Genomic DNA, 102,805 nt, shown 5'->3' on the forward strand with positions numbered 1-102,805 from the left:
ATTCAAAATAGTTTATCCCTACTAGAGCTGTTGTGAAGATTAAACAAGGTAATACTGGAAAGTGGCTACTAAGTCCAGAATAAATGCTCAATAAATGTTTTTTTATTGCACTTGTCTTCTCACCACCTCTTTGATGACTCCTGGGCAGTGAGGGACAGGATTGCCCACTGAATGACCCTGGAGGTTCCATCTGGGTTGTCAGGCAACAACCATCTGGGACCAGTGGCTCCCTCTCCTTGAGCAGGAGGAGCTGTACAGGATTGCAGCCTCTCTAAGGACACTGGGTGCTAGTAGCTGACATTCCAAGAGAGCTCTCCTGAACAGCTGGCTCCTGAGTCTGGATTATTTATGAGGCAAGCTCTCACGCTTGCTCCATGAAAGGGTAGGGATCCCTTCCTGGAACACCACCACGCTGTGCCCTGGCTTCTTGAATGCTTCTTGGTGGAAGGGATGAAAAGGTGGGATCATGTATCTCATCTTGTTGGCTATGACTTTCTTGTGAAGGCTGCTCTGTGCCCACGATGTGTGTCGTGGTGTTACCTTCACCTACCTCCCCACACCCTTCTCTGAACCGTCTCCTCACCTTTATTGTCTGAGAGCATGGCCCCCAGGGTGAGTCCTCTGGTATGCTCACCCCTCCACGATTTAGTCTGCTCCCGGGGTTTCAAATGTCACCCTTGTGCTGAGGACTCTTGTCCAGGCCATGTCCTCAAGTTCCAGGCCTGGCTGAACATTGTCACTTGGACCTGGCATCTTAAACCTTCAAAATGTTCAAAACCGAGTTGATTTTTAGATTTTCTTCTTCCTTCATGAAAACAAAAATAAATGAAAAAAACCTTATCCCTCCTAGGCTCATTAATTTGGTAACTTGTGCTGCCATTTATATTGTCACCCTGGCCCAAAATCTTAAGGTTCCTCCCTAGACACCTCCCCCATGGACAGGCATTTGGCACAGGTATCTGAGTCACACCGCATTGCCCCCTGCCTTCGTCCTCACTCAGTGCCTCTTCCGCACCAGGATCCGCATTCTGATCTCTTTCTCCTCCATTCCACCTGAATACTCTGTCCAGTTAATTTCCTCCCCTGCTCAAACACTGTCAATGCCTCCTTATTACCTAAATATGTTAGCACCCTTCGCTCTGGCATTCGAGGCTCTCCACAAAACTGTCCATTTCTAGATTCAGCTGCTGCTGCTCCACTGTCTATACTCTGAGCCCAGTCAATTGAGGAGCTCGTGCTTCCTTCCACTGTTTACACTCCTTACACTCCAGGGTGCTGCCTATACTGTCTCCTCCCCTTCAAACACCCTCCCGAACCACCTCCATCCGTCACAATCCCACACATTACCCAGCTCATCTCAGATGCCCCCCTCTCTCTTGTGAAGCCTTCCTGTGAGCCTGTCTCCACTCACACTTTGAGAGCAGAGCTGTGTCCTGGTTCATGCACTTGTTATTTTGCATTGTATTGTCATCACACAAACACCTGTCTAATTCTCCTCCCAATTAGCATATATACTCTTGAGGTCAAGAGCCATTGGTTAGAAGCAGTTTGCACAAGGTGGTATTGCATTGGCCCTCCGGAACTTGTCTATTGACTGAATTGAGCAGGGGCTGATTTGCCTGGAGAAAAGAAGGCTCAGAAGACAGGGGACTGGCTTCATGTGCCTGTAGGGCTGTCTACGGTTGACATTCAGCACGGCCCCAGGAGGACAGAGCTCAGACCAACATCTCTGCCTCTCGGGAGTATCCTGGCTCCTTGCACAGTGAGAGCTGTCTCTGGGGAGTGTGAGTTCTCTAGCACCCATCCAAGGTAATTAAACACTTCCTTGCCTTGGCTCTCTTCTCCACCTTTAGCCCTCTGGCTCTTTGAGCTCTAGGCTCATACAGAGAGATGCTGTGCAGCGTTCAGAAAAGAACATGTTGGGCATTTGCTGCCATCTAGTGAAGGAAGCATGGCTCAGCCTCTTGCAGAAGCCAGAGGGAGGGATCCTGTGCTCTCCCCAGAAGCTGGCTCCAGGAATCCAGCACTGGCGAAAGGGGACCATGTGGGGGTGGACAGGTGTGTGTGAGAAGGGCAGAAGCTATTGCACAGAACAGATTATATTCAAGCCCCTAAATTGTAATCTGGAATAGACAAGACCATGTCCTTCCAGACCCTCCCTTACCTTCAGCCAGGGGATATCCCTAGTAGAATCAGGGCCAGCCATCTTTTCCAGAAGACTTGGTAGGGATCCATAAAACACCCAGAGTTCATAATCGGAGGCATCTTTTAGGGAAGACACAGGTAATCCCCAGGGCCTCAAGCAGAACTGGCCATGACTTTAGAACTGGTGATTTCCACAAGGCTCTTGCAGCCCTATATGGGAGCCCTGTGGCCCTGTCTCAAAAGTGCCCTTGTTCTGGCCATTCCCCTGCCTCAGCATGGCACAGAGGCTCAGGCTCCACCTGCTGAGTGACAGCACACTCACCGGGCTATTGTGAGGTACAGATGAGATTATGCGTGGCAAACACTTAGCCAGTGCCTGACACATAGCAAATGCTAAGTAAAAATTAGATATTGATAATAATTAGATAATGATATTACTACTTTTTGCCAACGCTCCAGAGCACAAGGCTGCCTACAAAACTCAGGCCCTGGACACGAATACATTGAGTCACGGTTAGATCTTGTGCACATTGTAAATAAGCACCCCCTCCGTGCACCACAGTATCTGGCATTGGCCTTACCTCCACTGGACAGTGAAGGGCAGGGCAGAGGCTCAGGCCTCAGACTCCAGGCTGCTTACAGACACATCAACTCCTCCAGTCTGTCTGAGATACAGGATTCCAGGACTATTTCTGCAGGGTTCTCCTCCAAGCCTAGATTATCACAGTGTAGTTCTTTGTCCCCAGTCCAGCTAATGTCTTGTTTGGCCTCTGGGCATCTCCAGTTTTTAGGGAGGTCCTGGGCTACTCCTGGGGCCAGGCCCTTCTGATCGACCTGGTTGTTCTCTGGGCTGTGTTTGATGCAGACATTCAGCCAGAACTGAATGTAGGGCTCATCAAATGACTGAGGTCACCGGCTAACCAGTATGTCTTATGGCTCCCCTGCCCTGGGGTCCAGGTGTTGTTAAGGGGTTGCTCTCTCCATCCACGTTGCGCATTGCAGATATTTTAACCAGAGGTAAGTGAGACTGTCTTACTGGTTCCAGCCAGTGGTGTGCTGAGCCAGCTCCGGGCAGCTCGCGAGAACTGATTGTGGACGTCTCTTCCCAACTCTACGTTCAGAAACATGTTGGTAGCTTGAAATCAGTCATGATGGGAGTATTCACCACAGAAATCAGTAAATGCTACAAATCATGGCTTTTTTTTCCTGAAGAGCAATTGTTATACACTTATCAGCACACCACTGGCTCCCGCCTTTAATTCCAAGCAAAGTACCACATTTAAACCACTACTCACACAGCCACCAAACAAGAGGATTTTTAGTGTAGTGTCTGAATGAAATGCAAACTGAAAGTCTCATTTATTTATTTTTTCCCTGGAAATATATAACAGAGATTGCAGCTGGTGAAAGATACGGTGGTAACTGACAAGTCATGACCATGCTTTTAGGTTTGAAATAAACCCCAAAAGTTTAATGCTGGTTAAAAAAAAATCTGCAATAAGTATTTATTGGCAGGTTTTGAATTTTCACTTAGCATGCAGAAGAGTTATGTGTGATAAGCCATATATTTTATTGGGGAAAACATCAAACAAAGGTGTTGGATACTGTACTTAAGAACATTTGGAAAAACACAATTTAAAATGTTAATGTTTTCTGTTTCTTATTAGTTTCTTTTGATATAATTTGAACTGTGCTTCAATCCTCACATTAGTGTCCCCTACAGCAGCGGTCCCCAACCTTTCTGGCACCAGGGACCAATTTTGCAGAAGACAGTATTTCCACAGACTGGGTTGCGGAGGGGTGGTTCGGGTGGAACGCGAGTGATGTGGAGCGGCAGATGAAATCTTGCTGGCTCACCCTCTGCTCACCTCTTGCTGTGCGGCCCAGTTTCTGACAGGCCACGGACCGGTAGTGTGGTCTGCAGCCCAGGGGTTGGAGACCCCTGCTCTACAGCCCATTCTAGTGTCTTTTTCCTGGTTAAAACAGTACCGGTGGTTATAGTCGGGCAGCCTTATCTTATATCTCTATAAGAACCATTTGAAGTGAACTCAGAAACACCATTTCTTTTAGCCAGAAAAAGAAAAATGGAATGGCTAGTTCAGTGAGTCCACTGCTTGTTCGCACACTGAGCTGTGGACCCCTTGGAGCTCAGAGGCTGGAGGCAAGGCTCTGAGGCTGTGAGGTAGGGGTGGAGGTGAGGGGCTCAGTCGTAGTGGACCTTGCCCTCGGCCACCCCAGAGCTGGACAAGTCTCCATTGCAGAGTGTCTGGAGGGGTGAATGAGGCCTGTCTTCCAAGGTACACTTGGTCTTCATCATGTACTTTCGAAAGGCCTTTTGAATTACAGCAGCACATCTTTCCTCTTCCTTCCTCTTGGTGGTGGTGACTATGGGTTCATATAACTTCTTGAAAGGGTTGGCTTCCATGAACTTCTCCTCCATCACTGCTTTCATGCTATCCAGGCCACTGGACTCACCAAGTACCCTAGCAGTGAAAGCGAACAGGATATCCAGACAATGAAGGCGATCTCCGCTCACCATGGGCAAGTCCATGACTAAAAATTGGTATTTATTTGGCTTTGCCACACGGAGAGGCTCAGGAAGGGCATCAGCAAAGTCAGAAAGAGCAGAATATTTGATAAATTGTGTTGCTTCCGGGTCAAACTTTTCCCAGACTTCGTAGAATATTTCAAAGTCGTCTTCACCCAAAGGGTCCTCACTTTCTTCAGTGGCTATATTGAAGTTTTCTAAAATCACAGCAATATACATGTTGACCACGATGAGAAAGGAGATGATGATATAACTGACGAAGTAGGTTATGGCTATGGCAGAGAGGTGACAGTTCTCTGACTTGGGGTTACATGAGTCTTTTGATTGCAACATGGGGCTGAGGAGGGCATCCCAGCCTGCTGATGTGGTTATCTGGAAGAGGCAGAGCATGCTGCCTTTGAAAGTTTTGAAGTTGAATATGTCATCAATTCCAGACTCTTCCTTCACTTTGCAAAAACAGTTCATACCAAAAATGGCATAAATAAACATAACCAGAAAGAGTAGAAGACCAATATTGAATAGAGAGGGAAGAGACATCATTAGCGCGAAAAGGAGAGTTCTGATTCCTCGTGCTGCCTGAACAAGTCTCAGGATTCGGCCAATCCGAGCCAAGCGGACAATTCTGAAGAATGTTGGAGGGAAAGGAATGTGTGCCTGGGTTTTCAAGGCAGAAACAATTGTACCTTAAGAGAAGGAGAAGGGTCAATCAATTTCCAGCAGGCAGACTGACTGACATAGCTTCTCTCTGCTGCCTTGAATCTGAGTGGAAGCAACTTTCTATCATTACTTCTTAATTTATGTACAAAATTAAGATTTTTTTACCTATATCAGGGAAAATATATATCTGTGCCTTAAGTTGGAGAATAATTTCCAAGGTTCGTACAGTTTTAGATGGGACTTTAGATGGGATAGGACATCTAAAATACTGAAGACCCCCAAGGAAAAGAAATAAAATGCTGTTTATGACAGGTTATTTTATTAGTTATCGTATGCACTTGAAGTGCATTATCCATGTTGGGCATTTAAAGTTATTCATGGGGTAACAAATATAAGTTTTCCATATTTATTGTATATATAGAATGGAAAACTACGGATGGAGTTATTTAGATTAGAATGCAAGGAGAAATTTCTGCTACTGAAGGTCAGCTTGAGCCTAAGTTAACAGTGGAAGTTGTATGATCCCAGCCCAAAACTTCTTAAACAAACAGGTTCTTATCATAGAGGAATTTGAACACAGCCTGCTACAGGCGAGGACAGGGCTGGAGAAAGAGGGTGGTGTTGGGATGTTCATTTTGGGGCTAAAGCTGCCATGGATCTTTCATCTCTGTCAGTATGCTCATTCCAAGTTCTTCTGGAAGACCTAATTCAAAAAGCTTAAGGGACTAAATTGGAGACAGTTTCTCTGATGTTGTAGATACACCAGAAATAGCATCTCAAGCAAAGGTTTCTGCAGACTGCTAAATATTTGGCCTAAAATGTCACCCTGTTTTCTCATTGCCTGCTCTGCAATCAAGTGATACAAGAATTTAAAACAACTCACATTTTGGCCCAAATATTATAGAATGGCTGGAACATGCTTGCCTTGTATAAGACATGGCCTGGTTCTTGCTCTGGGGATCCTCTAAGGTCATTAGGGGTGATGGGTGGCCAACACTACCTGCCATCACCTAATGACTAAAGAGAACTAGTTGGTGATATACTTCACTGACTGCCTGATTGTATCAAGGAAGTTTAATTCATATGCTAATTGGGCAGGCAACTCCGGTGAGATGTGGAATTGACTACAAACCAATTTAGCAGCAACTGGAGGAGGTCCCTCCTTTAAGGCCCACCTCCTCCATGAATATTTCTTTGAGTAATCAAGCCCAGAGTAATCTGTCTTTCCTCTGAGCTCAGTTCTTTTGTGTACCATGTGATTTGGGGTTCGATCAATTTCTCTTTTTCTGATCCCTTAAGGTGGTAGGTCTTAATACCTCAATTGGATTGTAAACCCCATAGAGAGAATAACTTTGACTCACACTCATTTTGTATTTCTCTAAAAGCTCAGGGGAGAGCGTGAGAAAATGTAGAGGCTAAGGATTGGATGGCAGATCAACTGGCAAAAACATAGAAAATACTGCCCACATTGGTGAGTAGGACTTGGCTCAATGTGTGGACCTTCTCATCCATTGGAACAAGATGCTATACAGTGCTATGCAGTGTAGCTGCAATCGCTTAGCAGTTGTTCATAGGACAGAAGTCAGAGATATTTCCATGAACTCTACAGTGCCTGGCACTGCCTGCAAGAAGGTCAGTAAAGAGTGAAATGAATGAGCTGCTCTCTGCATATTGGAGGAAGAGCCCTTTAAGTGCTCACAGGGCTGCCCCAGACTCACCCTGTCATCATTTTCTAACTTTACTGCTGCTGTCGATTTCACCAGGAAATGACTAATAATGCTTGGAATTGACTAATAATGATTAACAGTCTATGTAACCGTAACCATGTGGAAAGATCTATTACTAAACCTTATCTACATAAACTTTATGGCTTAGAAACCAGAACAGACTATGAACTGTACCATTCATTTTCTTGGTCTCTGAAACATCTGCATTGCTGCTGTGGTGATAGGAACCAAAATATTTTGATCCAGCATATCTGTTTAATGCATCCTTTCTGAGATAGCACAAAAACTTCCACTTGTGAAATCACTTTTCATTGTCTTCATTGCTCTTTGAACTATGAGAAGAGCCCCTGGGCAGTTTTACACAATTATAAAAAGTCAAATTATCAGTTTAGTTAAAAGCAGACTTCAAAAACCCAGAGTGAAATCTTATAGCTTAGTCATGAAGAATTTAATTTCAAAGTTGATGTGTGTGTGTGTGTATGTTTTATAAAAAGGTATATGACAATAACCCTCTTTTTTTCCCTATTCTTCTTCCATAAATCTTATAGTTAATTTCTGCCTGTGGTTAAGAAAAATATGCTGATTATAGAGTGAGACTGGTTGGTGAATGGGATCCGAGCAGTTGAGACAAGTGTAGTTCCCACTGTGGTTTAAGTTAACATGAGATACAGAATAAAGATAAAGCATTACTTGTCCTTATGACACACTCTTGCAAGCCCCATCTAGGCTGGGCCATGGAGGCCCTGTATAAGGAGGAGGTACGGGAAGGCCTGGCAATGTCACGGGTGCACAGTAATTGTGATCTGACATCAACATGGATTGTGAACTAGGGAAAAACATGGAAACTAAATGCCAAATCCTTAAAACAAGAAATGCTCTTTAGTTGCACAAGAAAGGTAGAACTTTGACTCAACTCCCTGGATAAAGCAGGTAGCCCCACAAAAACTTTTAAGTCATCTTAATTTTGTCTACCTCCGTTGAATAAATTATCCACATAATTATTTAACTCTATTTCAATTGTGTAGATAGTGAAGGGAATGGAAATTACTCTGTGTCTCCTAGCAACTCCCCAAAGAGAATGGCATCAGTTCATCTGTCTATTTTTTCAGAAATCACATTAAGCTTAATTTTCTGCTTTGTGGATGCTCTGGACATAATTCCAAATGATAAGATTTATAAGTTTACTTCTGGCTCTTAGATTAAAGCCCCTCTGGCTGCCAATTTTACTTACTAACAATAGAAATGACCACGATCACACAATCAAATAAATTCCAGCCACTGGTGAAGTAGTATTGCCTCAAAGCAAAGATTTTGATGAGACACTCAGTTGTAAAGATGGCCACAAAGGCCAGGTTGAGACGCTCAAGGAAGAGTTCCATGGCTCTGGACTGGCCATATGATTCAGCCATCATGCTAACCATGTTGAGGAAAATGAGGATGATGATGATGATGTCAAAGACCTGGTGTGTAACTAGGTCAAAAACAAGACCCTGGCATTTGTTCTGAGGAAAAAAAAAAAAAAAAAGGAATCATAGATCATTTTGAGTTGTAGGAATGAAATCATATACATTAAAAGGCACATACAGCAGCATTTGTCCTCTCTTACAATTAAAGCAGTTTCTTGGAAAATGCACAGACCTTTTTTAAAGGGCAAGAAATTCTTCTATAGATATTTTTTCATTTAATTTCATTAAATTTAATTAGATAACTGATTTTAAGTTGTAGGCTTATAGCTTTAATTCCATTTTGAAGCCAAATAAGTAAATTAATTAAATTTTTAGTAACAACATAACTTTGATGTGGTGGATGATTTGTTTTTGCTGAAATAAAATAGCTCATGTTGGATTTAATCATAAAAAATGAAGTTCGGTCTCTGTATTTCACCTGCTTCTGTATTTTGACTTCAATAATTCTAATGCAGAGAATACTTGCTCACATAATTATGTTGGACAAAAGAGAATTAACATCTCCAAGCCTCCATTTGTCAGTTCAGAATAATCAGACCTTATACTTAACCAAAACTCTGTATTCAAGCAATTCTTGAATGCCAATTTTCTAATTCTTGTTCACTTAAAGATAAGGCTAGATAAATGGGATTCTGATCCAACGATTACTAAAAATGGAAACAGAAAAACTGATTATTTCACGTTATTACTGATGGTAAACTTGCATATTGGTTTGTACATGGATGGCCTGCTCCAAAGTAAAAATGTGCTGATTGCTCTGGTACAGGTTCTAACTCAAGTTTGCATGTCTAATCTACCATGTGCAGTGAAATGACTCAATTATTCCACTATTTTCTTTAATTTAACATCTATAACGCACCACTTTGTTCCTTACTTAAGTGGAAACTTTTCTTAAACACAAACTCAGACACTGATATTGTATGGCATACTTGGCTATACACTAGTTGTTTTACATTATATGTATATATTAGATTATTTCATATTACATATCATCTAATCAAAGTATACATATAGTATTCTATTTAGAAACCTCATAGACCCCCTAAGAATTCATCTTTATAACCCCTGGCATCTGTTAAGGTAATCCAGGCAAGAGATGATGTTGGTCTGTGGTGGTAACAGTGGAGAAAGACATGAGCATTTAGGTTTAAGAACTAATATGGAAGTAGAAGCAGCAGGAGTCAGAGAATGTTTGAATGGAGTAGGTTATGGGAAAGTTAAGGCTGAGGCTATAATTTCTGCTTGGTGGAGCATTCAAACAACCAGAGAACAGGGGATGAGGAGTTCTGGGGGAAGATGATGAATGTGTCCTGAGCACATGGAGTTTGAGGTGCCAGTGGGGCATCCAAGGGACATGGGCAGGTAGAGGTATTGGTCTGGAGCTCAGGCAGAGAGCTGGAATGCAGATGTGGAGTACAACAGCACCAGTACTGATATGAACTAAAACCAAGAGAATGAATGATATCACTCAGGGAGAGCAAGGGCAATGAGAAGAAAGAGGGTCGGGACGGCAGTGGTAAGATACTACCTGTAAGTTTGTGTCTTTCAAACTTTGCTCCAGGAGCCCTAAAGCTTTTATCAAGGAGTCTGGAGAAGAAACTTGAATGTCAAATGCATTTCCTATGTGAGAATGCATCCGGGAAGTCAGAAAGGACCTGGAGAAAAGATACTTTTAAGGGTGCTCTCCAGGGAAGCAGAACGAAGGCTGAGAATAAATGTAAGGAACGGTAAGCATTGGCCTTACAGTTCAACCCTAATATTTAGAAAATGGAGATTAAAAGTATAAGCTACCAAACGTGGTAGATGATCAAAACACATTCTATGTAATTTTAAGATGTACAGGGACTCCTATACCTCAGGATAATTTTTAACCCCAGTAATGAAGCTACCTTGTGGCGGTACCTCAGGTAGAATCAGAAATGATTCCAGATTTCTTGCTCTTACTGCTAGAAAGAATATCCATCACTCCTCAGGTTAAAACAGCTGTATTTTCCCCTCTATGCAATTGCTATTCCTTTGTTCCAAAGGCCAAAAGATAATATGTAGACTTTAGAGATTAAAAAAAAATCTGTGGGGAGGTAAAGTTGTGAGTTAAGGGCTAACAGCTGATTTGAAGTCTTAGCTCAAACTCAGGGACACCAGGGGATATGCTTTTGGGTTTATCTCATGCAGAACTGCTCTCTGGAATACAGAGGTTAAGATAAATGTTCGGCATTAACTGGTGAGTTGTACGTGGCTGTCGGAATCACTCATTGTGAAATCTCGATTGGTGAGCCATGCAGGAAGGGCTTTGGGATAGCACCTACTCCCCGGTAAGCCATGTAACAAACAAGTTATAAAAGATGGTTAAGGAATGGAGGTGGCAGCTTCCCTTCGTTAAAGCCGTCCATGCCCACTTCAAGCTCATCTCTCGCATCCTAGCATGTCCAGTGCAGTGGAGAGGCCTAGAAGCTGCATCCATGCCACCGCAACTTCTGTTCGGCTGTGTGCTGCACTGCTGGCTTCATATCCTTCATGAAGTAAACTGGTAAATATGTGTCTCAAGAGTCTTTAAAAGTTAATTCCAAATCTGGGACCAACTGGTACTGAGTCGGTTGTTGCATAGCATGCACATATAAATAAAAATTGTCTGTCTTTTTTGTTGGCTCAAGTTCAAATAAGAACTTCAAAGTGAAATTAGTACTAGAAAGTGAGTTTGGTACTTAAAAGCTAGATCTGACTTAGGTAAAATGAAGTTCCACATACTGTCATCAGATGAAAATTTCCCAAATATATTGATAATTTTATCATTAACCCTTTTGTAAAAATTCTTCATTGTATAAATTCTAAACACTTGGCCCTGACATTTGTAGACATTTTTAGTGCAACACAAATGTTTAATTCTAGTGGGATGGATTTTGTGTATGCCCGAAAACATGCTCTTTTATTCAACAAATAACTACTGAGAACACACTTTACTCTGTTCTGATTGCTGGGAATAGCAGGAAATTAAACATACCTTTGATAATTTGTGGTCTCATGTTTGAATGAAAATCTCCAAATCCTCTACATGTATCAGATATCAAGCCCCTCTTCCATACTGCTTTCCCAGACTTTTCGGCCCCACGGAGCCTCCCTGTCTTGAAAGCCTTCAAACTCACTTGTCAGAGCTACCAACTGTGCCTGTTGTATTACTTTATAATCTAATGCTCTCAAATTCCAGCTCCTCAATTAGACTGTAAGCACAGAGCAGTCCTGTTAGTATCTTGTAAGGCAGGATTCAGCAAAATATGGCCCACAGGCCAAATATGGCCCATCACTTGTTTTAGTGTAGCCCGTGAGCTCAGAATGGGTTTTACTCAGGATGACTTTTGGGAGAAAAACACAAAAGAATAAAATTTTGACACACGAAAATTATATGAAATTCAAATGTTGGTGTTTATAAATCAAGTTATACTGGAACACAGCGAAGCACATTTGTTCTATATCGCCGACGGCTGCTTTTGTGCTACAACATCAAAGCTGAGTAGTAGCAGCAGAGACCACATGGCCTGCAAAGCTTAAAATATTTACTGTCTGACCTTTTACAGAAAAAGTGTGCACGTTCCTGACATAGAAACTTTATCATAAATACTTGTGAAGTGGAAGTGAGTATGCATGACCTCAACTTCATACCAGAAAAAGTTGGTAAAAGATATTATAAATACATTTTCAATTGGCCAAAAGTAAATTAAAACTAACTGCTAAATTCACATCATTGCAATGAGTATATACTAAGCAGCTATTGTGTGCTCACTAAAAGGTAAATTAAAGTTGTTGTCCAAGCTCTTACTATTGAATTTGAATGTCTAATCTTCCGAAGGACTTGAGCCATACATCAGTGTACCTGGGTTCATACTGACTTCTTAGGTAAAGTCTATAAATTTAAAAATTAAAGGAGAATGGCACTACAGATATGAGTTCCTCATAACCACTTAATGCATCTATGTGTTTAGAATCAATCAACTGCTCTCACCAGAGGCCTTGGGATGGGCCTTTGAGGTTTTTTGGATCCTAATTTTTTCATTGCATTATAGTATTTCTTCTGTTCTTCTGTCAGAAAGATGTCTTGGCCACCTAAGTATATGGAGAAGATGAGAGCTAATTATCATTAACGGATTTTTGGAAACAAGTTCTGAATTTTCAGAAATAGTTTTAAAGTTATATTACATTCCTATCAATAATTCCTAAAATTCCAATGGGAAGCAGAAAGAGACTCTGGGGGAGGGCTGAAAGGAAATAGGGTTTAAATTAAGGAAGAAGGGAAAAATGTTACTTTTATCAGTTACATTTCTCTTTTTATAATATAAACAAAGATTACAAATTCTTTGCAAACAACCACAGAATCTTTACAAAAACTGAATATATTTCAAGTTGTATAAATCAAACCACAATGAAACAAAAATAGAAATTAGTAACAAAAATTTAAAGAAAAAATCCTACAAAGTGACAATTAAAATTCTCCTAAATATGTGAATGCATATATGACTACTAGTAAAATTTCAGAAAAATCTGTCCAGAGCCATTCTCAGAAAAAGAAAAAAAAAATAGAGAGCTTTAAATGTTTTTACTTCTGGGGAAGGAAGAAAGAATAGAAAAATGAAGTAAGATTTTCATTTCTGGAAATTGGGGTTGGGGAAGTCGTAAAACATCTAGAAACGTGGGATAAAATGGAACAGAATTCCTTTAAAAGACATAGCTGACATAAAAAGAAACGAAATTCAGTTATGTGTAGTGAGGTGGATGGACCTAGAGTCTGTCATACAGAGTGAAGTAAGTCAGAAAGAGAAAAACAAATACCGTATGCTAACACATACATATATGGAATCTAAAAAAAAAAACAGTTCTGAAGAACCGAGGGGCAGGACAGGAATAAAGACGCAGACAAATAGAATGGACTTGAGGACATGGGGAGGGGGAAGGGTAAGCTGGGACGAACTGAGAGAGTGGCATTGACAAATATACACTACCAATGTAAAACAGATAGCTAGCGGGAAACAGCCACATAGCACAGGGAGATCAGGTGCTTTGTGACCACCTAGAGGGGTGGGATAGGGAGGGTGCGAGGGAGACGCAAGAGGGAGGGGATATGGGTATAGATGTATACGTACAGCTGATTCACTTTGTTATACAGCAGAAGCTAACACAACAATGTAAAGCAATTATACTCCACTAAAGATGTTAAAAAAAAAAAAAGAAATAGCTGAACTTGCACAAAAGTAAGGTACATCTCCATCGTCTGAAAATCAAGAGAGAGCAAAAAGAAAGAGTAGTAAATTAGTCCTGAAGCCATGGCTGGCCTAACGGCATTTGCTAATCTCTGTAAAAACAAGAATCTTGGGATTTAATAACTACAAGGGGGTCATGGGGAGAAGGCAGTGGGGTTAGGCCAAGGACCCTGTGTGAATCTGGAGCTCTCCAAGTGCTGCCATTAAAGGGTGAAGAAGAAAACCAAACCTGTCTGTTGGCAATGGAAGACAACCAGAACACTGTCTCAGTCTGTACTATGGGTAAAAACCCAGTCTTCCCTGATAATTTGTGAATCCAAGCCTGCCTTGATGAGGGTGTGTGGTTTGAATTTACACCACCAGTATGGACCAAAAATATACAGCCCTAGGACAGTCTTTTCAACAAATGGTGCTAGGAAAACTGGATATCAACATGCAAAAGAATGAAGCTGAATCAGTGCCTAACATCATATAAAAAAATTAACTCGGGGCTGTCATGGCGGGCTTGCTGAAGAAGACCACTGGCCTTGTGGGATTGGCTGTATGTGAGAGTCCACATGAGAGGCTAAAAATATTGTATACAAAGATTCTTGATGTTCTTGGACAAATCCCTAAAAATGCAGCATATAGAAAGTATACAGAACAGATTACAAATGTGAGGCTGAGTATGGTTAAAGCGGAACCAAATGTTAAAAAATTAGAAGAGCAACTTCAGGGAGGCCAAATAGAAGAGGTGATTCTTCAGGCTGAAAATGAACTAAGTCTGGCAAGAAAAATGGTGCAATGGAGACCATGGGAGCCTTTAGTGGAAGAGCCTCTTGCCAACCAGTGGAAATGGCCAATATAAACATCATTAAATGACTTGTGTGTTTATGGGAAACTGATGTAATTAAATATTCTGTTGTATTAAAAATATTTCCATATTATTGACATCTTATAATCAAGAAAACTGATACAGAACATATATAGGAGACTTGATAAAGTCGTTGATTATGTAATAGGGACTTGTGAATCAGTTTTTGATTTGTAGAGCATTCATTCAAATTATTTCAAAAATATTTTTTAAAACAGAAATGTTGTGGGAAGATTTGAAAGTTAATTGGAAAAATTCCTATAGATCTCCAATGCAGGGGCCATATTCAAAAGGTGAAGTATTTTTAGTAGTATCTTCAACACATCATTTAATTTTTTTTATTCTGAAAAACATAAAAGGTACTTAATTATTATTATTGTTTAAACAAATTTATAGGCCACTGTTTGAAGTGAAGTAGTAAGAAAAATACCTATCAAATTAGAATTCATTGTACACTTGAGAAAATTGATTTGGTATTTGAAAGAAAAATTTTTATTTATAGTGGTAGTTGGAAAAACTTTTCCTTTTGTCTCATTTTTAAGGAAGTTAGCTTTCTGGCCCTTTGCCTTTAGTTTTCTTGATCAACTGAAGTACAGTAGGATAGAGATAGAATTTCTGTAAAAGAAGAGACACTAAGAGTTCTTAAAGTTTATCTGACTTACAGATAGGCTTATATTCAAAACATCTTAGTTGTATGGTTATAACTTCAAAGTGGAATCATTAAGTAGTTTTCACTAATTTCCAGTATGAGTGCAGCTGGGTATCAAACAAGATAAATGCTGTTCAAAGAAAGAAGCAGTTTGGTAAGTTTAAGGTTAAACAAAAATAAAATTACTTTTCAGATGTCCTCAAAAAAAAAAAAAAAAATTAACTCGGGCTTCCCTGGTGGCGCAGTGGTTGAGAGTCCGCCTGCCGATGCAGGGGACACGGGTTCGTGCCCCGGTCCGGGAAGATCCCACGTGCCGCGGAGTGGCTGGGCCCGTGAGCCATGGCCGCTGAGCCTGCGCGTCCGGAGCCTGTGCTCCGCAACGGGAGAGGCCACAACAGTGAGAGGCCCGCGTACCACAAAAAAATAAAAAATAAAAAAAAATAACTCAAAATGGATCAAAGACATAAACGTAAGATCTAGAACAATAAAACTCTCAGAAGAAAACATAGAACAAAAGCTTCACAACACTGGATTTGGCAGTGATCTCTTGGATGACACAAAGGCAAAAGGAAAAATAGACAAATTGGACTTCATAATAACTTAAAAATTTTGTGCATCCAAGACACTATCAATGAAGTAAAAAGGCAACCCACACAATGGGGAAAATATTTGCAAATCATGTATCTGATAAAAAATTAATATCCAGAATATATAGAGGACACCAAAAATATAACAACAGAAAGACAAACAACCTGATTCAAAAACAAGGGCTTGAACAGACATTTCTCTAAAGAAGATATATGAATGGCCAGTAAGCACACGAAAAAAATGTTCAGTGTCACTAATCATTAGGGAAATGCAAATCAAAACCAAAATGAGATACCACCTCACATCCATTAGAATGGCTACTATCGAAAAAACAGAAACAAGTACTGGTGAGGATGTAGAGAAATTAGAACCTTTGTATACTGTACATATTACCATATGATCCAGCAATTCCACTTCTAGGTATAGACCTAAAAGAATCAAAAGCAGGGTCCCAAAGAGATGTTTGCACACCTATGTTCATAAGAGCTTTATTCACAATAGCTAAAATGTGGAAGCAACCCAATTGTTCATCAAAAGAAGGATGAAAGAGCAAAACATGGTATATACATAGCATTAAATAGGAAGGAAATTCTGCAATATGTTACAACATGCATGAACCTTAAGGACATTATGCTAAATGAAGTAAGCCAGTCACAAAAAGACAAACACTATACGATTCCACTTACATGAGATACTGAGAATAGTCAAAATCACGGAGACAGAAAGTAGAATGGTAGCCACCAGGGGCTGGGGGCGAGCATGGGGAGTTATTGTTTAATGCATGTAGAGTTTCAGTTTTACAAATGAAGAGTTATGAAGATGGATGGTGATGATGGTTGCACAACATTATGAATGTAATTAATACCACTGAATGTACACTAAAAATGGATAAGACGATACATTTTATGTTATGAGTGTTTTGCACAGTAAAAAAAAAAAAATTGAAAAAAAGAACAGCCCTAGAAGTTAACCAGGTTTTTTCAGGATGCCTGGCAGACACAAGTGTCTTCAATAATCTTATGCATCATGATAGTATTAATACTATTATTATGAGACTGTCCTATGTGTGTGTTGTGAGATAAATAAAATGAGTAGTTATGGAAAATTTTAAGGTATCATCTTTTGTACCCATGAGAACCAGTGTGGAAAAGAGGAGATATAGATGTACTGGTTAAGTGAAAACCTTGTAGTCATGAATTTGAATGATGAGTATTCATATTTCCACATATATATTTCCTTGTAGTCCTAAATTTGAAGTAGCTCTGTCCACTGAAAAAGTCTCAAAATAATCACAATAAGCATTCCAGACTGTCTTGGAACACCACCTCCCAGCACAACTTAGAGAAATGGCTGATTCCAGATCTGGGGCAGGAAGGGTACAAACAAGGCCTAGAACATATTGTCATTCCAGAGAGCAAGGAACTCATCCAATGGGAGGACCTTATTTGAATCCTAATTTGAAAAGAAACAAACTTTAATATCAGTCAGTCAATCAATGAAAGAATGAACACAGATTTTGAGAAAATAAAAGACTGGAGGAAATTTGAACACTGACTGGGTTTTTGATGAGTTTAAAGAGCTCATATTAAACTTTTTAGATTTGATAATGGAATTGTAGTTATATTTAAAAAGAGATATGTTCTGAAATATCAGTGAATGAAATAATATGATATCTGTGATTTGCTCTATAAAAAATCCGGTGGAAGGACTGGGTGAGGGCATAGATGGCATAAGGATGTTCTTAAATCAATAAATGTGCTGGGTGATGGATATTTTAGGTTCACTCTACCATACTCTTGTGCATGTTTGAAATTTTCTGTAATAAAAAGTAAAACAAAACAGAACAAAAATGCTATGGACTGATCAAAACAGTGATTTCAAATGTAAACATAAATCTAAAATCACAAGGCCTGACATTCAAATTGTAGATGCATATTACAGAAGGGACACCACATAGTACACTCCTGAATAACAGCAGCCATAGAGTTGCCTGGGACCGTGAATGATTCTCCCAGCAGACACAAAGAAAGCTCAACAGTATCAGGATACATTGTGGATGAATTAAAAAAGTTCAACAGAAAAATAAAAGTGAGCCACAAAACAATTAGGAAAACCAAAGGTGAATATTTAGTTACCTGATTTTAGGACTGAGAAATGCCTTCAGTATATAAATGCAAGAAAAGAAGCCAAAAAGGACAAGATTGAAAGTTTGACTTCATAAATATGCTAAATGTCTATAAGTTAAAACTGTCATTACAAAAATGTAAGAAGCAAGTCACAAATTGGAGTTACTACATAAAAACATAAGAAAAAGATGATAATGTCAATTTTAAGAAGAGACAAAGACAGTAAACAGATAACTCAAGGAAGAAATACTTATGGCCATCAACCTGTGAAAAAGTGTATAACTTCATAAATGGTCAAGTGAATGAATGTAAAACTATGAGATAACACTTTTACCCATCGAGCTGGAAAAGATAATTAAAAATTACAAAAGTCAGAATGATTAGAACAGAGTAAACAGGCATCTTCATATCTTGCAAAAGGATGGGACCCAGAACAGCATTTCTGACAGGTAATTTGACAATATATCTTTAACGCCTTAAATTCTAGGAGCTTTTCCTGAGGAAATAATCAGAGATACACAGAGAGAATTTTAAGAATGTTCATGATTATTTTAGAAGAGCAAGAAATTTGGAAATGACCCTAAATGTCCTTAAAAAGGGGAGTGGGGGGAATGATTAGAACAAATTATGATCTATCCATAACATGGGATGAAATTCAGCCCTGAAAATTCTTATAACAAAGATGATCTTATGACATGAACTCATAACTAATGGAGAGGATAGTTAAAAGTATTACATAATTTCAACGGTGTAAAAGAAATATTTAGTTAAAGAGTAACAGGAAAAGATGGTACCAAAATGACAAGGCTTAATCTAAAATGGTTATTATTTGGCAGTCATCTTATGGGTGATTTAAATATTCTTTTTCTCTTCCTTTTTTTCCACATTTACTACAATGCTCCTATAGATTGTAGAATCAGAAAAATAAATATCTGTTGTTACAATGCGTGGGGAAAAAAACTCCCTAAAAAAACCTGTCTCTTCCCCAACCATCTTCTTTCCAAGTAAGTTCAGTAAATCTGCTGAGATTTGGGTGTTGAGAGGCAAGACACAAGTTTACTGAAAAAGGAGCGTTTACAGATTTTCCTGTACTTACAATGGTGTTACATCCTGATAAACCCATTGTAAGCTGAAAATATTGTAAGTTGAAATGCATTTAATACACTTAACCTACTGAACATCATAGCTTAGCCTTGCCTACCTTAAACATGTTCAGAACACTTACTTTAGCTTATAGTTGGGCAAACTCACGTAACACAAGCCCTATTTTATAATAAAGTGTTGAATACCTCATGTAATTTATTGAATACTGTACTGAAAGTGAAAAACAGAATGGTTGTATGGATACAGAATGTTGTAGGTATATATCGATTGTTCACCCTCAGTGAGTGCGTGGCTGACTGGGAGCTGTGGCTGCTGCTACCCAGTGTCACAAGAGAGTATTGTACTGCATATCTCTAGCCCAGGAAAAGATCACCATTCAAAATCTGAAGTAAAGTTTCTACTCAGTGAGTATCACTTTTGCATCATCATAAAGCTAAAGTCGTGTAAATGGAACCATCCTAAGTCGGGAATCATTTGTACTCTTTTTATCCTGGATAACAGGGTATGCTTGAAAGGCTACAAAAATATGACATAAATACTAATCCTGGTAATTATTTTTCTATTAGAGTTCCTTTGTTTAAGAGGGTAGGGTGGAGAATAAAAACAATGATTTAATAAAACCCAGCTGTTTTAGTTCCTTTCCAGCCATATCCTCAAGACTCTTCTCCAGGAGGGTCCCTCTTTGTTCTCATGCAGATGATAAAGGCTACTTTGCACTACAATTTAGAACAGATTTATGCTCCATTCAAGCTCTTTGGAGAAGACAGGTAAAAATACCAAATCAGGACAACCCCCATACTTATCTTTTTCTGCTGTTGGTTGAAGTTGTCAATAATAACACCAATAAAGAGATTCAGCGTGAAGAATGAGCCAAAGATGATAAAAACTACGAAGTAAACATACATTAATGAGTTCTCCTCAAACCTTGGCTGTTGTCCTTCCTGTTAGGGATTTTTTAAATGAGAGAAGAAAACAATTACTGGAGAAAAACATGAGCCATCTCAACTGCCTGGTAGCAGCTGCATTAACCACTCAGCCTCCTCCAGTCAGCCGTGGCCCTGCAGGGAGCCCCTCTCTCCTCTTTCAGCTTCCCCCAGCACAGCTTGAGTGGTACCATACAGTGGGGAGGGGGTGTGGTGGAGGATTAGGCTTTTCCTTCTAAGCAATGGAGAATCATTGAAGGGTTGTGAGGGAGGAGAGTGGCATGATCATATGTGTCCTTTGAAAAGGTCTCTAGGATGTCCATATGGACACATAATTGGAGGGAGCCAGATTGGAGATATCCACCAGAGAAGGGACATGTTCACTTCAGGGGATTGACTACCAACCCTTGTTGAAAGGCTGTATCCTTCAAACAGGGCTCACTACTGTATTTAGCCTGTGCTTGCATCCTGTCACTCTTGAATTCCTAGTGCCTGGCATAGCTTGTGACATGTAGGTTCTCCACACACATTGAATGAGTGGATGAATGATCAAGCTCTAGAATGGACAAGAATGGACTATAATCAAGCTCCCCTAGCTTAAGGCATGACCAAAAGCATCCAAGATCTTCACATGGTCATTGGTTTTATTAATTTTGGGGATAGGTGGCAGGAGCATCTCTGTTTTCTTTCCCCTGATCACATTCAAAGATAGAGATGAATGTTGATAGCTCTGTTATGTGTTGAATGTACTCATGATACTTGTTTTTCAAAACCCACCATACAGACTAGTGTATTAGAGGTAAATATTTGAAACAATTATTTTTCTCTTTTGCCTTGAAGAGTACCTGACCTTAGTCCCAGTTGGCTGGAAGCATCTACTTGTTTGAATTAAGGATAGGCATTTAGTCTAGAAACAATGTAATGGAAAGAAGCATTAATATTCAGTATCTGACATTGAAAACAAGATTATGCAGCAGGCTAATCATCTTGCAAAGGGAGGTTCAGACAGAAAGAGGAACACAGAAAGGATCACCTCACTTGTACCCAGGGAACTGTCAGAAAGAGAAACAGAGAGAGAGAGAACATCGGAGCTGTGAGATGTGTGTCCTGATTTTCCCTTCTTTGGGTTTGGAGAGGGGGCCTGGGGCCCAGTAAATCGAGGGGAACATGGAGAGCAAAGAATGTGTGTTCTGGCTCAACTTCGGTATTTTTCAAAGGGAAAACTACTGCTGGGAAGGCCTGGGATACGTTGGGCAGGCAGGATGACTTAAGAGACTGGAGTAGCATAATTGGGCAGACAGCGGTCTCTTGAACCTTCTTTAGTTCTCGTGGCTTGGACGTGGGGTTGACAGCCATATGCCTGCCATTGTGGGCTTCATAGTAAGGGGTGGGAGTAGACTGCTGAGTCAGGAGACCATATGAAGGATATGGCAGAGAGTCAGTGTTTGAGGCTAGGAGGAGTTGAAGGAGGAGAAAGGCCCATGGTTTCACCAGTTGCAGCTTCAATATTTGAGAACAGTAGGATGCTCTGTGACTACACAGACAAAGGCCATTATACTAGCACACACCAGTTAGGATATCCCAGGACCACATCAGGTCAGGCACACCTCCACACACCTCCACCCACCCATCATTCACTCAAGGAACATATATAAGACATATACTTCTTCTGTCATACATAAGATCTCTTCCCTATCCCCTAGCTCCACCTCAAGGCAGATGGATGTCTAAGGTAAACTGAGGTGAAGTTCATATATTCATATAGACAAAAAAATAAGCACATTAATATTTTTAAATATTTCCTTTGTTATAAATTGCCTCTACTACTACTATATCACTATTCATATCACCTCTACTGCTACTACCAGCTGTACTGAACATCTACTATGTGCCAGGCATCAACTCTGTATACTCTCAAACAATAACACATATGTGTGTGATGGTAGGAAAAAATAAACAATGCTGATTCCATTCTTGATTCAACCATTTGCTCTCACTATGACTTTGGGCAACACTCTTCCTTTCTATTCCTCAATTTTCCCAACTGGGAAATAGAAATGGACTATTTTGCTGAGTACTCTTCTAACCTTGGGAATCCATGATCACTTTTTATTTAACTATAATTTGACAGTTGGTAATTACTAGAAATCCCCTTATTCTCTGGAGAACCTGGAGCCATTGAAGGGTCTCTTGCTCAGACCTAGTCCAATCTTAAGGTTCTCTCTCCCACAGTCAAGAGCAGGTACCCTTTGAAATTTGGCTTCTGCCTTTCCACTCACTTGAAGAGGAGGTGAGAGAGGAAAATCAAGGCATCCTGTGATTCTGTTGCTTCTGGCTCCACCTCCTACATGAGTGGTCAGTATGGAGAAAGAGGACTTGACTTTGTAGCATGCTAGGATGTAATACTCATAGGAGGATGAATAAGAATCCTTTTAATCCCTGTTTCATAGTGTTTGTCCTAATGAAAACAAGGCAAAGAATCCTGGCCACTGGAATTATGATGCAGGAAGTTCTGGGCTGTCCATGTAGTCATGATATTTGATCCTAGCACTCTAGAACATGGTAGAACACAAGCTCACCCCTCTGGAATCAACAGCTGCATACATAATATCCATCCAGCCCTTAAATGTTGCCTGCAATGAAAGCAGAGGAACATGAACGTAATTATAGACTTGCCATCAACAGACAAGTGCCATACAAAAGCCACAAGTCCAGTGGGCAGATGTACATAAGACAATGTCCCACCCTTCCAGGACAGAATGTCCGCATAAAAGAACAGCAGAAGGAAATTCAAGGATAGATGTCTTGGATTTTTTTTTCTTCATTTTCATAAGACTAAAAGTTTAAAAACAAGAGAAAATTTCTGCCTTAAAAATTGCTAAAGAAGCTATGAACCAACTGCTGCAAAGAGCCTGATTAAGGCTCTTTCCTGATTCCACATCTGTTTGCACTATCTGTCCAAAACCTTGCAACCACGATTTAACCTGAGACTGACTTCCCACAGGGAACTGTTACTAATGGGGTGGCTTAGCATCTGAGGCTCTACGCCTCTCTGGCTGGAGCTCAGGAGAGCAAGGCACCATTTAGGACAGAGTGAGAGGTCCAGACCCTTATGGGATATCGCCTGGAGGTTGAGGCTCAGTAGAAAATAAGGTTGGAGATGCTCGGTGCGGAACAATTCCAGAGGGCATTAGCTCCCATGTGAGAAACTGGGATTTGATTCTCTTATCTCAATAGAGTCTCTGTATTTTTATTAGCTGAGAAATGGTTTATGCTTCTTTTAAGGTTTCTTTCCCCAGAGTGAAAAACAAACCCACAGCGCTTACCACTTGCAGCAGCGCGAGGTAAGCCATTCCCACATTGTCAAAGTTGACTTTCAGGGTGAACCAGGAGAAATTTCCACTTTCACATTGACTCCGGTTTGCAACAATGTTGTAATTTATAACTGAGTTTCCATCTGTTACATTAACACATCTTCCAAATTTTCCAGAAAACAAATTTACTCCCAGGATACAAAATATGAGCCAGAAAATGAGGCAGACAAGCAAAACATTCAGGATGGCAGGTATGGCACCTATGAGAGCATTAACTACCACCTTAAGGAAGCAAAACAGAAGAAAAATATAATAGACGTGTGAGACTCAAAAAGCTCTTGATCTTCCCAGGATGGGCCTAACGTGTGGGGCTGGATTCCTTGGAGCCCCGTCTTTACATTCCAGCCCCGAACCCACACCCCACGGCAAGCCCTGCTCTCAGCTCCATACATAATGGGTCCTGTCTGTTGCCACAGGATCACTTGAGAAGTGTCCTCTGATGATGGTGTTACGAGACTTACGGGACACCTACCCTAGGATTGAAGGGAAGCCAGAGCCCATCTTGGCTGTCACAGAAGCACTTTTAGGTGAAGACTGTATCTTAGACTTTTCTCCATCTCTGAAATTCTAAGCAGTGGGCTGGATGGGAAGGAGTCCAGGAAAAGCTTGGCAATTTAAGGGAAGCCCAGGCCAAGAAGAGCAGTTGGCTTCTCTGCCTTTCCCTGCTAGCTGACTTTCCTCCCATCCATCTGAAGAACATACCTTCATTCCTTCAAACTGGGACAGTGCTCTCAGAGGCCTCAGCGCTCGCAGAATCCGGAAGGACTTCAAGACCTTTAAGTCGATGAGACTGGTCACAGAGACCTGTTGGGAAAAGAAGCCACAGGTAGTGCACCTGACTTGGTGCCCAGAGAACCCAGTGGGGATTAAGAGCTGTCTTTCTGAGAGGCAAACTCATTGTGCCCACAGTGGATTATCCAGACACAGAAACCAGCCAGACCCTGATGGAAGGGGACGGCAGGTGAGAGGCTATTTTCCTCCTTGCCTGGTAAAGCTACAGCCCATATGGGTGAGAACAATGCATTTACACGATTTGCTTGATGAAAGACAAAGAAAAGCTGAGACACTGTTGTGAATTAAAGGAAACCAAAGAGACATGACAATGATAAGTCATGTGAGGTCCTGAGTTTGATCCTGGATTGCAGTGGGGGGAAAGGTGATGGTGTGTGGGTAGGGTGAATTAGCCATAAAGAACCTTGTGACAATTGAGAAAATTTGAAAATGGATGTGGGTTTTAGTATTGGATCATGTTAAATTCCTAACCTTGATAACTGTATTGTGACTGTGTGAGATAATATCCTTGTTCTTAGGAAATACACACTGAAATGTTGAGGGCTAATGGAGTGTGATGCCTGCAACTTAATCTCAAGCAGTTTAGGGGGAAAAAAATAGAAAAAATGATAAGGCAGATGGGCTGCAATGCTAACAATTGGTGAATCTGGGGGAAGAGTATAAGGGATTCTTTACACTACTTCTTGCAATTTTTCCATATGTTTGAAATGATACCAAAATCAAGTTATGAAGAAATAATTCTTTGTTTGCTATTATTTCCCTCCATTCAGATAGCTCCCATTTGGAGAATTAAATCCAATTTTCTCTCCTAACGTACTTCTTCCCTATGGGAGAGGACTGAGGATTGGAAAACTCCGTAAATACACTAACTTAAAACTCAACAAACCTGCTGAGCTTAAGTTGAAGGCCACTATTTGCAGATCTTCAGCCATTCTTATTGATTATGCAGACTCTTCAGAGGCTCAGCTTAGAAGGGGAGTGGCTCAGCATGACAGGAAGTGAATTATCCTGTCAATCTCATTGTAAAAGTAAAGTATTTGCAAATTGAGAGAAATTGAGTGAATATGACAGAATAACCAGATTTTAAAATTTGTAACCAACTTTAAAAAATCACCACCAATTCAAAATGTGTTTATTTATAATGGTTTTTTCAAGTAGGTGTTTTTGTTCTTTTGTTTGTGACAGCATTGCCTGTTGGGAGACCTATTTAATCAGCTTTTCCACAAATACACCTACTTTGTTCCTAGTCAGAGGGAAAAGGATGGCAAAGCTTAGCAGTTCTGGCTTTACTAAATGACTGTTACCATGGGTGGGGAAGATGTTCCTAGAGGGGCATTGTACACCCTTTCGCCTGGAACTTCACCCCCAGTCTCTGTTCCACCAATTGGGAGACATTGATGAGACACACAAACATAAAAACATCCACATTCTTTCCCACTCTATGGCATTCTTCCAGGGGGGAAGTCTTCACTAGTTTTATTTTATTTCTACCTAATTTGCATTTATCACTCCACACTATGTTTTTGAGATTCCTATCATGTTGATATATATTCTCATGGTTTGCTCCTTTTAACTGTTATGAAATATTACAGCATATAAATATTCATATTTTATTAACTCATTCCCTCTTGGTGAATATATAAATTATTTCCATTTCTTTGCTACTATGAACAATAGCAAACTGGACAGACATGTGCATTTTTCCTGGGTACATACACAAAAGTTTTCCTTAAATGTATAACTAGAAGTGGTATTTCTGGGTTTGTAAATTGGGCTCATTTGTAATTTTACTTAAGAGTGCAAAACTTTCCACAAACTGTACGATAGTTAGCAGTGACTAAAAATTCCATTTTCCTAAATTTTTCTCATATTAGATATTATCCAACTTAAAAACTTTTGTCTATCTGATGAGTAAAAAGAAGTGTCTCATTTTAATATGCACTTCTGTGCTAACTGGTGATATGACTAGTGTGTATTTCTTTATACATTTATTAGCAACTTGAGCTCCTTCTGTGAATTGCCTATTTTCATCCTCCCATTCTTACACTGGGTTGTCTTTTTCTTGTTGATCTGTAGGGAGTATTTACACACTGTAGACAATAACTATCTGTTATGTATATGGCAAATACTGTCTCCAGGGTCTAGCCTGTCTTTAACTATAATTATGGTATTGTTGAACAAAAAAAAAAGTTTTACATTTTGAAATAGGTAAACTTATGTCTATATGTATGTACGTATGTATTTGTGGTTGTGTTTGCATTTTCTTACTCCACAATTATAAAGATCATTTTATATAATCTTGAGTAACAAGCAACATAAAAGGAGTATTCACATACACTCTCTCTCATTTAATCCGCACGACAATGCCCTGAATTAGGCAGTGTTGTACATCACTACCACGTTACAGATAAGGAAGCCTGAAGCTCAGAGGATCAGCAACTTGTTTCACGTGGAATTGGGTCTGTATGATGCTAAGGCTGATAATAGTAATAGTGGACCACACTTATTGTTTTTTGTTTTTTTTTTTTTTTGCAGTACGCCGGCCTCTCACTGTTGTGGCCTCTCCCGTTGCGGATCGCAGGCTCTGGACGCGCAGGCTCAGCGGCCATGGCTCACGGGCCCAGCCGCTCCGCGGCATGTGGGATCTTCCCGGACCGGGGCACGAACCCGTGTGTCCCCTGCATCGGCAAGCAGACTCTCAACCACTGCGCCACCAGGGAAGCCCCGGACCACACTTACTGAGTGCTTTCTCTGGGATTTATAGAGATATATATTTACAGGATTATTTCTTTTCTTGCTCTACTCATTTCTGTTCCATTCATTTCGTTGTCAACTTTATGTTTGTCTCATTAAATAAGTTTGTGAGCCTCCCCTCTTTTTCTGTTCTTTGTAACAATTTAAACAAGGTTGGAGTTAACTGCTCGCCTTAGTCAGTTCAGGCTGCTATAACAGAATACCATACAATAGCCTGGATGTATAAACAACAGAAATTTCTCACAGTCTGGAGGCTGGGAAGTCCAAGATTAAGATGCTGGCAGTCACTGTCTGGTTGAGGGCCTATTTCCTGGTTCATAGACAGCCATCTTCTCCCTGTCTTCACATGGCAGAAGGAGTGAGAAAACCCTGTGGGGTCTCTTTTATAAGATCACTAATCCCATTCATGAGGGTTCAGGAATAAATGTCTTAGTCACCTCCCAAACACCAAAACACTGGAGATTAGGTTTCAACATACAAATTTGGAGCAGGGGTGGGACACAAACATTTAGTCTATAGCCACTGCTCCTTGGAAGTTTGCTAAACTTGTTTTCAAAACCACCTGGGCCTAATATCCTTTTTGAAAGTGTGGTATTCAACTACTGTTTTGATATTTAAATGGCTATTGTTAGATTTATGTTTTCAATTTTGTATCTGGTCAAATTTGGGCAATTTAGCATCTACACTCTCATTTTTACCCATATGAAAATTTATGTCAAAACTTCAAGCACTTTGCTTGAGGTTACACAGAAAGAGAGTAAACAAAGAAGATTTAGAATCAGTCTCCTAAGTTTAGGCCAGTAAACCACAGGTCCTAGATCAGAAATACCAATAATCTTTCCATTGTCTTATGCATTTTTCACTATAATCTAATAAGATAATGGGTATAGAGTGATTAGCACTCTGGAAACTCATAGGGATCGACATGATGATCATGGGGTTGCTTGTGTTGGAGCTCCAATGGCACTGATGCTTTTCTGAAATTCCTGAACCACACGGCTTATTTGTGCCCACCAACAAAATTATGGCTCTCCAGTGTGGTGTGCTGACCACACGGCTTATGCTATGCATTTGTCATATCTACTTCCTTAAATAGCAGGGACAAAGTCTAACAAATTAGGTCATGGTAGCAAGGATATAGATAGATGTTAAAATCAAGGGCTTTGGAGTGAGGCTTACTAGGTTTGAGTCTCACCTCCATCACTTCTAGCTGGGCAACCTTGAACATGTTTCTTAGCCTCTCTATGACTTAGTTTACTCCTTTGTATCTGGGAAAAATAACAATAACTACCACACGGAAAGGCTGTGAAAACTAAAAGACAGAATGCATATGAGGCATATGGCAAAGTACTGCTTTCTCTGGTACAGAGAAAACAGTGGAAAAATGTGATCTACTGTTACTACTACTGGCCTTAGCATCATACAGACCAAAGTGTGAATTCCAATTTCACCTGAAACAAATTGCTAACCCTCTGAGCTTCAGGTTTCCTTGTCTGTAATATGGTAGGTGATATATAGGTCTGCTTAACTTGGAACATTGTTGTTCAGATTAAATGAAAAAATGTATGTGAATAATCCTCTTTGTTGCTTGACAATTAAGACGGAGACCAGTCTAATCTGCTCGCGGCTGAGCTGCTTTGAGAAGTTTTGAAAAGAAATGAAAAGTTGGAAGGAGAAGTAAAAGTAGAGAATATGCAAAGTTATCCTAGATTTACATCAGACATAAGCAGTGCTTATGGAGAGAAGTGAATGAGTACTATCATGGAAAGGGTTGAGGTGGTGAGCGTATGAGATGCAGTGTATGAGGAATGGGAACGAGGAAAGGCTGGACTGCTGATGGATGAATGTGAAGAAAAATATTTTGGAGAGGCACTCATATAAGGCACACAGGAAAAGCAGCTCCCATGTGATCCCCTCCTCCACCCCTACCCACCCACCCCTCAACCCCCACCTGCATGGGACACAGAGATGGTAAACTTACAATCACAATGATGAAATCGAGCCAGCACCAGGCACTGGTGAAATACTTCCTAAATCCAAAGGCCACCCATTTCAGACCCATCTCCAAGATAAAAATGTATGTGAAAATACTGTCAGTACAATTAAGTATTTTTTGGATTTTGGGTTGTGTACCAAGGTAAATATCTTCAAATACCTGAAATGACAAAGCACATCCATAGGCCAAGTTGAACTCTTTGCTGACTGTAACTTTTATTTTTCTTCCTTATTTGAATAAACTAGTACCTCTCTTGGTGACAAGGTTTTGTACAAAAGGTATTAAGGCTGAACTTTTCCAATAGAAAAAATTCCTTGAGTAAGTAAAACCAGAAGAAGGAAAATCCTATTTCTAGATTTCTGTTGCCACTATAGTTCCCCAGGCTCTCATCACTGGCTCCTGGAATATTTTTTTAAAAAATCTTAAAAAAAAAAAAATCTTCACCACATTATTTCCTGGTCTTCCTAATCCTTTCAACTCTTGCCAACAATATCTTGCCAGCTTTTCCAGAACCTCCCAGTGGCATACACCATCTCTCTCATCCCCCTAGTTACCTGGATGGCTCTATTTCAGTGGCTCTTTGTTGCTTATAACATCAAGTCCAAACACCTTAGCCCACACTCTGGATCCTGCCAACCCTGAGGCTCGTCATCTTCCGCCACAAACAGCATTATCCGTTACCCCAGTGTTCCCTACAGATGTGATCATTTTGTATGTGAACCATGATTTGCAAAAGTTTGGGAAGCAGTGGGCTAGAGCTCCCAATGTAAATTACTTTGAATATTAAATTTCATTAAGTGTGATTTATGAAAATTAGATATCCAAGCTTTTGGAGAGACGCTTTTCCATGCTACATCCAAACTTCCTTCACCTGAAGTATGTGTGCGTGTGACTCTTCAGGGCCTATATTACTAGGGTGTAAGCTGTCCTTTTGGTCTTTACAGTGTTACTGAGGATGAAAGAAAAGGGAGAAGAGGTACTAAACCTGCCAAGTCATTTGGCAGGCAATGCCAAATGAAGGCAAGAAAGAAATCAGCCCTGCTGTCAGGGACTAAGGTAAGCCCACAGTCCCACAACCCTAGGGAAAAAGAATAAAGAATAAAACAGTCTCACTTCCAACCCCCAAGTGGGCTTTTGACTGAAGAAGGCCCTTCATCTCCTCCTCTGCCCCACTGGCTCCTGGTCAGCATTTAAGATCTCAGCTTAGCTTATATCTTCTATAGGAAACTGTCCTTCTTCCACAGGAATAGGTTAGGTGCCATCCGACATGGCCCCATGTCACCCACTGCTTCTCTGACTGTATCACTATGGCCCTGGTCTATAATTTTCTGGACTCCATCTGTCTTCCCTACTAGCCTCCAAGCTCCTGAAGGTCAGGGATTGTCTGTTTGCCTCTTGAGGAGAGACATATCTGAGTGGTGTTGGAAGCTCATTTCCTCTCTCATTTTGAAAACTTAGCAACAAGCTGGCTCAGCAGGTCTGAGTTTGCCCAATGGAAGAGCAGGCTGATATCAGCAACTGAGCTTTGGAAGCTCCCATAATATAACTAGGTCATTTCCTAATCCAGGAAGCGCCCATTATTAAGTAGTTGCCCAAATCAGAGCTTCTCAAACCCTAATGAGCCCCAAATCACTTAGGTTCTGATTCAGCCGGCCTGGGGTGGGCCCAAGACTCTGCATTTTTAATAAGCTGCCAGGTGATATGAGGCTGCTGGTTCATATGCCACATACGGTGGTGAGGGACTAGATGTTTCTTGTCTCCATTTCTCTATAAATACGTGTAGTGAAACAGGGCCTGGGTCCCTCTCCTGGAACCCCCTGCATTGTGTGCTCAGTATCACTGCCCAGCCTACGCTTGCCTCATCTGAAGGCAGATGAGGACTAGGAGGATTGTGTGCCCTCTGCTACTTTTCTGATTATAAGTTTTCTCACACGGTGCATGGGGTGTGTGTCTGTGACCTTGTGACAACACCACTGCTTTTCTACTGACTAACACAGGGCATGGCAGACAACAATGACCATTTGTGGAATAAATGCAAGAACGCTGTCTTTTGGAAGTGTAGACAGCTGGTGAGATGTAATCACCAGAAGATTACAGGGAACCCTACAGGGTGAGCGATAAAAATTAATGAAGGGAGTTCTCTGGGATGGTCTTAGGGAAATTTTCTTTTTTGTTTCAGGGACAATTTATATTGCAGTAAGCAGGTAAATGGGGATGTCTGTTGATCACAGGCTCTGGTGGGCCCCCATGTGTGCTCTTCTCCTTTCACCTAGAGATTACACAGGTGTAAAGCACTAACCAGGAAGGCAGGGGTGTAGGAACAAGACATGTCCTTGTCCCTCCTAGCAACTTGTGAAATGTTCTGTGACTCTAAATCCATAAGGGATAGCTCAGTACTCCATTCACTTGACATGACAAATAATAAGAGAATTTAGTTTTATATTATGGCCATTTTAAGAGGAGACACAGAACATAATGGGAGGGAGAGAGAGAAACATGTAGGTGATAAGAGAGAACACACTGTTGCCCAAGGTGAGGATATGTGTGCAGAGGAGGAAAGATGGACTACAAGGTGAGAAGAGAGAGAAGAAAGGAGTTAATGACTATATGGCTAGGGAGGCTGGAAACCTCACTGGAAATCACACCATACCTCAATTTAGAAGGATCTGTCATACACATAAAGTGGTATCTCTTTGTCTCTCCTCTCAAGGGATCATGAGTGGTGAAAAATACCAAGGCAACTTATATCCTAATCTGGTCCCTGTTGACTTCTCCTCCTAATGTTTTACCTTTTAGAAAGCAGCACTATGGTCTTCAGAAAAAAACAGAATAGGAGCATTGCCGTCTAGAGGAGGAAATGTGTAGGATACAGTGAAAATGTCTAGAAATCCTCCATGAATGATGGACAGACTTGGAGTCAAGGGCAAGACTCCAATAGCCACTTTAAAGTGCCTATTTGGGGACTTCCCTGATGGTCCAATGGTTAAGACTACACACTTCCATTGCAGGGGGCACGGGTTCAATCCCTGGTAGGGGAACTAAGTTCCCGCATGCTGTGTGGTGCAGCCAATATATAAAGAAAGGAAAGAAAGAAAAGGAAGGAAGGAAGGAAGGGAGGGAGGGAGGGAGGGAGGAAGGGAGGGAGGAAGGAAGGAAGGAAGGAAGGAAGGAAAGAAAGAAAGAAAGAAAGAAAGAAAGAAAAAAGAAAAAGTGCCAATTTGGGTCATCCTTCCCACAGGTAAAGCATCTTCGGCTTGGGGATTTCCCAGTTGTAGCATTCCTCCAGAACTTGTTGTGCAAAACCCTGTCCCCTAAGGGGATACAACAGCAGAGATCCCACTTCTTCTTGGTCTCCCCACATTCACAGCCCAGTGAGGGGCCAAGTCAGAATGAAGCCACCCAGCTGCCTTGATCCCCAATGTCCCCAATAAGACATGATAATTTACCAGTGCCCCACTGCTCAGCAGAATCACAAAGATAATAAAGCTCTCAAACCAGCTGTGTTTCACTATTTGATAGCAGGTTTTCCGCAGGTTCCACCAAATGATCCAGGGGAACTTCCTCTTGTCCATAGTACAGCATGGAGAGCAGCAATCCAGGCCTGCAAGGAATTAGCATCACTATCATTAGTGTCTATAATACATGTGCATTAATAGCCCAACTCTTCACCCCTCCTTGTACACACCATGTGAGTGGAGTCTTTTTCCAACCCCTTGAATCTGGGCTCAACCATGTGACCACATTTGGCCAACAGAGCAGAACAGGAGTCATAATGTGCCAGTTCTGACTCAGTGAGAAATTCAACAAAGATATAGAACTATAGGAAATATAAAAAAGAACCAATCAGAACTGAAGAATAACTAAAATGAAAAATGCACTGGAGGGAATTAACAGATTAGAGGATGCAGAAGAATGAAATCAGTGATATGGAAGACAGGGTAGTGGAAATCACCCAATCAGAACAGCAAAAAGAAGAATTTTTTTAAATGTGAAGAGTTTAAGGGATCCCTGAGACAACATCAAGCATACTAACATTAGCATTATAGGGGCCTCAGAAGGAGAAAAAGGACAAAAGACTTATTTGAAGAAATAATGGCTGAAAACTTCCCTAATCTGGGGAAGGAAACAGACATCCAAGTTTGGAGATTGGGAGCACAGAGGTTCCCAAACAAGATGAACCCAAAGAGATCCATGCCAAGATACATTATAATTAAAATGTCAAAAAATTAAAGATAAAGAGAGACTCTTAAAAGCAGCAAGAGAAAAAGAACTAGCTTTACACAAGAGAACCTCCATAAGACTGTCAGATGATTTTTCAGCAGAAACTTTACAGAGCAAAGGGAATGGCACAATAGATTCAAATTTTTGACATTTTAATTATAATGTGTCTTGGTGTGGATTGCATTATTATTGTATTATTCAATTCTTTCCTACATTTTCTAAGTCTTCGTTGAAGTTCTTACTGGAATGAAGTTCATTTTCCTCCCTAGTTTGGTCAGAATTCTTATGATCATCTCTTTGAATTCTTTATTAGGTAAATTACTTACCTCTGTTTCTTTAGGGTTTTTCCTGGGGTTTTATTTTGCTGTTTCATTTGGAATACATTTCTCTATCTCCTCATTATGACTTTCAGTTTTTGTTTCTATGAACTAGGTTAAACAGCTACCTATCTTGGTCTCGAAGGAGTGGACTTGTGTGTGAGTATCCCGTGTAGATGGCTTGCACCTGGCAGCTTTAGCAGGGTAACTGGGGCTGGAGCTTGCCAGGGGCAATCTCTGGGGAGCACTCCTCCTAAGTCCACCCAGGCTGGACAGCTGGGGTTAGAGAGGGCTTGGGCTGGAGTCAGTCCCTGGGGAGTGCTGAGGCCAAGGCTGTCTTGGTGGGGTGGCTAGAGCTGGAGTGAGTGAGGGCTAGGGGGAGTTCTAGGGGTAACTCACACAAAGGTGCTCTCTGGTGCCTCTGACCCCACAGAGGGCTCCAGTACTTCCCTGCTCATTTGGGAGAAGCTCTAGGGTTAGTACATGGATTTCCTTCCAGTATAGTCTAGATGCCCTTCAAACTGCTGTTTTCTTGCTGCATCCCAAGGTAGGTGAGTCTGTGCTCTGGCCCCGTAGCCATATTCCTTCCTACTGTAGGTCACTAAGTTGGGGTGGGATTCCCATGGATACCATGTCTCCGTCTTTCCTACCTGTTTCTATGTGGTCTTTCTATGTGCAGTAGCTGTTCAATCAACCCTCAGGTCTTTTTCAGGAGGAATTGCTCTATAAGTAGGTGTAGAGTTGGTGTGTCCATGGAAGAAGGTGAGCTCAGGGACTTCCTACGCCACTATCTTGGACCCTTGCTCCCAGAGAAAAATCTTGAGAGATGAGTTGAGGGCCTGGCAAGGGCTGTAGTCAACCCCAGACTTATGGTCAAGTTCTCTTGGTCTATGACCTCTAGTACATCCTGACAATTGATGTACTGGGAACTCTACCAAGTGGCAAAAATACCGGCCCAGTGGGCTTTCTGGGAAAGTTTTCTAGATTTTCTGCCCTGGTACTTGGGCTGTACAAGTTGACCCCACCTAAATCAAGAATTTCCTGAGGGCTTCCCTGGTGGCGCAGTGGTTGAGAGTCCGCCTGCCGATGCAGGGGACACGGGTTCGTGCCCCGGTCCGGGAAGATCCCACATGCCGCGGAGTGTCTAGGCCCGTGAGCCATGGCCGCTGAGCCTGTGCGTCCGGAGCCTGTGCTCCGCAACGAGAGAGGTCACAACAGTGAGAGGCCCGCATACCGCAAAAAAAAAAAAAAAAAAGAATTTCATGAAATGGTCCCAAGAATCCAGGGAAGACTCTTCACTTTTGTCTCCAGTAGAAGCAGAAAGAAGGCATCTATCAAAACCATAGATCTTCAAAAAATAACAGAATCCCACCCAAATATTCCATGAACTGAATGTAGGAATACTGCCACTTACCTTTGGGCAAACATCTCTCTGGTTCCTTTTTGGGAACCATTTCAAGTACCCGCCTAAAGGGATCCTGTGGACCAGTGGTGCTGCATTCTGAGAGCACACTCGTAGCATCAGACTTCTGTACATCAGAACAAAGAAAGGGGGAATCACTTTCCAACACCCTCTGTCACCATGGTTAATACCTAATACCTTATTTTATGACTTTTTATGCATGAAATTAGCTAGGCAAAGGTATGAGGGGTGTCTAGAAAGTATACCTCTTGTTGCGTTCTTTCCTAAATGTTCTGACCAGCCCTGACTTCAGGAAAGAATTCTCTAACTGCTCTCCCTTGGTTGATGAAAGATAAGGCACATGAAGACACAGTGCCTCAACCTTTTCCTCCCTCTAAATCTTCTTACCTGATCTGCTGACTAACCCCAAATATGGAAGCCAGGTGATGAGAAGGATGCTACTTTACTGAGACTGAAACTGTCAGCTACCTCAACTCCCAGAATTATAGGCCTAGAACAGTGTTTCTCGTTGATTTTACCCTCCAGTAGACATTTTGGCAATGTCATTGATTTTACCCTTTAGGAGACATTTTGTCAATGTCTAAAGACATTTTTTATTTTTACAATGGGGGGATCCTATGGGCATCTAGTGGGTAGAGGCCAGAGTACTGCTGAACACCCTATAATACACAGAATAGTCCACATAACACAGAATTATCCTGTCCCAAATGTCACAGTGGAGAGGTTGAGAAACCCTGGCCTAGACCTTTGCTTAAGATCTAATTCTGGCAGTTTGCCTTGTACTAATCTTGATATTTTTCCACAGTGGCTATCTTGGAGAAGGTGTATGGATGAGCCATGTTTCTTCTGGGAACACCCTGGGAAAATTACCTTTCGGGGATTCTGTACCGACAGATAAAGATCACCTTCAGAGAATATGTCCATTTCCACACTCTGAGCTCCTGGACTGGTGGGCTCCTTGGTCTTCTGAGGGAGTTCACTGGCCTGACACTGAGAAACCCCGAGTAGAATTAATATTCCTCCTGGACATCTCACTTGAGATGAAACAAGTTTGAATTCTATTTGGTTTTCTGTTTGTCATGAAAATTATTACATTATTAACATTTTTCGCTTTACTTTTGAAAACTGATCCTGGAAAAAGTCAACATAAAATAATTCTGGAACACTACTATAGGAAACAGATAACAAAACTTACTCATAAGTAATATAATCAAAACAATATGGTTTGGATACAAAATTCACCAAATAATTAAGAGGTGAAACTTACTGTAGCCTTTCAATTCAATGGCAAAATAATAAATTGTTTAATAAATGGTACTGGCATAATTAGTTATCCCTGAAAAAATATTACAATGTCAGAATACAGTAAAAATTAAAATCCATAATCATTTGATATTCTGATATAAAAACAGGTGTATAAAAATATTAGAAGAATAACTAGGAAAATAATATTTTACTCTGTTGGGTACAGAGGGTTGGCTTAGCAAAATAGGTAACTGAAAGACATAAAGAAAATATGAAAATATATCACAACATAAAAATAAAAACTAAATTTTGTCTTATGACCTGCAGCTAAATCCAAGAAGGATATATGCAAAGTCACACCTTAAGTAAAGGTTTCATCCTAAAATCTATGTGAGGGTTCCTGTGAATCTGACACTGTAAGGTCATGATTTAAGAACACTTTTCCCCTTTGAACATATACACACAATAAACAGGTACACATTATCTATGGACCAGACACAGAACAAAAATATAAAGTAATAACAATTTAAAGCATGTAGCAGGTAATGGTGAATAAAAGTGCCCCGTGTGAGGAAGGAAACCACAGTTATGTCCAAAGCTTGAAACTATGGGCTGGGTTGAAGTTCTTGCACTTAAGAGAGAAAGTCAAAAGAAGCTGTGGTTTTGTGACCACCTAGAGGGGTGGGATAGGGAGGGTGGGAGAGAGGGAGACGCAAGAGGGAAGAGATACGGGGATATATGTATATGTATAGCTGATTCACTTTGTTATAAAGCAGAAACTAACACACCATTGTAAAGTAATTATACTCCAATAAAGATGTTAAAAATAAATAAACAAATAAAAGAAGCTGTGGCCAAGGCTTGGGATTACAATTATACAAAGCTGCAAACCTAGAGAGGAAGGAGGAAGCACAGCCTCAGAAACAAGACCTGGGCAATGGGAGCCACTGGTTCAGTGACTGGATCTGCAAAATGCCTAGTATCACTATTAGACAAGAATCCCAAGTTGGCAATACAAGACTTAGTTCTGAAATGGATCCTCTAGGAGGGTCGATTAAAGATACCACAGAACTTAGACTGCAAAGAGAGGGACAGATCGTCCCACAAAGATGAGCTTTCAAATTCACACTCCAAAATGTATGAGGAGACAAACATAAAACCAGTAGCCCTCAAAAATTAGCTACAGGGAGGTGAATTTACTTGAGAAAAAAGTGAAATTAGTATAGTAATCTGAAAGCATCATGAAAATTAACAAGTTTAGAATTTAATTTAAAAAAGATATACAGAATTTCGCTTCCTGGATAGTAAAGTAAGAAGCTCTGCAGACATGCTCCACAGGAAAATTAACATAAGTGGTGGAAAGTATTCGTAAAAAATCATTTAAGTTTCTGGAAATTGTCCTAAGGGCATACAGCAAATGAAGAAATATTTACTAAAAAAACTACACATTTCAGTAATAACAGCAGGAGTCTATGTCACTTGAGCCATGATCTGCTCTCTTCCTTCCCACCCCCAGCTCAGTTTGACAGAAGCTCCACTCTAGGCAGATGTGACCAAGAAGATGGGGCTCCCTTTACCCTCAGCTCCCAATCAAGAGATATGTATCTCACCAGAAGGTGCAGGTTACCAACTTTTCTCATCTCCTCCAACTCTGAGTTGAAGAGGCTAAATTTCTGGTGAATGTGGCCAAGAAGTTGGATTTCCTTTTTCAATTCAGTTTCTACTCATAGGACAGAGACTCTATTCCAGGTTCAAAAGCTTGAGAATAACGGGGTGCTGATCACCCTTACTCTAGCTAGTTTGCAGGGCAGAGGTTCCATGAAGGAAGAGGGAGGCTGAGAGATGAGAGACTACTACTGCCCCTCCGAGTACCAGGGGTAGTGGCTATGGCTAAGTGATCCTTCCCAGGGTGGTAGGCAATACGTAAGAAACAAAATCTCTTTTTGTGCTATTCATTTCACCTTCCACACTCCCTTTCTCACCTTTCAGCCAATTCGAACTCTATACTTCTTCTTTTAGGGCTCAACCAAAGGCACTTGATTCCCCTGTTGCCCCAGCCCACTCTGATCGTGTTCCCCTCTGAACTCCTCTGACACCGCCCACCTGTGCCACATGTGCAGGACCATGATCAGAACCAGCCCTGGATGTGCAGCTGCCACATTTTATACCCTTATCATCTCTGCATAGTGCTCAGAACAGGGCAGGCCACCAGTGCCCTATGGCAACTCTAGCTTTGTACAACCTCTAAGTCTACGTGTGAACCTTCATACCTGTTTTCCAGCCTCAGGTTGTGTGATAGGCTGTGCCTTATCTTCACCAGGGGATTCAGCATCATCTTCTTCCTCTGCTAGTGGGGCCAACCAAGTCCGATCATGCCCGACACTCAAGGTCTTTGGTGCGGAAGTCAGTACACCAAACTCCTCCCAGGTCTCTGGGCCCTTTCTCATCTCTGTGACCAGGGGAATGACACCTTTGCTCTCTGCCTCAGGGCCTTCTGTCACCTCTTCTTCCTTTGGTAAATGTTGTCTCCTGCACCACTTGGTACAAAAATGCTCAAGAGTGCATATGACAAAACAAAAAGCCCGGCAGAACCGGTCCAAGGCTAACTGGACTTTGGTTTTCCTGACCTCTCCTTCCAAGTGTCCATCTCTCTCCTCATTGCTGAAGGAATTGAGCAGCAAGGCAATGAAGAGGTTGAGTACCTGGGAAGGGGCAAAGGGAGGGGGGACATAAGGAGAATGAAAAATTTAGCAAAGGAAAGAATACAGGAGGTTTCCACAACAACTTTTCCCCAAGACCCAAAACAAAATCAAATGAGAGTTCTATGTCCTTCTGCCTCCCAAGAAAGTTCATCTGTAAAATAAATAAAAGGAGAGAAGATTGAGGAAGTAATAGGGACATCAAGATAAGACCAAAGAAAAACTGAAGTTAAAGGGTGCAGACAGACATATCCAGTCTGTCTGCGTGTAAGCAGCACATATTGTAGAACCTGGCCAGGGTAAGGCTGAATGGCGAAACCATGTGGCGAAATCAAAAGTGGATATTCCTTGGGGATCAGCCAGAATCATGAGGTTGGACTTTCTCTGGAATTGCCCACAGGGATATGGGTCTGATGTCTAAGACTGCTGTGCTAGGAGGTCCTCTCCTGTCTGCACAATTTGAGAGATGGTATACTTGTGCAGGCTTTTTTTAATCTCTTTTGTTTGTGGCTCTCGCCAGCTCAAACATATACAGCTCTCTGGGAGAAGTGTCTTGTGGGTGTTAACGGGTCTAGTCACTCTTCCTCAGCTTCACCAGGAGAATTCCCAGGTCCGAATCTTTGCTCAAGCTCTCCTCTATTTGCTAAGTCCTCTTTGCATCTTAAGTGCCCTTCTCAAGTACTGTGTCTCCCACAAAGCCTTTCTTAGTGCTCCCTTCCTACTCCCTTGGGTGATACCCTGCCCTTCTGATCTTTCGTATCTCTTACTGTCTATCAACATCACTTATTAGGTATTTAGGAGAGTTAATTTTATTTCTATGTGGATTGCTAATTATATTTGCATGATAGCCCCAACTCAGTTCTGAAGAACTTATGCTCAGGTATCCCTGTCTGTCTCCTGTCTCTTCATACTCTCACTGGTGTACACCTAATTAACCTCTCCATAAATAGCCATGTTTCCAGCTGCAAGTAACAGACTCAGGGCAGCTTACACAGTAAGAAAATGTCACATGACAAGATATTTGAAACGTTTTAAACAGGGGACCAATTATGACCCGACAATAGGTTTGTTCCACCTTCCCTCTATCTTCCTCAGTGCTTACTTTGTCTTAGTTTAGTTCTTCTCATGGTTGTATAATGTTTGCAGTTCTACCAAGAGTCACGGTCATAAAAGGTCCAGAGGAAGAAAAAGGACTACTTTTTTTTCCTCATCCCTCCTTCCTCCTCCTCCTCCTCTTCCTTCTCCTCCTCCTTCTTCTTTTAAACAACAAGAAACCTTCCTCAGTGAACATCTCTTTACATCTATTGAACAAATTAAGTCAAAAACCCCTACCTCGGCCAATCAATGGCGATCTGAATAACCACCTGGAGTAGGATAGACATTGGGACATCTTTATGAGCACTACGTGACAAGGTTTTCTTTCATGCTTACCGTACTGTCTTCAAACAAAATTCAAATGCAGATTTTAAAATATTATATAACATTACATTTATAATACTATACTTAGAGTGACAATTTTCACTAGTGAAGTGTTACAAAAGAAGTCAATGCATTTGTTTAGTCCATGTATTTAATACAATGACAACAACAACAAAACTAAGACACTCACCACGAGTTTTCCTATCACCATGATCAACAGAAACACAATAATGCACAGTGCTTGGTTAGCTTCTTGCATACATTCCCACATGTTTTCGATCCATTCCCCACAGAGGATGCGGAATACCACCAGAAAGGAGTGGTAGAAATCCCCCATGTGCCAGCGTCGTAAACATGGGACTGCAGGGTCATGGGACTTTGAATTACTCTTTATGCAATTGAATTTAGAGCCAAAAAGCTGCATGCCAACTACTGAGAAAATAAAGACCACAATGGCCAAGACCACAGTCAGGTTTCCAAGGGCTCCAACGGAATGGCCAATTATCTTAAGCAGTGTGTTTAAAGTTGGCCAGGATTTGGCTAACTTGAAGACCCTCAGCTGTAAAAACAGACAATAAACAAAAATGGAAGAAAAGCCAGTTAAGAACAAATTCCATCTGCTCAGCTATAATTTAAATGACATGTTCCCAAACCACAGCATTTATAACTTTCAGATCCATCCTAAACATGGTCACCAACTCCATGTCCCAAGCTAATATTCACCTGTATCTACTTTTTGTTTTAAAAATGGAATATTTTGGTCTAAGATTTTAAATGATAAAGACTTTGGGATCATGATGGTGGAATTGAGCATACATGTTTATTAAATATAATGAATGTATTGGAACCGTATATAATATACCAAGGGTCAAAAACTTTGGCCCCAGGGCCAAATCCATCCCATTGCCTGCTTTTATATGGCCTGAGAGGTAAGAATGTTTTTTATATCTTTAAATGGTTGGAAATAATTTTTTTAAATATTTCATTACACATGAAAATTGCATGAAGTTCAAATTTCCATGTCCATAAATAAAGTTTTATTGGAACACAGCCACACACATGCGTTCTCTACTGTCTACAGCTACTTTTGTACTACGATAGCAAAGCTGAGTGGTTTCAACAGAGACCATATGGCCTGTAAGGCTGAAAATATTTACCGTCTGGCCTTTTACAGATAAAGTTTGCTAACTCCTGTATTATACATTTGAGGTCACAAGTTTGCATCTAAACTTCATAAGGATGACAAGAGTAACATGATGTTTTGTACCTAGGAGAGAAAAGGCAATCAGCCAGTCAAGACACACTCTCTTTTTCCACGAGAAATTTTCTCCATGGAAACTTACAGACCTTATAGGAGACAATAACCTTAGAAAAAACACAGCAACTAGTTTCATAGATTATTTCTTATATTAACTTTCAATGTAAACCAGTGGTTTCACTCCAAAGTACAATCCTGTTAAGTATCAACTATTTGGGGGGTGGGGAGATACTGCAGGTCAGTAAGACTTATATCACAAGAGAAGGACCACAACTGTCTACTTAGAGGGGAGCTGAGGGCATCTCAGGGAGAAACTGTGGTTCTGTTCTTATCCACAGGCAATGCCACAGAGCTCCTTGCCTCATAGCATGGCTGTAATAAGCCTAAACAATAGTAAAGCAAATGTAATTTTGCTCACCCAAGCACCAATAAAACTTTAGGGAGCAGCCTAATAATGCCTGACTTTAAGCAGTGTGATTTCTAACATATGCCAAGTATAAAATGTATGCTTAAGTAACTGAATCAAATGTCTTATTCTACAGGCTTAGATATCCTATCCATGCCAAAAAAAAAGTAAATCTCTGAAAGGGGACAAGAGGTCACCTTTTGTGGTTTCCCTATTACCCTCCCACATGTGATTTCTCTGTGATTTCTGTCCATACCTCTTGTGGGGTCTGTCACACTCCACTTTACCTCATGGTCATTTCTGGGCCTGTCTTGTATCTTCCCTAGACTGCAAACTCCTTGTAGGCAGTGTTTTCCTCACCTTTGAACCTTCCCTCATGTACATATCAGGTGCTCGGCAAAGGTTGCCAGGATGCCTCCAATGGTTCGTGGATGGAGGGCAAAGACTACAGAAAAGGAATGTGGTACTGGCAGCAATGAGGAGGGACCCTGTGAGATAACACCTGCAGGCAGCACCCGACCCCCGTCCTGGGCTCTGTAGTCTACACCCACTTGGTGAGCCCAGCTGTGAGGATGCCTGGCTCAGAGCTCTGTGGGGGAAGACATCATTGGAGGGGTTCTACACGAAGCAAGGAGCAGAGTCCTGATACCAGAAGACACAATTTTGCATCTGGTTGCCTGAAGGATCATCTTGTGGAGGGAGAGGGAGGAAAGTAGGGGTTCACCTGAGAGAAGACGCCTTGGGACTCACAAAGGTATTAAAGGCCTGGGTGGGAGGAGGAGTGCAGTTTTGGTTCTCAGGTTAAGGTAAGATGGTAAAGTTTAATCCAAACTAGCTACTGAACTCACTCAAGACTCTTCAATCCTGTCAGATAAGTTATTCAGTATAGGACTTCCCTGGTGGAGCAGTGGATAAGACTCTGCGCTCCCAATGCAGGGGGCCCAGGTTCGATCCCTGGTCAGGGAACTAGATCCCACATACATGCCACAACTAAGAGTTCAGCCACAACTAAGGAGCCTGCCTGCTGCAACTAAGGAGCCCGCCTGCCACAACTAAGACCCGGTGCAACCAAATAAATAAATAAAGAGCTGGTTAAATTGGATTATCATTCTGACAGCCCCTTAAAAAAAAAAAGAAGGAAAGAAAGTGCCTTACCACTCTTAAGGAACGAAGTGACATACAACTTTGTTTTCCTGGACACATACTATTTATTATCACCTCTGCAAAACTCAGAAGAGCAACAATGCTGTCAAAAATGTTCCAGCCTCCGTGAAAGTAGTGGTAGGGATCCAGCGCAATGATTTTTAGGCACATTTCAGCCATGAAAATGCCAGTGAAAACCTACAGTGAGACAAAGAAAATGAGAAAAGGAAGCTACCTCTTCTTGGAGATACACTTTTAAGAATGGTCCAAGGGAATTACAGAGGTTACAAAGAAATAAAATGTATTCTCATGCTTGATACAATATGCCCTGCAATCCACACACCAAAAAAATGTTTACCACTGTAGTATGAACCTCACTCTACCTTTGCCCCTCTCTCTGCCCTCCTCCATGGCCTCCACTCCAGTGTCACCAAGCTAAGAGACATCAGGATGGAGAATAAATATTATTTTCCATTCTGTTAAAAAATAAAGCAAAATTGACTTCTTGGTAGATGGCAGAGTAATAGGAAGTGTCAAGCAATTCCTCCTCTGAATTCTCTTTAAGATACTAATAACTCTGAAGTGGGGGGGGGTACACAACAGCTCTGAAAACTAAAGATAAATATCGTTCATAAACCAGAATGCAGGAGGAGTTCACCTAACCATTCAATCTCAACACCTTGATCAGAAAAAAAAAAAACAAAATTAAAAGGGCCCAGAGCAGAGAACTGAAAAATACTACCAGGCACAGAAAAATGTCTTTGAGCAACCTGATATAGAGGATAAACCCTAGATTGGTTATGGTTGAAAGGAAGATTAGCGAGTCAGAATATAATCCTAAAGACTCACTAGAATGCAGGGTGCATCATTCCAGAACAAAATATCAAAGAATTAAAAGGAGGGGCAAGAGCTTAAAAAGCACTAAACTATGTCTTTTCCTAGGGGAAAGTAATTCTCTGTCTTTAACAATTAGATAATACAGGCTTAAGAAATTTGCAAAATGTAGCATAGTAGCCAAATTCAAAACTAAATCTATCTTCTATTCTTTGCAGAAGATAAAGCAAAGCATTCCTTCATAGCAAATAGCACTTTCTCTATCACACATACACACACACACACACACACACACACACACACACACACACATTAAATAGAAATGAGAAAAACAATAGTATGAAAATAATAGAGTAATATGAAAAGGGTTAAAGTCTTTTAAAATGTCCTTTTTTTTGTTGTTATTGTTGTTTTGTTTTGTTTTGTTTTTTGTGGTTCGCGGGCCTCTCACTGTTGTGGCCTCTCCCATTGCGGAGCACAGGCTCCGGACGCGCAGGCTCAGTGGCCATGGCTCATGGGCCCAGCCGCTCTGCGGCATGTGGGATCTTCCCGGACCGGGGCACGAACCCGTGTCCCCTGCATCGGCAGGCGGACTCTCAACCACTGCACCACCAGGGAAGCCCCCAGGGAAGCCCCTAAAATGTCCATCTTAACAGGGGTCCCCAACCTCCGGGCCACAGACCAGTACTGGTCTGTGGCCTGTTAGGAACCAGGCAGGAGGTGAGCGGCAGGCGAGCGAGCGAAGCTTCATCTACTGCTCCCCATCGCTCGCACTACCACCTGAACCATCTCTCCGCTCCACAGTCCGTGGAAAAACTGTCTTCCACGAAACCGGTCCCTGGTGCCAAAATGGTTGGGGACTGCTGGGGCTTCCCTGGTGGCACAGTGGTTGAGAATCTGCCTGCTAATGCAGGGAACACGGGTTCGAGCCCTGGTCTGGGAGGATCCCACATGCAGCGGAGCAACGAGGCCCGTGAGCCACAACTACTGAGCCTGCACGTCTGGAGCCTGTGCTCCGCAACAAGAGAGGCCGCGATAGTGAGAGGCCCGTGCACTGCGATGAAGAGTGGTCCCCGCTTGCCACAACTAGAGAAAGCCCTCGCACAGAAACGAAGACCCAACACAGCAAAAATAAATTAATTAATTAATAAACTCCTATCTCCAACATCTTAAAAAAAAAAAAAAGGTTGGGGACTGCTGTGTTATAAGACTCTCCTCTTTAGTTCTGGAAACAGCAAAAACAACCCCTAAATGATTAAATTTCCTTATTAAAAAGTAACACGTGATCTATTTTTATAAATAATTCAATGACTTACTATTTATAAAATACATCCCTAAAATAAAATAACACAAGTTAAAATAAAAGGATAGGCATAAATAAACACAGAATAGGCAAATAAAAAGAAATCAAGGGTGGCAAAGAAAAATCAAAGCTTATACCTATCTTCTCCCTTTAAACCTTGCTGCCTATTCCTGCCCAGTGCCATAACCAGCGCCTAAAAGCAGGCAGTGTTGCGCATGCCAGTTAACTGTGCTGGACTGATCTCCATCCCCTTTTGACCCACTCTTCCTCCTCCTGTCTCCTTCAGGCTTTAGGTGTCTGAGCCCAACAGCGTCCCTAGATGCTTTGGGACCATTGGTTTTGCAATCCAATTCAATTGCTAGTTATGACTTCTTGGGAGCTCAATGTACTCGCTTGATTCAAGCAATTCTGAAGCCTAGAGAGTCCATTTCTAAGTCTAGTCCACAGAACTCCACAGGCCAGCTTAATCCTGGTCCATCCATCAGACAGGAGAGGTCTGAATGTGTTCTTTCAAGCTCAGGGCTCCAAGGCCTCCCTGCACCACCAACACGAGGGCACAAGAGGAGAGGTGGCTGCCCCTTTTTTTGCATGTCTAGGGAATGGGGCACATGGAACAGATGCACAGGCTACATAACCAGCTCTGCATGTTTCTCTTCAATTTTCAGGATCCAGGGTCCAGCTGCTGCCTGTGTTCTCAGACACCAACAATGTCCCTGTGTTCCTTTTGCCTCTGGAGAGAGTGAAGAAGAATGTCACTTAATTTGCCAGCTTCCAACTGTAAAATGCAACTTCACCTCAGCATCCAGGATACCTGGTCAGTGGGAAATGTGAGAGGCGGGCTTTGGCTATTTCCCACAGTTGGACCAGCAGATGAAGTGATGGACAGACCACCTTTGCAATTGGGAAGCTCTGTCCAGGGGGATGACTCTGGGTTCTTTGAGTATTCTCTGGAATTTATCCAATAACTCCATCTACCAGAAGATGCTGAAAGATGGGTCCTGCTAACTCTGTCGAGGTAGGGACTGTGGCCCTGAGGGCACAGCATTCTGCCTCCAAGTGAAACTAAACCCTCAGGCCATTCTGGGACACCTCAACAGGAGAGAGCTAAACACCCTGGCCTGGAGCCCAGAAGATGCCAGCCTGTTAGAAGGTATTGTGTGTGTTAGCTTTATTGTGCAACATGGAATCTAATCTGACCTATGCACACCCACAGGGCACTTCTTCCCAAAGGCGGTATGGGAAAAAGAACTTAAATGCAGACTGTCTGTAAGGAGATCCACCCTGCTCTTATACTGCAGTTCCCTACTCTTCCTGCATGGGATGTGGAACCAAGGGTAACAGGCACCTGTCTACAGTTCTGCACCATCCTAAACCTGATGCATGGAAGCATCTCTGTGGACCAACTCCTGATTCAATACGTACTGTGGGTTCTTGTCAAAGTAAAAAAAAAAAAAGGAAAATTTAAAAATACCTACCTACATACATACTGCCTGGAAATACTCTGCAATGCTAAAAATGATCATCTTTGCTACTAAGACCATAGGAAATGAGTTTCTTCTTTGTATTTCCCTTCTTTGTATTGTTACTTATTTTTAAAATTAAAAAAAACATACATTGCTTTTTAAATTAGAAAAATAACATAAAACTGTAAGAAGAAAAGGCTAGACATTCTGGTAAGATTTTTAGCTAATTAACTCATTAGCAAATTACAGTAGAACATTCACTAGGTACTTACTTATTATTTCTGATATTTGGGAAACTAATTTTCCCTTGGGCCTTCTGCAGGAGCTATTAATTAAAGTGAACAGTTCTTGAAAAATCTGCTCCCCTATCTTAATGTTCCCAATTTAACTGAGAGTAGCTTCATCCAATAACAAACACACTGAAGCAAGCTCAAGTCTGGAACCCCACACCCACCCCACCCCACAAGCCTCTCACACCTACTCCTGGGAAAGAACCTCCTACAGCTTCCATGCTCTGACTCACCTTTCCAGGGAAAATAACACTTAGTAATGGCAGTCACACTGTTTTGTGACAAATGATGTCATCAATATCACTGGGGACCATGGTACTCATCACCATGGATCTCTGGATATGATTAATGTTTTCTTGATTATCCAAAATAGTTGACCGTTTAAGATGTCTCCTTGCTTCTGTCTTACCACTGAATGACCCTTTAGTCATCCATTAGATGACTAAAGAAACACCTCAACGTACTAGAGGGCGAACAGGGGCCCATGGAAAATTACTAAAATGGGTAAAAATAAAATCCTAACGGTCATCTTTTCCCTCTACTCCACCTAAGAGGACCAAAGACCTACGTTAGGTTAGGCCACTCACAAAATGTTTAGACTTTGAAAGAGTTATAATTCAAAGTTGAAATATGTTTTATATTTTAAAAAGCCTAGAGTTACCAAATTCCCTGTGTATAACATGTTCTCAAAACTCTGGTCCATTTTGTAATGCTCCATGGCCAAGAAGAGAGTGTTGATTATGATGCAGATGGTGGTGGCCAGCTCAGTAAAGGGGTCAGTCATCATGGTTCTCAGGGCCTTCTTAATGCACAGCCACCGGGGGCTACAGTCCCACACGAGGTATTTGGATGCCAGGTTTTCCCCACATGGGAGGCAAGGTTCCTGTGATTTTTCTTGTTCTGGAGAAGGAGAATTGAAAGAGCACTTGAGGAGTTAGGTCTGAGCCAGTCTGGCTGTTCTTTGCCTGGGTGCATTCCTTCCTCCCTCTTCCCTAGCATCTCCTGTGCTACAACATGATCAGTCAAGAAGGGTACTGACTCATAGCTAGGAAGGTTTCCCACACTCAACTTCCATGTGGTATAGTCAAGTACTTCAAGTCTTTATACTTATATTGAGAATCTGGGAGCAGGGCCACACTGTGGGAGATACAGATGGGGAAGTCAACACTGACTGGCTATGAACCCATGAGAGAGAAAGACACAAGCCCAAGTTATGTTCACTCAAGGAAGACCATGGTGACGGCTGTACCAGAGCACAGGAAGCTACCAGGGCTCAGGGGAAGGGGAGATATTCAGGCAGGGGCATCTATAAGCACTGAAACAAAAGGCATGCTATCAGTTGGTTGAATTCAGGCCAGAAGGCAGCTGCACCCTGATTTCCACACAATTTCAAGGCCTCATGAGATGATGCAATAGGCTCAAAAGTGCTAAGAACCCATTTGATCCCATTCTTGCTGGGACTTGAGTCCTGCCCTTGAACACGAACCCCTCAGTTTGGTCCCTGTTGCCTCCTGTTAATCAGGTCCATCAGATGGTTCCAGCCTGCATACGCACGTCTTCTTCTATTATTCATGTCAGATCCCTATTCTAACTTCAATGACAACTGTAACCTCCTGGAAACTTCTATGTCTTCTCTTCTTTGGCTGGCTATCATTGTCACTGAAACTTCCTGTGACTGCCTGGCCTGAATGAGAAGTCCCGTTGGTGCACTTGGTCCCACCACTACCCAAGTGGCAGCTCAGGGTGGGCCCAAAAGGAAGGCCTGCTTCTTCCAAGCCATTTTGCTCACATGCTCCAAAGTAGCATGGGGAGTCACTCTGCAGGAAGTACAGTGGGTTGCAAAGGGCTTCTGGGGGGCTGGAGAGAGGGAGAAGGGAAGGGCATCCTTGAAGTTAGGCTCCCCCTTGGTCTTGGAACAGAACTTACCGTGCATGGTGATGGTGAGGATGCTCACAGCGCTCAGTGCTCTCTGCCTTTGGAAGGGGTCTCTGTGCTCATCACAGTGCTCCACTGACAGATTCTGGGACAGTCGTTTGGTTTGTTCAAGTAGGTGTGGCTATAAGAGAAGGCATGGTGGACTGTCTAAGGGAAGGGGCGACCTCTCCTCAAAACTTGACAAACTGTTTCAATGCCACATGCAGCGAAGATGCTCAACTCACTTCAACTTCATGGCATGCCAAAGGTGCAGTTTTCTTAATTCACATTTAATAGATAAGAGAAATATGGTTTGAACATTCATATTTCTTATGTATGCCCATTTCTAGAGTCTAGAGTTGTACCTATAGAAACATTTCTTTCACTGTGTTTTATTCATTGTCAACAAAGAGCAAAAAATATTTTACAAAAACGAACGCGCAATGGTTCAGGGTATGAAAACAATAAAAAGTGCGATTTAGAAACAATGTTTGCGAGGGGCAGAAGTGGTGTATAAATTTAGAAAGGTGGATTGAGGCCACATAGTGAAGTGCCTTGAGTGGCTGCTTAAATAGATTTTGAAATAGTCAGTAACTAAAAAGAACAGTCAAAATAAATATCACAAAATCCATATACTAAACTTCAAGCACTCAGGCTATGTCTAAGAGCTTATTGATTCTCACCTTATCTACAACTCTAAAGTATCTAGAGATTAAAGGACATAAACCTTCAGCTAGCCAGAAAACTCAGGTATCCGTAATTACTTATTCCCCCAAAGTTCTGACCAACCATGGCCCCAGAGGGAACTATCCATTTCTGAAAAGCTATTCTAAAGGGAGCCTGTAGTCTTTCTATAGCTATTTCCTATTCTAGCTAAAGGGAAAAGACACTTTATGTTAGGTGTCTGGGTCTTTGTCTATTGCTTTGTGAAATGAGGAAAAACTTGCAAAATATTAAAAAATATATGCAGTCTCTTGAATATGCTGTGATCTGACAGCAAAGAAGCCTCTAAATCATGAGATCTTGCCCTGTCACTCCATCAGAGAACTGCTCAGAGCAGTGGGTGAGGTCCGTGCATCTACTTCTACAAAGGCCCTTGACCTCCCTTTCCCCACCCCGGGCTCAAGCACACACACCCACCTCCTGCCTGCTTCATCCTCCCCCTACCTCAGTAAAGAGGCTCTAGCCATTATTCCCTGGCCTGTATCACCAACATCTTCCTCTCTTTTGATTTCTCTTCTCCAGAATTAAAACATGTTCAAACATCCCCCACCTTAAATGATAAGAATAAGCTTTCTTTTTCTACAGTACATCCTCCCATAGCTTCTTTTCTGCATATCCTGCTGCCTACTCAATAGCCTGACTTGAATGCCCCATAGGCACCTCAAAATTGGCACATGCAAAACTTAGCTTGCTATCTTCCTCGCCCCCAGAACATGCTCTTTGCCCATCTCAGTAGATTACCCACCAACAAGTCGGCTACCCAAGCCATAAACCCCACCCTCTACATCTAGTCAATTGCCAAATCTTTTCCTCTGCAGATCACTGTAACCTGTTTATCTCTCTTTATCCTCACTGCCCTAACCATAGTTTAAGCCATTGTCACCTCTTACTTAGATCACTGCAACAACTTCTTAATTGGTTGCCTCCAGTCTCGCACTCCTCCAATCCCCTCTCTTCAATGCATCCAGGATTTCCACAATGTAAATCTAGTCATATCACTCTTCTGCTTAAAACCTTTCCATACTGCTTACCACTTGCTCTCAGTGTAAAGAATGAGCTCCTTAGCTTGGCTTCAAGGCCTTTTATTATGGTCCATATCTTACCACTAAAGCCTCTTGCCACCCCCCCAACCTCATCTCACACACACACACGCGTGCGCACACACACTTGCACATTTTCTACTGGGTCATGCTCTTTTGTTTCCAGGCCTATGCGTGTGCTGTTCTCTCTATGTGTAGTGCTTCATTCTTCCTTTTACCCGGTTAATTCATCCTTTCAGCTTACACACTGCTTCCTCTGGGAACTCTTTTCTGATCCACTGCTCTTTTCCCAGCCCCCACCAAGTCTGGGGTTGGTTGTCTGAAGCAGACACTATTGTTGGCCCCATCCATATGTCCTCAGGCTTCCTTTGGCAACCCAAACACTTTTGCCCTAACACATAGCACGTCAGAAATACAGAAAAATTATTGTTTCCTGACCACAGAAGTCTTGAACCAATGATGGACCAAAGCTGATGCATAAATACTCTAGTGCCCTCACTCCAGGGAGATTAAACTGGCTTAATAATGCACATTAATTGGCCACCTTCTCTTCCATGTATCACTTCTCCCCTCCCCTCTTAGTGCTTCCTGAGATCACTTCCCAAATAATCTACCTGCACTCTAACGTCTCAGGGTTTGCCTTGCAGGGAACAAACACTGCCCCTAAGACGATGCTCCTGCTCTGCTCTCCTTCAGTGATCATCATGTCGGTCATCACACTGAACAGTAACTGCCTCTTTGTCAGTGTGCCTTCATCATTACTTGCCTGTATTATATATCCCACGTATCCCCAGTGCCTACCCCAGTGCCAAATAAACACTGTCAACATTTTAAATAGACATCTGTAAATAAATGGATAACTGAATAGACACATGGATGCAGGGAAGTATGTGCAAATGGATGAATGGATAAATGATTGAGTGAATGAATGAGTCCTTTCAATTAGATTGACAACTTGACCTGTCCCCCTGAAGAGTGCCAAAGTATCATCAATCCCTTGGCCCAAACTTGCCTTTTTTGAAGAATCTTCATCAGAATCTAATCCTGGAACCTGGTCTTTCCCAGACTTTCTCAAAAAGAAGGATTTTCTTTTCTTATTACCAAATAGCTTTCTCTTCTTCAGGGAAAAAGATGATGCTTCAAGGGAACTAAGTGAACTTCTGTCAATACCCATGGCAACCAGAGCCTTAGAGAGTGAAAAAAAGCAATTAATGAACAGATCACACTCCCCACAGAACACTGTAAATGACTTCGACCTCAGTAAGCATTCTCTCCTCTCTTCTGGTAGCACTGGACCATTTTGATTGCTCATTGCCCAACTGTAATATGCTAGCTTTGTCATTGTTTATGTGGGATGCTAGCTTTGTCATTGTTTATGTGGGGAACATGTCCTGTTTGTCCACGAGATTGCAGCCCTCGAAGGCAGGGTTAACTCTTAGATACCTCTGTGTCACTAACCCTTAGCACAGTGCCCTGTATGTGCTAAGCATTCAGTAAATGTTTGCGCTTAACGCTGCAGACGTCAAGCACTTAAGATGGGCTTCCTCCTGACAAATCTCTGTGGAGGATGAGAAAAAGCATAAAACATGGCCCTGCTCTGAAATCTTAGAATCGAATCTTAGAATCTTAGAGCTGAAAAAATGTAAAGATGTCACGGAAACAATAAGAATGGTCTGTAAATATAACAAGGATTATAAGAAAGGATCATGATTGTCATCTCTACAGCCACCATGACTGATTTTCCAAACTCTCGCAAGCAAAGTCCCTGGACACAAACATCTCCAGCTTCCCACAAGAAAGCCTGGAGCAGAGCCTTAATTTACATATACATACATTTTATCCTCTAGCCAGCAATTTGGGATCTATCTTTGAAGGCTCAGGTTTCAGAAGGTCAACGTTCATCAAAACCAAGGGTTCCCTTCCTCAAAAGCCCTGCGCCTGGACATCTTAGTGGGAGACTGTAGCAGAGCCAGCTGCAAAGGGCTTAAAAATTCTCAGAAAAGCACCAGTTAGGAAAGCACTGAGATTAGGCCTTATACAGAAACTTTGAGTGTCAGACCCCATGGCCTCTGGGGTCCTCCCAAGCAGACCCCACTGTCTCACACCACGTGACCCTACCTCCTTCTCCTCCTTTAACAGCTGCTGGGCTTCCTGGAACATCTTCTCCTTGGCTTCTGTCTCAGCAGCTACATTCTTGTTCTGTTCCTCGTAAGCCATGGTGACAACGGCCAGGGTTAAGTTAATCAAGTAGAAAGAGCCCAGGAAGATGACCACCACAAAGAAGAAGACTGAGTAGAGCCCTGAGGTGCGCAAAGTCTGCAAGGGACACAGCACATGCTGGCATCTGAATCCTTCCTCCGCAGAGGGGTGACTTGACCTCGAGTGGAGATTACACTGTAGCAATTGGTCTCTCCCCAGCCCTGGTTGGCTCAGCTACCTGCAGCATCATCTACTGTCTCCCCCATCACCTAGAGCTCCTGATGCCCTATCTCTCAGCAAGGAAATGCCATCTGTACATTCACACAGAAGTCAGAGTGACTTTACTGTGACTTTCTCAAGGGTATTTGCATTTATTAAATTAAAAAGGCAAGAGAGAGAGCAATGCTGCATGAAAGCTGAAGCACTAGTGGTGGAACTTCAGTCAGTGGGGAATCTGGAGAGGGGTGGTATTTCTAGGAAGAGGAGTTTTTTTGTACTCTTCTTCCAAATATCACATTTATAGTCTTTTTTTTGATGTTTCTAATAGAATTTCTAAAACACAATTTAACAGTACAACTGTTAAGGATAAGAAATAGATGACAAAGGTGAAGGAGAGATGGTAGGTTATAAATAAATGATGAAGAGATAGATAAGTGATGGAAAGGGAGAGAGAAGGCAAGGAGGCAGAGGGGCAGGGAAGAGAGGGGGAGAGAGAGAGAGAGGGAAATAAAGAGAGAGAATGAATAAATAGATAACCTGTTGATAAAGCTTCTCCCAGGAATCTTGGGTCATAAGCCGGAACACGGCAAGAAAAGACCAGCCAAAGCTGTCAAAATTCGTGTAATTATAGTCAGGATTTTTATTGGTATGTTTGCATTCAAATTGTTCAGAACAAGCCCTAGATATTGGAAACAAAGGAACAGAGAAAGAATTACATACCCTGCAGCCCACCTCCCCTCGACACCCTGCCCAGGGCACTGATTCTTCCAAGAACCATGGGCTCACACTCAAAAGTTCTAGGTGAAGAGAATATTTATAGAGTTGGCCATCCTCCACCTTCCAAGCCTCCTATTCTATATCTAAACATGGGCACTCATAGACTTTTCTCAAATGGATTGATTAGGAAGTTCATACCGTCAGTTTTTCATTGAAAAATTAAGTGCAGTGACATAGTGAACACTTTACAGTAAAAAAAGGACATACAATGAATATGATGTCTCCCTCTCTCCCCACTCAGCCCCACTTCCTAGAGGCACAGTTTTAACAGTTACTTTAGTAAATTTCCAGAAGTCCTCTATGAATATAAAAGCACATATTATCAATATACATTTTCTATAATATATGGATGGGAGCATTCTTTGAACACTCTCTTGCACTTTGCTTTTTTCATGGAATGGTATTGATTGGAGGTCTTTTCCACCAGCATACAAGGAAATATCTCATTTCTTTTCATGTCCTACAGTTCTGGGATTTATATAAGTGCTTTGCTAATGCTAAATATTTAGATATCAATTGTTATCAGTCCTCTATTCTTACAAACATTTGGGTTTTACTTTAAAAACAGTAGATATCTTGCATATAGGTCTTTGTCCACATCACCAAAAACACATCACTGAGTGCATCTATCAAATATACTATGAGTATGTACTTTCTTAATTTGTAATAAACATAGTATTTTTATCAAAGTAACACATGCATGTGGTTTAAAAAAAGTCACATGGCACCAAAAGGCTTGTAATGAAAACCATTCCATCATTCTTCATCTGTCATTTATACACCCCAAATTCAACAACTTTTAGCTCTTTTAGGTCTGTTATCTCTAAATATAGTGCTTTTACTGGGAGAAGATCAAGGTGGCGGAGTAGGAGGATGCTGAGCTCACCTCCCCAATGAATACACCAAAAATACATCTACATGGGACTTCCCTGGTAGCGCAGTGGTTAAGAATCGGCCTGCCAATGCAGGGGACACGGGTTCGAACCCTGGTCCAGGAAGATCCCACATGCCATGGAGCAACTAAGCCCATGCACCACAACTACTGAGCCTGTGCTCTAGAGCCCGTGAGCCACAACTACTGAGCCTGAGTGCCACAACTACTGAAGCCCACACGCCTAGAGCCCATGCTCCACAACAAGAGAAGCCACTGAAATGAGAAGCCCATGCACCACAACTAGAGAAAGCCCGCGCACAGCAACAAAGACCCAATGCAGCCAGAAATAAACAAATAAATAAATTTATATTAAAAAATACATCTACATGTGGAACAATTCTCAATGAAAACAAACTGGACACTGGTGGTAAACTGGACACAAGACTGTAAAGAAAGATCCACACTGAGTCAGAAAGGAAGGAAGGAGAAGCAATCAGGTTGGGACTCCCTAGTTAGGGGCACAGAAGAGAGGGATATCATGGGCTTGGAGATCCTCCCCGGGGAGTGAGGGGTTTGAATCACATATTGGGCACCCCAGCCCTGGGGTCCAACACCAGGAAGACAAGTTCCCTTAGCTGGTTTGAAAACCAGTGGGACTTACAGGAGGGCTGTAACAAACTGAGACTCTGCTCATGAAGAACATATGCACACGCTTGCTTAATCTCAGGAATAAGGTGGATGCCCACTCTCACCACTTCTATTTAACATAGCATTGGAAGTCTTAGCCACAGCAATCAGCCAAGAAAAAAAAAAAAAAAAGTCATCCAAATTGGAAGGGAAGAAGTAAAACTATCACTATTTGCAAATGACATGATACTATAGATAGAAAACTAAAGTGTCCATCAAAAAAACTATTTGAGCTAATAAATGCATTCAGTAAAATTTCAGGATACAAGATTAATATTCAGAAATCTGTTGCTTTTTATATACTAATAATAAACTATCAGAAAGAGAAAGCAAGAAGACAATCCCATTTAAAATTACATTAAAAAGAATAAAATACCTAGGAATAAACTTAACCAAGGAGGTAAAAGACCTATACTCTGAAAACTATAAAACACTGATGAAGGAAACTGAAAATGATATAAAGAAATGGAAAGATATACTGTGTTCATGGATTGGAAGAATTAATGTTGTTAAAATGTCCATCCTACCGCAAAGCAATCTGCAGATTTAATGCAATCCCTATCAAAATAACCATGACATTTTTCATAGAACTAGAACAAATAATCCTAAAATTTATATGGAACCAAAAAAGACCCTGAAGAGCAAAAGCAATCTTGAGAAAAAAGAACAAAGCTGGGAATATCATGTTCCCTGACTTCAGACTACACTACAAAGCTACAGTAACCAAAACAGCATGGTACTGGCACAAAAATAGACACAGATCAATGGAATAGAATATAGAGCTCAGAAATAAACTCATGTACTTATGGTCAATTAATCTACAATAAAGGAGGAAAGAATATACAATGGGAAAAGGACAGTCTCTTCAATAAATGTGATGGGAAAACTGGACAGCTACATGGAAAAGAATGAAATTAAAACATTTTCTCAAACCATATACAAAATTAAACTCAAAACAGATTAAAGACCTAAATGTAAGACCGGAAACCATAAAACTCCTAGAAGAAAACATAGGCAGAACACTCTTTGACATAAATCATAGCAATATTTTTTTGATCTTTCTTCTAAGGCATAGGAAGCAAAAGCAAAAATAAACAAACTAATTAATCTTAAAAAGTTTTGCACAGCAAAGGAAATCACTGACAAAATGAAAAGACAACCTACTAGATGAGTGAAAATATTTGCAAATGATATGACCGATAAGGGGTTAATATTCAAAATATATAAACAGCTCACACAACTCTATCAAAAAAAACAAACAACCTGATTAAAAAATGGCAGAAGACCTGAATAGACATTTTTCAAAGAAGACATACAGATGGCTAACGGGCACATGGAAAGATGCAGAACAATGCTGTGAGAGAAATGCAAATCAAAACCACAATGAGATATGACCTCAAACCTGTCAGAATGGCTATGATCAAAAAGTCTACAAATAACAAATGTTGGCAGGAATGTGGAGAAAAAGGAAGACTAGTACACTGTTGGTGGGAATGTAAATTAGTGCAGCCACTGTGGAAAACAATACGGGGTTCCTCAAAAAATTAAAAATAGGGCTTCCCTGGTGGCGCAGTGGTTGAGAGTCCGCTTGCCAATGCAGGGGACACAGGTTCGTGCCCCGGTCCGGGAGGATCCCACGTGCCGCGGAGCGGCTGGGCCCGTGAGCCATGGCCGCTGAGCCTGCGCGTCCGGAGCCTGTGCTCCGCAACGGGAGAGGCCACAACAGTGAGAGGCCCGCGTACCACAAAAAATAATAAATAAATAAATAAATAAATAAATAAATAGGCTACAAGGATATATTACACAGCACAGGAATATAGCCAATATTTTACAGTAACTTTAGAGCATAACTTATGAAAATATTGAATCACCATATTGTACACCTGAAACTAATATGATATTGAGATTCAACTATACTATAATTTTTTAAAATGCTTATCCTGGTATTTGATTTATCAGTTTTAGTCTTTGTTGACTAGCTTTCTGCTGTGGTAGATAAGGGTTTTCCAACATCCCACCCTACCTCACCACTACTTATATCACTCTTCATGGAAAATATCACAGCCTGTGTCATTGGGTCTCCTGCGTCAGATACATTTTTTCTTGGCTATTTTGTATTGCTCTTTCTAAGTTTTACTCCCTCATTTTTCTGGACCAAACCTCAAGTAGCTTTTTAGGAAGACTGGGTGATCTTTGCACATATGGGTATATCTTTACTCTGCCTTCACAGTAGAGTTACAGTTTGACCAGAAATAGAATTTGGGGTTGAACATAGTTTTTCTTCAGAAACATAAAATCACTGCTCAGCTATTAACCCTATGCTGTTGTTGAGGATTCTGATACTGTTCCTTTGTGGGTAACCTTTTTCTCTTTGGTTTTCAGATCTTTTTCCCCAAAGATTCTGAAATGCCATGATAGTGCACCTGACACGGTCCTTTTTCATTCATTGTGTTGGCTACTTTATGGGCCACTGAGGTATTTGCATCTTTAATCCCAGGGAAATTCTCTGTATTATCTTTGCTAATTTCCTCCCTTTTGCTTTTTCTGTGCTCTATTTCTGGAATTCCTACTTAGTCAAAAGCTGAAACTTCTGGATTGATATTTATTCTCATATTTTCTGTCTCTTTCATTGCTTTATCTTTTAATTCTATATTGATTTTTTCTATTCTCCCCTTTGCACTTCTCACCACTATCCTACACGTGCATTTGCACAGATGCCAACACCCCTCTTCAATCCACAAGTCTTGTTCTTTCTGTCTCCTAAATGTCTTTGGGATTCATCCATCCATTTCTCTTCATCTCCACTGAACAGCTTCGTGACTCTCATCTGTATTAACATAGCCTCCTAAGTGGCTGCTTCATCTACTCTATCCATCCATTCTCCATGTAGCAGACAAAAGTGAGTTTTAAAAGTATCTAATCTGATCAGGTCTTGTTTCCTTTGTGATTGAAGTCAAAATCCTCAGCAGTGATGGGCTACCAGGTCCTGCATGGTTGGCTCCTGTCTCCTGTCCCTCTGCCTAACAAGCTTCTGGGCTTCTTACTATCCCCGCATGTCCTCATGTCCTGAGGCTTTCATCCTTGCTATTTGTACCATCAGGAATCGTTTGCTCTATCTTCTCATCCACCAGAACTTCCCACTCATGCTTCAGACCCATGTTGTAGTCACCACTCAGTCAGTCCTCAGAGGAGGCAGTGAGTAAAGGCTGAAAACCAAGCCTGGGCCCTGAACAGAGGCCTGTCTGGGAAGGTGACCTCAGATCTGCCATCTCCTTGGAAACTACCACGTTATGATCAGTGTCGAAGGTCATGTACTAGGAGTTCGCTTACTGTAAAACTCCTGAGCTTTGAGACTACACCTAGACTGAGAGAGTTGTGACTGGCACACAGTTGGAAACCAAGGCTTCTGCATCTGTATGTTTAGATGGCCCACCCCACCTTGGATTTTGCTTATAGTAACCATACCTGCCCTGCATGGATGATGGATCAAAGAAGCACTGTTGTGACAGCTGTTGGGCTCCTCATTGAATGAAAACAATGTACGTGCAGTATGTCCTGCCGAGGATCATTCTAGAGAGCTCAATAAACCCTGTATTAAAACCTAATAAGTCTGTGAGTTTGACCTAATCAGAATCTGTGACCACCACGAGAAGACTTCCTTAATTTTACAGGCAGGGTTACATCTCTGTTATCTCTCTCAGTATCTACAGGTCTCTCTTATAACATTCATCACACTTTCAAGAATTTACTGTACATCTCTGTTGCCTGAAAGATGTCAATTTCAAGAGGGCAGCACTCCTTTGTTTGTACTTGGATTCCTAGGGCCTAACACAGAGCTTGGCACAATGTTGGCCCTTGATACCTATTTGTTATTGAGAGATAAATGTCATCTATTTCATCAAAGTGCCTAGCATATTATCTTAATTTGAAATACACTCAATAAACCTTCACTGAATGAATCTCTCACCACAGAGAGTACTAATATCCTGGAAGAAGGAACAGTATCCCCAAAGGGTCAGAGGGCTAACTGTTGAAGTGAATGTGTATGAACACACATACAACAGTGTGTGCAATTAGAGGCAGTGGGGGTCACAGATCAACAAACAGAAGACGTGTGCTGAGATGTCTTCCATCAGGGCCATGTCATTGAACAGGAAATAGGCCTAGATGGGGCTTTCAGTCACAACATCCTTTCTTACCTTTGATGGCCTTGAATATCCGCTCCATAATGTCAAAATACCCCTATGTTTTCAGTAGGTTTCTCATCAGATACAAATTCAATATAATTTAGGAGAGAGAACTGCTTTAAACACTTGGAAATAATTTTTAATTTAGTAATGCACATCTAAACCTGCTTAGAGGGACTTCTCTGGTGGCGCAGTGGATAAAACTCTGTGCTCCCAGTGCAGGGGCCTCGGGTTCATTCTCTGGTCGGGGAACCAATCCCACATGCATGCCGCAACTAAGATTTTGCATGCCACAACTAAGGAGCCCACGTGCTGTGACTAACGAGCTGGAGAGCCGCAACTAAGGAGCCCGCCTGCTGCAACTAAGACCCAGCACAACCAAATAAATAAATATGTTAAAAAAACCAAATAAAATAAACTTTCTTAGACACATGAAATAGTAGTGTTTGAGAACTACCACCACTGCTTCTACAAGTCATTAGATAAAGACTGTCTGCCACATCACTTCAAAAAGATAGAATGAAGAGTATAAACATCTTACCCGCTCTCCATCCATGTGCCACATATTCTGAATTCAGTGGAATCTTTCTTTTCAAAGCAATAGTCTGAGAAGGAAATAATTATAAATTCAGATTTGAAAAAACAACATTGAAAGGAAAAAGAATAGCAAATATGCCAGATTATGCTTGAAACAGATGGTTCAGAATCCTCCAAAATGATCAAAGTGATCAAAGTGATCTCAATGAAATGATCTAGAGAGGAACTAGAGCCTAAGCCCTCAGGAAGATGCAAGAGAAAAAGAGGGAAAAGGAGAAGGAAGGAGAAATAAGAGGAGGAAGCAGTACCTCTCAGTACATAGAACTGAACCAGAGACCACCCCTAGGAGAAGCTGGACACAGGGTCAGCCCATGAGAAGCTCATAAACCAGGACAGTCATGGAGAAAGTATGGCCACATAAAATTCAGGACACATGAAATTGATATAGGGTTGACCTCAGAGTGGAGAGGGTGCAACATAAAAGGAGCAATATCATTGAAGAAAATACTTGGGTGGGGACAGGCACTGTGGGAAGTTGCTGGTCCCCTTTGGCCAAAGCCAGGCACTCTGAAGATTTCTGCAAAACATGACAAGGAAGTGGGCAGAGATGGAAGGTGACACCACTCCTATAGATGTGGCTTCAGGATTTTACTTCTTCATGGATACCCAAAGAATGAGGCAGTTCTCTAAGAAATGCATCTGCCCACTTGAGAACCCTAGAAGGACAAGTCATCCCTTGATCCTAAGACACTCTGTAATGCAGATCAGTAGACATATGAGTGGGGATAAATAAAAGTTAACCATGCACAAACCAAGGAGTGAAAGGTGGGGTGTTTACCTTTATAGTCAGAGTCACAGTCTTTCCTCACACATTTCTGGTTCAGATTTCCCATGAAGAGCTGCTGACCTACCAGGGCGAAGATGCTGAGGCAAAAGAGAGTCAGGATCATCACATCGATAAGCCTCTTCACAGAGCGCAGCAAGGCCCCAACAATGACCTTCAGACCTGAGGAAGAGTACAGATGTGGGGAGAAGCCCCCCACTCACACACACACACACCAGACACAGGCAAGGAACAGAGAGGGAGCAACAAGGCCTCAAAAGTTGTCTGATTGCATGCTGGTATCAGAAACTGGCCTGACCTAGGATTCTGAGGCCATAACGCTGTGCCTTAGAAGCTATGGGTCATCAGAGTGGTCCACTGGTCTAGGACTTGGCCTCTTTATCCTGCTCTACAGATGCCACAGGGCTGCTCTGAAGGGCAAGTGAGAAGACTTTGAGCAGAAACATGCCACAGAGACACAAGACATAACTTGATGACAGTTGTGCAGGCACCTCCACGGCTGGGGGTCACAGGCAGCATTAAGGCCAAAGTGAGGCCTCCTGAGAGAAGGAGCAGAGCTGTATTTAACATTTGGTAGCTACTACCTACTATAAGGTACACGAGGTGCCATGAGATATAGCTAAATTGGGGGATCAGGGAGCTGGAAGAAGGAGCTTTGTCTGGACCCAAATAATAAGGATGTCTTAGGAAAAGAAACTCAGATTACTACTTATTATAAGGGTTTTTAAAAATTCATTCAAGAAATATATTTACCAAGCACATACTATGTCCATGGTACACTGTCAGGCTGCCAAAGTTACAAAATAAAAAGGACATAGTCTTGCAGTCTGTTGGTAAATGTTTAAAATCAGCTCTTGCGGGGAGGGGAGACAGAGAAAGTCTTCATTTGCAGCATTTACAGATGTCCTTGTTTGCTGAATTCCGGAGCGTAGATCCCTCTTCTCCCTCCATACACCCTTCTCCCCCAGCTGTTTTCAAGCTACCAACATGACGTCCCTGGATGCAGAGTTGGAAAAAGATGTGCACAGTCTGCTGGGGAGTTGGAACAAGTCAGTCCCAGCACAACACTGAGTCACAGGCTCTGCTCTCAACACAGCTGGAGAGATAAACCAGCAGATGGCATCGGTAATGTGTGGGATGACACTAAGTGACAAAGTTTCGGTTGATCAGCATAAACCATGAATGGCAGACTTGAGAACACAAAGCAGCATCTGATGGGAGGCCAAGCCCACAGCAGATGACCTTCCACCAAGGGTGATGCCACATGAGGAGGAGACTTCAGGCCAAGCTGGGACATCCACTGGATTCACCAGTGCACTTATGTTCACGCCAAGATCACGTTTCCTCTGCATGGTCAGGGGCACCAAACACGAAAATAGTGTAACCTCATCTACGCCTGATTTTTCGTCTGTAACAAGAGGCTCGAGTCTTCTCCAAAGCAAGATGATTTGGATGAAAGATAGCTGTGATTCCTGAATTATTTTTACATAGTCCCATAAAAGATTGTATCTCATACTCTTCCTTCCAAAAAGCATCCAGGGATCTCATGCGTTTCATGAGTCAAAATGGAGAGTATGTTCACCTGCTTAGAGACGAGGAAGGGAACATGAAAGCTGCTAAGTGTCTCCCTGAATGTATATTTTACCCACGCGAAGTATGAGGGACTCAGCTCAGGCAGAAAGCCCCTAAATCTACCTGGGAAACCAAGGTCCACCTTGCAAAAGAGGAAGAGAAAGAGAGACATGTTCTACGTAAAGTGTCCTCTGACTGCCAGTTGCTTTATCACTATGCAGTTGTTCTTCTGGAGTTTCCAAAAATAACCACTGCCTCTGTATGAAAAAGATCCAAATTGCCTGGAGTTTTGATAGAAGAGACTAGAAGAAGAAGGGAAGAAGAAGGGGGGAAGGAAGGAGTCCAGAGGGAGAATATTTTTTAATAAAGTTTTTTTTTGTAAAGGAAAGAGAGGAAAGGGGAAGGAGAAGACTGTGCCATAATAACCTCATTTCTGATAAACTGGAATTCATATTTACAACCCCGTCCTTGGCTTCATCCTGATCCACCGAGCTCCTTCCTTGCCTGGCTTCCAAGAGACCACTTTTGCTCTCTTTCCTCCTTTACTGGTGGCTCTTGCTCATCTCCTTTGCTGGTTTCTCCTCTCTCCCCACCCCTTTAAGGTCTACAGTGCCTGGGACTCAGTCCTTTGTCCTCTTCTACTTTCCATCTATGCTCATTTTCTTGGTAATCTCATCAGATTCCATGGCTCTAAATATCATCTACAGGCTCATAATCTCCAAAATGATATCTGCAGCCCTGGAACTCCAGCCTCACATATCTAATTGCCTACTTGGTACTTTGACTTGGATGTCTCACAGCCATCTCAAACAGAACACATGCAAAGCTGATTCCTAATCTGACCCCCAAGGCCTGCTTCTCTCACAGCCTTCCTTTTCTCATTCAGTGATGATTCCATCTTTCCAGTCCCTCAGACAAAAAACCTTGACTCATCCTTTACTCTTCTTTTGCTCATATCATGTATACAATCAACCTGTCAGGAAGTTCTCTTGTTTCCACCTTCAAATTTACACAGAATCTGACCACCATTCACCAACTCCTCTTCCACTGCCTGATCTGAGAGCACCACCACCTCCTGCTTGGATTATGGCAGTGGCCCCCTGTGTCAGTTTGGGCCCTCTGAGAAGCAGACACTTTGAGACCAGATTGCAAGAGATTTCTTGGGGAAATGCTTGTGAGGAATAATCTGGAGGGAGTGAGTGGAGGGACAAAGAGAGCCTCAGACTGTGACACAGGGCTGACACCTGGGAAAGGAGATCAGGAAGGAAGCAGGATAGACAGGAAGTGCCTCAGACTGCAGTGCTGCTGTGAGACAGTCTCACCCTGGTTGCTGAGGAGCCGCTGAGCCAAAGTCCCACATAGAGGAGTCCCATACCTTTCAGGGGTGGGCCTGCACTAGCGGCCCCCACATGCAGGGAAGGCGTGATCTTGGCATGAACATGAATGCAGTGGTGAATCCAGAGAGGGGGCAGCTGGGACCATTAGTCAACTGCACTCCCTGCAGCAGGAGATCTGAGCAGCACATTTCCATGGTGACCAACATGCCTCCTATCTGGTCTTCCTGCTTCTACCTTTGCTCCCGCACATTCTGTTCCCCACACAACAGCCAGAGTAATCCTTTTAAAGCTTGGGTCAGGTCATGACTCCTCTGCTCAAAGCCCCTGCATGGCTCCCATTTCTCTCAGAGCAAAGCCCAAGTCTTCCCGGTACTTAGGTGCCTCCCCTTCACCTCTGTGGTCCCTCCTCCACCACCTGGCCCCTCATTCTGTCTGCTCCAGCCCCACCCACATGTTTTATAGTCCTCGGTCTGCAGACTGGCTGCTTCCTATGCTCAGAACACTCTTTCCCATATATCTGCTTGTGAAACTCCCTCACCACCTTCAAATCTGCTCACATCTCACCTTCTCAATGACACCTATCCTAACCACCCCACTAAAATTGCAACCTGCTTCCATGAACCCCCGTGACTTCCAAGAGCCACCACATCGCCTACTTTTCCATTTTATTTTTCCATGGCATATGTCACTTTCCAGCATGCTATATAATTTACTTATTTATTATAGTTACTGCTTAAGTCTGTCTCCCAACCCCCCACCTAGAATGTAAACTCCATGAGGGCAGGGACCTTTGTCTGTTTGCTCATTGATATATCCCAAGCAGCTAGCACAGTGGATATTAGGTGCTCAATACATATTTGTTGAATGATCAAATAAATGAATAAAGCAGAGTTTGTTAGTTTGTGGTTTACATGACATATTGAGAAATTTTAACTATTCTCTTCCGCTAAGAGCCAGTGTTGAAAGTTAGAGTGACGTACCTGAAATTACTGAAATTGCTTTCAAAGCTCTGAACACTCGGAAGGTACGCAGGGATGACAGACTGATGCTGCTGTCCTTGATATATGGTGAATATGACACAAACCTACAAGACAAAGCACAAGGAAAGTCCAGGCTTGTTCAGGCATGCGTCTGCCCGGCACATCTCCACAAAGGTCACAAGTAAGCACAGCCTGAGGTGTGTGTCCACCAGAATGAAATCTGCAACCTCCCCTTCCAATCCCACCTTCGTGTCAGGACCTGGCAATACCACTAGTGCTCTATTGCTATGGACCCTATGGACCACAGATTGCACAGGAGGCTGCTCTCAGTTAACCTTTACACTTGGACATAGATGAGGATTCCTTGAAATAGTCACTGCAGTTGTGGCTACATCCATGGATAACAGAAATCAACTTAAACATTTATTGACTTGCTATCAAGTTCCAGGCCCCAGTACACTTCCATAAGGTCTTACCAGGTGGCCAAGCCCAGAAGGAACCTAGGCGGTCTGGCTCCAGAGCCCACATACTACACCATCTCTCAATAACCAGGAGCACTTGACCATTGACCTTCAAATGTAAAACTCTGAAATTAATAGTAACTACTTCAAAGGGCTTTCATGAATATTAAACAGAAAAATATATGCAAAGTGCTTAAGACAATGGCTGGCACAAATTAAATAAGGTTGGGTTTATTATTATTGTGCTGGCAATGGGCCATTGCCCCTCTTGCTTTTTATTTTGCTGACTCATGAATTTGGAATCTCATCATTCGGATGCCAAATTGATGCCCTCTCCTTCAGGAAGAACTTCAACTCTAACCTCATGCCATATACAATAACTAACTCAAAATGGACCACAAACTTAATTAAACATAAGAGCCAAAACAATAACACTTCTAGGAGAAAACATGAGAGAAACTCTTTGTGACCGTTCAGTAGACAAAGATGTTCTAGACCCCTTAATTCCTCCTCCATGCTCTAACAGCTGGAATCATGCACAGCTCCTATGCTAGCACTCACTGTAGCAGGTTATAATGGTCATTAAATGCCTCACTTCCCCTCTGACCTGCGAGCTCCAACAGGGTGAGAACCATGCATGATATATTTTTTTTCATTATCACAAGCCCTATATCTGGCACAGAGCCTGGCCCCATAACAGGTCAGTGTTTGGTAAATAAATGGCTGAAAAAGTAAGATCATGAGTGTTGGCCTAGAAATGGATTTGTGAGGAATTCCCTGGCAGTCCAGTGGTTAGCACTTGGTGCTTTCATGGCCATGAGCCTGGGTTCAATATCTAGTTGGGGAACTAAGATCCCACAAGCCTCACGGTGCGGCCAGAAATGGATTTGTGTGTGTGAAGGCCTCTGATCAGTTGGCTACATGGTGCAGTTCAGTGTCAACCAACACTGCACTCACAGTTCTAGGCTTTACTTGGCTGCACTCAGCCAGTCATGTGTATCTACACAGGGCCCTGCTGGAAGCCAAGGGGCTTCTTTCCCACCCCTAGTCTCTTTGGTAAAAATCTTAACATTCTTACGCTGTTGCAATGACAATGGAGTCCAGCCAGTTCCACGGATCTCGAAGGAAAGAAAACTCATCCAGAATAAAACCTCTTGCCAATATTTTAACTAATGCTTCAAATATATAAATCCCAGTGAAGACATACCTACAAAGCAAATCATTCAGAACAAGAAGAAATATGATAAGCTATGTGAAAAAGAGAGAGCCCATTTGTCTGATATGACCTTCATGAGGTCAGATTCCATTTTAATGTGACATTTAACATTCTTGTCTTAGCAAATCAGAGTTCAGAAAGGTAAGGTCCTCAAGCAAGTTCTGGTATTTGGGATTTCTGAGAAAGAGGCCCATGGATAAAGTTGTAAAGCTGCTTTTAAACACCTAGCTTCACAGCCATATTCTTGAGAGAAGCTTCAGCCAACATGGACAGTCTTTTCAACAAATGGTGTTGGGAAAGCACAATATCCACATGCAAAAGAATGAAGCTGGACCGTTACCTTATACCATGTACAAAAATTAATTCAAAATGGATTAGAGTTAAATGTAAGACCTGAAACTAGGGACTTCCCTGGTGGTGCAGTGGTTAAGAATCAGCCTGCCAATGCAGGGGACACCAGTTCGAGCCCTGGTCTGGGAAGATCCCACATGCCGCAGAGCAGCTAAGCCCGTGCGCCACAACTATTGAGCCTGCGCTCTACAGCCAGCGAGCCACAACTACTGACCCCACATGCCACAACTACTGAAGCCCACGCGCCTAGAGCTCCTGCTCAACAACAAGAGAAGCCACTGCAATGAGAAGCCTGTGCATCGCAACGAAGAGTAGCCCCTGTTTGCCGTGGCTAAAGAAAGCCCATGCACAGCAACGAAGACCCAATAGATAAATAAATAAACAAATAAATAAATAAAAATGTTGTGAATATTTAAAAAAGACCTGAAACTATAAGACTCCTAGAAGAAAATATCTGCAAATCATATATCTGATGAGGTTAATATTTGGAATATATGAAGAACTCCTACAAACTCAGCAACAAAAAATTAAATAATCCACTTAAAAATGGCCAAATGACTTGAATAGACATTTTTCCAAAGATTACATACAAATTGCCAACAAGCATATGAAAAGATGTTCAATATCACTAATCATCAGGGAAATGCAAATCAAAACCACAATGAGATATCACCTCGTACTCATTAGGCTGGCTACTTTTTTTAAAAAAGCAGAAAATAACAAGTGTTGGTGAGGATGTGGCGAGATTAAAACCCTTGTGCACTAGTGGTGGGATTGTAAAATGGTGCAACCACCATGGAAAATAATATGGAGATTCTTCAAAAGATTAAAAATCTAATTACCATATGATCCAGCAATCCCACTTCTGGGTACATATACAAAAGAACTGAAAGCAGAGTCTTGAAGAGATATTTGCACACCCATGTTCACAGCAGCACTATTCACAATAGCCAAGAGGTAGAAGCAACCCAAATGTCCATTGACAGATGAATAGATTAATAAAATGTGGTATATATATATGCAATGGAATATTATTGAGCCTAGGAAAGGAAAGAAATCCTGTCACATGTGACAACATGGATGAATCTTGAGGTCATATACTAAGGGAAATAAACTAGTTTAAAAAGACAAATATGGTATGATTCCACTTACAGGAAGCACCTAGAGTAATCAAATACACAGAGACATAAAGTATAATGGTGGTTTCCAGGGGACTGGAGGGGAGGGCAGAATGGGGAGTTACTGTTTTATGAGTACAGAGTTTCAGTTTTGCAAGATTAAAAGAGTTGTGGAGATGGAGAGTGGTAATGGTTGAACATCTGTGCGAATGTACTTAATACCACTGATCCGTACACCTAAAAGTGATTAAGATGGCAAATGTGATGTAATGTGTATTTTATCACAATTTTTAAAAAAACTATTTCCATTTTATTCCTTTAGTCCTTCATCATGTTCTGCCTTCTAATTTATTTCCCTTCTTCCCCTTCCACCTCCTCCAAAAGACAATACTCTAGCTCTCTTGTTATAATCCCAATAAAAATATGCTTGATTGGCATGCGCGCGCGCACACACACACACACACACACACACACACACACACACACACACACGCTGGTCCCACATCTGGGACAGAAACAATGATTTTGAACACTCTGCTGGTTCAGAGTAAAAGAAGTGGACCTTTTCTGGTAGAATGTCCAACGATTGTTAGCCCTCAAAGCTAAAGAACTAAGGTCTTGGGAACTCGAAGAATCCCAAAGCAGCTAAGTCCAAGAGCAGAAATGGTCATGAGGCTGCCTTGGGCAAGAGCTACTTCTGCTTCCGCTTTTTTCTAAACTGCTCACATTTTAGGTGACAAATAAACACAGAAGGTTAATTAATGTCTGCCCGTAAATGCCATCTTTTAAACTCAGGTATAATTTGTAAAATTATAGGTATTTTGAAAAAAGGCTATAATTGCAGATGTGTGGGATTCTGCAAGTCTTCATCTAGATCTCAAGCAAATGAGACAGCCACCTCTGACTGCTATTTCTGCCTAGCCATTTAGCCTTCCACCTCCCACCCTGCCATTTTCTCTTTTCCAGCAGAAGCCTGCCAGTGGTGGGACATGTAGACCAAAATGACATCTGCTATGGAGTACAGCCATGCCCACCAGCAGGAAGCAGGGCTTGAGATCTCCATGATAGGGAGACCTCAACCCACCAGGCAAATCAGGCCCTCTGGGGTGTGTCACTGTCAGTTCAACCATAGTTAGGGTGTCCAGTCAGGGCCATGGTTGTCTAGCTAGTAAACCCATTTCTAAGACTCTATTCTAAGAAAATAATGATTTTTTAAAGTAGCTTTATACCAAAAGATGCTTGTTGCAATGCTATTTATAGTAGTAAAATACAAGAGTAGTTAAGTAAATTATGGTATAGTCACCTGATGAAATATTGTAGCATCAAAATGGGCTCCTATTAAGCCTACCTAAGGACAAAGAAGACCACGTAAAACTAGACATAAAATCTGTATGTGTGCTGTTTATTACAAATGTAAGTTTAAAAGGCCTTTAAAGACAATTGTAAGTGTACATATACAAAAATGAAACTGACTCTGCCAGCATTTGTGCTGGGGATCTGGGATTATGGGTGACTTTTTCTTCTCTCCATAGCTAAAATCTGAGGTAATCATAATTCTTTTAGGTTTATTTGCTTAAAAACATAGGACAAATGCATGCAGGACAAACACTTACTCAGCACTCTCAGTATCTATGTTAATGCTGTCCTTCCCACGAGTCATGGCCATGAACACGCAGTTGATGATGACGGTGCAGATGATGAACATGCTGAACAATGTGACTAGGGCCGTTAAGGCAGCTACACTGCAGGATGGCATGTGTCATTAGTTATTGTAGTTGAGGCTGTGGGGGTCCCTGCAGGGCCCCTTTTCTGCAGGAGCATCTGTCCTCTAACTGTGAGCGTTGGCTGAGAACAACCCACAGCTGTCCCCTCCCTTGAAGAACTGTCCTCAGCCTGAATGGCAGCCTCCTCACCGTGGAGGGCTACACTCCCTTTCCACATGTCTGACCGACAGATTTACAGAAACCGGGCCTCTGGCTTTCAGACGGGGCAGCTCTGTGATAGATTCATGCTCTGGAGATCCCCGTGGCTCCAGCTGATGTCTGATGTGGGCTCAACTGAGACCCTGTCCTTGCTTGGCTCCTCCTTTTGCTCCATGCTGTTTCCGTTTTTCCTTTTCCAGAGAGCACTCCCCCACTAAATCACTTAAATAAGAATCCCATCTCAGGCTCTGCTTCTAGGGAACCCAACTTAAATAGATATTCCTTCCCGTTTTCCTGAGTACTTCCGTCTACCAACCCACGTCTTTTTCACACCCCCCTTCCCCCCATCTAAAACTGCCTGGTGTCTCCTCACCCCCTGAAAATCTGGACTTTTAACACTAGAAAGTGTTTCTAGAAAAGCTTTAAACACTGTAGTTCTAGCACGACTCATTTATCAGCTAAACACAGTGCACAGTTTGCCAGTTTACCCTTTATTTGGGTCTCAACTTAGATGTTCCTTTCTTCAGGAGGCCATTCTTGATACCTCCAAAGCACAACAGAGCCTCTCCACACTCCCACTTCCAGACTGCCCATCTCACTAAGAAATTGCTTGCCTTTTGACCTGTCTCCTCTGAGGCCACAGGATCCCAGACAGGTGCCAGTCCCAACACAGCCCTGCCATACAGCAGGGCCACTCACCCAGTATTTCTTAAAAGAATAAGCTATTTCCACTCAACAAACATGTGAACCCCTAGGGCTTCTGCACACTTCACATGACCTGGACTTGGTAAAAGAAGCAACAAAAGGATATGAATGGACTGAAATTCTAATGGCTAAACTTCTGATTGAATTGAAAGGCCCCAAAATGAACAAGGCACGTTTGGCACTGAAGCGGTAGATTGTTCTCTTTTTGTTCAACACCATAAATGTCTGCAAAAAAAACCAAACACAACAGGAATTACATGCAGTGACCAAACAATATTTATCATGAGCTCATTCAGAGAAAATTCGGTGGAACCACAGGTTGAGTCATGGCTTATCTTATTATGATGACTGTAGCTTCTGACTGGAGACCTGTCTTCTGAAGCCAGAGGTACTTTCTGACCAGCCTACACTGTCACTCTGGAAGCCAAGAGATCTCCCCATGTGGCTTGGGTCTCACTCAGAGTCCCAAGACTCTGATCTATTGAAAGTCATCCCTCACTCCCAAAATAACTGTTGAGCTGTGGACTGTTCACCCAGTGAAATACTCTGGAAGCCCCAGAAATGAAGCGCATGGGCCCTGCAAGTAAAGAAAAAAGAGGTGAAGAGTAATAACTGGGTCAAACAAAACCCTCTGATTTGTACTCCATGGTATATATTTATGGAGATAAGAACTAGAAGAAAACTTGAAGAGACAGAAATAGAATTGAACATTCACACTTGGCAGATTATTTTAAATTATTTTGATTACTAATGAAAACTTTGTTGGCACAACATTGTAAATCCATTATACTTCAATAAAAGATAAAATTAAATAAAAACTTTATAATGAATCTTAGAATAGTCAGGTACCTAGAGAGTTTATATTGTTATGCCTGAGCTGTGCTACATGAAAGAGTCTGCCATTCACTTCTATCCTTGAGGATTTTCAATAAAAAATCATCACAGTTCCCAGACTTGCTCTCCCATTCCCCCCACCTCCCTGGACATAGGCAAATCTGCCTGAGGTTCTCGACTGGCAGGGGAGGGCCTACAGAAGGCAATGGAAATGTGTGTGGTTGTTTTTGGTTATCTGTCACAATCACTGGAGGCTCTACTGGCCTGTAGTGGGTACGTCCTGGGATGCCAAATCCAGGACAGACACACCAAATGGTGCACTGTTCACCCAAAGTGTCCAGTTGGGCCCCACTGAAAAACACCAAACCTGCCCCTGTTTCCTCCTTGCATGTCTTCCTGGCCTCTGGGCCTGAACCCGCACCTGGACAACAACCAATGACTCACAAGCTTCTAACATCAACCCTCAGACCTCTCCCTTTCCATTTAACTGTCATCTGGCTGTCCCCTTATATGTCCTGAAGGCTGTTACAAAAGCCTTCATAGAACTAGGGTCATTCCTGTCTTCTGTGTCATTGCTCCTTTCATATTTGCAGAAAAGTACTACTTGACATGTAATCCAGCATATTCTCAGACAGGAAAGACAGGTCTTGTCACCCAGGCCCAGAAACAGTGGGGTAGCTGCCGCCTTGGTTGAGATACCAGAACTTCAGCCACTGCCAAACATCAGCTTCCTTCACTGAGTTGCTGGAACTTACTTGTCTGCTGGCCATCTGGCTGCAGGGAAAATGTGGACTAGGATATTTTCTGTTTCCTCCATAACAAAATGAAATCTTTAAAAGCTATGAGCCCAGGAGTCTAAGACTCACTTTGGGGATTCTGTGCCCTTCCTTTGGACAGAAAGACGATTTTAGGGCAGAGAGCAAACCTCTTCCTAAGGTGGGTCACCCAGATTAATAGGTGGCATGATATGGCTCTACTTCTATGCCCTTTGATTTTTTTTGAATTTAATTTAATTTATTTTTTTATACAGCAGGTTCTTATTAGTTATCCATTTTATGTCCTTTGATTTTGATATTTTATTAATGCCTCCTCTGACTGCTTTAAATATTTCAACTAATGGTGTATTTAACTACACTTGCCAGGGTTTTAATGATTTAAACCTGTCTGCTTGCTGACACATCTCCACGCTTTTCCTTGTAGCTCTTCAAAAATGGAAGCTTTGAAAAGAGAGGAAGTGACCTGCGACTACAGAAAGAGCCCTTGGTTTGAGTCCCAGCTCCACCACTAACTAGCTGTTTGACCTGGTATAAGCCACTTCCCCATCAAGGCTTTGTCTTCTCATCTGTAAGGTGAAGTGCAAATGACACCACACATAGATCACATGACTGCTGAGAGCACTGACGTGTTAGGTCATGGGTGTGCAGAGCTCTGAACAAGTATCATGTCTCCTGATTTAAAGGGAGGACCCAGGCTGAGAAGAGATGGTCCTAGAATATCCACCCCAGCTGTATCAGAGCCTGTCCTCCCAGGACTGTCTGCAAAACACCAAGCTGCTGCCTACCTCCTGGATCTCCTACCTAGCCTAGAGGCAGAAGGAGGCCTCCAGGAGTTATCTCACCTCCAACTACTCTGCCTCCTAGAAGCCCCTGGAATTCTGGGGCATTAGGAGAAGGAGAAATATTGGAGTGTTTTTGTTCCTTCGTCTCTTTTCCCCTTTTTTGTCCTTCCCACTCATACCCAGCTTTCTTCCATCACACAATCCCCATTCGGCCTGGTAACCCCAAGTCTGTCCAATTCAAGGACATACAAACCAGGCAATCTTTCTTTGGAGAAGTCAGTTTCTCATGGGTGCCAGAAAAGGATGCTCTCAGCATCCCATATTTTCCAGGACTTGCCCCAAACTCCCCAGCTTCCTTCCTTCCTGTCTTCAGTCTGGCAAAGTGGGTTTTCCATTCTCTGCTGGATCACACAGTGAGATGATGATGGCAAGGTCTTCTGAGTCTTTCCTGAAAGGGGATGGTCTGTAGAGGACTTTCCTCACTGCCCCAGGCTTTCAAACAGCCATGAGAAGAGCCTGAGCTCACGTTTCCTCATCCAGGAACCCCTTTGAGGAACTTTTACTAGAATTTCCCTACATCTAGGTAGATAAAACAGCAAGCTTATCACATATTGGCATGGAGTTTACATGTAATCTGTATGTGCCTACTTGATTACAATATTCTTAAACTTCACTTATTGAGCTCCTCTTATGTGCCAAGTGTTGGTCTAGGGCTCTGACCTTCATAAATCTCATGTAATAGCCTAAAAAGCCTATTGCCTAAGAGTTTTTCAAGGTAAACTCTAGTTGCTGAAATGGACATTCATGGACAGTGATATTAATTCTTCTTATCAGTATAATGCCTTACAGTTTATAAAGTTTTACAGTTTTTAAAGGCTCCATAGCATGCCTATGTTGTAATGTAGGGAGAGCAGGCATTATTCCCATTCTACTGATTAGAAAAGTGAGAATGAGTGAAGTCATTTACCCAAAGTTATAAATCCAATTACGTGAAATGGCCTACACCCAACTTTTCTGACTGCTAGTCCAGTCCTCTTTCCTGACACCATCTTATGTTTTCTCTGTTCTCCTTTTACCCTTCTGCTGCTCCTCGTCCTCATTCATCTTCTTTTCCAAGACATGCATTATTACAGAGAGAAACTTAGTACTGAAAGCCATTCTCAGGACTGTGAAAGCAATGACAGCGAGTGACAGCAAAGGAGAAGTGGGGTCTGGCCTCTTTATACCCTGAGATCAATATTTGGAGATCCATGCAATGCCAATTACAGCTGGTGGTTAGAACATGGTTAGAACACCCCAGCCTCCCCACAGAGGGTACCTTATGATTTCTGTAGAATGGGTCCAAGTCTTCCAGGGGCTTCCCTATCAGCTCATGGGGAATGTCACCATAGAGCATGGGCAACTTTCTGGACACCTTTAGGTCAAGCTGAGGTCGAGGCTGGGGTTCTGCTGCTGTCTGGTCTTTGGACTTTTTTTTCTCCTTCTGGATGGCGATCCGCTTCTTGATTGCAGCCAAAGAGTCAGGAGTGAAGGGGCGGAAATTCCTCGCATCTGGGAAGATCACCGGGCAGCGCCTGTCATCCATCTTCACCCTCAGGGCAGAGACAAGCAGCAGATCCTCAGAGAGCTCTGGGAGGTAGAAAATTACACTGTCTGCCCTGAGATTCCACTCTCCAAGGACCATATCATGGGGTCTACAAGAGTTGAGACTGAGGTGAGGGGGCCTGGGAACTCATTAGCTGTGGAGAAGGTCAGAAGATGTGACCACTATTGTGGATATAAAAAGAATTTTGGGCATAGGCGAGACCAAAGCAGGACATCATTCCTGGAGGACCTGGAAATAGGTGGGAAGCTGAGTTCAGGGTCAATGAGCAGAAGAAGCTCAGCCTCTAAAAATGAGCCCCAAGCATCAAGGAAGACAGTAAGACTGAACCAGCTGAACTGCTGAAATGGGACCTGCAGATGGTAGACAAGTGGCTGCAGTGTGAACAGGAGAGGAAGGAATAGGGAATCAAGTGGGCCATAGTTGGGGGTTGTAAAATCAAAACTATGAGTGCATGAGTCTTCACCTTTGGTCGGCAAATTTCTCGAAATGTGACAGGATGGAAACAAAAGAGACATAAACACAGGCATGAACATTTACACTAACATCTATGATCCTTTGCCAGCTCCCTAACTTCTGAGACCCAGACCTGGCAGAAGTGAGACCCCAAGAAAGCAAAAAGCATTTGCCAAAGCTAATAGGTCACTCTACCATGGGAAAATAGCTCTCCCAGCCCCTATCCCTGACAGCCCTTTCTACAAGGACTTTCTCTACAGACTCAGGCTTAAAACTAGACTCTGAGAAAAAGCAGTAGTGTTTAAGTTGAATGCATTTACTCCCCATGCCAGGCATCTTCTTCCTTTCTAATTTACTGAATGCCAATCTAGGATTGACTCCCACACCACTCCAAGGAATTACAATGGGGAACCCAACATAGGATTGGTTTATTCATTCGACAACCATGTGCTCAGAGCCTGTTCCAGGCACAGTGCTAGGCACTAATGGTGAAAAAACCTCAGTCTCTCCTCCAGACCCTACAGTTACACTGCCTGCTGTAGTGGAGAAGACAGATAAAAGACATGAAATTACAGTAGAGTAAGACAAATGCTACTATAGGAAATAAATAGAGGGTGCTATGTCTGTTCATAGGATAAGCATCTGAGCAGTTTTGCAGAATCAGGGATGGCTTACCGAAGCTTTAATGTCTCAGCTGAGACCTGAAGGAGATGTAAGTCTCAGAGAAGAAAAAAACGGACATTAGAGTGTTGCAGGGGGGAGGAAAGAGCATGTACGAGGACACTTGGTTGAAAAAGAATGTGGTGTCCATCAACAGGTTTTGTTTGCCCAGAATGGAGATTGTGAGGAGTGGAATGGTCAGTCAGCATTGGAGAGCGTGTGGGGGCCTGTAATCCTTAGTAAAGATCATGGACTTCACCCTGAGGGTAGTGGAGTGTTACTGAAGGGTAGGTTATTACTATTATTATTATTCCAGAGGAGCAACACTATCATTTTTTAAATATCCCTCTTACTGGTGAGAATGAATAGGCTTGGGATAGGGGAATGAAGGAGTTGGGAAGGCCAGAATAGGAGAAATAAGCCTGGAAACTGTTGCAACAGGTCATAACCACTGAGGATGACCTAATGGAGTGCATGGATTTGAGAGTCACTTAAAAAATAGCCTTGACAAGTGACTCATGGGAAGAGAGGGATTTAAGGGACAGGAAGGAGCCAAGGCTCCTGGCTTCGGCAAGTGAGTCAACAGTGCCACTCGCTCAGATAGAGAGTACTAGGGAAGGAAAAAGCTTTGGGGGAATAGATTCAGATTAAAACACATGGAGTTGAAGCCACTGATGGGACCTGCAAGTGGAGAGAACCGGGAAGCACTAGAATACAGAGAAATCACAGCTTACACGTGTTAGCCTCTGAAAAAAAGCACATAAGAAAAAAACAAAAACAAAAAACATAGTCAAAACTTCCCTTGCCAATCCCTTAGGGAGGTACCATATTGAAGAGGCATCCCAACTCACTGGTCAACAAATTCAATAGAACCTCTTTCTTCAGTGAAGAAAGTAGTTGGATTCTGTTTAAAGGCCAAGATAAGGGCAACATATGTGTCTTTAAACACACTAAGGGTAATGCAGTACTCACAAGGTGTGAGCCATATGTCAACAGAAACCAAATATGGGACCATAGATTCAATGCATTCTGTCCTGCATTCATTCAGTGTCAAGATCTTTATGGATGCTCCTGGATAATGGAATTGGCCGTACTATTTAAATTACTCTCTCTCCTCTCCTCTCCCCTCCATTCCTCTTCCCTTCTATTTCTTCCCTCACCGCTCTCTCATAAACATATGTAATTGAATTTGTATAAATGAAGTGAGCATATAATAAGACTCTACTGAATTTGGCCCTAGAGCTCATAAAAGATATTTAAGACAGCATGAAGTCTTTTGCAGTAAACAGCATATGAATGCTAGTTGATCCTATAAAATGGATGAGCCAGGAAAGACCCTGGATGGCAAAAACTGGACTTTATGCTAAGTTGCAGCAAGAAATCCAATGGAGGGCTGCTGCCATAATAATGAGACTATTAAAGAAGAAACTGGACATTCTGGCCCTGCTGTTCTGACCCTGGGGTATTTTGACTGGGTCCTTGAGGAAAAGAGACTTAATAAAAATAAATAACACAAAATAAAACTGACAACCCCTGAAACTGCACATGTCAAAATTTGTTATAGATGGGGACTTCCCTGGTGGTCCAGTGGTTAAGAATCTGCCTTCCAATGCAGGGGACACGGGTTTGATCCCTGGTCGGGGAACTAAGCCTCGGGGAACCTAAGCCTGTGCACTGCAACTACTGAGCCCGTGCGCTCTGGAGCCCGAGTGCCACAACTAGAGAGAAGCCCACGTGGCTGCAACGAAGAGCCCGCATGCTGCAAAGAAAGATCCCGCATGCTACAACTAAGACCTGACACAGCCAAAAAAATTAAAATTAAAAAAAAAAAACTGGTTTATTAACAGGTAAAAAAGAAAGGTAATTAGAAATTCCATGGAAACAAAATGTTCTTCAGAAAGTCACATTTTACATATGAAGCCAGCTAAATGATCTGAGCAGCCGACAGAATATAATAACAGGAGAAAAAGAGAGTCCACTTGACCCTGACACTTCGAATGTTCTCTTTCATGCAGCAGAAGGTCAGTGACATCAGAGTCCAGCCCCTTCTTTATGGGCCCCAATATAGTACTTGGTTTTAGAGACTAGTAGCTACAAAATCTTTATATCATAAAGGTTATATATTAGTTTTTGATTTTTAACAATCTGATACATAAAGCAAAATTAATTATAATTACAGAATAGACTTCAAATGTTATCAATGTTATAAAATTCTGCTGCAAGCTGGAGTTGGAGAGAAAAGGTGAGGGGAAGCTCAGAAGCACCAATTTCCTCATCCTAAACACGTGGAGAATTAAGACATTCTATGGAAGGTCAACGGATCAAGCAATACAAGTATAAGTCTATCCCTTAAAATTACACAGGTAATCAAGTGCAAAACCAAATTAGAAATATAAGGAAAAAAAACTGGAAGGAATCATGAGAAAGGCAGAAGGATTACTGTCAATAAGCTAAATCCCTCATCGCACATAGGGGCAATTCAATATTTTTTACTTAAACTTGATAAATCAAGAAATAGAAGAATAAGAGAATTATTTAGAGTTAAGTGAGACAATGACCAGAAGACTGAAAAACTGAAATGGTTAACAGTGCGACTGGATATATAGGTGATGGTGGAGACATTTTATTTTTCATGTTATATCCTTCCCAACATTTTTTCCTCCTGAGCTATTTGAATTATATGCATGTATGTTACTCCCATAGGATTGCGAAAGGATTGTAAAAATCCTTCAAGGGCTCAAAACATCCTCTAATTCAAAATAGAGAGTTAAAATAGAGAATCAAAACAGAGAGTCAATATCAGGTATGAAGACAGGCTCTAAATCTCCTTGAGTCAGAAAGGAAGCAAGCTTAATCTCAATTTGCAGTCCTAAACCAGGAGGCCAGCAACATGTGAATTATGACTTGACACAGGGCCATCATGGGAGACAGGGAGGCCTGTGAGAAGGCTCTGCCAGACCTCCATCAGGTGATGGGCTAGACTGGCAAGGGAGGTGGGGAGCCATCTGTCAGGGCCTCTGAGGACCAGCCTGTGTTCAGCAGGCTCACGGGCCCACTCCCACTAAATAGAAAGTAAACAAACACTCATCTAGGAACAAAAGCCAAAGCCTCACTTCCTTAAGCAGAGGCCCTAAATTCTTTGGGAATTCACTCTGTTAAGATTAGGTAGCTCTGAACCTTACTTCAAATCTATAGCTTTATAGAGGTATTTAGATCTGAATTCCAATCATTCATTCACTCATGTGCTGGGTGCTGGAAATGCAAAGTGATATAAAACACCATCCCAGCCTCAAGGGTCTTACAATGGTGTGGGGAATCAGGTAAGTTAAGGACAAAGGATGAAACCACACAATGAGTGTGGCTACACTAGGGGAAGCACCGGGTGCTGTGGGAGCCCAGAGGAGGGCATTGTTACAAAGATGAAGTCATGGAGCTGAAAGGAAAGAGGGAAGAGTATGCATGTGTGAAAGCACTGAGGGTAGCAAAAGGCTTTTGTTTCTTATTTATGACTTTACCTATAATTACAAAAGCTACATAACCTTACTGTGCTGGCCATCTTCGGTTTGCCCTACAGGTCTCTCCCCATCCTTCTCCACCCTGCTCAGTGCCCATGAAGCTGATCCACATGGACCCCTCACTGGGGTCCCCTGAACTCTGGCTTCTGGTTGAGTTTGGCCAATGGGAGGCACCAGCAAGAGACCCAGAAAATAGGGGAGAATGAGGTTGGAGACTTCTTTCCCAACTCTCTCCCTGATGGCTGCACGCACCACAGCTCCTATCAGATGGCCCATCCACAAAGCTTCTCCTCCAGTTATACAGCACCTCCCCCTGCCCCTTCAGATGCAGGGTGTAATGGCTCCCCACTCTCAGAACACCTGAGAATGGCACTGTCACTTGCTTCTGTTACTGTAACTCTGCCTGAACTTTTGTAAAGTGTCCCTTCAATAAAACATCCTCAAAATGCCCAGTTTGAATGTGCCATCTGTTTCCTGCCAGGGCTTGGGCTGATAGAATCATCCATTAAATAAAATTTAGAAAACAAGACAAGGAAATGATCACTCACCAAAGCCACCTAACACATGCAAATTTTAACATTTTGGTGTATTTCTTTTCCACAGTCTTTCTGTGGATATATTTACATAGCTGTCATTATGATGGGTATGCAATTTTACCCTATGAACTTTTCAATTAACATATCACAAACATTTTCACAATGATAGATATCATTTAAGGATGTCTACCTTGTTCCAGGAAAAATTATTATCTCATTTAATCCTCAGAGCAACCTCATGAGATAAATATTATCCTTGGGGGATTTCTGAAAGGAAATATTCATCTGGTGAATTCTTCTCCTAAGAGGCAGAGATTTTAACCTTACATCTTCCTTTGACTAGTGTTTCTCTCTAACTTTCTCTCCAGGTAAGGAGCCAAACTGGACAACCTGACCCTTAAACTTTACCCTAACCAGTAAGGGGAAGTCACAAAAGGATTGCAGCTGCACAACCAGAACCTTTTGGCATGGATCTGGTCCACACAACCTAAAATGCCAAAGGCCCATACTGAGGTTAATAAGAGTTCTGAGCCATAGGCTAAGCACTGTCAAACACTTTAAACGGATTATCTCTCATAATTTCCCAAGAGAGCTACAGCGTAGATATTATTATATCATCCACATTTTACAGAAGAAAACATTAGGGCTTAGAGAAATGGAGACACTTGCCTATGATCCCGTAAGTGCTGGAGAATCTCAGTCCCAAACAGTCACTACCATGCAATTCCACCTACCTGCCTAGTTCTTCATACTCAAACTAAGACACCCCTTCCTGAGAGAAGGGAGTCAGGAGGAGAAAGCCACACAGCTTCCAGCTGGGCTGCACTGGGTCGACGGCACCCTCACTGTGAGTGACATTCTTCCCTGGACATCAGCCTCACCACCACCGCTCCATTCATGTCACTCCCACAGGCATTCCACTGGTCCCACCATGACACCCTCCCACTCATCCAAGCCAGACAACCCAATGGTGGATATATCCTACAGGATGCCCCTTCACCCATTTTGGGTGGTGGTCTGCGTAACAAGTTCCTAACTGGTGATTCATAAGCTATGTACGTTAATGTGGATTACAAGAATATATATTCTTCCTCCTTCATAAATCCCATAAGAAAATCAGAAAGAAAGCGAACTTGAACAGACTTTAACACAGTTTGATCTCAGTCCAAAGCCAATCCCAAGATTAAGTTGTTAGCTCTTCAGCAAAAAACAAAAACAAAACAAAAACAAAACCCTTCATGTACATCAATTTCTGATTAAGTTCATTGGCCACAGGGAATTCAGAAAATATTTGGAGGATTTGCACCATAGCCTCAGATGGACACAAGACTTGAGCACATCATTTCTAGAAAAGTCCAATTCCTGACACAAAGTCCAGGGTTGCAAGCACCTACCAGGCCAGCCAGCCAGCCATCTCCTGTCCCCATGCCCTCATGCCCTCTCAGAGCATTTGAAAGGAGGAGAACCACCTGATGGACCCCATCACCTGAGCCATGTATCCTATACCTGGTCTCTGCCTCTGATTTGAGCAGGAAAAGGTTACAAAAGGCCTGTACTCTGTCTTGATGAAAAAAACAGAGCAAGTTCCATAGTGGCAGGTCCAGCCCTGAAAGGACAGAAGAACAGGGCTGCCCCCAGCCCAGAGGACTTACCTGCCTCCTGGTAAGGTGGCTCCAGGCAGCAGCCCCTGTGGTACCTCTTGAAGCTCTCCACAGAGCAAGTCTCTCGCAGAGTCCAAGCTCCTGCTCCTGGCAATTGAAGCCTTTCTGGGAGGGGCAGCTCCAAAGCTGGGTGGAGAGCATAGAGGAAGGGAAATGGGAAGAGAGCCAAAGTGATTTTAAAGAATCGTGTAGGAAACCCTGTAACCGGAGAGTGACTGAGATGGTACTTACATTTATACTTTGGAAGCATCTGCCTTTAATCAGTGCTTAATCTAACTCTGCAGAAAGCATCATTAATAAAGAAACAGGTTGTTTTTTTCTTTGGCCTCATCCAAGTGGGTGAGAAAATACGGAAAAGTCTATCTGAAAAGCCATGCTGTTTCTGCATTCAGCTTAGCCTGCAGGCCAACTAACTTGGGGGCTCTAAGGTCTCATCCCCCAGGACCTACCAAGTTCCACAACGTGAAACTGTTCACAAGACATCCATTCAGCTTCTCCTTCTTTCTCTTCTCTTGTGCCATCAACACTGGGGTTCAGACCTATGAAAATGCATGCTTGCTTATATGTTTGTCATAAGGGACACCAAGAAGACCCCTTGGCTACCAAAGCAACCCCACAATGGACCTGTCACCAAACCCAAACTCTCCCATGTAGGCTTCTGTTTTGTTAATTCTTGGGGAAAAATGCAATCTTTCTGGGCAATGTCATACCATAAGCTATTTTCAGCCATTGCCACCTTACAGAGGCTGGCTGACAGCCAACTGAGGTAAAGGATACAAGATGTGTGTTTATAAGGAAGCATGAAGTAGGAAGTAGGAAGTAGGTGTTGAAAGGAGTGCTGGATTGGAATCACAGGCAGATTTGGGTCCTGCCAGAAGGGGCATTGAATACTGGTCAAAAGAACTGGGCTCTACCACTCTAAGCTGTGTGATATTGGATGGATCACTCCATTTCTCTGAGCCCTTATTTTCTCCCTATAAAATGGGATAATCTTCCAAATCTCCTTAGTCTTAGGAAGCAAATGTGATAATAGCTGTGAAAACACTTTGCAAACACTAGATATAAGTATCTTAATTTAAGAGAGAAAAGGCCTGGTTGCTTTTCTACCTCTACTGACTCAACACCTAGACCCCATGGAGAGGATGAAATCACAGACATGGGATGGGATTAGTACCAGGCCTGGCACAGTGTATATGACCCGACTTTTTAAGGCAGTGATCAGAAATTCTAAACGCTTATCTGATTTTAGAGTGACTCTCAGAATAAGAGAAGATCAAAGAATAAAAGAAGTGCTTAGAGTTAATAAGCATTTTTTACGTGGATAAAAACGTGTGCATTTGAAGAGGTAAAGGAGGCCTCTAAATCCATTATCTTAAGAGGCCTTGGCCTTTTTTAATATAAACTCTTTGCAAATATTATTTTCCTAAGCTATTAAGTCAGATTCAGACTTCCCAATCTGAAGTTTCAAAGAATCTTTCTCGCTCCATCTTCAAGGAAGTGAAAATGATTCCAAATGTAAGGACTTAAGTGACTAAGAGTAAGAGAAACGCAGGCCGCCTGAGCACTATGGGGCTTGCATTCAGGACTTTCCCTAGATTGATGTCTCTTGTGGAGAACTTAGGGAAGGCAAACACGTGTCTGAAAAATGGAGCAGAGCACCTGTGCTGCGACTTCATAATGCAAGATGCCAATGCCAGAGCACCCACATTTGCATCCCTCGAGCCATATAGCATCGTCACCTCCCTCAAGTGCTAGCAGGCAGCAAGACCTTGCCAGTCTCAGTCCCACCATCTGATAAGCTGATCAGTTTCAGCATCAGTGGTCAAGGTGGTGCATCAGCTTTAGCAGCAGCCATGCCTTCCATCTGTTGATTTAGCAAAGATGACACTGAATCTCCACTATTGCAGAGCACCTGGAAATACCAAAATAAGACCTGGGCCCTTGAGCAGCCTGCAGTCTCTTTATGAGAAAGAAACCTGTCCAAAGAACTATAAAACAAGAAAGGGAGCATCAAGGAGCTGCAAGCAAGATGCAAACAGATGCTGCCTTCGCAGCATAGAGCAGAGAGCAACTCATTCCAAGAAGAGATGGGATTTGAGCTGAGGCTCAGAAAATGAGTAAGAACTCTATGTGAGAAAGTAGGGCTTTCCAGGAAAAGCATGAGCCAGGACACACAGGACATGTGTAGAGAATCTCAAGTGGTTCCATGGGGATAGAAGAGGAGGAGGCTAAGATGAAGGGATGATTTGCATGGCCTTGCATACCACTTGGATACTGATGAGTATGAACTTGAACTTGTATTGAGTCACAGGCATGGCACTAGCACTGTCTTAGGCTTCTGATTATTTTATGAATAACCACCAAGTCCTGTTTCCCTAATATGCACCATGGCTGTAATCACACTGACAATCAGACATCCATGCAAATGAACAGATGTTAATGAGTGATGCTGAAGGTGTGATGTACACCACAGCAGAAGGTGAGAGCAGCCAAAGGGAACAGGACATTTTGTGGGGAAACTTGGAATGAGCAAACCAAGGAGAACTAGCTGTGGCTGATGCTGAGGACACAGCTGTGAGGAAGTCCAGAACCCATTTCCTAGCATGCACTTGCCTTTAGGATCCTAAGGGAGGTTCCTAGATAGTTCCTTACAGAAAACATGCTTGTTGAGGACACAGTTTCATGATCTTGTTCACTGCTATGGCCCTATGCTTAAAAGAGTACATATTTAATAAGTGTTTAATAATTATTTATGAATGAATAAAAGAACTGCTAATCTCACAGTCCTTTCTGAAACCCAATGCAGGCTCCTCAATCCTGTCTGTCTGGTTCTGGGAAGGAAGCCCTGGCGTGTCCTGCTCTGTAAGATCTTGCTCTTCACTTCCATCCTTCATTTCCAGATGTACAAGCCCTTCTAACCTCTCACTGGACTGTCACAAAGGCCTTCCCAACGGACAGTCTGCCCCAGCCCCTTCCTGGTAGACTGTCCCATGCACTGACCACTCCTCTCCCAGCCACATCCCTCTTCTCTGTTCCCTGCCTCGCTCAGTACAGAGGTATAGGTATATACAGAGGTACAGGTATTGCTAAAGCTGCCTTCCTCTTGCCTTTCTTCTTGCCCCTTCCCCCAATCCCTCCATCTCTCAATTCCTGATGCTTCCACAAAGCTTTCATGACCATGCTATCCCTCTGTGAGCTTCCTCTACATGGTTAACCATCAATATTCCAACAGCGCAGTATATCACATACCTTCGTGATCAGCTCCACACCATTTCAAAACTATTTTAATCTATACTCGTACTTTCATAATTCATAATCAAATGAATCTTTTGCCTTTTACTAAAGATTCATGTGGAGAGGGACAAGTATGACTGTTGCTTCCATTTTTTGAGGGCTTGTGGGAATAAGCAAGCCTGATATTCCTGTGTATAAAAATAGACCTAGCGAGGGACTTTCCTGCTGGCCCAGTTTGTAAGGCTCGGTGCTCCCAATGCAGGAGGCCCAGGTTCAATCCCTGGTCAGGTAACTAGATCCCACATGCATGACGCAACTGGGAGTTCACATGCCACAAGTAAGGAGCCCTCCTGCTGCAACTAAGGAGCCCACGTGCCACAATTGAGACCTGGTGCAACCAAATAAATAAATATTAAAACAAACGAAATTATTTTACATACTACCTTTGTGTTTTGGTTTAGGTTCCTCCAAAAGCATTAGACAAGTACTTCAGCGAAAGAGTTTGTTTGGGAGGTGAATCACATGAAACAGGAGTGAGGGAGAGAGGAATAGAAAGCTAAGAAGGAGGAGAAGCCAACAAAGGGTGTGCACTTCAGATGATTACAGATATGGCAGACTGGGGCTCAGCCTCTCTGGGGAGCTTCTGAGGAGCTATGCAGAATTTACTTCAGAATTAGGAGGCTGGGCATTTGTCCTCTAGCTTACATCCCCTATTGGCTGAGGGTTGTCCACAGGGGCATTATGGTAATCAGCCTCTAAAATAGCCCCAGTGACCCTTACCTCTGATACAGTATTCATGTTCTTGTGTGGTCCTATCCCAAATTGAACAGCTATAACCACCATGATATTGCAGAAGTGACAGTGTGTAATTTCTGAGGCTTGGTCACAAAAGACAACGTGCCTTCTCCCTGGATTGCCCCTCTGGAGAGAGCTAGCCACCATGCTGTGAGGACACTCAATCAGCCCTGGGGAGATTCTGCATGGGGAGGAACGGAGGCCTTTTGCCAAGAGCTGGCACCAACTTATCAGCCATGAGAGTAAGCCATCTTGGAAGCAGATCCTCCAATCTCAGTTGGGGGTAACTTCTCTCCATCCTCCAAATCTCTGGGCTATGCTTGCTCATGGGCTGAGAGAGCTCCCGTGGCTTTGGAGAAAGCACTAAGACAGAAAAGCCAAGAGAAGCAAGACAGACCCTTGAGGTGGGATGCTGTTAGTACACAAGAGCTGTCCAGCACAGCTTTAGCTGAAATCAGAGGTAGTCTGACGGAATGTGTCAGGAGTACCGAAAGCATCTGCTATGCTCGGAAACTTCCTAAAAGATGGTTCCTGTGTATTCTTCTTTCCCCTCCACAGGGTTTGCCAAATGGTTACATACATGTAGGTTGTGAGCAAGGCTTCAAAGCCCAGCTCATGAGATCTCCTGCAACACAACAGCAAAAACTGCTCCATCCTCTAACTCCTATCGTTCACTTCTTTTACCTATATTTAGCGCTTAGTTCACTGCTTCCATTTTCTGATATGTATTTTTCAGGATTCTTTTGGTTGCAAGTAAGAAAATCCTAACCCTAGTATACAGTATAAGCAAAAAAGATTTTATTGGCAGGGAACAGGAGTGTCATACAGAATCCAAGGGAAGAGAAGCTGCTGACTCTCATGGAATAGAACCAAAGATTGAAGACCTGCAGGACGTTCAGGAAGTTCTGCCTCTCCTCATCTCTTGGTTCTGTTGCTGTTCCCCAGCCTCTTTGCTCTCCTGTCTCACTGTACACTGGCTTTCTCTGGTCCTAGCTGACCTGACAGAAAATGGGCACTCTCAACCACTGTGTTTACATGCTGACCTTTTTCATTCTCAAAATTCCCGGGGAAGGGGCTGAGTGACCTCACCTGGCTCGGGGGCCTGACTCTAAACCAATAAACAGAGGATCAGGAAGCTAGAGGTCAGGGAGCTCCCAATGCCAACCTGGGGATAGATCCGGGAGGAGAACTCCTAAAGAACCCCCAAATGGGGACAGCACCAACATCATAATGTTTTAATGATTAAATAAGGCAATATGAATGAACTTCCTTTTGTACTCTTAAATGTTATACAAAGGTACAACTCTATTGTTATTTGAGAACCAGTGTAGTGTAGAGAGGAAACACATACACACACACACACACAACTTAGAACTGAACACCTGGTCTTGAATTCCATCTTGTTCTGCCACCTAATAGCTGTGCGATCAATCCCTTTGTAAAATTTCTCTGAGCCTCAGTTTCTTCATCCATAAACACCTGGATGTACAGTGATAACACCTACTTGTACAAAGGATTCATGAGATTTAAATGACCAGGGGATAACATTTTGTAAGGTACAAGTTAAAATAAATGTTTGTGGCTGAGGTAAGAGAAAACGTTTATATACGTGATCTTCCACTATCTACCATGTCCCTGCCCCTCACAAGGATACAAATACACACACACTTCAAGTTCTTTATACACACTACAGCCCTGACCACATTTAAGCTCCAGGAGGTAGTAGCTACAGAGGATTGCTACTTAATTGTGCAGGAGGGAGGGCGGAAGAGGTGGTGGGAAGGAGGGAGGGAAGGAATGAGGCAGACAGATAGGCATGCCGCCAGCCTGAGGCTGGGATAGGTGGCCAAGTCTATATGGAAGCCCAGTGAGGGACTGGCTGGAAGTCAAAAAGGATATAATTAACTTAAGAATTGCAATAAACTTGTAGCCACACTTAATAGGTTTCAAATATTTTTTCTCAATTTACCCTGGCTTCGTTCTTCTCGGTTTGGTCTTGGGCTTGTTAGGGACGAAGGGAAGAGGTAAAGCCAAGGAAAAGTCTTAAAGGGGCAGCACCACCAAGCTTGTAAAAGGGAAGAACGGGTCTAGGCTTTCAGCAAAAACTCAGTGGCCTGCGTGACATCAGATATCTGCACAGTCAGTCCTTGGGGAACGCAAAGGAAGGGAGTTGAGCTGCAGCAACAGGAAGAAACACATCTGACCTGACTGTGAAGCTGCCTTCCTGACCTCCCCCGCTTCCCATCCTTCCCCCCCGCCCCCCTGCCCCCTTCCCACCATCGCCTGGAGGTTGAAGGTGGTCCAGGGGCTGCAGTCAGTGTTCGAGATGACATTTCAGCTTTCTTTTTCTGCTCTTTCCTGACTAGGGAGAAAGAGGATGTTGGTATTTCTAGAGCAAATTTAAAGGCATCTGGAAATGAGTGTACATAGAACAGAGACAATATCTGCTAACTGAGGTTTAAGTTCAGAAAGAGAATAACTGAGTGTCACAGGAGAAATCGGAAGACCTTCCTCCTCAGTTCACCATGTGGCCTCGGGTTAATTGTTTCATGTCAAAACCTAAACTGGATGAGACTCGGTTCTCTCTCTAAAATCCTGAGCACAGAACCTCCCCGGCTACTTCTGTATAAGGTGGCCCAACCAAAACCCCCAGGCATGCTTGACCCTGTGGCCATCTGTTGCCATTAAAAGAATGTGTCCTTTTATTGTCGCACAGATGTTAGTTGCCTGTCCCTCTGCTGTCACCTGTATCCAATCCTGTTGCCCCTCACTTCTGGCCCTGGAGGATCTCTCTTGGCTTTCCCCAACTCCACTGGACCCTCAGTTCTTTCTATTCACCTAAATTTCCTACCAACTTTCCTCTCAGGAATGAGGCAAATTTCTTTTGATGCCTTGAGCATAACAGTTTCAAAGATGCCCCATCTATTTTTTTACATACAGGCCCCTGGGGTCTTACCCTCCACCTCAAGCAATTTCTCTGAGTATTTCTTTCAAATAAATAATATGCTCTTCCCAAAAGACATCTGAGTAAAGAAGTAGGTCTCCACATCATTGGATTGCCATAGTTTGGAATTAAAGGTAATGTTGTCTTATTTTGCTTGCTCTCAACTTATATTTAATTTCAGAAATTGAAAAGAAATCTTAGTTAATGTTTTTTTTTCCCCCCTGAGCCCTCATTTTAAAGACATTTTAGCCAAGAGACACCCTGAAGTGAGCATATGAATACAGGCTCCTAGATGGCTGGAGAGTCAGACCATGGGGTCCCTCCACATCGTCTCCCTCCTCAGCTCACTCTCCAGGATGATCTGTGCCCTGGGCAGTCCAGTCTGTTAGCACCTTGGTTCCTTGGAAGGCCAGTGAGACCCCCTCCCCCAGCATGGTGTTTCCTTCTGAGAAGGGAACAGTGCACTGGGCTGTGGGCACACCCTGACTATGGGACCCTCAATGTGACCCCAGAGCCCCGGGGCCTTGCTCGAGAGGACGGACCTGTGTAGGCGCTCCTTCAGCTCCTCCGAAGGTCCAGGCTTCCCTGTCTCCCCATGCTTAGGCCCGTCCTCCACCATCAGGGAGCCCAACAGGCCTGAGGTAGGGACAGATCTGCTATCAGGGCCTCTTCAGGGGCCCAGGGTCTCACAGCCTCAGTGACTCAAAGCTATGGCCCCTGCTGCCCCAGTTCAGTTATTACCACCCCAGCGCAAAATCCAGAAACATAACTGTCTGATGAGAGTCCCTGAGAGCCAAAGTGTGCATTCACACATACCTGATCTCACACACACACACACACACACACACACACACACACACACACACACTAGAATACAGCTGTGAAAGTAAATAAACTAAGAAAACCTAAAACTGCCTGACTTCCTCTGTAAGGTTGGGCTCTCCACACCCCAGAAACCATGGGGTTAAGAAAAGGAGGCTCATAGGCCAGCTGATCCCATAGGTGAGACAAACTAGCAAGCAGGCAGACAAAAGGCTCCTTTAATCAGTGCTACCCTGGTTAAGGTTCACTTCCCTGACTTTACCTCACCTGCCCTCACGCCAGATTTGCCCAAATCCACACTTGTGCTCCCACTAGGCCCTTGCGTGGGCTGCCCTCTCTTCTACTTCCTCCCCAAATCCACACCAACATTCAGAACTGGTTTCAGTCCTTTCCTCCAGGGAGCTTTCCTCACAGCAAGGCCGAACTTTGCTGATACTGACAAATACGGTCCTCTCCTTCCTCCTCTGACAGCTTCATGTTGGATGAGCCTCATGCCCCCAGTTAGGTTGAAAGCTGGTCCAGAGTAAAGACTGTATCCTTTTCCCTTGCATTTCTCAGCATGGAGCCGAGAGTTCATGCTCATAAACTAACACTCAAGTTCCCTATTAAATGGGACAAGGATGCTAGATGAGAGGTGGCTCGGCTGCTTCTAGAAATACACTAGTGTTTCAAAGCTCAAGGAAGGCAGGAGGAGGGAGGGAGGGAGGGAGGGAAGGCATGCATTAAAAGCTTATGGAATACACAAAAGAGCTGAGCATCAGAACAAAGACTCATTTAAAAGGGCAAAGGAAACACTAGACGGCTGTTAATGGTGAACTGAATATGATAAATTATTACTTAAATCACTTGGTTTCACTCCTTGTTGTTATGCACAGTTAATTGGAGGGAACAAAATGCTGGGCCTCCCTGAATGGGGAGGGGAGGTGGGAGCAGTCTCAGGCTTGTAGCTTCCCTAGGACCACAGAGCCGTCATGCGGAGATGACAAGTACTGGGCCAACCTCCCACTCCAGCCTCCCGTGGTGGCTGGGTCCCATTACCCACACTCTGGTGCTCCTTTAGCTGGAGCTGTTGGCAGCCAGGTGGCCGAAGAGAGACAGAATCAGAGGGCTGGGCTGAGTGGCAGGTTCTGAACACCAACCCTGCCCCTGCTGGACCCCACTCAGACGTCTCGCAACCTGAAGAAAGCCAGGTGGCCTCAATAGCAGATTAACTGCTATTCAAAAACTTGGATTCTGACGCTTTTTTTTCTTCTTATGTTTCTATTCTATTCATTATACTCCTGAGTTCCTCCTAAATTATAAACCACTTAGACACAGAACTGAGTAAGACACAGCTTCTACCTTCACTCAGTTGGGAGTGCAGATACAAGCATATTGAACTCATTGTGGGCTGCATAGAAAAAAAATCTTTCTAACACTTAAGACAAAGAATGTGTTAGAGTCTGGGAATAAATTAATAATTCCACGGTGAAAGGGAGAAGAGGCAGACAAAGTGAGCCTGATAACACCATCATCAAAGAGAGAAATTTAGAAACATATAGATCTGTTATAGACCAGGATTTCACAAGTAGTGCTTATATGACCATTATAAGCAAGGCCTAGAGAGTTATAGTTACAGGATAATGGCAGACAACATTCAAATGTGGAAATCCACATGCCTACAGGACAATTTAACAAACATTAGCAAAAGATATTCTTATGATTACAGACATAGAAAAACAGAGTTATAGCACAGGTGTAAGTTTGAAGACCATGTTCCTTTTCCTAATTTAAATTTATATTTAATTTTATTTTTAAACACTATTCTCAACCTTCAGTTTTATCACAAGAAAAAATTAATTGCTATACTCCTCTCCATGAAACTTTTGTATAAATAAATGTAATCTCAAGAGAAAAAAACTTTTTCACAAGTCTGTTAATTAGAGGCTCATAGGTTCTACTTGAAGTCAGGAGTCAGAACTGAAGATATATACACACACACACACACACACACACACACACACACACACACACACATACACATATTGCAAAATCAAAACAGTAACAAAGAAAGGAATATGAGATAATGGTTTTTATATAAAGAAAATGTGAAGCTTAAAGAGGACCCTGGACTGACATGGAGAGCTAAATACCCTAAATAATTTTGCAATTGAAACAATTAAAATACTGGATAAAATATTAAAAGATGAAAAATTAAAATATTTAAAAAGCTCTGAGGACTCTAGAGATAAAGAGAAAACAGAAACCCTTGGATGAAAGAGAGTGTTGGAACTATCTTTTACCTAAAGGACCTCTGCCACGCCCTCAAGCCCTTATGCTGCTGTTTAGATGGCTACACAGAGTATGGAGCAGGAGAGAAAGTCTGGGGGCCCCAAAGTGGAATATGTAAGAGGAGTCCACTGTGTAAAACTGGAGCATCTAAGGGCTACACCCACAAAGTAAGGTGAACAAGAAATAAAACTGCCTCTAGAAGGAGGCTAGCAGAAACAAATACAAATCCTTTCTGGAGAAATTCCACTCTGATTCAGGCTTCAAGCAATTCCCACAAGTAAGGTTTTAATAAAAATTAGCAGTTCACAATCCAAATCACAAAACATAGAAAGAAATAAGTCACCATCAGTGAGAGCCGGTCAAAGCAATGGACAACACAAAGATTTTAGGTACTAGAATTATCAGACAGAAAATTTAAGACCTAACAGAAAAAATGTGAGGAAACAAGAAACTATAAAGAAAGATCTTGGCAAATTTTAAAATGAAACAAACAGAATGTCCACAAATTAAAATATTTAGCAACTGCAAGTAGAAATGTAGTATGCAAGTTATACAGCAGAGTAGACACACAGGCAGAGAAAATTTTAAAACTGGAAGATAAATATAAAGAAATTAAACCAAAGTGCAGCAAAAGAACACAAAATGATGCAAAACAAGTAAGCGGGGTTAAGAGACATGGAGGATAGATTAAGAAAGCCTATTGTAAGTCCAATTAAATGGGCACTTAGGTTATTTCCGTATCTTGGTTATTGTAAATAAAAATGTACCATCTTCTAAGCATACAGTTCAATACTGTTAAGTGTTCACATTGTTGTGAGACCAATCTCCAGAACTCTTTTCATTGTGCAAAACTGAAATTCTGCACCCATTAACTGGCTATTCTACCCTTCCCCCAGCTCCTGGCAACCACCATTCCACTTTTTCTCTCTGAATTCACTACTCATAGGTATCTCATATAAATGGAAGCATAAAGTATTTGTCTTTTTGTGACTGGCTTATTTCACTTTGCATAGTGTCCAACAATCTCCATTCTTTATATATATATATATATATACACACACACAATGGAATATTTCTCAGCCATAAAAAAAGAATGAGATCCTGCCATTTTCGACAACATGAATGGACATTGAAGGTATGATGCTAAGTGAAATAAGTCAGATGGAGAAAGACAAATACCATATGATTTCATTCACATGTGGAATCTAAAACAAAACAGAAACAAAACAAAACAAACAAACAAAATAAAACAAAACCAAACTCATAGATATAGAGAACAGATTAGTGGTTACCTGAGAGGAAGGGGTATAATAAGTGAAAGGGGTCAATTGCATGGTGATGGATGGTAACTAGACTTGTGATCAGCACCAACACTCCTTCCATGAGAGTTGACTCCACATCATGTTTGCAATTCTTGACAGTTCTGCTTACCACCTGTATGACTATTACTATTTTTATTTAAATCAAGTCAATTTTTAATCTTAAATATATTTTTATAAAATAATCTATGTCACTATGACACATTAAAAATTAATAATACTTGCCGTAAATAGAAAATAATCCTAAAAAAGCAATATAACGAAGACAACATGATGTGATTAGGCTTTAAACATGATAAGCAATGATAAAGACAAGCCCCTTACCATGGCTCACAGACCTGGCATGGTCTGGCCTTGCCCCCTGCAGCCTCCTGTCGCTACTTTCTTCCCCTGGCCACAACAGCTTCCTTTCCTGTCCTTAGTGCTCTCCATGCCTCCTGAAGCTACAGGGTATTTGCACATGCTGTCCCCCCCTGCACCCCAGAACCCTCTTCCCCACCACACTCTTAGCGCACTTAAACTCCTTCCAGCCTTTCAAATATCAGTGTAAGATATTTCCTTGGGAATACTTCACAGATGTCCCTGATTGTGCCAAATCCTCCCACTCTCAGGCCTCAGAGCACCGCAAGTCTCTCCTTAGCACTTATCTCAGGGGCAGTTTTCTATTTGTTTATGAGATCGATTAACATCTGTCTTTTCCTCTGGATTCTTTAAATTCCACCAGGGCTATGACCACTCCTGGTTTTGCTCACCATTAAATTTCCAGTATGGTGCCTGATACATTATAGGCACTCAATGGTATCCGCTGAGTGAATGAGTGGATGAATGAATGAGTGAATGAATGATTCTTAGATTGTTGAGACATAAAGTAGTAAAGTCCGGCAACTCCTTGTGGGTGTAACTTTTCTCTTCCTTACTCAACTTCTGGGTTCCCAGTTTGATAATGAGGCATGGGAGACACTACAAGCTTTCTCCAGTGGGGTCAGAACTTCTTCCTGGGACCATGAAGGCATAGCAGGGCATACTGCTCACAGGTTTTGAGAAGCAGAGCTTTCTGAACCTTATGAGTCCTCCAGGCACTGCCATTTCCATGTCCATTTTCTGCAGACCTCTGCCATGTCATTCACATGAGACCATGGCAGGCAGGGACTTCAACACGTAAAAATAAACATATAACTAATAAAGTTTTAAGTGACCTTCCATGAACCTTTTAAACTTCACCCTTCATAAAACACTTCTTTGCCAATTCTGCATAGCGTTCCTCCAAAATCTCTTCTAACTGTTTCTCCATCTCGATTGCTAATCCCACTCTTATCCTCTGGCATCTGTACCATTATAATAGACCCTTCCAGTCCTGGTCTTCTCTAATCAATTCTCTACACAGTCAAAAATTCATATATGGGCAGGTTGCCTCTTAGCTGAAAAAGCTGAAGTCTCCCAATTCCCTACAAAATTCTTCAAGAATTTCCCAGCAAACATTTAAGATCCTCCTCAGCATGGTCTAACCTCACCACTCAGCCTACTTCCTTAACGAGAAATCTGTACTGAGATTTAACCCAGGCCTGCAGCATGCCAACAGCCCAATTCCAGAAGCAAAGTGGTTTTTAAAACATCTTTCCAGGAAGGGAAGTTAATGGGTGAGCAGTGCAGCAAAATACCCAGAACCAGTGCAGGCAACTGTGTACTGTGATCTCAGTCATTAACGGGAGTTAGGAGTCGCAGCTGCTACATGCGCTCACTGCAGGAGCCCAGGCAGGCCACTTCCCTCTCCAAGTCTGCAGTATGGAGACTACAAACTGAACACCATGGGAAAGGCAGGAGGACAAGGAGAGACATGTGAGAGGCTTCGGGTGTCTCTGAACCCAGGAGAGATTTGGGAGCTTTTCAAGTTTCCAATAGGTGGTTGTGTCTAGCAGGGTCGAATCAGACACAGAATCTTGTCCTCAGCTTTGATGGGTCAGAAATATCTCATCTATTTAACAAAATAGTCATGGAAGTCATCCCAGGAAGCCTCTTCCCAACATCAGGATTTCTGGGAAGCCAGGGACTTCCCTGGTGGTCCAGTGGTAAAGAATCCGCCTTCCAATGCAGGGGATGTGGGTTTGATCCCTGGTCAGGGAACTAAGATCCCACATGCCGCGGGGCAACTAAGCCCACATGCCACAACTACTGAGCTTGCGCACCTCAACTAGAGGGCGCAGGCGCTGCAACTACAGAGCCCACGCACTCTGGAGCCTATGCACCACAACTAGAGAAGAGAAAACCTGCTGCCACAACTAGAGAGATGCCTGCACACCGCAACAAAAGATCCCACATGCCTTGACGAAGATCCCGGTGCCACAACTAAGACCCAAGGCAGTCAAAAAAAATAAATTAAAAAAAGAATTTCAGGGAAGCCAAATTATTAACCAGAAGTTTACTCACTAGGGGTGGAAGTAAGCCAAAGGGAATCAGGTAATTGCAGACACATTTTTTTTTTATATAACCAAAACCTATATAGAGCCTGAAATTTCTGATGCAGTGGAGAACTGGTTTGCCTAAAACCCAGGATGAGATACAGCAGAACACCAGACACAGTGCCTTACTCCCTTGGCTGCAGCTGAACAAACCTTGACATTGGTTTATCGCTGGTCTTCCTTTGTCTATCCTCTCTGTAGACTTCCATCCTTCTGCCTACACCTGTTGGTACACGTCACAGTTTCCAAGGTCACAGTTTATTTTACGTGGCTCCTTATCGTCCTCATTTGGAAAAACCTTAATTTCATCAACCACAAGCCTTCTCTGGGGTTGGACTTTCCATCTATTATGGAAATTCTTATTATCCAGGAATGTCACTTCCTGACCTGATGGCAAATGCAAAGAGTGCAGCTGTCTCCCCTTGCACCTTAATTACATTTCCAAGAAGGAATTCAGAAAAACAGACCTGCAAAATGGCTTACAGTTGGCTCCAACAGGAAGTAGAGCTCTGTCAGCTGAGAAGGACTGAAAAAGTAGTAACACTGAAAACCAGGGGGAGCCAGTGCCTCCTGGATGCAGCCCGGTGGTTGTGTCCTTAGAGATCGGTCTTCAGTTTCTCATTTTGCCCTCTTCATCTGTGGCCTCTGGAAAGGGCAGCAGGCCATCTGACTTTGACAGATTTTTGAGGTCAAGTGTCATGGTGGCCATCCCAATACAAAGAAGGAGGCAACATGGCAATCCGCAGGGAGAATTCCAGTTCAAAAACCAGGAGGGACAGAGAGTGGCCCCATTCAACCTCAGACTTTCTAGTGAGGGGGATTAATCTGACAGGGAAAGTGAGTTGGCATTAACTCAGAACCACGGGAAAAAGCATAAGTCAAAAGTAGAGACTGAGGCCAACACCAAGCCCTGTTTGGAGCTGTTAGGGCTCAAAAGCCAAGTGTTCAGGAGGAAATGGTAGTCCTGTTACCTGCTCTTTTGGGACCACACCTGGATCAGCTCAGGGTGCAGAATTCCTGGAACTTTTAATGAGAGTAAACATTTTTCACCAAGCAAGAGGAAATTAGCTTCACTCTCAACAAAGTGCACAAATTGTCCTGGCCCATGAAACATCATTTTTCTTAATGGTTTAATGGCCCTGGGTAAATAGTAGGTGAGCCCCTGACTTAAAGGGAAAAGTCTGAGTTTGTATAATACAGGCCCTTGGAGTTAATAAAAGAGGGCGGGGAGCTGCTTCAAAGCTGCTACTCCTATGTGAACCTAAAGGCAGATGAAAGAACCTTGCAGATTGTTTTGCTGGAACAAACTTAAAGAAAGGTTTCATTCATCAAGGGAAGGAGATTTCCTTAAAAGTAGGGAATCAGCAGAAATACTGTGGCAAGGCATTATGTGGTTACTTAAAATGTGTCATGCTATGCAGTGAAGATAGTGGATGGCCCAGGAAAGGGTTGGAGCAGGAGGGGGAAACCGGGTCAGGAGCGTGGGCTAGCCTGTAACATGGCTGTGATCTTGGGAAGCCCCTTCTGGGCCGTGGTTTCCACATCTGTGAAATGCTATAATGACAGCAACCAGCACTTACTCAGAGCTTCCTCCAATGCCACATGTGTGTTCTAAGCACTTTAGGTGAGTTACTTCTTTCAACTGTTAAAATAACCTCATGAGGTAGGAGAAAAAAAAATGCCTAGCTTCTCTTAAAAAATCAGAAAATCTGACAATGTTGGGCACCAGTCCAACGTAGCAGAATAAGCCAGAGCTGAGTAGAAGTCAGGCTGTTCTAAGATGAGGCCATCAGCCGTAGCCCTCACACTCTTCTTGTCCCACTTATTTTGTTCATGGTGCCTGAGTGGCTCTTGCAGCCTGTGGGTCTGTGGCCCCTGGATTAGATGGTCTCAGTGATTTCTCCTCTACCCTGAGAGTTGATGTTCTTTGCTCCATGTCACCCTGCTCAGAGTGGTCAGGTCACTCATCAATATTCAGGCCTCAGACAAAGGGTATAGAACATTGGGCTCCCCCAGTTGAGGACTCTTAAGAAGCAGGAATATTGGGGACTGAGGAAGGGCACTTCTATGCCTTATGACATAGAGTTTCAGTGGACACCGGGCCCTCTGCAGCCTGCCCTCCCCTGTGCCAGGAGCTTGAGTCTCACTTGAATGGAGAAAGGAAGTAATGGAGGAATGAACAAGGACATTCTGAAACCCCCAGACACTGTATGAGGACGAATGAGGACCTGCCCATCCTAGGAGCAAGACAAGGTAATTACTTAACCTCTCTGTGCCTCAGTTTCCTCACCTATGAGTTAATAACAGCACCTACCTTACAGGGAGGTTGTAAGAAACAGAGTAAGAACCCCTTTGGGTTGCTAAGGACTCTAAATTTTCTGATTCTAGTCCTTTGGCCATCATGACTCACCAGTGGTTTCTTGAAAGAACGATCTATCTCTATTTAAAAAACAAAACCACTTTCGACTTAAGCTAAGCTTGTCTTGTGTTTTACCCATCAGGAAGTTAGAGACAGAAATTACTTAGAGATAAACTTACAGATTACAAGTCCTTCAGTTCTATGTGCTTTTTCAAATATTCTCTTACTAAATGGGCCTCTGGTGAAGATAATGATCGGTTCACTGATTTGTTCCCAGGAGAATGGGGTAAAATGAAGTCCTGTTCATCACATTTTTAATTCTTTTTTGTCCAATTACTTTGGAAAGGTTTCTACAACAGTTATCCTTCTCCAAGCTCTCCCTCTTTCCCCCCACCTGCGACACCTCCTCAACTGCCAGGCCATAGGAGGAATCACAGAGCGGTCTTGCTCTATGACCAGCAGGTCCTTTTCAATAAGAGCTCTCTCAGACCATATTCTCCAAGTTGGGTTTACTCATTCTTCAACTGAGGTCCCTCCAGACGGGCAGATGCTATGTCCAGCTGGAGACCAGTAAGTTCACAGCTGCCTGTTATCTGCCTCTTCTTGGCTCTTCAACATTGTCTTCAATCAAATGAACCCACCCCCACCTCTGTCTTCCATAATTGCTATTTTATTTTATTTTTTAACAACTCATACATTATTTTTACAAAAACATTTAATGAATACCTACTATGTTCCAGAAACTGTTCTAGGCATTGAGGATGGTACAACAGCAAGACAGACCAATTTTATTTCCTAATGGAGCTTGCAATTTTGCAGTAAGAATATGGTAAATAGGCAAATGAATAGCTAATTAAGAAAACTATAGATTGTGATTTGTATGTCATCAACTATTGGTTTATATATTGACATTTAAGTGTGTGTATATGTAGATATTGATATATACATGTATATACCTATATATCTATGTTGATGTATATATGTGTATCTCTATCTATCTATCCATCTATCGAAAATCACACTGAGTTATCACACTAGCTTGTTAAGCACTGTTCACTCCTTTTACAGATGAGGCTCAGAGAGGTTAAAGATCTTTGTCAAGGTCATACAGATAATAAAGATCAAAACCAAGATTTGAACCCAGACACTATGACCCCAGGGCAGTGCTCGTTCTATGATTTCACCAAGCTGTACTACTGAGCTCTCTGGCAGGGTGGAGAAATGGGAAATAAGAGGGAAAGGGATTGGTTGGTAATGATGAGAGTGAACCAGAAATGACTGACAAGAGGAGCAAAAGGTTATGAAGTCCAAAAGGGGAAGGAGGTCCTAACTTGGAAAATAGGAAGAGGGTTTTCAATTTTCCTGGAGGATTTCCAGAATATCAACACAGGGAAGGCAATGTGGGCAGACAGTAGGCTCTGGTCAAGTTCTTATCAGTATTCTACTGGGAAAGTATAGTTTAGCTTTCCCTTGTGAGCTTCTATTTTAAGGTGGTGTTGGTCTTGATGATAACTATTCTCTTATTCCTAATAAAGTTTCTGGGTCCCTCACAGAGGGACATAGTAAGTTTTCCATTAATTGTTACTGTAATTGCTATTTTAAATAGGGAAAAGTTGGTTTCTGTTGCTTGCAACCCAAGAACCCTAGCTCTAATACGGTACCTCAGTGGTGAGAACAAGGGAATAGATGGTAAAAGAGAAGTGTTTATATCTGAATTTCAAAATGGTGACAGCAGAGCATTAAACCAAGCTTGATCCCTCCTAGGTGAGGGCCCTGTGTGACTGCATGGGTTGCACACACGTGAAGCCAGCACTGCCTACCTGTTACTTCCCGTGACTGCACAGCCCCAATGCCTGCTATTGACATTCATGCAGCCAGTCTCCCTACATGTCCCCTCCAGCCCTGGGCAGAGCCACACAGGACTCTGAAGGAACAATACTCTTCCTTGTCTTACTGTCTGTCTCTCACTCTCTGAGCCTAGGAAATTTCATCTTCCCATCACCACCACCACCCTCCTCACCCCCGTCCAGGGACATGTCCTGTGGTCTCCATCATCAATGTTTCTGACCTATCCCATCCCTCCTTCTTAGAGTTCTCTTCCTGTCTTGGGCAGCAGTGGTATCCCCACAGCTCATACCTGACCTCTTGGATCACCTTCCAGTCCCTTCCTGTCTTGGGTGGTCCTCACACACTCCTCTCACTTCAGCCCAGCCCTTCTCCATCTCCCACCATCATTCTCAAGGCCCTCTCCCATTTCTCCCTCCAAGGTCACCAAGCTTCGGCCCCACAAAAGAGTTCTGCCTGCAGCTTGGTAATATTCCAATCCCTTATCATAATCCTGCTCAGAGCTGTACAGGACAGCTACATTTTAAAGATATTTTGTACAAAAAGATACATGCACCCCTATGTTCATAGCAGCACTATTCACAATAGCCAAGACATGGAAACAACCTAAATGTCCAGTGACAGATGAATGGATAAAGAAGATGTGGTACATATATTCAATGGAATATTACTCAGCCATAAAAAATAATGAAATAATGCCATTTGCAGCAAGATGGATGGACCTAGAGATTATCATACTGAGTGAAGTAAGTCAGAAAGAGAAAAACAAATACCATATGATATCATTTATATATGGAATCTAAAATATTTGCACAAACAAACCTATCTACTAAACAGAAACAGACACACAAACATAGAGAACAGACTTGTGGTTGCCAAGGGAGGGGGTAGGGGAGGGACGGACGGGGAATTTGGGATTAGTAGAGGCAAACTATTACGTATATTGATAGAATGGATAAACAACAAGGTCCTACTGCATAGCACAGGGAACTATATTTAATATCCTTGGATAAACCATAATGGAAAAGGATATAAAAAAGAATTATATATGTGTATAACTGAGTCACTTTGCTGTATAGCAGGAAATTAACACAACATTGTAAATCAACTATACTTCAATAAAAAAATTTTAATATATTTTATACGTGACAAAAGATATCTAAAAGTTTATTTATTTTGTGATAAATACTTTTATCAATGAGAAAACAGAAATTTGGATGGGTGAGGTAACTTTTCCAAGGTCACACAGCTAGTTAGTGGCAAAGCCAGGGTAGGATTCCAGCACCTGCTGACTTCAACTACAACTCCTATGTAATTAGGGATTAATGGGGTCATAAAGGAGTGAGGACATAAAGGAGTAAGACAGCACTGTGGTTTTTAAAAACAATGGCTACATATTCTTCAGCATTAGTGGGAGGTGGGGTCTGTGTTCCTTCCCTTGAGTCTGGGCAGGCCTGTGACTACTTTGACCAATAGACTGGAGTGGAAGAGATACTAGGTCATAAAAGGTCTGCCTGGTTCTCTTGGGAGGCTCACTCTGAGGAAAGCCAGCCTCCACAGAAGAGTACCAAATACCCTGAGACTGTCATGCTAGAGAAGACACATGTGGTGCTCTGGTCAACAGCCCCAGCTTAGCTCCCAGCTGCCAGCCAACATCAGCTGCCAGCCATGTGATGAGCAATCCTGGATGTCCAGCCAACTGGACCCTGAGAAGATGCCAGCCTCCAGCTGTCAAGTGACTCCCTGCTATATGTCTTCCCAGCTGAGGCCCCAGACATCATAGAGCAGACAAGCCATCCTCATTGTTGCCCTGCCTGAATTCCTGACCCACAAGATCTGTGAATATAAAGAATGGTTTTTGGAAGACAGTCAGTTTTGGGATGATTTGTTATGCAGCAATAAATGGAACAGACACATACAACCCGTGCATCCGTCCACTAATATTTAAGTCATAAATTTCACATGACTTCTTCTAACAGCTTTTCAGAATTCTCTTAGCAGGCACTGAGAAGGTGCCAGTTTCGGGGAATGTGCTTAGAGAGAGAAGGGCTCCCCCACCTCCTCATCCACACTCCTCACTTCAGCAAGGTCTACTGTCTTAAAGTAGAGAGGCTGTGGTGTTAACTCCAGTGCCATGTTAACCCCTCTGAAGTTCCATTCCTCCTCTCTAAAATGAGAGATGGAGAGTAATTCTTCTCACTTCCTGGATCTGATGGATGACCCAGGAAAGCGAAGCTGTAAATCTGCTCTGGGAATGCTTCAGCACATTCTGAAGATAATCATGAAGGCCACCTATAACGTGTTTCCCCCTCTGCCCACTCCACAGCCCCTTTCCTTGTCTTCATGCCTGGTAGATATGGTCTGACTCTGTCAAAATAACTTTCCCAGCCTAAGCCATTAGCTCTGCAGAGCCTCACACAGCTGCCATCCTTCCCCTCTTGTTTGTACCTTTCCAATAAAAGCACTGCCTCTTTTGATTACAGGAGAATTCTCCACTCTAATTGACTTCCAGGCATTAAATTTTACTGAGATGATCTCAGAGGCTCTCTGGGGAGAGGAGAAGTGCCAAGCATCGCCGCCCTTAAGGCCCTGGTGCTAGCTAACAGTTTCTAAAACTGTTTGCTCTAAATTTTGACAAGGCACCTTCTGGGTAATATAGAGAGCAGCTCAAAGCAAGGGCAGCTGGGTCCCAAGCTCCCTGACCTCTCACTGACCTCTGAGACAGCCGGCAGAGCAGGACACAGACCCGTAGGTCCTCGCACCTGCATCCCCGCCCATCTCTGTTCATGTGATGCCTCTCACTTCACAAAAAGAAGTGAGAGGCATGGCACCTGCCCTAGACAGGTCAGCAATGCACAGGCACACATGACCCCTGTTGAGACAATGTGAGGCCATATAATTAGGTGCCAAATTCGGTGGCATAGTTAGCACTAAAAGAGGTAAGGTGGAGGAGGAGAGAGAAGCAGGAATTAGGGATGATTGAGGAAGGTTTCCTAGTATTGACAGTAAGGAAACAAATACTAGACCTCTCTATAGCACTTGCTTGATGACAAATCCTGTCCCACGCCCTTCATATACTTAAACACGTTTATTTCTCGTAACAACTTTTTGAGACAGATTCTACTTTTAATGCCCTTTTTATAGATGAGAAAATTGTGGCATGAAAAGGCTGAGTAACTCAGCTAGAGTCAGAGCTAGTAAACAGGAGAGCCAGGCTGGGAGCCAGAAAGTCTGACTGGGGGTCTGCACTCTTCTGCACTGTGCTGCCTTTCAAGGCATGCGCACCAGGAGAGGAGGAGGAAAAG

General features: G+C 42.5%; 2 protein-coding genes and 1 pseudogene across 2 annotated transcripts; 2 read left to right on the plus strand and 1 right to left on the minus strand.

The window, feature by feature from the left end:
* Nucleotides 1-3,525: 3,525 nt before the first annotated feature.
* Nucleotides 3,526-81,947, minus strand: SCN11A (sodium voltage-gated channel alpha subunit 11). The gene is made up of 28 exons (XM_060162191.1): nt 81,905-81,947; nt 81,447-81,581; nt 74,343-74,653; nt 70,739-70,857; nt 69,619-69,720; nt 66,399-66,527; nt 64,860-64,963; nt 60,965-61,132; nt 60,131-60,194; nt 53,602-53,743; nt 52,765-52,962; nt 51,659-51,832; nt 48,896-49,025; nt 47,631-47,869; nt 43,092-43,277; nt 40,463-40,831; nt 38,425-38,856; nt 35,780-35,893; nt 34,901-35,015; nt 32,395-32,549; nt 28,934-29,107; nt 24,109-24,210; nt 23,359-23,628; nt 22,612-22,665; nt 19,909-20,050; nt 12,538-12,638; nt 8,309-8,579; nt 3,526-5,376 (listed from the first exon to the last, which is right to left on the minus strand). Exons 1-28 carry the CDS (start codon nt 81,936-81,938, stop codon nt 4,349-4,351), a joined length of 5,562 nt encoding a protein of 1,853 aa, XP_060018174.1. The 5' UTR covers nt 81,939-81,947; the 3' UTR covers nt 3,526-4,348.
* LOC132528039 (NADH dehydrogenase [ubiquinone] 1 alpha subcomplex subunit 5-like) lies at nt 14,281-14,715 on the plus strand. Its single transcript, XM_060164062.1, has one exon. It carries the CDS (start codon nt 14,286-14,288, stop codon nt 14,634-14,636), a length of 351 nt encoding a protein of 116 aa, XP_060020045.1. The 5' UTR covers nt 14,281-14,285; the 3' UTR covers nt 14,637-14,715.
* Nucleotides 81,948-84,746: 2,799 nt separating the features above from the next.
* On the plus strand, nt 84,747-84,869 carry LOC132528317 (U5 spliceosomal RNA; annotated as a pseudogene).
* The last annotated feature ends 17,936 nt before the right edge of the window (nt 84,870-102,805 follow it).

The sequence above is a fragment of the Lagenorhynchus albirostris genome, chromosome 10 (assembly GCF_949774975.1).
Source record: "Lagenorhynchus albirostris chromosome 10, mLagAlb1.1, whole genome shotgun sequence".
In the NCBI taxonomy this organism is placed as follows: domain Eukaryota; kingdom Metazoa; phylum Chordata; class Mammalia; order Artiodactyla; family Delphinidae; genus Lagenorhynchus; species Lagenorhynchus albirostris.

What these genes read in the sequence shown, in the direction of transcription:
- SCN11A (XM_060162191.1), bottom strand. Translation starts at nt 81,938, where the DNA reads ATGTCTTGTGAACAGTTTCACGTTGTGGAACTTG. An exon ending in CTGTGACTCTGACTATAAAG is followed by an intron (nt 60,195 to 60,964) that starts GTAAACACCCCA and finishes TTTCCTTCTCAG; the next exon opens with ACTATTGCTTTGAAAAGAAA. An exon ending in CCCAGTTTGAAGGAATGAAG is followed by an intron (nt 23,629 to 24,108) that starts GTATGTTCTTCA and finishes TGCTTCCTTAAG; the next exon opens with GTGGTAGTTAATGCTCTCAT.
- LOC132528039 (XM_060164062.1), top strand. Translation starts at nt 14,286, where the DNA reads ATGGCGGGCTTGCTGAAGAAGACCACTGGCCTTGTGGGATTGGCTGTA.